The sequence below is a fragment of the Sciurus carolinensis genome, chromosome 2 (assembly GCF_902686445.1).
Source record: "Sciurus carolinensis chromosome 2, mSciCar1.2, whole genome shotgun sequence".
NCBI lineage: Eukaryota > Metazoa > Chordata > Mammalia > Rodentia > Sciuridae > Sciurus > Sciurus carolinensis.
In genome coordinates this window covers 88,319,663-88,449,737 of record NC_062214.1, presented here as the reverse complement: position 1 = coordinate 88,449,737, position 130,075 = coordinate 88,319,663, and the positions used below count along the sequence as shown (strand labels likewise).

General features: G+C 52.0%; 2 protein-coding genes and 1 non-coding gene across 7 annotated transcripts; 2 read left to right on the top strand and 1 right to left on the bottom strand.

Annotated features, from left to right (window-relative positions):
- The first annotated feature begins 8,517 nt into the window (after positions 1-8,517).
- On the top strand, positions 8,518-79,922 carry Smad6 (SMAD family member 6). 5 transcript variants are annotated; one of them, XM_047542035.1, is made up of 6 exons: positions 8,518-10,392; positions 11,383-11,481; positions 16,615-16,752; positions 18,351-18,407; positions 22,296-22,361; positions 78,941-79,922. In XM_047542035.1, the coding sequence occupies exons 1-6, from the start codon at positions 9,579-9,581 to the stop codon at positions 79,480-79,482; spliced, it is 1,716 nt and encodes a 571-aa protein (XP_047397991.1). In that variant the 5' UTR covers positions 8,518-9,578; the 3' UTR covers positions 79,483-79,922. The 5 variants fall into 5 exon arrangements, with proteins under 5 accessions (XP_047397991.1, XP_047397990.1, XP_047397993.1 ...); XM_047542034.1 differs by having other exon boundaries at positions 78,938-79,922; XM_047542037.1 differs by lacking the exon at positions 16,615-16,752 and having other exon boundaries at positions 8,521-10,392; positions 78,938-79,922.
- On the bottom strand, positions 45,808-45,882 carry Trnaa-ugc (transfer RNA alanine (anticodon UGC)). The gene has a single exon. It is a non-coding gene; the product is annotated as a tRNA-Ala (tRNA).
- A 20,595-nt stretch (positions 79,923-100,517) lies between the features above and the next one.
- Positions 100,518-102,644, top strand: LOC124978108 (mitochondrial proton/calcium exchanger protein-like). Its single transcript, XM_047542187.1, has one exon. It carries the CDS (start codon positions 100,518-100,520, stop codon positions 102,642-102,644), a length of 2,127 nt encoding a protein of 708 aa, XP_047398143.1.
- Positions 102,645-130,075: the final 27,431 nt, after the last annotated feature.

Sequence of the window (130,075 nt, the reverse complement as noted above, 5' to 3'; positions counted from 1 at the left end):
CCTCCCTCGGAAGGGGCCATGGCTCCTGGCTACGGTCAGTGTTATCAATGCCCACCATTTACCTGGCCCACCCGCGGCACCCCTTCCATCTTGAGTACAATCCAACCACTAATAGTATTTATTAGGCATCATGCAGTCCTTGTGAGCCTCAGGGTGTTATGACATTTTAGCAGAGAGAAATGGAACTCTGGAAGCCTTAGCGGTGGCCTTACAGTGGCCCAGTGGGTGAGCACTGAAGCTGGGATTAGATCCAGGTCTTCAGGGTTCCAAAGACAATGTGAACTTCCCTGAGCCCGGCTGCCCTACGAAGCAATGCCTGCGTAGTAACCACCAGCCGGGCCCAGGGCCCACTCGCCCCTCACTTTTAGGGGGTTATGAAATGTCTTAATTTTCTCTAAAATCAAAAGAAATGAAAAGAGTGATAAAAAATATGTAACAATAAATCCAGTCTGGTTGATATTTGTCTTTATACCCATACGCTTATAGAATACTAATTTTTTTTTTTCGTACCAGGGGTGCTTAGCCCCTGAGCCACATCCCCAGCCCTCTTTATATTTTATTTAGAGACAGGGTCTCATTAAGTTGCTAAGGGCCTCACTCAGTTGCTGAGGCTGGTTTTGACCTTGCGATCCTCCTGCCTCAGCCTCCTGACCTGCTGGAATTACAGGTGGGCACCACTGCACCTGCACACAGTGCTTGGCCCTGGAAGCACTGGTGACTGTCCCCAGCATGGCTTGTGTTTGTGGAATGAAGGTTAAAATAAAGTTTATGCCACTCCTTCTGCATGCCTGACTCTGGGAAGGAAACGGGAGCCCAAAGCCTGTCCTGGTCCAGCTCGGAAGGAAGATGTACACACAGCAACCGAGAGCAGGACGAGGCAGGAAGCAGCCCCCGTTGTTGTCAGCTGGCACTTCTCCCTTCTTGTTTTTGTCTTGTCATTTGTCACTTAGTCATGTCCTGCTTTGCAGGTAACTGTTTCATGTATTGACTTCTTCAATCAATCATTCTTTTGTTGATTTATTCTTCTCTTTAATGAATGTTTACTATTTTAGTAATGTATTTATTATTTTTAAATATTTGATTTGGTTTTGAAGAGGTAATTCAGTCCATGGTGCAAAAAAACTCAGAAGGTACTGTAGGATGAACACCTGAAGACTGGGGACAGAAGGAGGGGAGGGTGTCTTTGGTTCTGAACTTTTGAAACTGCTTAGATTTTGTACTAAGTGCAAGTATTACTGACTTAATAGAATAAACTAAAACAAGCAAGCAAGTGAACAAAAAACCAAATGACTGTGGATTGAAAAGTTAGTTTGCTGGGCTTCCAGCCCCTTTGTGTTCCACAAGGTTACTTTATAAAAAAAAAAATGAAAGACTGTCATCTTTAGCAGCTTATTGTATGTTTCCAAAGACATTTTGTACATCTACAAGCACGTACACTTTTTAAAAAATGTATGCAAATCGTTCCCATTGTTGTTAGTCACTTAATATCTTGAGCTACATCCCTCGTCCTTTTGTTTTATTTTGTGACAGGGTCTTGCTAAGCTGCCCAGCCTGATCCTCCTGCCTCAGCCTCAGAGCTGCTGGGTTACAGGTGTGTACCTCTGCTCCTGGTTAATATGTTGATCTTTGTATAGAGAGCTGCCTCTTCTTTTTCAACAGCTGCATGATATACCACAATTTATTTAGCTAGAACCTATGTTGATAAAGTTAAAGTTGCTTCCAATCTCTTTCTTTCTTTTTTTTTTTTTTTAATAAAGTAAACTTGTGGAACATAAACTCTACTCAGTTGTGACATATAAAACCATATGTATGTGCTGGGCGCAGTGGCACACACCTGTAATCCCAGTGACTCTGGAGGCTGAGGCAGGAGTATTGCAAGTGCAAAGCCAGCCTTGACAACTTAGCGAGGCCCTGTCTCTAAATAAAATATTAAAAAGTGCTGGGGATGTGGCTCAGTGGCTAAGTATCTCTGGGTTCAATCCCTGGTACCCTCCCCCAAAAATGTATGTTCTATTTCACTCATGTGCAAGTACATCTCTATGGTATTTGTATACCTGGAATTGCTGGGTCAACAACTGTGGGCACTGCTACAGAGGGGAAGTTGGTCCAGCTTCTATCGTGTGGCCAATTTGGCCATATCTGAAAAATTACAATCTGTCTCCACTTCCCCTAAATTTCTGGAGTACCTCCTGGGGGCTGGGCTAGGGGCACAGAGACAAGGAGGACTCAGAGTTTGCTCTTGAGGGTCTCTCTGATGTGGGCTAGTCATTTCTAGCCTTGGGAAGAATGAATATACAAATGCCATGGCAGTGTAAGGAAGGTAGCCTCAGTACAGTCACTGAGGCAGGGAGAGAGAAAAACGATTTGTTCAGAGGAAAAGGAGGAAAGACATTCCAGGCAGATGGACCAGCATGTGCAAAGTCTGGGGTGTCAGTGAACAGGATACAGGTGGGGAACTCTGGGGTGTTCTACAGAGTGGGCATTCTCTTATTCAGGATCCAGGGAGTGGGAAGGGGGAAATTGAAGGTGACAGGCACCTAATAGGGCTAGGAGGCCCCTCTTGAACCTGTTAGGGAGCCATTGATGGGGTCTCGGTCTGGCAACCTCGATGTCACATAGGAATGCTAGAAGGCTCTCTTCAGCCATGGTGTAGAAGATGAATACAGATGTTCTTCAAATGATTTCCAAGTTCCTGATGGCAGGGATCCCTACACTAGGGGTCTTTGGTCCACTGTAAGTGCCTAGTGGAAATGTTTTGTTGAATTATAGCCAGTACCTAAATCCAACTTATGCCTGGCCTTGTTTCTTAAATGAGGGTTCCTGCCTTTCCCTGAAGTTTGGGGGAGTGAGCCTCCAGGAGGACCTGGAGTCCAGTCTGAGGTCAGCCACAATAACATCCTGAGTAGTCTCCCATCTCTGTTCAAAAACTCCAGGGACTTTTGCATTCTCTTCCCTAATATATCTGCGTCAGCTTTAATATTAAAAATGGAACATATTCTTTACCCTTGCTGAGTTGCTGAGTCCTATGCATGTCAGAATTTGACTCATTCAACTCCCACCTTGGCCAAGTCAGCCCATTTTACAGATGAGGAAACGGAGTGTCCCAGAGGTTAAGTAGTTTGCAAGGTTGTCATTAGTTTAGTGGTTCAACTTGGAAATGGCTTGGTAATGACTGACTCCACACTCATTTCATTAATAACAGCTACCATTTATTGAACACTTATCAGGTGCCAGACACTCAGCATTTCAATCTTCAAAATAACCTTCTAAGATCCTGACCAGTTAAGACTCAGGCAGTCCATCTGCAGGCTATCACCTGGGACCAATACTAGTGCCCCTACTGTGGGATGTTGCAGGAGGTGAAGGAAGTCACACAAGGTCACACAGCCAAGAGTTAGTCAAACAGGATTCTAGCCCAGTTCTGCTGGATCCTGTGGCCTAAGTTCTCTACCATGACCCGGTACTGCCCATGACTGTACAGGTTGCCTTTGCAGTTAAAGCAACACCAGCAACCTGTTCAGAGGGCTATGATGAGGTGCCCCATAACTTAGAGACAGGATCAGGAAAAATCATTCTGCCTGAGAAAAAGTAGTAAAAAGTAAGTCAACAAGAAAACATAAAAGAGGATGAAGTTAGGAACTGGTTAGGCCAGTGTTCCCAACATCACGGGTCTACTGCTGATCCCCAGCATAATTTTAGGTGATGCACAGGTAAAGAGACTTATCTATTTAATACATAAACATATTTACATATTTATTTATTTATTTATCTTTTTTTTTCTTTTTTCTTTTTTTTGTCAGGGGAAAGCACAAATGCAGCCCACCCAATACCACAAATTAGGCAGTCAAGTTTCCTGACTGTGGATCAACTACAGAGGTCATTGCAGCCTAGAAGGGCAGTGGCAGGGTCTTGCCCCAAAGAGCCAGTTGCTACTGCTGCCTCCTCCCCTCCCCTCCCACTTCTTCTTTTTGGTACCAGGGATTGAATCTAGGGGCACTTAACCACTGAGCCACATTCCCAGCCCTTTTTTTTTTTTATATTTTATTTTGAGACAGGGTCTCACTGAGTTGCTTAATGCCTTGCTAAGTTGCTGAGGCTGGCTTGAACACATGATCCTCCTGTCTCAGTCTCCTGAGCTGCTGAGAGTATGAGAGCTAGCTTCTTGATCATGGTACCGCCCCTGCCAGGTAAGTATGACATTTATTTTAAAGTGATAAATGTAACTGGCACACTTGTGCCTTTGTGGATATTATAGCTTAGGATAAGGCTAAACGAAAGTTGTGAATTGATTTAAAAGATTAAATAAATGTCAATACATGGTTTATTTTTGACCTTGGTACTTTTATCTTCCACTCCACTGTCCACATTGACCATTTTGTTCTGGTCTGTCTCTCCTCCCATTAGACTTTTTGAGTTCAGGAATTGTGCTTTGCTTCCTGCAGGTTCCCTAGCACCTAGAAGAGGGCTGGGTACCCAGCGGAACTCAATAAGTGAAAGAACACAAATTTTCATTCATAGGCATGTGCATGTGCTTTTTTCAAAGGAGAAGGGGTCCAAAGCATTTATCAGAGCTTCAGAATCATTGTTGACCACTGCCAAAGGGTACCTCAATTCCCCCTTTTAGGGTCACATTGACCTATAGATTTGCCTTCCAAAGGGGTGAACAACACCACTTAGCCAGTTGGTCCTGTGGTTGTCTATAAAATTCAAGCCTACAGCTATTCTCCAGTGGGACCCTGGTTATCCATCAGTCTCCTGTGAAGTGGGTTATGATGAGTCAGTCTCCTTGTCAATTCATATGATCATGGCAAGAGGTGACTTCCTTTGTGATGTCTCTGTTTCTAAGTAGTGGCCCCTAGACCCTGCCCTCTTCCCACAACCCACAAGCAAGCTCTGCCTTGCACAATTTCTGTTCTTTCATGCCTTTCCAGCTAATGTGGAAATGTCCAGAGGGCAAAGAACCAGTTTTCTTCTCTAGGTCTCAGTGTTAAGATGCACACTTACCTCAAGAGTCCTGGGTTCAAGTCTCAACTCTGCTACCTACTGGCCATGTGATCAGAAAAAAAAAAAAAAAAAGAGTCCAGGAAGAACAGGACCTTCATTGTGTTGTTGGGAGGACTGTAGAATCAGTGCCTATAGGTGCTTGGCACAGTGATGAGCATGGAGCTTGGTGAAGTGAGGGAATTTAGATTGACCTCTCCACAGGTACTTACTGAGTGACCATTACATGACAGGTGTTGGGCTAGGGAGTTACCTTGTGTGTGTTAGCTTCTCCAGTGGCACAGCCAGAATGGCATCAAGTGATCTGCTTCTGACTCCCCACCCTACACACTGCTGTGGGTGAACTGTGCCTAGAGCTTCTCCATCTCTGCCCTAGTGGGAAGAACAGATAATGAAGTGTGTGGTTATGAACTGTGGGAAGTGCTTAAGGGTGCTTTGTGCACAGAGTACTTTGAGGACTGAGTGGGGAGGATTCAAATTAGAGGGGTCAGTTACCTCTTAGCGAGTGGCTTTGTGAGTAATTTGGCTGCAGAGCCCTGAGGATGCACAGCCGGCACCCTGCCTTGCTCCTACCTCTCCTTTCCCTATCTCCCCACAGAACTGAAGCTTTTTCGCTAGAGTGAGAGTCTAGGGTGGTGGGTGTGCTTAGGCTGTAGCCCTGTGGCCCTGCCCTGCTGGACCTGACCGCACACACCCTCTAGTGGCCATAACGTAAGCCAGGCACCAGGCTGCATGAAATCCAAGGACAGTGGGACTGTCATTGACCTTCCCTTCCTGATACTGTGTCCATTCATATGTAGTCCTCCTGTCATGAGGGCTGATTCTGGGCCCTCTCTCGTTTAATTCTGGCAGCCATCTCTAGCATAATTCCCAATCCCACTGTACAGAGCAGAACCCAAGGTTTATAAAGTTAAGGGAGGAAACTAGGGTGGGTACTGAACTCAGGCTGACCAGACTCTCTGTCAGTATGCTTCAAGTGGCATCTTTCCCCACCCCATCTGCAATGCCACATCTTCCAGTGGCCGAATTTTGCCAAGTTAGTGCCCAGGGTTGAAGTCGGTCCTCCCAGGCAGGTCACTGCTTCAGGGTCTCCAGGGGTTCTGCAGGAAGGGATGCCACTGTGCCTCAGGGAGGTACAGAGGGTGGAAGTGGGGAAAAGGAGCAACAGTTCACATATTTGCCCCAGGGGTATGAACTGAACATTTGTGGCAACAGATCTATCTGTGCCCTCAGAGGTGGCCCTGCAGCTAACCCTCCTCTTCCCATAGACCCAACTCCTTTGTTTCCTATCACAGCACACCTCTTCCCCAGTCAAACTGGATGGGTTCAAGTTCTGCCTCTGCCACTAATCAGAAGCTTGAGTGGTTATTCTGTGCAGGGCTTTGTGTATGAATGCCTTCTGTATAAACTGGTGGTTCCAACCATCCCCATTCCCTGTGTTGTAAAGGGAGCTGGGGTCTCTCCCTGTGACATGTTGATTCAGCAGGTCTAATATAGCTGAACTGTATTCTGAAAATTACTGCCCCAAAGGGTGTGCTCTGGCAATACACACACACGCACATCACTTCCATCTGCTGGGGTGAGTGCAAATGCTGGTGTATGCCCCTCTGGTTTGAGCAAACTAGTACGTTCACCACTATCTTTGTTTCAATGGCAAATGAAATGGTCAAACTCCTGTGACTCAGTTTCCTCGCCTGTACATAATATACTCGTTAGGATTGTGAGTTATGAGACTAAGTCCTGGTAATGCCTGGAAAAATGCCTTGCATAGTAAAGATCCAATAAGCATGTGCTATTATTGTAATCCACTGCCAAAGAAGCAAATACCTTCATAAAAGGAAATACTTTACATTTTGCCTCTCTTTGTATTTTAAGATGTATTAAATTTCCCGAGGGGGCGAGAAGCGATGAAAGGAGCCACTAGACAGTCTTCTGCGATGGGGGGGTCACATTGCATTTTGGGTGTTTGCTGTTCACTTGGGATTCGTGCACTTCGCACGCACAATTTCTTATGATCTCCATGGTTCTGTGAAGCACGCAGAGCAGACATCGTCACTCGCATTTTCGAACAAGAACTGAAGGCCAGGGCAGCTATATTCGATTTGATCAAAGTATTGGAGCATTTCTCAGTTCCAATTCTTCATTCGGGAGAGTAATAGCCCCTTCCAGAGAGAACCGTGCGAAGAGTACCTGGCTCCAGGTAAGGTTCAGCAATGGTTCTGAGAATCCTGCCCTCCCCCCAGCCCACATCGAGACCCGGGGATGAGACCGGGCTCATACAGCCGCGCACTCACTACGCCATCCCCCAGCGTGGCACCCGAGGGAGACCCGCGCGCCGGCGCCCCTGTGGCCCCGCAGGGGAATGGCGCCCAGCCCCGGGCCAATGAGAGTAGCGGAATTTCTTTCATTCAGCGCGGGGCCCCGGCTCCTGCCCGGAAAGGGGCGGGGCGCCGCGCCGGGGGTGGGGCCGTCGCGCGCCGGGGAGAGGGCGGTGCCGGTCCCGCGGTCGGGCCAATCGGCGCCACGCCCGGGAGGGGGAGGGGGGGACCAGGCCTTTTTTCCCCTCCGCGCGGGACCAATCCCGACTTTACAAGCTTGAACTTTTGCCACCCTCGGACGAGCGAGCGCGCCCGAGGAGGTACCCCGCCGCGCCGGCTCCAGGGCAGGAGCGGCCTTAACCCTTCCCGCGCCAGGCGTCCGCCTTCTGCCTCCGCGTCCCCAGTCCCAACCCTAACTTACCTGTATTCTCGTGGTGAAACATTGCTGGGCAAAGCACGACCCTCTATCCACGTCCCGTTGCAAGGAACAGAGAATAAATTGGCGAAAAGCGAGAAGGGAGCACCCAGTCTCGAGAGGGGCCGGGGCCGGTCGGGGCCCGCCTCTCTCGAAAGGAGGGCAGTGGCGACGGAGAGGAGCCATGGAGGAGACACTCGCCGCCTCTACCCCACCCTGTCCAAGTCCCTACCTCGGTCGTTCCTGCCGGGAGCCCCCTTGCGCTTAGCGTCCCACGCCCCAGGTTTGGCCCAGCAGAGCAACTCCCAATTCTGCGCCGGGGGTGTGGAACCTTGGCATCTTCACGGAAAATCTCGCTACTCCAACATAGCCGTCCCCTACCCTCCAGAGATGCAGGGCAGGAAAGCACACACGCACACCCATTTTTATTATCCTGCACTCGGATGGGGATTTGAACTGACTCTAAAGTGCAATGTGTGTTTGTAAGCTTGCGCATGAACCAGGGAGAGGCAAAGCGCCCCGTTTGCGCCGGAGTCTTGGTGGGTTCGCCAAGCCCTCGCGCACTCGCGGGTGGTTTGTGTAGCCCTCTGTGTTCGTGTGCTCGCCGGCATCCGTGCCCCGGGCGCACCTCGAGCTAGGGAGCGAGCCGCGGGCGCTGTCAGGCCATGGGCGGGGGTGCTGGGGCGGGCGTGGGGCGGGGGCCGGGACTCGGCCCGCCCCGGGAGCCAGCCCCTCGGAGCCTCGGGCCCTGCAATGGGACGTGTTCTCCTTTAAGAGTTAAGAAACTTGAAACCTTGTTTGCGCAACAATCAGCGCCGCGGAGCCGCCAAAGTGTCTAGACTGGCATATGATGGGAGGCAGCCAATGACTCCGCGGCGCTCCTCCGGGGGCCCTCAGTGTGCGTTTGAGGAGAACAAAAAAGAGAGAGAGAGCCGAGCTGGGGAGCGAGCGAGGGAGCCGAGTCGAGAGAAAGAGCTGCCGGGCGCTGCCTCGCCAAACCTCGCAGGGACCGCGGGGCCACCGGGAGGCACTTTTGTGGAGGGGGGAGGGCGGGCTACCTCGGCAGCCGCGGCGCCCCAAGCGTCCGAGCGCAGCGTGGGGCGGGCTGCGACCTCTGCCTCGGTGGATTGCGTTTTTAATTAAGGATTCCCAGCAGCTCTTTGGGATTTTTACAGCTTCCACTCATGTGTTGACACCCGCGTTCAGGAGAAACTCGCTCCAAGTGCATCTAGCGCCTGGGACCTGAGACGGAGTTGGCCTTTCATGCATGCAAATCCAGGGATTTGGATTTTGTTTGGGATTTTTCTTTCTTTCCCTTTCCCCCCCCTTTTTTCTTTTTTGCAGGGAGTTGAGGGTATCGACAAGCTTACCTTTCGGATCCTGCAGGAAAAGCCCATGTAGTTACGCGCTTGGGTTTTAAAGGCAGGGTTTTCCAGACACATTTGGGGGTTCGACGCTAGCGCTTTGTGCTCATGGACGAGCCGCGCAACTTTTGAAGGCTCGCCGGCCCATGCGGGGTCTTCCTAGCTGCGCGCTGCCTGCAGCCCCCCTAAAGCGAGGGGGCTGGAGTTAAGCCGCCCAGCCGCCGAGATCCATGTAGCCGCTGGCCAGGCGCGGACTGCGGCTCGGCGTGCGCTTGTTCCCGCTGTCCCGACCGGGCGAGCTCCCTCATGTTGCAGCCCTGCTGTGCCCCTTCGACGACAGGCTGTGCGCGGTCTGCACGGCGCTCCGCGGCGGAGCTTCATGTGGGGCTGCGGCCCGCGCAGCCGGCGCCTCGCTGAGGGAACGGACCCCTGGTAACCGGAGACCGCCTCCCTCCCACCCCCGGCGCCAAAGGATATCGTATGTTCAGGTCCAAACGCTCGGGGCTGGTGCGGCGACTTTGGCGAAGTCGTGTGGTCCCCGATCGGGAGGAAGGCGGCGGCAGCGGCGGCGGCGGTGACGAGGATGGGAGCTTGGGCAGCCAAGCTGAGCCGGCCCCGCGGGCACGAGAGGGCGGAGGCTGCGGCCGCTCCGAAGTCCGCCCGGTAGTCCCACGACGGCCCCGGGAAGCGGTGGGACAGCGAGGCGCCCAGAGTGCGGGGAGGCGCCGGCGCGCAGGGGGCCCCCCGAGACCCATGTCGGAGCCGGGGGCCGGCGCCGGGGACTCCTTGCTGGATGTGGCGGAACCGGGAGGCCCGGGCTGGCTGCCCGAGAGTGACTGCGAGACAGTGACCTGCTGTCTCTTCTCGGAGCGGGACGCCGCTGGCGCGCCCCGGGACGCCGGCGACCCCCTGGCCGGGGAGGCCTTGGAGCCGGCGGCCGGCGGGCGGAGTCGCGAAGCCCGCTCGCGCCTGCTGCTGCTCGAGCAGGAACTGAAGACAGTCACGTACTCGCTGCTGAAGCGGCTCAAGGAGCGCTCGCTGGACACGCTGCTGGAGGCTGTGGAGTCCCGCGGCGGCGTGCCGGGCGGCTGCGTGCTGGTGCCGCGCGCCGACCTCCGCCTGGGCGGTCAGCCCGCGCCGCCGCAGCTGCTGCTCGGCCGCCTCTTCCGCTGGCCCGACCTGCAGCACGCCGTGGAGCTGAAGCCCCTGTGTGGCTGCCATAGCTTCGCTGCCGCCGCCGACGGCCCCACCGTGTGTTGCAACCCCTACCACTTCAGCCGGCTCTGCGGACCAGGTGAGCGCACCTCGCGGGGGCCGAGTGGGGGCCTAGCCTTCCCCCTCCCTGCATCCTCCCCTGGCCTCCTCTCTGTGACACTGGGGCGGGCGGGCACAGGGGCCGGCGCTCCCAATGCCCCTGAGCATAGAAGCCTCCAGGAGAGGCGCTTACCCTGGCCAAGGGGAGTGAAAAGGAGAGCCGGCAAGTGAGTGAGCACACAGATCAAATGGCAACTTCATTCTAAGTCTCCAGCAATGGGTATCCATAAAGTGGGTACAAGTTGGAGTTTTCTCTGTGCAGCTTCAGCGTCATTGAGAGGGGAGGGCAGATCAGAAAAGCCAAAGAAATGGGTGCCATTGCCCCCACCACCCAATTTCAGAATTTACTTGCAGTGGGTACCCAGGTTTTTAGCATTTGTATGCACATGCCTATACCCAGGTTGCACTTTTCTGTGAAGGTACCCACAGTTGTGAAATTGGGTATATATAAATTGTGGCCAGAGTCAAAAAGTATTTGTAAAATGTCCCACTTGTTCTTTTATATATTTTGCAGCAATGCTTTTGTAGGTTATCCCCTCTCTCATTCCCAGCATCCCTTATCATATGTCAGGGTCCTCCATCATCACCATTCTCATTCTCTTGTGTTCCGCTTTCCTCTAGAGTTGAGGGTCCTGAAGGCATCTGAGACTAGGTGAGGAAGCCAGCTATTAAATTACCTCTGAGAACTGCACCACTTCTTTGTTCTGCTCTGGGGATTTCCCCAACACACAGCATCCCCAGCCTTACTTACCTGGGCAGCCCCTGGGTGCTGGAGCAGAAGTGAGGAGGCGGGGAGAGCTGGAAGGCAGGGATCTTGCAATCCCCTTGCTCTGACCTCTGCACCCTAACCTTCATTAGGGGGTTTGTGTGCATCCATTAGGTGGCATAGGGGGTTTTGCAAGAATGGGGCCTGCAGAATTACAGGCTGTTGGCCCTGGGAGGACTCAGTTCCTCCATTCTGACTTCCCAGGAGAGAGTCAGCACCCAGCCTGGAGGCACAGAGATGGTCAGATCACAGAACTCCTGACTCAGTGTGGAAGGGGAAGGTGGGAGCCTGGATTTGTCACAGGTGACTTGTGTGTGTGGTTTTGGGGGTTGAGTGGGGGTAGTTGCTTGAAGGGAAAGGAAGTTTTCCCTCAGTCGTGATTCCTGAATAGAGGGCATTGATGTGTGTTGGGGGGGTGGAGTGGGGAGAGAAAGAGAGAGAGACCTGCTCCCCACATGGTCACTCTATGTCGTGTTGGGCAGACCCTGACTTGGGGTCCATACTGAGCTTCCTGTGCCTGGCTGCTCTTTCGACAGTTTCCCCTGGAAGAGGCTTTCTCCCCTCTGTTATTCCTGTCTCCGTCCTGAAAAATGGGTCCCATTTATGATGGTCTTGTCCCTGGTTATTTTTCTAGTAGGAGATGAATGATGGGGTCCACTCCACTCTTGTAGCAGGCCTTTGTAGGTACTTTCTCTTTCACCATGTCAGTGACCAGCAAATGTTTGTTGAGCATTTACTCTGTGCTAGGCACTGGGTTGGGTGCTACAGCTGGCAGAGCAGAAATGTGAGTAGGATCTGTGCCTTCAAGAAATAATCCTGGGGAGGAGGGAGAGATGGGAAGAAGAGGAGGGAAGGGGGCAGGGCCAGGTCAGTGGTTGAACCACTAGCAGTGCTGAGGGTGTGTTTGTATCAGAATCGCCCCCCCCCCCCCCAACTCCACACCTCTAACCTGGAACAGCCTTGTAGGAAGGAAGGGTCAGAGGCAGAGAGGACCAGCCCAGCCAAAGGTTCAGCAAGCTCAGTTGGGTGGGCAGGAAGGGGAGGAGCAAAAACATTGATGGACACCAACAGGTCCCATTCCCACTCCTATTCCTTAAACTGGGAGTTCGCCTGGGTGGTGGTTTGAGTTTGGTAGACTTGGGAAGTTGTAAGGTTGGAGGAGAGTCTGGACACTGCAGTAGAACAGTTCTTCAACCTGGACCTCTGTCCCAGGCTTGCCCATCCAGTAACCTGCCACTTGACCTTGGATGAGTTACCTCCCCTCAGAATCTCCCTCTCTATGGGTAATTCTGGACTATGCACTGGGACTTGGCTTGCTTCTGCCCCCCAGAAGGAGGTGCTGTTGTAGGGACAGCTGTGTCCTGAGTCTATTTCTCTGCCTCTTTGCTAGTTGCTAGCCTACGAGGCCCGGACTTAGTCACACTGGGGGCAGCTGGAGAGACCAGCGGTCTGAGCAATCTTTAGTGTGGGCTGGGTTGACCCTTTTGCCTTTCCTGGGACTGAGAACTGGGGAAGCCCTCTGCTGCCCACCCCGCCCCCGCTGTCTGGCCGCCAGACTGGCTCCTGAAGCTGGGCGGGCGCATAGCTAGGGCTCAGCCTTGCGCGCCCTGATAAGGAGACTCTTCCCTCCAACTGCGGGGAGAACTGGGGCAGGGGACAGACAGACAGACTAGCACACAGAGCAGACACATGACTGGAGGAAAGTACACGGGAACACCCAGCATGGAAGGACTGAGGAACACCCACCTGGCACCAGTCACCAGTGTTCCTCCCTACCCCCAGCCAGCCCTACAAGGAGTCCCAGTGACAGGAGGCCCTTTCCTGGTCAGTGTGAACCCCTGCTGTTCAGTCAATCCTGCTTCATCCAGAAACTTGCTTTGGGGCAAGTTTCCCTCTCAAGGCCTCTTTTCCCATCTGTAATAGCTGGGGGCTTGGGGGCTGGGGATGTAGCTCAGTGGGTAGAGTGCTGGCCTCGCATGCACAAGGCCCTGGGTTGGATCCCCGGCACCGCAGAAAAAAAAAAAAAAAAAAAAAAAAAAAGGTTGGTTGAGGTCTGATGGGTGCACAGGCCTTCCTCCCCTCCGCTTGCCCTGTCCCCTGTGCTTTTCTCAGAAACGGGGCTCTTCAGCGGAGGGCCTGTGCCAGGCTCTGTCCTGGGCACTGTGTGGACCCCAGGGAGTCAGACTCCAGCTCAGCCTCCTTCCTGCCCGCCCCCTGCTCAGGGCTAAGGCAGCGCTGAGCCCGGTGGGTGCCTATGTGGACGGAAATGTGGAGAAATACTTTGATCGCAGCTCTGACCTGTGTTTATAGAGCTCCTTTCTCCTGAAAGTATCCATTAACTTTGGAGTAAATCTCCTGCTCTGTGCTTCACCACTTTTTTTTTTTCTGTAATTATATTCAGTAAATTACTATTATCCAAATTGTGCCCGGGAAAGAGACAGAGTGAGAGAGAACTTCTAAACGACTGGAGGAGGCCGCCTAGGAAAACACAGGGTTCCCAGGCCAGGACTGGAGGAATTAGAACGGGCCAGAAAGTCCTCCTTTTATTTGGCCTGGCATTATCCCTTTGAAATGAGATCAATTTCAAGTTGGGCTTCCAAGCCCCCGCCCCGCCCGGCCCAGCGGCCCCTAGGCCTGCCTGTCTGCTCCTCGCTCCTCCTGGAGGTGAGGAAGGGGTGATAATGTGCAGTTTGCCTCTTGCTGGCGCCAGCCGGCCGCGCTGTTTATCTGGCTGCGGGGGAATCTGGGCAATTAGGCTCAGCCGGCCTTAAAGTGCCAGGAGCTCCTTTTCTGTGTCTCCCATCCTGGGGCTTGGGGTTGAGCCTCTAGGTTCTGGGGGAGAAGGGGAAGGGCGCCTGGGAAGCCCCCTCCTAGTTCCAGTTACCCCTTGGAAGGGGGAAAAGTTCAAGGCCAAGGAGGTGTGTGAATCCTTTCCTAAGCAAGATGCTGAGCTGCAGAGGTGAAGGTTGGAAGGGAATGGCCCAAACTGCAACTTTGCCAGGCGCAGGGGAGGCTGTGAACTTTCCTCTGGCTTCTATGTTAGGTCTAGATCCCAGAAGGCTAAGTACCCCCTGGGGGCTTACCCGAGGCCTGCCTGGGCTGAGCTGGGCTGAGCACCAGCCTTCGGGTGCACCAGGCCCCTGGCTGACTGCTCTCACTTCTGAAGGAAGTTGGAGGAGATTCCTGAAGTTAATGCCTCAGGCCAGATATCTGAAGGGGCTGGAGTTTCTGAAGTCTTTCTCTTTTTCTGTTATGTCCATTTCTTTCAGAGGGGCCTGCAGGACACTAGAAGTTCTGTTCAGGGTTAGAGCATCTAAATTATTTTAAAATCACCACAACTTTTGCAAGTTCTAGGATATCTTTTTTTTTTTTTTTTTTTTTTGTGGTGCTGGGGTGCTGGGGATCGAACCCAGGGCCTTGTGCTTGCGAGGCGAGCACGCTACCAACTGAGCTATCTCCCCAGCCCTAGGATATCTTCTAAGAGGATGATAGAGGACCTGACTCTGACGCACAGGTTCTTTTCTGATCCTTTGTCTCACCCCTCACATGGTTCCACTAGAGGGTCACCTTACCTGCCTGAGATAGTGTCCTGGAGCCCCATTCTTACATATTTGGGGGGCAGGCCTGGCTCCGTGGAAATGGAGTAGGAGTGGCAGTTAAGAATTATCTAGAGTTGTTCATAGCACATTATTCTTACTGGCAAAATGGGGAAACAACCCAACTGTCCATTAGCTGAGGAATGGATAAATAAAATGTGATATATCCACACAATGGAATATTATTTAGCCATAAAAAAGAATGAAATACTAACACACGCTACAACATAGATGAACCTTGGAACATTATACTAACTGAAAGAAACCACACACTAAAGACTAGATGCTGTACAATTCCATTCATATGAAACTTCCAGAATAAGCATTCATAGAGACTAGTCAGTGGTTGCCTAAAGCTTGGGGGTAGGGTATAGGAAATTACTGGTAATGGGGACAGTTTCTATTTGCAGTGATAAAAATGTCCTGTAATTAGATTGTGGTGATGGTCACACAACTCTATACTAAAATAAAAATCACTAAATTGTATACTTTAAAAGGTTGAATCTCATGGTCTGTGAATTATATTTCAAACTTTTAAAAAACAATGATCTGGTATTGGTTTCCAACTGGCCTCCCCTTTGTTTAGTCAAAGTAGAATAGCATCTGCAGTTACTTTCATGCGTGGCCTTGGGTAGGTCCTTTTCCTGGCCGACACCAGGTGTCCTATCAGTTAAAAGGAGTTGCATAGATGGGCACGGTGGTGCACGCCTATAATCCCAGCTACTCTGGAGGCTGAGGCAGGAGGATCACAAGTTCAAGGTCATCCTGAGCAACTTACCAAGACCCTGTCTCCAAATGAAAAATAAGAAGGCCTGGGAATGTTTCTCAGTGCTAGAGCACTTGCCTAGCATGCTCAAGACTCTGGATTTAATACTCAATACTGCAAAAAAAAAAAAAGGAGTTGAGCGTGGTGAGCCCTAGTCCCTTTCATTTCTGAATCCTAGATCCCAGTCTCTGCTGGAGTTGGTAAACAGTTCTGAGCAAACAGTTTTGCTAGAGCCAAACAGGTCCTGGTGAAGTTCCTCCTGAAAGTTTTTCTATCCTTTGCTAGCTGGCATGTCTACATTTCAAGTTCATAGATTTTCCTTCTGTCTCATTGATGGTTTCAGAAACCCACAACTTCGGTGTTTCCCGGGATGATGTTAAAGCCCAAGGCCTGGGTGGCTTCTGCAGGGGGACTTTGCATGCCCGTCCTGCCTTCCACCTTTTGAGTCTCAGATAAACAGTTCCTGCAAGAGGTGCTAGGATCAGGAACCATGGCTTGACCATAGCAGTCACCTCCATTGCTTTGGGGACAGGGCAGGGTGAGGAGGTGAGGTGTGTGGGGCGGGGACAGATGCACAGAGCTCCATGCCATGTGTCACTGGGCCTCAGCCAACTGTATTTTTACCAAAGTAATCCTAATCTAGGAATTACAGGCTTTCTGAGACATTTGAGGGGTAGTGAAAAAGTACATTAGGCTGGAGGTCAGAGATCTGACTCTGGTTCTGGTTCCTGAGGGAGGCCCCTCCAGTGGCCAGGCCTCTCTCCTCCTCTGTTCAGTGGGAGCACTGGCCTCAGTTCCCTTTCCCTGCGGGGCTCCAGTCCTTCCTCTAACATACTCTTGTCCTGCGAGGCTGGTCCTCACTAGAAACAGGCCTGTAGACCTTCAGACCAATGCAGTAGGTGTCTCCTGTTGACCAGCCGGTAGCCCCTCTCTGTGAGTCTTGTTTGAGGTCTTCTCTGGCCTTACCCCAGCATTGGCCCTTAGTCCTCTCTCTCCATGCCTTTATCTACAGATGTGCCCAACTCACCATGTCCCTTTCACTGATGCTTTATTATGTGAGCACTTTCTGTGCAGGTGGTGTGCTGGCCCCAGCAGGGACCAGGGCTGTGAGACCCGGCGCCTCCTCATTCCCTGGCTCATGGAGCAGTGGAGCAGAGTCTGGCCTGGGCACAAATCCCACCTCCACCGTGATTGGCTGGGGGGCATGGGCAGGTCAGTTTCCTCATCTGTAAAACGGGGATAATAATGCCATCTTATTATTTATTTTATTATTGAGAAAGGATTAAATACAAATAGGTGCCTGGCAAGCAGGATTAACTGCTCTATGCAAACTGTTTTGCTGGAGCAAATGGGCTACTCCATGATTCACTCTTCCTTCTCCCTAACCCCCATCCACAGAGAGTCCCTGTGTCTAGGCCTCTGAGTCTCCACTGTGTTGAAGCAACTTCTGGCTGGGAAGACCAGGGTGGGGAAGAGGTGAAGCCTCATTGGGTGTATGGAGCCCAAGAAATGCTCCTCCAACTAATTGTGCCCTATTATCATTGCGAAAACACTTATTACCCCTGTGTCATTCCTGATGCCCGCCTAATAATAGTTATTACCACTTTATTACTGCGGAGTTTGCCTTCCTTTGCGATTTGATGGTGTTGAGTTTCATTTACGGAAAATGAAGGGTCATTTCATTCATGCAAATTGTTACTTAGTTTAGCAAATTGTTACTTCCCGTAAAGCAAGAGGCTAAGAAATTCTTCTGAAGGCAAAGTATATGTTTTTAAGGAGGAGTATTTTAGGCAAATGAAAGGAAACCCAAAGGAAAACACCAGAGACAATAAGGAATCAGAGGATCTGAGCAGAGAGGCTGAGTCCCATCCCTGCCCTTCCTTTCCAAAGGGGGACACTGAGGCTGAGAGCTGGAAGCAACTGTTTTAAGGCCTCCTGTGGAGCTGCCTGAGCTAGGTTTGGCTTCCTAGGCCACAGCCAGCCCTGGGGTCCTCTCCACACCCATGAATGTTAGTTCTTACGCAGCTCATTTGGAAGCAGATTTCATGTCTGGGCCTTGGGATTCACCCTCAGCTCTGACGAGGTATGCCAAATTTAGCCAGTAAAATGCAGGATGCCCAGTTAAATCTGAATTTCACATAGTCCACATTTTAGTGTAAGTATATCCCAAATACTGCAAGGTATATACTTACACTAAAATACTATGCTGGGACTGGGGTTGTGGCTCAGTGGTAGAGCACTTGCCTAGCATGTGTGAGGCACTGGGTTCAGTCCTCAGCACCACATATAAGTAAAGGTCCACTTACAACTAAATAATATTAAAAAAAAATACTATGCCATGTTTACCTCAAATTCAAATGTGTGAGCATCTAGTATTTGATCTGGCACCCCATCTCTGACTTCCCCTGCACCCATGTATAATAATAATAGGTACTATTTATGGAGGTGTTTTTCTACAGTGCCAAGAGCTTTGCTAAGCATTTTACATACATTATCTTCTTTTACCCTCCTGGCAAAACTGGGAAGTCTATATGATTATATCCCCATTTTATAGCTGAGGAAACAGTCTCAGGGAGGTGAGGTAACTTGCCTGAGTTCACACAGCCACAAATGTCAGAGTAGGGATGGTGCCCAGGTCTTTTTGCACCCCAGACCTGTGGCCTTAACTCTTGCAGTAGATTTGGGCAGCAGCGGTGGTGAGAGATATGAATGGCTTCCCGAGGGCTGAGGACACTCATAGTTAACCACATGTAGAGCTCCAGGTGTGACCCCCCAACCCCAGCAGTGACATGCTTTCTCCTGTCTTTCAGAATCACCGCCTCCCCCCTACTCACGGCTGTCTCCTCACGACGAGTACAAGCCACTGGGTAAGTGTGTCCTCCCTCAGCACTGGGGGCGGGCTGGAGGCTGGGCCGGGTCCTCTGAAATGGGGTGAAGTTTTGCGAGCATCCCCGCCATCGGGCCAAAGTGAACCCAGCTTCTGCAGCCGGCTATTTACGTCTTGAAATACTGCAGCTCATCCTTAGCCTTTCTGTGACCTTTAAACATGGGCCTGTCGGAAATGAATGAGTTCTGACTTAAGCATCTCATTGGAGGTGGATTGGAATTTCTGGGTTTCTCGTTCTCTCCTCCCTTCCCCCGACTGGGGCGGTTCTGCCTTAGGGTGTACTAATTAGGAGTGTGACAGGTAAGTTGGACATGAAGTCCTTCTTGAGAGAAGCTGTATGCCTCCTCCCCAGCCAAGATGTTCACTGGGACAGAAACGGCAGTGGAAAGGGGTAGAATGCATGTTTATTGGCACAAAAGGCCCTGACAGGGACTGTCCCCTTGGTGAGCTTAGTGGAGGTGGTAGTGTCATTGTAGAGAAGTCCCCTTTAGAGGCAGTACACGTTTTCTGTAAAACCTTGAGGCTAGATCATTAGCTTGTATTCTGGGGTAGATGCTTGTCATTTTAAAAGTAGATGTCCCGTGTTCGCTGGCCCTCCTGACTGTCTCTGCAGCGGGACTCAGAGCACAGGGTGGGAGCCAGGAAGCGCAGGAGCCCGTAGTCTCCTGGCGGGGTGCAGTGGCTTGGCCTTAGCTGTAGGGGAGAGCTCTTCTCTGACCCAGGCAGTTTCTGGAGGATGCAGGCGTTCAGAGTCAGATGGCGTGGCGTTGATGCTGAAGCATTCCCCGGTGACCGCAAAGAGTGGGTTTTGTTTTGCTTTTGGTAAAAGGCGTCTTCCCAGTGGTGTGTGTCACCACCATCTGGGAGGTCACTTCTGCATGTCATAGCCTCTCAGGGACTCACCTCAGTTTCCCCCTACCTCTCTCACCTCTGTGGGATTGGAAGTGCCCACCAGGTGCCCTCAGAAGTCTGACCTCCAGTAGGAAGGGCAGAGGCTGCCCTGGAGGGTGCGCAGATCCAGCTGTGCGGGGGGTGCTCCCCACTGTGTGTCTCGGTCCTCGTTCCATAAGCTGGATCATCCTGCGGATGGGGGACCTGGCACATTCACCTGGGGGATGATGAGGAAAGGAGTGAGTGGGGGGTCACCCCGCTGAGGGGCAGCAGGGCCGAGACCCAACCCCAGAGCAGTCCCCATTTAGGTCTGAGGTGCCTGTGCTTCACTCACAGGCTCGCCTCAACATCATCGTCAGTGTAGTTACACTGGTTGCTTAGAAAACCCCTGGTTCCATTAGAAGGAGAAAAAAAAAAAAAAAAAAAAAAAAATATATATATATATATATATATATAAAACAAAACAAAACCCAAACCTCAGAAGTTGGTAGTAAATGTGGCACCTCAGTCTGACCTTCCAGATCATTGCTCTGAGGGACTGTGGTCAGGCAGCCCATGATAAAACAGCAAAGCCAGAACACCACCCAGCCCTGTAGAGTGACCACTTAGAAGCCTACAGGTGTCCCCATTATTTTACAAATGGGACAACTGAGGCCCGGATAGAGGAAGTGACTTGCTGGTGGTCGTTGGAGCTTAGCTCTCCATCTGTTCTTATATGACTTGTGAGCTAAGACTGGTTTTTATTTTTTAAATGGTTAAAAATATATATATAAAAGGAGTAATATTTCCTGTCTCATGAAAATTATATGAAATGAAACTTCAGCGTCCAGAAGGAAAGTCACACAGGAACACAGCCACGCACCCTTTTCCTTTCTTCATGGCTTCTTCCTCTCCACTGTGGCAGTGAGTAGCTATAACAGGTTGTATGGCTTATAAAATTGAAGGGTTTTTTTTTTTTTTTTTTTTTTTTTTGGTACCAGGGATTAAAGATTGAACCCAGGGTGCTTAACCACTCAGTCATGTCCCCAGCACTTTTTAATTTTTACTTTTGAGGCAGGGTCTCACTAAGTTGCTGAGGCTGGATTTGAACTCCCTATCCTCCTGCCTCAGTTTCCTGAGCTGCTGGGATGATCGACGTGGGCCACCAACCCTGGCCAAGTTGAAGATATTTATTCTCTGGCCCTTAAAAGAAAAAAAGCGGTGACCCTGACGTTGCTGACTATGTGAGGAGGGGAGACTTGGAGCCTGGGCTCCAGGATCTGCCGGAGCCCCTCCCCGGACTTGGGCATTGGTGGAGTTCTGGAGTGTCCCTTACTTAACAGCCCCTGTGACATGGCTGCCCACCATTGAGGGCCTCATTGGAAACACTAGTTGTGAGGGTTTGGCAAGGGTGTGATGGGGACCTGGTAGCTGTGAGAGGTGGAAGCCACCTGCCTTTCCAACTCCTTCTGGAACCCTCTCCATGTTTGTGTCGGCCAGGACTCAGGCCACGAGGATGCTACTTCAGATGTGAAGTGGCAGCAAAGCTCCTGGTATTGAGCACTTGGGAATATCAGGTGCTAAAAGCAAAAGTCTTTTCAGAATTCCCACTTAGGCATTGAGGTTTGTTTTTGTTGTTGTTGTTTGTTTTTTAAGATTTTCCAAGGGCCTTTATTTTCCTCCTAATACTTCTCCTAGCAGATAACTTTTTTGTTCCCTGATAAATACTCCCAAGTTTTTTTTTTGTTTTGTTATTATTTTCTCTTCCTTGCATTGTTGCTTTTTCATAAACAAAAAGTCAGTTCACTTCTAAGCCTCTGTGATCACATGAAACCAAAAAACAAAATAAAACCCAGAGTACTCAGTCAGCATCTGGCAAGTGGGAAACAAAAAAAAGGCCAAATTGGTTAATGTTTCATCTTCCCGCTCCCCAAGCCATGTGGTAAAAGGGAAAAATTCCTGCAAGACCGAGTGGAATTCTAGCTAGCTCAGGCCTAGGCAATGGTTTTGTCCAATGAACCCCTGGCCCCGGAGTGGCTCTGCTGGGCCAGGTGGGGCCAGGTGGGGCCAGCAGAGCCAGATCCAGGTTGTGCTGGGTCAGCAGAAGATGAGAATTCTGCAGGTTCCGGGGACATGCCTCCCAACTCCTGGACAGGCTTGTCCCTTAACGGGGACAACACCCAGTTGCTGGTAGCAGAGGCCCAGGCCCAGGAAAAACTTCTCAAGTCTGTGTGTCCCAAAAGACCTCAGTTCGTCAAGAGAGCAGCTCAGTGTTCAAGAGAAAATGCACAAGAGAATTTCCCTTCCCATCTAACCATACTGCAAACAGGGGCAAACCAATAACGCATGCCATATGAAGTCCTTAAACCTACCACAAAGAAAAATAAAAAACAAGAATGCCTTTTAAAAAAAAATGCAGGCATTGAAAGTTAAATGGTGAGCATGCTAGGAAATAGGAGAGGGGGGAGAGAGAGAGAGAGAGAGAGAGAAGGAAAAGCTAATCTGGGAGCAAATGCTTGAGCCCTTAATTAGAGGGGTGTGAGTGAGACCGAGGGAAGATGGCTGCTGGCTTGTTAAAACAGTTTCCCCAGCTCGAGCAGGCGGGAGGGAGGAAGGAAGGAAGGAAGGAAGCAAGAAGGAACAACTTCAAGAATTTTAATGGTTGTAATTAAGTATAGCAACTATGAATTGTTTAGGGGCTTAATTTACCCTTACCCCAGAAGGTTCCAAGTTGCTACTTGCTGGGTCCCCAGAACTACCGCTTATTTCTGTGGTCGGAGCAATTGAAACTTTTTCAGGTGCTGGGGTCACAGCAGCCAGCAGTTTCCAGAAGACTTCCAAGGCTGGCCAGCCTGGGATGGGGTTTCGGAGTAGCCTGAGAAAGCTGTGGGGGACACTGCCCTGTGCGTGGATACATGTGCGCCATGCACGGCGGATGCCTGAGAAAGAGGAGCGCGGAGCCCCCGGCCAACTAAGTTCTCTTTCTCTTCCCCGACAGATCTGTCCGATTCCACATTGTCTTACACTGAAACGGAGGCCACCAACTCCCTCATCACTGCTCCGGGTGAGTTCTCAGGTTGGCATTTTCTCCTGGCGCGTCGTGGTCCTGTTGAGCCGTGTCGCGGGGATGGGTGTGGAAACCTGATGGAGGTCTTTTGGATTTCTCCTCCCCTTTTTGGTTCTCTTTTCCTCCCACCCCTTGATGGAAAACTGCCAGCGTTTTAATGGCTAGTGTTCTTGGGGTTGAGAGTAGTCTGCGTGAGTGAAACCTGAAGCTGGCAGCTTTTAAAGAGCCTGTCACCCACGTTCTAACCGGTTGCGTCCGCCTCGTCTCTCGTGGGCATGATAACACCCAGCAAAGCTCCGTCCCTCACTCCATCAAGGGAGGCTCTTCCTCTAGCTGTGGGAGGCAGCAAGGTAGATGTTATGCCTTTGTCTTCCTCCTGTCCCATTCCTAGGGAGGAACTCACGTGAAGGGTCAGGAGAGGGAGAAAGAGCCGGTGGGGTGAACTTGCAGGAGGGTCTGGCCAGTGAGGAGTTTGCCAAGAGCCCGTGGCTCTGAGTTCCGTCCTGAGTCAAAGATGCTAAGACAGGAAGTAGAGGGAACCGTGGTTTGGTGCTGTCCCCTGACTGTCTAAAGACCCCAACCTTTGTATTTAAAAGCCCTATGGAGACTCCCATTTGGAGGAATAAAGTTTCCCTGAGTCCTGAGAAACCGGTGGTGTACTGGGGGCATCAGAGCAAGAGGGGACTCAGGTGGCAAGGTCTGTGGGTCTTTTGCGAGCTTGGCAGGTAGGGTGTACCATGAGGACAGCTGGGCTTGGAGCCTGGCCCTCTGCTGGGTGGGGCTGATAGCCCCTGGGCTGGGTCTCTGTTTGTCTGCCTCTGAGCTGTCCTTCCCCCATCCCACACCTGTGTCATACAGCAGTGCAGTGGGAGTGACCGTAGCTATTCATGGAGTGTTTACTGTGGCGGCCCTACACTCAGCCACTTTACACGCGTTATCTTGGAACAGCACCAGACTCAAGGAACTGAGAGGTAGAGTGCTCACCCAGAGTCACTCCGTGGCACAGCCGTTTATGTCCGGGTCTGTTCGTCAGCACTGTGTGGTCCCTATTCTTCTGCAAGTGGGGACCAGTGTGTCTTCAATAAAAGCATTTCCCACAGGCTTCTGCCTGTGGTTCCCCCTGACTCTAAGGGTGACACATCGCCGGCTGCTTACACTTGGCTGTTTCCCCAGCCCAGAGCCCTTCCCCATCCATTCCTGGTTCTCACCAAGACCGTGGGAGACCACAGAGCATGGCTGTCTCAAAGATGGAGAGACTGCAGCCAAAGCAGGCATGTGACTTACCTGGGATCACCCAGTGGGCCCAGGGCTCAGCTGGTCTAGGAGTTCGGGTCTCCTGGGTCCTACACCCATCTACCCTCTGGTCTCTGGTGACCCTTCTATTTGGGTTACTTAATTCTCTTCTCTGCCTTTTAGCCCTATTTGGTTATAATCTCTTTCCCTCAAAGAGCAAATCAGATGAACACAAGGAGTTAACATAGCAATCCATTCCTTTTCCTCTGCACCTATGCAGGTGAAAACAAGCAAGGGGCTTAAAAGTATTTTTGAATTTGTGATTTTGTATCATTGCCAACCCTGAGGGCATATTCAATGTAGATGAATTGCATTGGCATCAGTGATCTGGACAGATGGGAACTTTCTTGTCCCTCTACCCTATTGTTACTAGGTGGAACTTCCATGTGCATTTCACAGTGTGTTTGCAGATAAAGTCTCACTTACTCCTAGTTGTCTCTGCTGGGGTCTGGTGTGCACCCTGGCTGGAAGGAGTGAACCCCAGAGGCTCCTCCCCTAGTCTGGTTCCTAGGAGAGAGCGCCCTCTGGAGATTGGGAGTCCTGCGGAGACTTCCACACCAGACCAGTATGTTTGTCTGCTTTGGAGGTCCAGTGGGATTTTTGGGGGGGATTTCTGCCCAGATATCTCAGAGAACAGTCTTCAGTGCTGGACAGTGAGAAGTCCAGTGATTGTATGGTTTTCATGCAAAAGAAATTGTGTCCCGTGGCTTAGAAGTCTAAGGGGTGAAAGATTTGGGGGAAAATCTGCGAATCCCTGCAGCAGGGGATGGAATGAGGCCTTGATGGGCTTTGGTGTGAGTTCCAGGTGACCTTGGGAGGTGGGCAGAGTGTTCCCCTTTGTGGTCATGCAGGCCCTTTCAGGTATGACATGCATCTTCTCCTGACTCCTGGCCCTGGGACTGTGTTGGCGGTCACACTGGAGAACGGGCTCAGGGAGGCAGGCAGGTCTTGGATAGTGAAGGCCCTGTGCAAGATGGAGGACGAGGAGGAGGTGAGGTTGGAAAGGGGAGGGCAGAGGGGAGCCCAGCGTTTTGGGTCAGGCCAGGAGACTTGATGTTCAGGACCAGGTAATAGTGCAGATGGTGCAGATGATGACGACAGTTGACACTTACTGGCACTCACTCTATGCCAGCACTTTTATAAGTGCCAGCCATCTCCATCTCATTGACTCCTTGCTCCAACCCAGCCAGACAGGCGTGCTTCTCCCATTGTACAGAGGAAGCGTCTGAGGCTCATTGCTGAGCCACTCAAATTCCCCTCTTGCAGGCCTCAGGCTCAGGAGGTGAGCCTAGGCAGTGTCCTTGCCCAGCCTTCCATAGCAGGGGTCCTGTCCCCTCCCTACATCAGACCCTGGTGGGGTTGTGGGCAGAGTGGAATGATCAAAAGGAGCCTGAGGACACCCTGTCCTGACTTAAGTACCAGGAATGGGGGTGAGGGACTGGCAAGAGGCACAGGGCTCCATGTTCATCCAGGAGTCTGCTGGGTCAGCCTTATGGACCACGTAGAGACCCAGGCCCACCAACCGGCTTCCCAGGCCGCTCTCTCTCCCCATGCCCTGAGGAGCTGGTCCTTCTCTTTGTCTTAGGGTGGGCATCTTGTTCCAGCAGATTTTCTGTGGCCCCAGGACAGAGACCTCCCTCGTCTGTCTTGCACAATGACAGTCCCAGTGCCTGGTCTGGAGTTGTCTGTTTTTACCCAGCTCCAAGGACTCTGCTTTACTTTCCAGTCCTGTTTTTGAGGCTCCTTGGGGGAATGATAGGGAATTTTTTTTTTTTTTTTTTGGCACTGGGACTTAACCTAGGGGTCCAGGCATGTTTAACCACTGAGCCACATCCCCAACTCTTTTTATTTTTTGTTTTGAGACAGGGTCTCTCTAAGTTGCTTAGGGTCTGGCTAAGTTGTGGAGGCTGGCCTTGAACTTGGAATCTTCCTGCCTCAGCCCCCCTGCATCATTAGGATTACAGGCATATACTCCTGCTCCCAGCCTTGACAGGGATTTTGAGGCTCAGTCACAGGCCCAGGTAGGCTGTGTTGGTGGGCATGGTGGGGGCATCAGGAAAGGAACCTGTCTTATGTCAGCTGTCCACTGAGAAGTTGACAGAAAACTCACTCCATATCTTCATCAGCTCCTAATCTGGGTTCATTATCTTCACTAAACAGACCAAAATTTAAAACACAGAGGAGGCAAGTGACTCCACCCACTCAGCATGTGGACACAGAGCTTTTACCAGATCTGAAGACCCTTATAACTGTAATCTTCAGTGGGATTTGAGTAAATTGAAAGCCTAGAGGTCTCTTTTGGGGTGCCTTGAACTCTGGTGCCTAACTCAGGATCTAGAGTGCTATCCTCTGTCTAAAGTCCCCTTAGGTCATCTTCACTGCAGCATTAATATTCTTCTCTCATTCCCTTGACTTTAGTTCAGTGTGGGGAGTTAAGCAAGGTGCACCCGTTAAAGAAATTCATACTAAGGTGTGAATGACTGGTAGGCAGATTTCCTTCCTTCCTTCCTTCCTTCCTTCCTTTCTTTCTTTCTTTCTTTCTTTCTTCTTTCTTTCTTCTTCTTTCTTTCTTTCTTCTTTCTTTCTTTCTTCTTTCTTCCTTCCTTCCTTCCTTCCTTCCTTCCTTCCTTCCTTCCTTCCTTCCTTCCTTCCTTCCTTTCTTTCTTTCTTTCTTTCTTTCTTTTTTTAATTCAAAGGCAGAATATGGTACGATTCAAAGAACTCCAGGTTGAGAGACCCTATGGGACAGAATGGGCCTGACACAGGAGCTTTATGTCCTGAGTGAGAGAAGAAATCTGGCCAGGCAGGGGGATCCTGGGTGAGCTCTGGCTTGTATGAGAGCCTGAGGTGGTGGGACTTCCTGAGGCCCAGGCCTGCCTGACTCCATGCGACAGGGCCAGGTGGGACAGGGCCAGGTGGGACACTGGGCAAGTTTTTTTTTTTTTTTTTTTCTTTCTGTAATTGGGGCTGAACTCAGGGTCTCTCTACCTCTGAGCTACACCCCCAGCTCTTTTATTTGTTTATTTTGAGACAGTGTCTTGCTAAGTTGCTGAGGCTGGCCTCAGACTGGCAGTCCTCCGGCCTCAGTCATTGGGTACAGGTGTGTGTCCCCATGCCCCGCTGGGCAGCCTTCCTTAGGACCGTGGTTCCTGTCTGGTATCTTAATCTCATGCCCATTGGACTACTGAGCAAATGCTTTGTTAAGCACCCACTGTATGCAAGGCATGGTGTAAGCTGCCTGTCTTGGAGACCAGGTGGGCCCCTCTGGTGACCTTGGCTCTGCGCGCTGGTTTCTCAGTCCTCACAGCATGCTGGTTTCTTCGGAGCTCCGTCAATGAGGCAAGTCCCTCATTGTGCCGAGAAGGCCCAGGGAAGGAAGGTAGCCGTGCAGGACCGCCCAGCTGGATGTGGTGTCTTTCCTCCACCAACCCAACTGCAATCTCCTTGAGGGCACAGGTCAGTCCATCCATCATTGCATTCTATAGGTTGACAGAGGCTCAGAGAGGTTAGGAGACCAGCTGAGGACCACACAGCAAGCATAAATAGGTGGAGCCAGGTCCCCACCTAGTTGGGTCCATGCTACTCTCCTACCTGCCACCAGGTAGGTGCGTGCGCAGCCTGCCCTCTCGCCTTTTGGAGCTCCATTCAGGTGCTCAGTTCAGCTCAGTTGGTGAGTGTTTAGCCCCCTCAGCAGTGGGGGGCTGATGACCCTGGGCTGTGCCCCAGTGGGCACTGAACTCATGCTCTGGCACTGCCGTGGATGAGTTGCGTGACAGCTACGTAACCACCGTACCTCAACTTTCTTACCTGTAAGATGCTGGGAGTGACAACATGTCACCTGTGATGAGTGTTAAAGGAGACGATGCTTGTGAATGAACCAGGGCCTGGGTGCTGCGTGGAGGTGTGACCATTACTGTTCCAGGCACTGTGCTGGGGCACAAGGTGGAACTAATGCCATGTCCACCCTCAAGGTGTCCTGAGACAGACAAGACACAGTCATGGGAGGCAGTCTGGAGGAAGAAGGGGTTAAGGACCTGCTCTTGACTTGGTGGGGAGACAGCCTGGAGGAGGTGGTGTCTGAGCTGGGGCTGGGGGGTAGCTCAGTGGTAGAGCTGCTCGCCTAGCATGCACAAGGCCCTGGCTGCCAAACCAGACAAGCTGGGTTTTGAAGAATAAATAGAAGTCTACTAAAAGACACAATTTGGAGTATTCCAGAAAGAATAGCAGGTGCAAAGATCTGGAGGCGTGAAAAACAGCTTGATTTTGAGAAAGCACAGAGTTTAGAGAGACTCGGAGGCCAGGGTGTGGGTGTTGGTGGGGATGAGGGAGGGAGAGAGGCCTGGGCAAGATTTGGAAGAACCTTTCTACTAAACACAGTGCACACGCAGGGTCCGGCTCAGGGAATCTGTACACATGGAGCACACCTGGTGACTGTCAGGGCCTGGATGTCATTACTGTCACGAGATGGTGCTCATGGCCAGTGGGTCTGAGGGTGCTTGGTTGAGGGGCTTGGAAGGGGAACTGGGAGAGCAAGGGATGAAGATTTGGCTAGAGAGGTTGGCTTTGGGGAGGGGAAGGTGTTCTACCTGGAGCTCAGGGTAGATGGTCCCCTGTCCAACACCATGGGACTCAACCCTACGTCGGCCCCCAGGGCTTAAGGGTGGGCCCCGTGGTGAGGGCAACACCACTCCACCTGTGCTCAGGCTCAGGCCTGTGGGTGGGGCAGGGTTGCCAGACTTGGACGGAGCTCAAGGGCCAGGTCCAACCTGCCACTTCCAATTCAGACATGACCTGGCTTCCAATTCTGAATGGGAGGGGAGTAGACGAAAGGGGGTGCTTAGCTTCTGTCCCCAAATCCACACATTAGCTACTCACCCCTGCCTTTTTTTAAAAGCTTCAACCAACCAAATGGACAACGCCCTTTCCCTCCATGAAACCTTCCCAAGGTCTTGCGAAGGGACCCATCTTCCTGGGCCGGCCAGTTGAGGGTGGGGTAGAGGAGGTGAGGAGGGTAGGTCAGGAGTGACATAGTCCTGGGAGAATTAGGGAGTTGAAGAATTAGGGAGTCCCACCTGGGTTTACCAAGGAGCAGTGTAGGGTGGTGGCAGCAGCCAAGCCAGGGGCTTCCGAGCTCAGCTTTGCTCTTTCCCTGCTCTGTGACCTCAGGCAAGATCCTCACCTCTCCAGTCTCAGTTTGCTCAGCTGTGCACTGGGCTGTTGGGTCACTGATCTCAGAGGTCCCTTGGATTCTGGGTATTCCCAGCTGTAGGTACCAACTCCCTGGCCTTAGGAGATGAACGGGCAGAGAACCAGGGTTTCTGGCCTGCAACATCTTAGCTTCTCATCTCGTTATTTTCCAAAAGCATAACTATGGCCTGGGACAAAGACATGCAGAGGGAGGGGACTGGTGTTCTGGATGACAGGACTCTATTCAAGTGGGAATGTGGGTGTTCACGGGTAGCTTTGTGGAGAAGGTGATTCTGAGTTGGGTTTTGTAGGATGCCCGAGAGCTCAGCAAGATGACAAATGTTCTCTCAGGTAGAAGGTACAGCAAAGCAGGGAGACATGCATGTGATCTGAGTTTGTTATGACTATGGTAAATTTGGGAGAGATGGGAGAATGGGGAAAGATGAATCCAGAGAGATTGTCCTGAATACTGGATAAATGGGCTGGGATAGAGAGAGGGATTATTGCTACTGGGGCCACAGAACCCTGGGATATACCTGGTCCTGAAGGACCTTATCTGGCACCCAGCCCTGGGCCTAGCCATAGCAGGGGATCATTGTGGAAGAAATGAATGAATTTTTGTCTGGGACAAAGAGATCAAGGGAAGGTGCATGCAGACAGAAGGATCATCATATGTGACATTTAATAATCACAGCTAACACAGAGCACTGTTCCAGACCTTTTTTCAGTGCCACACATTTTATGAATGACTATTTATAAAAACCTTCCCAACAACTCTCTGAGGTAGCCACTTTTATTAGGGAGATTCAAGGAAAAATAATAGAGGCTCAGAGAGGTTAAGTAACTTGTCCAAGGTCACCAACTAGAAAGCGGTAGAGCTGAGATTGGAATGCAGGTAGTCTGGCACGTGTTGGCACTCTTGGATTCCCCAGTGTCTGATGGGGTTCCCTGGAAGATGTAGGATTCAAACATGATTCTTAAACCTCAGAGACTTCTGTGTCCCGGGGAACCCAGGATTCAGCGTGTACAGATCCGATCATGCTCCAGAGCATCTCTGCCCGTCGGCTGAATGAATGAAGGACCTGTGAGAGAGGGTGGGTGAGCTGCTGGGCTTGGGTGTGGGTGCCTGTCCAGGGCTGTTTGAGTGGGAGGCAGACATCCCCTCAGCAGCCTGCACTGCTGGGGAACCAGCAGGTTTTCTGAGGAGACCTGAAATTCCAGAAAGTGCACTTGACTGATCCAGCCTAATGACAACCATCTGTCTATGGCCCCACAGCCCCTCCCCTGTCCCCTGGCATGCTCTCCCCCGGGCGCCCGTAACAATCGGGAGCCGCACTAGAAAGTTCCCTTGTCAGGGTACAGTGGCTGTTGCCAAGAGCTACTTCTTTGATGCAGAACATATATCCTGAAGGTACTTTGTCAGATGTTTTTATATTAAACATTTTCCCTCCGTGGCCCTGGACTGCCAAGGGAAGCAGAGACCGCATCGCTTTTCCAGTTGCCCTTTGTGGAAAGAATTCCTGACATTTCATGGGCCATTTCCCTATGCCCCCAGGCAGGGCTCAGCACCCCAGGGCCAGGAAGAGTAATACCCGGGGTCTATATTTCTGCAAAATGGTGGGGGGCAGTGGGGTGGACACTGGCCTGTGGGAAGGACGCTACCGTTTCCTTGTTGTAGAAGTTTCTGGGTTTGAAAAAAAAAAAAAAAACCCAGAGGTCTCATATCTGTAGCGGACATCAAAGCTGCTGGCCCAGACTGCAAGGTGAATCATTGCCAAGACTTTAATTGACCTTTCGAAGGGGAGGTGGGAGCTCATAGATAGGGGCCCGGGAGTGACTTGACTCTCTCTGAGTTGTCCAGGGCACTGCCAGTACTGGACAGAGAGGAGGAAGCAGGGCTTTCTGTGCCAGGATGGGGAAGGGTTTGGGAAGCTTTTGAAGGCCTTGGGCTCTCCCACAGCTGCCCCCAGGGTTGTGTTTCCAGAAGGCAGATGTTGGGGAGGCAGTGTGGGCTCTGGACTCGAGGGCAGGGCCTTGTCTTCTCACCACGCGCCCGGTTCAGGGCCTGGAGTGCAGTAGCTGGGGGGGTTATGTTTGTGATTCACACAGGAGTCCATCTTCTCCGCCCCTCTCCAAGGATTCAGAACGGCACAGCTGTCACCTCGAGGCTGTGACTTCTCCACACCCAGGGACTCTATCAACGCCCATGGTCTGTCTCCAGCCTGAGGGACTCTGACTTGGTTTCAGGGAGCTGGATGATGCACTCCCTGGGGACTTCACTGCTGTTTGACCTGAGGAGAGTAGAAGGGGCCCAGCCTCCTCAGGAGACAGACCCCATCTCCGTCTGCCTTCTCGGTCACAGGGCAAAGGCCAGAGAGTACCCCAGGGACTTCCCTGAGTCTAAAGGCAGCTTCACCCCTGGCCAGGGGGCTGGGAGACCCAGGTCCCAGTCCTAACCTGTCCCACATCTCTCCATCTCATCTCCAACTGCTTCTTCTCGGCTTCTCCATCTGTACAGTGGATCCACTTCCCTAGCTCATTGCTTCTCCGTCCTCTTGGCACAGTAGAGTACCTTGAAGACTTTTTGGAGAAGCTCAGACCCCATTCCAGAAATGGTTGGGGTGGGACTGGGCATTAGAATTTGTTGTGTTTTTAATTCCCCAGGTGACTTGGATGAATAGGCTGGGCTGAGCACCGAGATCTGGATGGACCTGCTCTCAGGCCACCTTCCCCTGGGGCCCCTGGGCCATGCTGGTGACTGCTGGACTTGGGCGAATGTGGCATCTTACAACACCCTGTTGTGTGTGTGACCTGCCCTGGTCTAGTCCCCTCCGCAGTGATCAGTGTCCTGGGGGTTAGCCACACCAGAACACCAATGAGATCACATCTAATAGTCCCTCTGGGGTCACATCTGACAGTCCCTGTGAGCATCACCAGGTGCTGACACACTTGATTCTCTCACATCCTTGATTTCGGCTCCCAGGTGAGAAACTGAGCCTGGGGGTTATGAGCACTTGCTCCAGACCCTCGGCCCAAAGCTGAGCGTCTGACAAGCTCCTCGGTAGGGGTGTGGTCATTTCTCTCTGCAGGAAGGTGGCTTTTCTGTTTGCTCAGGCAGGCCAGGGCAGCCCCATCTGAGCCCACTCCCTCCCTTGTTGCCCTCAAGCCTCCTTTGGTTCTGAACAGCTTTATTAAACATTGCAAAGAGCCTCACAGCTCTGCCAAGGGTTGCTTCTAGACCTTGAAGTGGATCATGAAGTGAGGGCTACAGATGACAGGGACACTTGGGGACCTGAGAAGGCAGGAGTCAAAAGCCCAGGCTTTGGGGCCATACACCCCTGCAACAACCTATGTCACTTAACTTCCCCTTTGTAACCTGCATCTCTTTTCTGCAAAGCAGGCTTGGGAACACCTCATAGAGATCACATATGCGTAGGACGTAGCCCTCAGGCCTGGTGCACATTTGCAGTGAATGCTAACTATGGCCATTGATGATCAGGCGCTAGCATGAAGGTTAGGATCGTATGAGGGAGAAGACACCCAGAAGGTCGGGTGTTCTCAGGAAACTTAGACTCTAAAAACACTTCCTTTCTGGAGAGCTGGGCACTTGCTGTTTTCTGAGTAGATGCTGTGGGCAGGAGGAGGCTGCTGCCCACAGAGGCTGTGGGGCTGCAGGGGTGGGAGCTGGCTTCAAGGATGCTGAGGGTTTCAGCAGCCTGAGGCGGGAAGACATCCCACACCTGTGTGACTGCTGGCCACGGGCCAGGGTCGGTGAAGGTGCTTATTCTGGGGATGGGGAGTGATCCTGGGAGGGCCACAAGAAGCAAGGCCGACAGGGTAGGCCTTGACTGCCGCTTCAGGGAGGGCTAGAGTTTTTTTTTTTTTTCCTCTGTGGTGGGTCAGGGATGTACATCCCAGAAATATTCTTGTTTGACAGATGGATTGTAGCCTTAGACGGCAGGTTTGTATGGCTCAAAGGTGTATTTTTTTTACACGGGTGTAATGGCACACACCTGTAATCCCAGTGCTCGGGAGGCTGAGGCAGGAGGATCTCGAGTTCAAAGGCAGCCTCGGCAATGGTGAGGCACTAAGCAATTCAGTGAGACTCTGTCTCTAAATAAAATACAAAATAGGGCTGGGGATGTGGCTCAGTGGTCGAATGTCCCTAAGTTCAATCCCTTGTACCCCTTCCCCCCCAAAAAAGAGTCTACAACTTTTTCTCTTAAGCTTTTTAGGATACATAATATGTCATAGATCGCGAATGAACACTTTTCACAAAGTGAACATTCTCGTGTAACTACAGCCCAGATGAAGAAGCAACATGATCTTCCAAAGCCTTTCTCACATCCTGCCAGCATTCCCCCAGGGTACCTGAGTTCTGTCTTGACTTCTCATACCGTAGACTTCCTGTTTCAGAACCGGATGCAAATGGAGGCATATACCATAGGCTCTTTGAACTTTAGCTTCTCTAACTCAGTAGAACATCTGTGAGATCCACCCCACTTCTGCCTAGTTGTTGGTCGCTGTTCTCGTGGCTGGGTCCTGTTCTGTGGGAACACGCCACAGCGGCACCAACCTGGCACGCCATTCTAGTACCCGTGGCCCCCTGTCATTGAGAGTTGCCAGGTTGGGGCTCCTACCTGTGATGTTACAATAAATATTCTGTGCTAGCCTTTTGATGGGCACAAGGACATCCTCCTCCTGGGCACATCCCCGGGGCAGAATTGCTTGGCTCTCCAGTGTATGCGTGGTCCCCTTTGTCAGACACTCTGCCAGATCGTTTTCAAGGCCATGGCATTTTGGTCAGGAGCCCTCAAAGGGGGATTTTGGTTCACTCCACCCTGGAAGGGACAGCACCTGTCCTTGGCCCCAGCTCCAAGTGGCAGAGCTCATCCTAGACCTGGGGTCTCCCCTCTGTCCAGATGGAGGTGGGACCCAGCCTGCTCCTCAGACGAAGTTGGGAGTCCGAGACTCCATCTCCCGCGTCACCCGAGGCGGGATCATGAGCTTCACATCCTCTCCTGAGGCCCTGGGCAGTGCACTCTGGGAAAAACAAAAAGGAGAAAAGAGTGAAAGGAAACTAAACATTGGAAAAGAAGTGTGTTTCCAATAAACTGGGCCTTTCACCGGTAGCCAAAACATTACATTCCTGGACCCCGGGAGCAGCCGGCCGGCTTTGCCTCTTTGGGCTGTAAATCTTGCTGGGAGTTGGGTCGGGACTGTCCCCAGGACACACAGAGGGGCAGTGTCCTTGGGGTGTTGGGTCCCTGGACTGGGGGTGACCTGGTGGTTTTGTCAGCGGGTTGGCTGAGACCCAGGTGCCGCACAGGGCTGGCATTGGGGTCTGGGCCCTCCCCAGGGAGCAGCGCCCCTTTCCCTGGGGCCTCTCTTCGCCTGCCACCCCCTCCCTCCTGGGGTGCTTTGATGGGCTTGAGGTGTTTACAGGCTTCATTCACGACCGAGTTACCAGGGTTTTCCACGGAAATAACTTATTAAAGGGGCCGTGCACACAGCGACATTGAAGTCTGCAGGGTGGTGCGCATCAAAGGCCACCGCGGGCTGGGTCCGCAGTTCCACTGGGCCCCTCATCCAGACGAGGCCAGGCTGGCGGGAGGGGACAGGTGGGAGGGGCGACCAGGGCAGCCTGGTCTGTAGGGGGGCAAACACTTGGGCTTAAGAAAACATTCCCTAGACAAACCGAAATTCAGGTTCATGGAAAAAAAGTTTGGGGTGGTTAAAACCCAAGACCCAGACCAAACCCACATTAGACCTCCTGCCCAGGTGTGGGGACACATGTGGGTGCCGGGCTCTCTGCTGTCACGCCCACACCTCCCCTTGGCGCAGGGCTCTTCCTTGGAAGGAAATGCCAAGGACGCAGCCTGTCCTCTGCCTTGTGCCAGGGTGGATGGAAGGATGGGCTGGGCCGCGGGGGAGAAGTCCGAGGTAGAGGGATTTTCTGGCTTCTTCTTCCAGAGAGCTCCTTTCTTTAATTCCATCCGATTTGTTTTTGAGGCTCACAAAGAGCCTTCCTTTTCCAGGAAGCCTTTGGGGATTGGGCAGGCCACAGTGGCCTCTCTCTTTCCTGAACTTGTGTGGCTTTCAACTGTTGCTTCCTTGCAGTGGGTTGACTTTGCATTCATTATCTGCTGTCCCCAGCCAGCCAGACAGGGAATGGGTTTTGGGCAGGACCTAGGTCTGCCTCTGCCCCTTGGGTTGTGACCAGGAACACCCCGCCCAGTACCTGGCACAACCCACCTTGTGCAGGAAGAGGGAGCTTAAAGTCACTCCCTGCAACTCAGTCCTGGCCCTTGCCTAGTAATAATGCCAATAGCAGCAGAGTTATGACAATAGTGGCTAAAATTCCAGTACAGAACACATGTACACATTGCTCTGTGTTTCTTACTTCTTAAGCTCATTGCAACCCAAGAAGGTAGAATCTCTTATTACTTATCTCCACTTTACAGATGAGAAAACTGAGGCTCAGAGGGGAGAAGCAGTTTGCCTAGGGCTAACAAGCTAATAAGTGGCAGAGCTGGGATTTGAACCCAGATCTGCCTCACTCCAGAGCTTGCGTCTTTGGAAAGTCGCTTTATCTCCCTGGGCTGGAATGGCCCCCATATTCTATCATTGAATTCCCAGGCTAGCTGAGAAACCAGATAAGCCCTCATGAGGGTTTGTTTGTTGTGTATTTTGATACAGCCTATATATTTTTTAAAAGGTTTTCAAAGTATACTGTTGTATTGGGTACAGCAACTCATGCCTGTAATCCCAGTTACTCGGGAGGCTGAGTCAGGAGAATCGCAATTTTAAGGTTAGCCCCAGGCAATTTAGGAAGACCCTGTCTCAAAATAATCTAAAAAGTGCAGGAATATAGCTCAGTGGTGGAGCACTTGCCTAGTATGTGTGAGGCCCTGGGTTTAATCCCTAGTACTGCCTCCCCACACCCTGAAAAAGGCAGGAAGCATAGAGTTGTATGACGTTTGACAGTTAAACAACTATAATGCCACCAAGATAGAGAACCAGACTGGAAGTGTGTGGAAGTGTAGCTCAGTGGTAGGGTGCTTGCATGCGTGAGACCCTGGGTTCAACCTTCAACCCTGCAAAATAAATGAATGAATGAATGAATTAATGAATAAAAGATAGAAAATATTTTCATCTTCATTGCTCCCAAAAGTTTTTTGGTGCATTTTGTAGTCAGCTCCTATCCCAATCTTCAAGCTGCAGGCAGTCACTGATGTGATCCTTATCTTATAATTTTGCCTTTTCCAGAATATCATATAAAAATAATTATATAGCAAGTAGCCCACCCACCCTTTCTTCTCTCTCTCTCTCTCTCTCTCTCTCTCTCTCTCTCTCTCAGTAGGTATTGAATCCAGACCTTTTGATTTTTAATTTTGAGACAGGGTCTTGCTAATGGCCTGGCCTGGCCTGGCCTTGAACTTGTGATTCTCTTGCCTTCGCCTCCTGAGTAGCTGGATTGCTGGTGTGTACCACTGCACCTGGCTCCATTTTTCTTGAACTCAGAATATGGCTTTGTGACTCATTCATGTTGTTGCATGGATATATAACTGGGCAGTGTCCAGTTTTGTTTTTTGTTTTTTTTTTTTTGCTATTAAAGTTTGTGTCTATGTTTTGTGTCTGTGTTTTTCACTTCACTGAAGTACATATGGGATTGCTGGGTATGTGGTGAAAGATACATTTGACTTTTTAAAAAATTGCCAAACTGTTTTTTGAGGTGGCTGTACCATTTGGTAATCCTAGCAGCAGTGTGCGAGACTTCTATTCCTCCACATCCTCACCAGCACTTGGTATGGTCAGTTTTTTAATTTGAATTATTCTAATAGATTGTAGTTTTCATTTGCTTTTTCCTAATGACTAATGATGGTGAACATGTCTCCATATAACTTATTTGCTATCAGTTTATCTTCTTTTTGGGAAATGTTTCTTCAAATCATTGCACAATTTTTTTTATATCAGGTTGCTTGTGTTCTTATTATTGAATTTTTAGAGTTTTTTATATATTCTAATTATCACTCATGTGAAAGATATGTGTTTTTGCAAATATTTTCTCCCAATCTGTGACTTGTCTTTGCATTTACTAAATGGAATCTTTTGAAGAACAGAAGGTTTTAATTTTGCTAAAGTTCAAGTTATTGGTTGTTTCTTTTTATGCTTTTCCTGTTATATGAAGAACACTGCCAAATCCAAGGTCACAAAGGTTTTCTTCTAGAAACTTTATGGTTTTGGGTTTTACCCTTAGGTTTATAATATGTCTTGGGTTAATTTTTGTATAAGTTTTGAATGTTAGTCTAGTTTTTTTTTTTTTTTTTTTTCTTTTTCAGTATATGGAGGTCAGTTTTTCTGGTACTATTGGTTGAAAAGACTACCCTTTCTGTTTGGAATTATATTGATTTCTTTGTCAAAAGTCAGTTGATAATGTACGTGTGGTTCTTGTTCTGGACTCTATTTGGTTTCATTTTCTATATGTGTGTCCTTTCACCAACATCATACAGTCTTGATTCTGTAGCTTTGAAGTCAGGTAGTATGAGTCTTCCAAATTTGTTCTTTTACAAAGTTGTTTTGGCTGTTCTAGGCATTTACAATTCCATGTATGTGTGTCTTTTTGCAGTGTTTGAGATTGAACCTAGGGCCTTGTCTGTACTAGGCACGCCTTCTACCACTGAGTCACACCCCCAGCACCATATTAAAAAAGTTCTCCTATTGACTTCTACAAATGGCCTGCTGTGATTTTAATTGGAATTGATTTGAATTGTTAGATCAATATGGGCAGAATTGTCTTTTGACAATATTGAATTTTCCAGTCAATGGACATGATATAGTTCTCCATATATTTAGACTGTTTTTATCTTTCATTAATGTTTATCATGTTCAGCATACAAATCTTGCACATTATTGTTAACTTTGTGCCTATGTAGTTCATATTTCTCAGTGCTTATTGTAAATGGTACTTTAAAAACATTTTCTGATTACTGATTGTTAGTATGTAGAGGTATATAGTTGGTTTTCGTATAGTTACCTGCTGTGCATAGTTTTTTTTAAGTTTTTTTTTTGTTCTTTTTAGATATACGTGACAATGTATTTTGACGTACCAGACACGTGGAGTTTAACTTCCCATCCTGTGGTTGTACATGATATGGAGTTACACTGGCCGTGTATTCATATATGAACATAGGAAAGTTACCTTCACGCATAGGGTTTTAATGGCTCAAATGTGTGGAGTTAGGTGCCATGGTTCAGAGGAAGAATTGTGAAGTGGAGAATTTATTTCCCCTGCACTCCCAGCAACATTGCCTCTGCCCTGTGACATTCCTAAGATAGTCAAGTGTGAATTTCTTTTACTGAGATGGATATGACATCCTGGGCAGTCGCCTCAGCCGCTGGGTGTTAGTTTCCTGTCTGTGCAGGGGAAGGCAATGGAGAGAGCTGGATTCGATGACCTGGTGAGGTCCTGTCCAACTGGAGCCTGACGTTCACATGAGCCACAGGTCGGGAGGCTGGGAGGAGAGAGGAGGCTAACACTGGGAGTCCTCTCTCTTTCCACAGGACTGAGAGGGCGGGCACTTGTCTGGGCCTGCCCCTGGGCCCTGCACCCCTGGTTTGGACTGGGAAGGATAGTCCAGCATAGTGACTGGGAGGTGACTCCAGAGTGGGAGGAGAGAGAAGCTGGAGAGGCGGCCATCAGTGCTGGCGGCCAGGAGGTCCAAGTCTCTTCTGGGAGCTCTGACCCTCAGAAGTGGCCAGTTCACATTGGGCTGTTTTCAAAATATAAAAGTGCCGTGCTTGGAATTGCGGGTTTTGGCTGACCTCACCCTGAGGTACTGAGTGTGGAGTTGAAAGCCCTTTGTAACTCTTTGGTTTGGAACAGGGTTCTGGGAATAGCTGGAGAAAACACTGGAACCCGCCAGAACTTGCTGCAGTCTCTTCCACACTGCAGGTGACCCAGGAACCCGTCAGGGTGCAAAGCAGGGAGCAGAGGACCAGGAAGGGCCCTGGCCTGGCCTTTATTGAATTAGTGCCAGGAACAACTCTAAGCTCTTAATGTCCCTTAGCTTTGATTTTCACTATACCTTTGTGAGTTATTATCCCATTTTTCAGGTGAAGAAACCAAGATTCAGAGAGTTGTTTCCTAACCAGAGTCACTCAGGGAACAAGTGAAGGAGTTGTGATTCAAACCCAGTTTTTGTCTGAACTCAGAGACTGGTGTGCACTTTATGTTATATGTCATTTACTATAACTTAAAAAGCTGCTGTTCTCTCTCCACCATCTATGCAGGCTCCACAGTGTGGAAGCAGGTGGACCTGGGTGGCAGTGTCCCCTGGTTGGCAGGACTGCCTGGGGGCCAGGTGGAAGAGCAGGCAGGGACTTTGACCAGCAGGGTAGCCATGACTGGCTTGGTCTCTCCAAGTCATCTCCCTCTTTCAGGATGGAGACTGTCCCTGGCAGCATCCCTACGAGGATGCCAGGACACTGTCCCTAAGCTGGCCACCCAAACCACACCATAGTCCAGGGCTGGGCTGGAGCCAGAGTGGATGGCCTGGGGCCCGCCTGGTTGGCCCCTGGTCTCTGTGCCTTGGGCACAGCTAGGAGTTGCGGCTCTTTCCCCCACCAGAGCCTTTTCTTTTGGGAGGGAGATCAGGGAAGGACGTCAAAACATAACCACCCATGTTTTTTAGAGATGCTAATGAAGGATGTGTAGGGGGAAATGATATGAGGTACTTCAGCCAACACAAACAAGCAAATAACTAAATAAAAGAGCTACATGAAGCGAATGTGGCAAAAATCTTGATAATTATTGTCTCTGGGTGAGAGTTAGCTCTGGGTGAGTTCTCAGGAACAGAGCCTGAACCCAGGTTGGGAGGCCCGTGGTTCCTGGGCGCGTGTTCTTGGGGAGGGGACTGGGGGGCACATTAAGGGCAAGGGTGCAACTGGAGCCCAGCTTTGGCCTGATCCCACCAAACTATGGGATGGGAACTGCTCCTCGGAGTGACCACACCTTGAGGCGAGGGGGCCAGTCTTTTGTTCCAGCTCAGTCATTGGCTACAGGTAGGAGCATGTGGGTACATGCATGTGCACCTCAACACACACACACACACACACACACACAGAGCATGGGAGTGCACAGTCGCCTGGCCCAGGATAGTTCTGATAAAGGGACATCTGGGAAGCATCAGCCCCAAACTCCCTGTGTCTGGGGATCACGAGAGGACTCCAACAGGGCGTGTAAGAGCACCTGTTATCTGGACAGATGGGCTTGGTTGCACTTTTCTATTTTTGGTGTATGCTGTACATTTTTCGTCACCATCACTATCATCATCATCAAAATCATCAAATCCCTGCTGGAACCAGGTTCTGGGAGGGAAGGAAGGAAAAGGGAGCTCCCCCGCCACCTGCCCATGGCTGGCTTTATGCCAAGCATCTCACGGCCTTCTCCTCTTGAAGGAGAAATCGAGACTCAGAGAAGCTACGTCACTCCTCCTCCATGCAGGACTGCCAGACTCAGCAAATAAAAAGACAGGAGGCCCACCTGTATTTAGATATTAGATAATTAGTGAAAGAAATTAGCAGAAGTACATCCCTGCAATGTCTGGGACAGGCTCATATGAAAAAGTTATGTGCTGTGTGTCACTCAGATTCTAACTGGGTGTCCTGTATTTCATCTGCAGCTCCCTACCTGGGTCCTCTGTCCTGTGAGTAGTGGGGCTCAGATTCAGAATCAAGTGGGCGACACTGAAGCTGAGACTTTTTCCACCCTGAGGGGTGGAGCACTACCAAGAGGGTTTTGGGGCATTCTTCCGCCAGCCTCACAAATGAGGATCATCCAGCAGCTTTGGGATGGGGCCCAGCCCACCCTGTATACCAGTTAAATCAGACCCTTAGTGGGACATGCGCCCCTCCCTCTCAGTCCATTTCAAAGCTCTGCAGGTGAATCTAAGATGCGGCCAGGACCCAGGCTCCGTGGCCTGGGTGCCCAGCTCTCGTTCATGCATGCGAGACGGAATAACCAGAAACCAAGAGGGATCCTCTGGGACCTAGAAAGTGCCTGAGGTCCCTGCCCTGCCTGGGGTCCAGGAGTGTGCTGGGAAGGGCCAGGAGGTGAGCCCTGGTGGGAGCTTGCATCAGCCTTCCCCTCTTAGCTTCCTCCCAGCATTCCTTGCAACTGGCAGGCGGAGAGTCAGCCCAGCACATAGGCCCTGCCCCTCACTGCCAGCATGACAGGCTCTTTCACAGCACCTCAGCCTTTGCTAGCCCCTCCGACCCCCTGGCCAGCCCCTCCTGTGCCTTCTGAAGGTGCAGTGCACATGTCACCTCTTTGGAGTCTGCCTGAATGTCCTCAGCAGAGCTGGCCACCCATCCTCCAATGACCTGCGGTGTAGACTTCAGTGATCGCTTCGCTCGACAGAAGTGAGCAGGGGGCCTGCCGACCCTTCCATGACCAGCTCAGGGCGTCTCCGCGGCTGGAGGCAGTGCCTAGCATGGCAGAGGCACTTGGCAACTGAATGCCCAAGTGGAGGAAGAAGGAAGGATTTTGTTGGGGGAGTGGGTTCCCATTTCCCCTCCTCACCACTGTCCTCAGGATGATCCCCCTTTCCTGCCACTTTCTTTCCTGGCTGGCACTTAAATTCTGTTTGCCTGGAACCCAGGCCCTTTGCAGCCCAAAGGTAAACAGGTTTATAAAAACTTCAGTGCCAAGGGGGGAAAAAAAGCAAGGGAGCCAGGAAATCTTACAATGCCAGCTCTGGGCCTGGGTAAGTGGAAAAAGGCCCCTGTGACAAACCAGAGCCTTGGAGCCAAGCCCCAGCCAGCCCAGCCTGAGCCTCCACTTCCCAGCCTCCCCAAGGATAAACATGGAAGTGAGGCCTACAGCCTCCCACCTCCGCAGTGGGACTGGAAGGAGGAAGGGAGACCAGGACCCCTGTTAGGAGAGGAAGCCCTGGGGCGCATGGTGTGTGGTTAGTAGCACAAAGGCTTTTTTAAAAATGATGATGCAATACCCTTTATTTTATTTATTTATTTTCATGTGGTGCTGAGGATCCAACCCAATGCCTCACATGTGCTAGGCAAGGGCTCCATCACTGAGCTACAGCCCCAACCCCTAAAAATTGATGATAAAATGTATCTTGGTTATTTCTAAGTTCACAGGCATCAAAGCATGCTCACAGTTTGCACCGTCACCACCAGCCACCATGGAACTCTGTTCTTCTTGGAAAAGGAGAAAACCTCATAGTGTCCTGTTGAAATTGTACCCTCATCCGGGCATTGTGGTTCACGACTGTAATCTCAGTGGCTCGGGAGGCTGAGGCAGGAAGATTGCAAATTCAAAGCCAGCCTCAGCAACTTAGGGAGGCCCAGTCTCTAAATAAAATATAAAAAGGGCTGGGGATGTGGCTCAGTAGTTAAGTGCCCCTGGGTTCAATCCCCAGTACCAAAAAAGAAAAAAAAAAAGTGCCCTCAGGCTATTTTTACATGGGAGACTGGGGACAGGGAAAGAAAACATTCCCTGCCCTGCCCTTGGGGAGCTCCCATTCTCTAGAGGCAGATAGTCCCAGGACAGAAAGGGCCGAGGAGCCCAGGGAGGCTGAGGGTGAGGCACACCCTCATGAGGGTAGGGCACACCTCATGTGTGCAGCTGGTGGACATTCCAGTTACAGGCCTGATAGGACACTAGGGGACTTTCCAATAGGCTGCTCTCCTAAATACGTCTCTTCGTATCACCATGAAAATTGGGGTGGGGGTGTGGAGCATGAAGGGAGGCCCAAGATGTGATAGTGCAGGAAGTTTGGAAAATAGAAAAATATTTCCCAGTGACCTTCGTGCCCTTCAGTCCGCACTGCGGTGATGCAGTAGCAGAGAAGGTGTAGCTTCCTTTCTTCCTCCTCACCTCACATCATCTTAGAAATGCTTTTCCTTGTTGGACCCCAGGCTTCCAAATGTCTGTGAAATCCCTTGCTCTGCCCAGGGATCGGGGCTGCCTCCAAGGGGTGGGGCAGCCTGAGAGTGGCTGCACCTGGCCAGAGAGCAGGTGGCAGTGGGGTGCTGACCTGTGGTCACAGTGAGGGGGATACTCTGGCAGCTTGTGGGGGACCTTCTGCTTGGAGCCAGGTCACGGATGGTAGAAGCCAAGGCTATTTATGTGGCCCCGCTGAGTCCACGCTGTGTGTTCACAGGCATCTTCTCTGCGTCCTGCATTATCCCAGAGTAGCTAGGCCCTCACCTGGCTGCTAAGGGAACCTAGGTGTGGCCTGTTCCACCCTGAAGCCTTCTCCACACGGAGTTGGTTGTGAGCATCTGGTATTAGTATCCATCTTCCTGGGGCTCTGGGAGCGGGAGTCTCACCCAAGCCTACCTGCCGGCACAGGCCCACCCTTCCTGTCCTACGTTCAGCAGTGTGCAGTGCTGGGACCCTTGATGAGGGGACACGGGGCTGGAGGGGCCCTGGCAGAGGCTACATTTGGGTTTGCTTTAAACACGCCTGTGTGCTTTTGTTTTTTAAAGAAGCGTGGCTCATTGTGGAAATTTTGGAAAGTATAGAAAAGTGCTATGAGCTATAAGGAAGGCATGCCCAGAATTCGACTCAGCAAAGACAGTTGATAGAACACTGTTTAAGGTTTTTTTCTGTTAAAAATGTCTGGTTTTAGGGTGGGGTTCAGTGGTAGTGCACTTTCCTAGCATGCATGAGGCTCTGGCTTTGTTTGTTTGTTTTGTACCAGGATTGAACCGGGTGCTTAACCACCGAGCCACACCCCCAGCCCTTTTTATTTTTTATTTTGAGACAGGGTCTCACTAAGTTGCTTAGGGCCTTGATAAGATGCTGACAGTGGCCTCGAACTCGGGATCCTCCTGCCTCAGCTTCCCAGGCGGCTGGGATTACAGGTGTGTGCCATGGCACCTGGCTTGAGGCTGTGGGTTGGATCCCCAGAAAAAAAAGGGGGGACATGTGCATATATATATATATATATTTTTTTTTTTTTCTTTTCTTTGAATGCTGCCTTCTCTCCTTAGTGCTTTTTCACATCATTAACATTCTTCTTATACCTTGGTTTTGGTTCTGGCCTATGGATCTACCAGGGCTGACTTCTTAGTGTGTAAGCTGGACACCTGGGTCCTAGGTGGGAAGAGGAGCCCTGGCTGGGTGGTGGTACATGACTCTTCCGGGACGCTCTCTCTGTCACCCCAGCTTGGTGTGGTTAGTGGGTGCTAACCCTCCTCTCCGAGGACCATTTTTGATTTTTAATGCATGCTGCCTAAATAGTGGGGTGGCATCTTTCCTGCCAGTGCTGGCCTCTCCCCCCACCTTTTTTTTTTTGGTGGTAGAATACTAGCTTTAGAGTTAAGGCCTTGCTATTCACTAGCTGTGTGACCTTGGGCAAATTCCTTCACCTCTCTGAGTCTCGGTTTCTCTTCTGTAAAATAAGGGTGATAAGAATGGTCTATCTGCTTGGTGGTTGTGACAAACCGAATTCTTGCCTGTGCCAAGCACTGTGCCGGGGCAGGGAGGGTGCGTGGTAGGTGTGGGAGTCTGAGTGTCACTGGGGGAGCTCTCCTGCCTGTTGTCTCCCCTTTCACCCACAGGAATGAGCACCCCGTGGCTGATGGCTGACCTGAACTGTAGTTGACTCATCTACATATGAATGAGCTATCTCTGCTCCCCTTTCTTCTGCCCACACTTCAGTGGGGGAAACTGAGGCCACCCTGAAGTTCCACCCACATCCCATGACCCTCCCAGATCCCTTGAGGGTGACTGAGGAAGCCTCTTTGGAGATTCAGGAACACACTGGATGCATCAGTTGGTGAGCCAGGGAAATTAGCAGTAACGAGCTCATTTCGATAGCAATGAGCTGAGTCTCCCTCCAGCTGCCAGACATTTACGAGGCTGGCTGGGTGCCGGCGGCCGGAGGCCTCCAATGGCCCTCATCCCTCTGCCTTCCGGCTGGAAATAATTCGTATTTGAAAAATAACAATAATAAAAAAAAAAAATCTCCATCTCCTCTGGCCTTCTGGTTCCTTCAGGGCCAGGTGGGGAGATGGTGGCTATCTCTGGGCTGTGAGCTTTGGCTTCTTCAGGGCAGGCAGTCAGGCTGAAGAGGTCCCCCCACCCCCGACACCCACCCACCACTACTGCCAGCCCTCCCTGGCTTGGGGCAGGTCAAGGTCAGACCCTGGACCCTGCTTGAACCGGACTGCCAAGGACTTGGCCTTGGGTCTGTGGCAGACGCCCCCGCTAGCACCCACCTCTGGTTAGGGAAGGATTGCGTCTTGTTGGGACCCTTCAAGGGCTTTTGCTCTGGGCCTCAGCACCCTGCAGAATGAGGAAGGAGGCTGACTGGGGTACCATCCAGACTTGAGAGAGTCGCAGCAGCCCCGTGTTACCTCCAGAGACACCCACCTCCCCTTTCTCAGCTCAGCCCTCTCCATGCCCTGACGCCTCGCTACCTTGAGCACCAGGCACTGCTGCCTGTAACTCCCCTCTACTTGCCAGATAGTCCCCTTGGAGTGCCTGGAAACCTTGACCCCTAACAGGCAGGACTGTGTAAGGATGGCAGAGCCTCGGGGTAGAGGGAGAAACCCCGCCTCGTCAGCGGCATGCATCTCGTGGTCTTGACCAGGACACTCCCCTTGGGTCTCCATGAGCAGTGAGACCCTTACACAAAGTTCTACACCCTAAGGTTTGTGGTCTTGAGGCCCCTGGGGTCCTGCAACCCCGCTGGATGACGCGCTTACTGGTTGACTCTCTTTCTAGGGGAGGGCTGTCCAATTGACTTGTGCCCCCTTATGGCAAAGCTCATGATTCTTAGGGTTACCAGTGGCTTCTGTGACAGGTTTGCAGTCAGTGCCCCTTCCTGAGCCCCAGGCCTTCCTTGAGAAAGCTGACGAATGCCACCGCCCACTGGGCTTCCCACCGTCAGTCAGTCTCTGTTCTCTGGTTTGGATACTTTTTTTTTGGTGGGGGGGTGCTGGGGATCGAACCCAGGGCCTTGTGCTTGCAAGGCAAGCACTCTACCAACTGAGCTATCTCCCCAGCCCCTGGATACTCTTGATTCTTGCCTGAATCCTCTTTTCTTCAGAGCGCCCCCACCTGCAACCTGGAATCGAGCATTCCAGAGTGGCTGCCCTCCTGTGGTCAGGCGTACTGGTGGCCCACACCCTAACTGTGTGACCTTCCCCTCTGTGGGCCTCAGTTTCCATGCCTGTGAAGTCACAAGTCCTTTCCGGCTGTGCCCTTCCAGGAGACACTGCTGCCCTGCTGTGGAAGGGGCCTAGGGAAGGTGGAGCAAATGGAGGGTTGCTCCCGCCCTGTCCCCAGCAAGCCTCCTGCGCTTGCAGTAAGAGAGTGGCAGCAGAGTCTGTTTCTGAGAAGGGTTGGTAGCTCTGTGGTGGGGTAGTTTTCTCCCAGGACCCCCACCAACCCATCCCACAAGCCTGACTTGTGCTGTGTTCTTCGGTGGGGCTTCTATGGTGAGCAGGTGGCCTCAGGGCAGGCATGGAGTCAGTTTCTGCATCTGTGAAATGGGTGTGTATGCAAAAGGGCTTTGGTGAGTGTGAAGCGAGGTGATGTGGGCCAAGCCAGTGAGGGTGCTGTCCACCTGTGGTCCTCACCCACGCCCTCAGTCACATCTGGGTGGAGGAGCCTGGCCCAAGGCACACTCCAGTAGCATTTCCTCTTTCTTTAAGAAACAAAACAAAACAAAACATGATTTAATGGAGAACATTCAGAAAACAAGAAGAGCTAAAGGAAAAACAAATTACCCTTAATTCTACCACCCTAAAAACAAATAATTTTATTGTTATTTTAATTATTTGTGTAATTATTTTTCTTGTCACCATGTTGCTTAGCAAAAAAAAAAAAGGGGGGGGGATTCAGTAAAAACATGAGCTAGATGAGACGCACCTATCTATATAAGTATGGCCATCGCTATCTGCCTCTGTATATGTACGATAAAGGAGTCAAGTGAGAAGACAGGGGCTAAAAGTACATGTGAAGACGTTTCCTCAATTCAACACATATTCTGGGTGATTTTTAATGGCATGCATCTCGTGGATGTGGCTTATTAACTTAAGCAGTCCCCTGGCGCTGGACCTTCAGGGGGTTGTAGTGATTTTTTAAAAGCGCTCATAAACACTGCCGGCTGGCCGGCGTCCCTGCACACATCCGTGGGCATCACCGGTTATTTCCTTAGGATGAATTCCTAGAAGTGGGATTGCTAGGTCAAAGGCCACGCACATTTAAGGTCAAAGTGCCCTCCGGAAAGGCTCTCTCTGTTTTTTTTTGTCCCAGCAGCCGTGGAGAAGGCCCAGATCCTGTAACTCACAACCCTTTGCTATTTCCAAACCACGAGCCCAAAAAGTTGGAAAAAAATAAAAAATAAAAATAAAAACCACTGCTCTGGGAGCGACTTCCTGCCAGAGGAAGGGAGGCATTTGGTAAATAGTCCACTCCCAGGTTTTGAGGGAAGGCGCTGCAGCCTGCCTGGGCCTGGCCCTTGGGGAGCAGATCGAGGAGCCCTGACCAGGCCTCCGGCCTCAGGTGGCGTCCACCTGCCTGCAGGGGAAGATGGGAGAGTCAGGTCTGTTGGCACCCACTTGGTCCACTTCCATCCCTGGCATCTGGTGGGCACCATGTGGACCTGACATGCTGGGAATGTTTGTTAGTACCCACAGGAGCTGGTGGCAAGCTCCTGGGAGTGGCAGTTGAGTCTTGTTCATGGTGTGCTGTACCTCCAGACCTAGAACCCAGTCATTGTCCACAAATTTTGGCCAAGTGAGTGAAGGCAGCATGGGACACATGAATCCAAGAACAGGTGTGTGTGGGGGGCTGCATCTCAGTTGGAATGGGAGGTGCCATCCTGTTCTTGCCCCGCACCTGTCCCCCGCCCCTCTGGCCAACCCCTCTGGCCTGAGGCACTAGGAGGTGCTAGCCGACTCCTTTGAATCCCACCCTGTTCTGCAGGGCCTGCCTGTTGCCTTGCCAGCCTCAACTTTCTTAAGGGACTAGGCTTTATTCTTGGGGGCCCCCTTTTGGTTCTTGGGCGAAGAATCTGGGTGCCTGTGCTCAGGATGAGGGTGGGGAGGAGTCATGTGGCAAGATTGCAGCCACCCCCAGGGGCAAGGGTTGCTGCTCCCCGGCCCTGGTCCCTGCCACTGCCCCTCCGCCCACTCCAGCAGCCTCCAAGGTGGCTGCCCCCCTCCCAGGGAGTATGAAAATCAGGTGATCCAGCTTCTCTGTTTTGAATAAGGTTGTGGGCTGTTTATTCCAGAGAAGAGAGGCCCCAGCCAAACATCCTGCTTTTAAAATCTGGAGCCCTGGCCCTGCAGCCCTGCACCCTGCCCCCCACCCCAGGCCCTCTCGCAGCCCCCGGGCTGGCATGCCTTCTCTCCTCGGTTCCAGATGCCCCCAGTGGAGGATTCTCTACTCGCCCTCCTCCCTTCCTGGGCCCTCAGGGGAAGGGCTCTCAGTGACTCCCTCCCCTGCTGCCCCCCACCCCCCTCTTTAAGCCCAGAGGAGAAGGGCTGCCCATCAAGGAGGGTATTTGACTTCAGCCACTTTCCCCACGTAGGCTTTACTTGTATCTGTGAGACCTGAGTGCTGAATCCAGGTCACTGGTGAGGACGCTGAGCATAAGAAGCATGCTCACGAGTGCCACAGGCTCAGGGCCCACCACACAGCAGCAGCCCAGCCTAGAACCACCAGGAAAGCTGGTTCCTGCCCAGCTTCTGCCTCCAGCTTGCTGTGTGACCTTGGACAAGTCCCATTCCCTCTCTGGACCTCCCCTTGCTCACCCACAGAGCGAGTGGGTGAGTGGCAGATGCTCTCTGAGCTGTTTCCCTCTCTTTTTCTCAAATTGAAGTCCCTCTACAGCCCCGTGGCACCCCCACCCTTTCCTTGCGCCTCACTTCCTGCATCCAGTTTGAAGCCAGAGACAAAGGCCTGCTCTGGGAAGAAGGTGCAGCCTGCCCAGCGGGATGTGTGCTGGATCCTGCCTGGCGGGCCCTGATAGGAGGCCATGCTCCCCATGAATCTGCTAGAGTTGGGGGGGCGGGGTGGAGCAGGCTGGTGCTTGTCTTGCCAGCCTCTGCCTGCTCCTCCTGGGGCCTCCCCAGGCCCTCTTGTTCAGGTGAGAGAGGGCTTCGTGACAAATGCTACGCCTGCCAGGAGGAAGGGACACTGCAGCTGTGCAACTGGCGACTGCTGTCCTATGCTGTGTTTGCAAGCCCCAGCAAAACTGAGACTCGAAAAGTGTGTGGGACTACGTGTGGGATGGGACGTGAGTGGTTTCTGGAAGCTAAAGGTCTCCCTCCCTGGCGAGCCAGCTCTTTGTTCCACATCCTCAAGGACCCTGACTTCAGCCTATTGTTCCTCATGCTGACACAGAGGCTCAAGTTCCTCTCTGGATTTGCACTGGGGTGGGGGGTTCCTGGTGTTGACAGTGGGGTAGGGCTCTGTGCATACCTGCTTATTCAAAGTCATTTGCTCACTCAGGGGAAGATGCCATTTCAGGACACCCCTTGCATGTGGGAGGCTGGTACAGGGAATTGAACCCAAGATGCTTAACCACTGAGCCACATTCCCAACCACTGAGCCACATCTGTAGCCCTTTTTTATATTTTATTTAGAGACAGGGTCTCGCTGAGTTGCTTAGGGCCTTGCTGAGTTGCTGAGACTGGCTTTGAATTCATGATCCTCCTGCCTCAGCCTCCCTAGCCATTGGGATTACAGGCGTGCACCACAAAGCCCGGCTGGCTATGGCTCTCATTCATTGTGATAATTAAATTGCTCAGCAACCAACGAGGAGTGAGGTTCAATTTGACGGGAGCTGATGGAACTGTGCTGAGAGAACTCGAGGGTTGATGGGAGCAATTAGAGGGACCCACTGGCAAGTCCAGTGGATTTGTGGGATGTTCAACTCAGAGTGTGAAGAACTGAATCCCCCAAGGTTGGAGGGTATGATACAGGGTTGCAGAGACACTGGCTCCAAAGGGTTAATGTTATTTTGAAGTCTAAATAAGGGAAGGGAATGTTTAAGCTATTTTCCGGGACATCGTGCTTTGGGACATTTAGCATGTCAATTATTGGTATAACAATACTAATACACAAAATTCCTTCTGGCCTGATTTTCATTTTACAAAGAATAATCCAATTAATCTAACTGATCCAATTGATCTTCCTTGAGAGGATCCAATCAAAAGGACAGAAATTTTTTTAAAAATATTTTTTTGGTTGTTGATGGACTTTTATTTTATTTATTTATATGTGGTGCCGAGAATCAAACCCAGTGCCTCACACACGCTAACCAAGTGCTCTGCTACTGAGCTACAGCCCCAGACCAGGACAGAAGTTCTTATCTTCACTTGGCCAGAGGTTGAGTTTGCCAGGGTCATGGGGCCAGGCCGGTGAGGCGGGGATGGCCATGACCTCTGGCTGCCTAAGGCTGGCCTTCCCACCACACCTGCTCTTCACGGGTCTCGGGCCTCTTCTCTTCTGAGTACTGCATGGGGCTGGGGGGCACCTCTCCATCTATCTACTGGCATTGCTGTGTCTCACCTGAAGATTCTTCCCAGGTAGTTTTAATTCAAGGTTAGTTTTCCTGGCACTGACTCTGTGGTTTCCTCTTTGGTCATATCTACCTATTACATGTTGAAAAAGTGAGAAGTATAAATCTCATTGAAGTTAAGCAGAATGTCCCAACTTAGAATGCCCAAGTGCAGGTGGCTTTGCATCTTCGGACATTGGGAGCTGCCCTGATGTGTCACTTAGGTTCTGGCCACCATTTCCTTGGGGCCTGGTTGCGGCCTGTGTCCTGCATGGGTGCCAGCAACCCTCACCTTCCTCACCCAGCAGAGATGGCCTCAGTCTTTCCTGAGAGCCCTTGAGTGCCCCTCCTCCTTGCCCTGGCGCAAAGCACGGGCCACCCCCACATCCTGACCTGCCCCATCGCAGCCAGACCCTTCCCCCTAATCATGAACCTCCCTGGGCTCCATAAATCACCCTAAGAGCACATTCCTTGGGGGATTTGTAAAATAATCAAAATATTTGGGGAAAAGACCTTAAGATTACTTATGGCTATTAGTGGGATCCATATATTTTGGCACCAAGCGTGGCTTAATTGAAAAAATATGTGTGCTTAGTGATTTCTTTCTTTCCCTTTTTTTTCTTTCTTTTATTAGGAGTAGGCCCAGAGAGAAGAGTGGTTAGGGAAAAAACCAGGGAGGAATTGAATATCAAAAGAGTTTGTGTGGAGGAGCTGTTTACAGAATGGTGGAAAATATAATGCTAAATGGAAAGTAAGGCCTGCCTCTATGGTCCGGGATTATTAACAGAGCCGAGTTACCACGCACATCATGAACCTTTTAAGAGACCTGGGACAACTTTCCCCTTTGCAAAACAAGTTTCCCTCGAATAGCACCATTCACGCTGCTCAGGGCATTGGGTTACAACAATAAATCAAAATGAACAGTGCCCTGAGAAATTCAAGGAATGCACAAACGTTTCAGTGATTTAGTATGAGAAAACACTATTTCAACATTTAATTGAATTGCAGACTTTCATCTTTTCAAACGTTAGCATTTGAAGGGCCACCTGACTCTCCCTCTCCCCCTTCATTAGATGGCAGGGTGCTCTCTGGAGGAGGGGGTCCCTCTCCTGCTCTCTGGGTTCTTCCCCTTCCCTGCTGCTCTACTCCTTAACTTGCTTTTGCCCGGGATTATCAGGAAAAGGAGACTCCACGGGAGTTTCCTTGTAAAGCTACAGAGGAAGGCTTGGGCAACGTGCGCTTTGCAAATGGCTTTCTTTGCCAGGACTTGGCATGAGCTGTGGCATCTTGGCTCAGTTACTGGCCCTTTCTGAGACTCAGTTTCTTTTTTTCTTTTTGGTACCAGGGATTGAACCTAGAGGTGCTTAACCACTGAACCACATCCCTATCCCTTTTTGTGCGCGTGCGTGTGTGTGTGTGTGTGTGTGTGTGTGTGTGTGTGTGTGTGTTTGTACTGGGGATTGAACTCAGGGGCACTTGGCCACTGAGTTGCTTAGCACCTCTCTTTTGTTGAGGTTGGCTTCGAACTTGAAATCCTCCTGCCTCAAGCTCCCAAGCTGCTGGGATTATAGGTGGGCACCACCGTGCCTGGTGAGACTGTTTCCAACTCTGCCACCTTACCCGTTTGGTGCCCAGGCTGATTCTCTGGGCTCCCCAGCTGCTTCCCTTGTGCCTTCCTGGTTAAAAATGCCTGGAGAAGAAATTCTGAAAGGCCCTTGCAGGTCTAGGAAATGAGGAGGCAGGTACCCAGTGATCCCTGGGCACCTGTGGGGGCCATCAGGTGCTCAGTGCTTGGTAGGAGATGCCTGGTTGAGTCCTCTTGGGTCCAGGGACCTTAGGAGTTGCCTAAGGAGGCCGGCCCCATGTGCTACCCTTTGCTTGAGCTGAAATGTAGTCTCCGGGGTAGACAGTTGTCTGAAGTTGCTGTGACAGTGGCTCTGGTAAGGGCCTGCTGACAGATCAGGTTTGGCTCGAAGAGAGAAAGGGGAGGTGTGTGCCTGTGGCACGGTGTCCAGCCTTGGCCAGCTTCTGTCCTTCGAGGTTAATGTACACTGGGGAGCATATACAGCCCCATACACGTGTTCTTTCCTCAGAGGTTAGCCAGTGGCCCTTTATTGATTACCTTTCCAGTCCAGGGCACCCTGTGAGCTGCCATGGGGAACACAGAAGAGCCACATGTGACCCAAACCAGGAGTGGCTAGAGTCTATTTTCATTGACAGTAAAACCGTGTGACCTTGGACCAGTCACCTCTCAGCAAAACAAAGATGTTATACCTAGAAGTCTAGGGAAAAAACGTTGGTACCAGATACGTTTTCTTTGTGGGTATCTTCACAAGACCTTTTTTTTTTTTTTTTAACATCAGGGATTGAACCCAGGAGTGCTTAACCACTGAGCCACATCCCCAGCCCTTTTTCATATTTTATTTAGAGACAGGGCCTCGATAAGTTGCTGAGGCTGGCTTTGAACTTGCAATCTTCCTGCCTCAGCCTTCTGAACCATTGGAGGTGTGCCACCAAATCCGGCTTCATGAAATCCTGCATGTCTTATCTCCAACTAGACCAGGGGTACCTTGAGGTACTAACTAACTAACTCGTCCTAACTAATTTCGCTCTGTTTATGGGCAGCCCCTCCGAGCCTGGCCTGTGCCTCCTGCAGGGGCGCAAAGCAGAGGAGTCAAAATCCTCTTCCTTTCGCACTCCCCATCTCTCCAGGAAGCCTTGGCTTTGGCTATGACATGATTTGTTCGGTGCCAAGGGAGATTTTCTTAACTTGGGTGTTCCCAGGAGCAGATCCCAAGACCAAAAGGGAAATGGCAGGGGGGAGAATGGGGAAGGGACGAGAAGGAGGCACATCTTGAGGCCTGTGGCAACCCAGCCCTGCAGGACTCCCTTGTTACCCTACCCGAGGGGCAAGGCAGCTGGGGGCTTCTTAGTCCACTGCTCCTGGGTACCCATTCTTGACACTGTCCAGTACTCTGGCAGAGCCAGCCCCCAGGGGCCAGGACAAGGCCTCGGACAGAAACAGGCGTCAGCCTCTGCACTGAGTGGCAAGGGCAGCTGCGCAGACGCTGACAGGGTCTTGGTCAGTCCATCCACCCAGTGCTGACTGAGTCTCCACGTGCTGGGGGCCAGGCGGCTCGGAGCGCACGCTCTCCTGGGGCAGCAGCGTATTCTAAGCCGACGAGAGCCTGGCAAGCCCATGCCCTTGGGAGAGCCAGTGTGGAGCCAGGTCCGTATGGGAGGTGCTCTGGGTAAGAGCACTTGATAAAATGTGCCGTCCAGTGAGCAGTCGAGGGCAGTGCTGGTGATGAGCTTAGAGGGTGAGATCTTGTTTACTTTTCTTCTTACTCCAGAATCAGAAAATGAGAGCTAGTCCAGCTCAACCTGTGGGTGGCCTTGACCCTGGGGAAGTTGCTCAGCCTACTCACCAGCTAATTGTGAGCCTTGAATGGCAGCCCAAGTACCACGTCTGGTGCCTGGTTTCCAGTACAGAGTAACGCTCATGAAACGTGTTCCCTCTCCTTGCCCTCCAAGCTGGTGGTACATACCCTCCGAGGACTCTCCCAACAGGAGCCATGGTGGCAGAAGAGAGTGGCGGTGTGTGTAGCTGCCCCTTCCACCACAGGACACCAAGGCCCATAGGTCTCCTGAGCTGCTGTTCACACCGCTTTCTTGGTGGGACAGGCTTGCGTCAAGGTCCTGCTTGGCAGGGAGGAGGCCCTTTGGGAGGAGGTCACCTGGCTACTCTGGCCATGGCCTTGACCCCTCTCTAGGAGGTCACTGCAGCAGGTGCTCAGACTCTCTGAAACTTGGCTCCTACTCATGGTCTGCATCCCCAGCACCTGCTCAGAGCTGGGCATTAAGCAGCATGGAGGAGCCAGAAAGGGTTTGGCAATTAGCCAGTCTAGACCTTTGTTTTGCTGAGAAGAGGAAATGGCCCCAGAAACACTAGTGACTTCCCAGGTTGCACAGTGACTTCGTGACACCCGGAGTAGGGGTAGACCCTGGATGGTGAGCGTGCCTCTCCTCCCACTACTTCCGTACAAATCTGCAGTGTCAAATGCATTTTGTGAACATACTTATAGAGCCAGGACTGGCCCTGGCTCACAGTGTGACATGTTGAGGGCTTGGAGTTCTGCTGGGATAGATGGCCTCACATACCACACCAGTTCCAGCCTCTTCTCAATACGCTCAGAGGGTCATGGAAGCAGATCCCTAATCTGCTTCCATGAAACACATACAGACATCCGTCAACAGGGTCTGGGCAGATTGCTGTGGCATCTGGCGGGAGTCGGCCAGGTGGGTATAGAAAGCCTTCACGGGGGGGAAAGGACACTTAGCCTAGCCAGAGGACAGCGAGGGCCATCCAGGGAGCACGTAGAGGGGACAGAGCAGCATTTGGCAAAGCTGTACCGTGTGCCGCGTGCTTAAGCGTGTTGTCTCACTGCGTTCTCACACAGCTCGGAAAGGTCGACTCATCATTGCCCTGGTGCAGGTGAGCTCCGAGGGCCCCACAGAGGGGAGATGGCTTCTTTGGGGCCTTGGGTCAGGCACTGAAGCCCCATCTTCCTTTCCCTTTTCCACGGCCTCCTGTGCATCTCCCACAATGGCCCCTGATACCTGATGAGGCTGAGGGTGTGCCCAGGGAAGGGGGTGGTGGTCCCTAGCCTGCCCCATGTCACCCAGCAGCTAGGAGCTTCTGGGGGCCTCTGAGTCAGGCCATCTTCCCACTCCCTCCTCCTCCTGCCTAGCTCTCAGCACTGCTGCTCTGGGCTCATCTCTCTTCTACCTCCTCCTGCCCAGCTCTCTTAGGCAGCCTTGAACAGGAGGGCCACGCAGGGTCCCATGACATGGACCTCAAGAGGCCATTCCAGACTGGGGGTGGCTCAGTGGTAGAGCACTTGCCTGGCCTGCGTGAGGCCCTGGGTTCCATCTGCAGCACCACAAACGAGAAGCCACGGCTCTGAGAAGAGGAGTGACTTGACCAAAGTAAGACCATATTAGGGATGGGGCCAGGACTCCTGGTGACGCTGACTTGGAGGGGCCATTGGGGCTCCTCTCTAGCCCTTCACCATGGAAGGATGCTTAGTGGGATCTGCCTTGAATGACTCAGACCTCCCCACCCTGCAGACCCTCATTGAATTGAGGAAAAAACCTTAAAAAAAATTTTTTTTTATCCACTTCCTACAGCTCTTCATTAATCTTTGGAGATCCATGGGAACAGGGTCTTGCTGAGGGAAGGGCTCAGGATACCTCTCTTCTGGGACCCAGTTGGGCCACTCAGGCACGTGTCCTCACCCAGCTTCCTGTGCTGCCTGCCCTCAGTGACAGAGGCCCCCGGGGGCAGTGTGCAGGGAGCTTGGAGCTCCAGAAGCCCTGGGCTCAGATGTCATGAGTGACACGTAGGTGGTGGTCATCCTCCTCGGTAGAGGCTCTGTCCAGGGGGAGGAGTTAATAACACACATGCTCAGTGCTCCGCGAATAGGCTCCGTCATCACCTCCCAGACACAGGAGGCGTCTCTCCCCCTCCTCTCTCCATCTGCCTGACTCTGGCATTTCCTAGACTCCCTCAGCCTCTGCGGCTTTAACTAGTGGGGTGACCTCTGACTCTTGCTCTCCTTAAATCAAAGGCAGGGGTCAAGCTCAAACTCACACTTGCAAAAAGATCAGAGGTTTGCTAGGCTCCAGGTGACACCACCTGGGGACCAGGTAGGCTCAAGCCAGGCTGGGCTGCAGGTGGCCATCTCCAGGCCCCTCGCTGGCTTTTTCTGGGCAGCCTTACTGACCACCGCCCACCTGCACGTGGACACAGTTTACACACCCGTGGCAGGAAGGAACACAGTGGTCCTTGGCAGGAGCTTGATAAATGCACATGCTCATTTTATTACCTACTCCTCAGTGTTAATGCTACCAGGTGTCTGGGGGTTGTTGGACTTATTTTCTTTCTCTTCCTTTCTTCTTTCCTTCCTCATTTCTTTCATACTGGAGATTGAACCCAGGGGCACTTGACCACTGAGCTGCATCCCCAGTCCTTTTTGTATTTTATTTAGAGACGGTCTCACTGAGTTGCTTAGCGCCTCACTAAGTTCCCGAGGCTGGCTTTGAACTCGCAATCCTCCTGCCTCAGCCTCCTGAGCTGCTGGGATTGCAGGCATGCGCCGCACTGCCCAACTGGCTCGTTTTCATACCATGCTGTGATTTCCCTTGGCACCTCTGCAGCTTGTCATAGGATTGTGCAGAGTGAGTGCTCACTAGCTCTTCATCACAGTCAGGCATTTTTTGTAGAGTGACTCCCACAATACTTTTAATCATCTGAGCGTGAGGTTTGATTAATAATAATTCCCATTTTATGGGTGGGTTTCCTGAGGCTCAGAGAAAAGGCACATGTAACTCCAGGTAACATTTAAGATAACCATGTGACGGACAGGATGAGGCTTTGGCTCCTGGCAGAAGAAGCAAAGGAGCTGGAGCGAGGGGAGGCTCTGTGGGTTGAGGCTGCAGTGTGTTTCTCCTCACTAAGGAGATAAAAGGCTCTAGTTGGGACTGGGATAGGCTACTTGGTTCTGATCTGCAGTCCTCTGCTCTTACTTGCTGTGTGGCCATGGGCAAGTGTGTTTGCCTCGCTGGTTCTGCAAATTATTGCTCACTCATCGTCGTGTTCATTTCTTTTCTCCTCCTTCTGCAAGCAGATCCGTCATATGCAGAAAGGAGCTGTATTTTGATTCCAATGCTGTCCCTACCCTGCAAAGCCTTTGTATGTGTGTCAGGGGTGGATCATGGCCCAGCTCACAGGGTCACTGCCATGTTGACGAGTCACTGAATGACTCTGATCCAGCAGAAAGCCTGCTTGCTCACAGGAGGTTGCCAGACAGGCCCTCAAGGACCCACAGACCCCAGCAGCGTGAACACAGGACCACATTCCCACTCCAGGACAAGGACTAGGTCACTCCCCAGGGCTGGGCCTCTTTCAAGCACTGCTACATACCGTGAAGGATGGTTAACTTTGCTTTTATCTATTTTATTTGGACATGGATCCCAGGAATGCTCTACCACTGAGCCGCATCCCCAGCCCTTTTTATTTTTTATTTTGAGACAGGGTCTCACTAAGTTGCCTGGACTGACCTCAAACTTGCAATCCTCCTGCCCCAACCTCCTGAATCTCTGGGATACAGGCGTGCACCTCACACCTGTCTACTTTTGTCCATTTTAGATGCTGAGGTTTTATAGTACGAGTCTTTTGCGGATGACTGGGAGAGGGATGTGTTTTTCATTGCTACATATGAGAACAAACTTTAAGAACCAACCAGGACTGAGGGCGTGGCTCAGGGCTAGAGCACTTGCTTAGCATGTGCAAGGCCCTGGGGTCCATCCCGGGCACTGCAAAACCAAGGACCAAGTGGATGATCCCTTCTGCTCACGATGCTCTCCTGGTAGAGACACACCGAGCGTGGACTGGCCTCTCGGGCTATGCCAGGGACTGCTGTGGGCCCCGGGGTTTCTGCTCTCAGTGGGAGGACTGGATGCTGAGTAGAGGACCCAGGGCAGGGTTGACACAGGCCCGTGCCACCCTTGTGCAGACACCCCAGGGTACTTCCCTGCAGGAGTGGCCCTGCCTGGCAACTGTTATCAGCCCACTGTAGAGATGAAGAGCGGGAGCGTCCCAGGAACCAGGGTGTGCTCTCCCTCCTCTGCAGGTGGGGCACCAGGGATACCCACAGTGGGTTGAACAGAAAGGCCTCCTGCAGGAAGGAAAAGCTTCCCAGGGTTCTGCGCTTCAAGCCATTTAGGTGTGGGGGGAACCTAATTAGAGGTGACAATGGTGACTTTGTGTGTGTGTTCACTTTTTCCTCTCTCTTCCCCACACCTCCCCCTTCTCCCTGTCCCTCATTTGTTGTATCCATGGGAAAACTAGGTAACACTATAATTACTGAAAATACCGTGGGTCCATGGGAGCCAGGGAGGGAGTGTCCGGGAGTGCAGGAGGCCCTTTTAAAAAAAAAAAAAAAAATTTTTTTTTAGGTTTTATTTTATTTTTTTCCTTTCGTTTGGAAAAGGAGCCCTTTGCAGTCATGCTGTCACAGTTAAAATAAGGTTTAAATTACAGGCCAGCCCGTGGCTTTTCCCCTTTCTTTCAGAATTTTTGCCAACTTGCAATTTACTTAATGAAATCCTGCTATTCCGTTTAACAGGGATATTTTTTGCAGATGTTGGTTTAACTTAGCTTTGCAAAATATGTGAACTGTACCGTTTCTTTTCCTATTTTTAACGGTTTCAGGACTCTAGTTCAGCAGCTCCGCCGGCCCTGCCGTGCCAACAGGGCTGCTTTCTCCCATGCCTTGAAAATATTTGTTTTCCATTGCTCTGTCTGCCCTCCCCTCCCACGTACCCAGCGGGGAGTGTCCTTCACACACGGCAGAACCTTCCACCGGAGGCACCGCACCGTGGGGCTTGGTGACTGGTGGGATTGACTGATGGGGCTGGAAGGGACGTCAGAGCTTCTTATAGTTCAGCCCCGTTGGTTTGAGGAAATCCAGGCCAGAGCAGGGAAGTACCTCGCCCACAGTCATAGAGTGCTGAGAGGCAGAAGCTGTGTCCCTGGATGAGGTGAAGGTGGGGCTAGGGGACATTTGCCTGGGACAATTTGGGTCATTTCTTTTCCCCTGCAGGGAGCTTTGGGCTTGAGAGGGAAGTTCTGCCTCTGATCTACCCGAGGCAGTTGTGTCCTGGAGACACCTTTGGGGCTGGGGCTGGGGCTTCCGCTGCTGACTAGCCTCTCTGTCCTGGGTACAGGGGCCCCTGAGCCTGGGCTTCCCCTCTACACAGTGCGGGTGATGCCCTGTGTCCCCGTACTGGAGGGGGCTTCTGTGAGGTGCCGAGGCGCGGCTCAGTCCGGGGAATGCTTTTCTAAAATCCCCAGGAACCACCAGCTCTGCTGTCTGAATAGGACAGGGCCTGGGAGGAGGCGTGGTGTGCATCCCACAGGAGTGAAGCCAGGGTTTCGGGGTGCCTGAGGTCTGTGTCACACACAGCAGAAGTCCCTTCCCTTTGGGTTTGGGGACCTCCTCTGGCCACCCTTTTCCTTAACAAGGAGCCTCCAGAATGACAGGTTCACACGGGCTCAGGAGAGAGTGTGATACATTATTTGGCTTAGGGGAGCCGGCAGTGGCCCAGAGATGGCGTGGGATCTGCCCAAGGCAGAGCTGACCTAGAGCCCTTCGTGCCCATACCACGGCCTCCCTCCTGGTGGCTCCCGAGGGGTTCATCAGGAATCCCCCCAGGCTGGCTCCTTCCGTGGCTCCCCGGGCTGGAGCCTGATCTGCCCTGATTCTGGCCCCTTCTAGGCCTTGTCCCTGTCTTTTGGGGTCCTGCCTGCTCTGACATTCTGGAGAGGGCTAAAGGAAACTCTGGGGGCGGGGCCCACGGGAGCGCACAGAGGGCCAGCGGCTAGGGTGAGCTGAGCTGGTGGCTGGGCCCGCCTGAGCACCGCCTTCCGCACACACGCCCTGGATGCCAGGACGTCCCCGTAGAGCTTCGGAGGAAGTGCTGGCTGGACAACACAGAGCAGCGGGCAGACCAGGGACACTGGGGATTAGGCTCTCTGTAAACGTGGTGGTCTGACTGGGTCAGGAAGGGATGGCCACTTCAGGCTCACTTGGAGCTCCACAGGGCTGGCTTCTCCTCAGTCTGACTGAGAGGGGCATGGGACCCTTCTGGAGGCAGAGTCCACATGTAGCACACTAAGGTGCCTTGCACACTTGGGCAGGGGTGCAGTAGGAGGGGAGTGTGGACAGAACTTGGGTTAACTGGGGGATTCTTCACAGGGATCCTTGTATATTCTCAACTCTTGGTTCTTTAAAACCTCTCTTTTTTTGTCATTAATTATGAAGTAATATGCAATTACACACATAATATAGTACATCCTCTTTATAGAAAGTTCAAATCCAAGAGAAGTGTCTCTATCTCCCCTCACCCCACATTTCCTCTGAGAGTTCCTCTAAAACTTGATGGAAATAACAGCAAAGCATGCAGCAGAGTGGCAGGCCAGACACTAGCACCAGTAAATATGAATGCATCAGATAGTTGAGTAAAAGACACAGGCTCATGGGTCGTTTTATGAATCCAGCTGCATGCTAACCCAGGAGAGACTCACCTAAACCAGAGCACACAGGAAGATGGAAATGAAAGGGCTAGGAAGAAGGAGCTATAGGCTGAGCCTCCCTAACCCCAAAATGCTCTGAGTTCAAAAACTTTTTGAGCACTGACATGATGTCACAAGTGAAAAATTTCACCCCTGATCTCCTGTGAATGGGTCACAGTCAAAACATAGCACTCTAAATACATTGTATAAAATTGCCTCAGGCTAGATATAACACACAAGTGAATTCTGTGTTAGACTGGAGTTCCATCCCTAAGATCTCTCATGATATATATGCAGACATTCCAAAATCCAAAACACTCCAGGTGTGGGGCTGCATTCCCATAATCTCAGCAGCTCAGGAGGTTGAGGCAGGAGGATTGCAAATTCAAGGGCAGTCTGGGTAACTTAGCAAGTCCCTGTTTCAAAATAAAAAGACCTGGGTGTGGAGTTCAGATCTGGGTGTTCAGCGCAGTAAATGCTGGCCTACGTGTGTAGAGCTCGAGAGGCCTGCCTAGGCCTCTGTCCTCCTGAGCTATCCTGGATCTTCGTTCACTCTTAGGGTTTTTAAAACTAGAGTAGGGTATCCTACTTGTAAAAGGGCCTCATGAAGAGCAGGAAGAGAAAGAAGTTCTGTCTTCGTGTTGAGTGCCGTGAACACTCCTGGGGTCTGCACCTACAGAATCCCTGGTTTCTGGCACTAATCACACACAGTCGTCGGCACCAGGTGGGATCCAGAGGAGGCGGAGGCAGGGGCCTCACCCTTGGTGAACTGATTGTTGGGTGTGTACACATGAAACCGGGAACTGGTCTGGTCCCGACCTCCTTGTTCAGCAGCTGCGGTGGCTGTGAGACTCACTCCTAGAGGGGTGTTGGAGGTCTTGCGAGATCGGCCCCAGCAGCCTTGCAGACTCTCCTTCACTAGCCCTTCTGCAGTTCTGGGAACAAGCAGAGGAGACTCTTTGGACCTCCTCTCCTGCCTGTGTGCTTGGCCCAGGCCACTCCCGACACCTGGAAACCCTAATTGCTTCCCGCTCCCCATTGCACTCTGCCTTCAAGTCCCAGATAAGGAGGCCATCCTCTCTCCCTAGCGGGATTTGGTGTCTTTGTTTTGTCCTGCTACCCTCATTTATAATGTTCTTTTGTGGTCAGGTCCTTGCAGCAGCAATGTGAGCAGCTGGTAGTACTTTAATTCTTTTCCAACACTTCATTGTCATGGGTACTCTCAACCCCATTTCACAGATGGAGAACCTGAGGCCCAGAGAGGCACAGACCTTTCATCTCAGACACACAGCTAGAAAGTGGCAGAGCTAGGATTTGAACTGAGGTCCTTAATTCCAAATCCCACAGGGAGGTGGATATACTGTCATAAGCGCCTGTCCTCAAACACACCCAGACGCACTGAGTCAGGGCCGTCCACGGTGGCTCCAGAGTGTCGCCTTCCCAGCTTGTCTCCCAGGCCTGGCGCTGAGACGACCACGGCTGTCTGATGCAAGGAAGTCAACTTGGTTTGGTCTCCTTCCTGTCCCTGTCATTCCTCTGTCAAGGAAACCAGGCCTCCCACCCGTGTGCCAGGCTGCCGAACACTGCACTTGTGTGATCGTGACCTATCAGAGCCAGAAAAGGGGCCTCCTAAATCTTGTTAAAAACATAGATTCTCGGACTCCACCCAGGACCCATGAATCAGAATCTCCAGGGGTGGGGCCGGGGAATCTGGACACAAGGACCCAAAGTAGGAGAATCATGGCTATATTAACCCTTTTATTTTGGGGTCAGGGAAGCCAGGACTCAGAGAGGCGTCCTCCGCCCTGCTGCTGGAGGCCCGTGAGCCTGGGGCCCTGGAAAGCCCCTCTCTGGACGTCACCTGGGTTGTGGCTGCTGCTTTTCCCAGCACTGTCCCCATGCCACCTTTCCCCCACCCCCCGCCCTTGCCTCAGCCTTAGAATCTCTAGAAACTCTGTACAATGGAAGTGGCTGTGAACGGGTGTGCAGAGGCCTTCTGGAAACGCAGGCTCTGCTCTCAGACTTCCTGTGTCTTACAATGTTATCTTCAGAATAGGAAACTTTGCCCCATTTTTGCAACGCACATCCTTCGCCTGAGAGTCGGTGGTGGTGCCGGCCAGCCAGGGCGGGTCACTTCTCAGGCCCAGGCGGGGAGTTGTTCCGAGAGCGATGCAAGGAAGGCCGTGCTCCCTGCTACCCACAAGAACAAACAAACAGACGGTTTAGCAAAAATAATTCATGTTGACTGGACTCGTCAGGAGTATTTGTCTCAGTTCCTCTGGCCTGGTGGTACCAGAGACAGGGGTCCCTCCTTAGGGACAGCTACTGGTGAGGCCCCACCCTGCTGGGTGACCTCAGGTGGTTTCTGCTCTCCAAACTCAGGTTCCTGTTTTGTGAAGGGAAGAGGTTGGGCTAAATGACCTCCGGCCTTGACACTTGGCGGTTCCCCCAAATCCTTTAGGTTTCCCAGGTTTCTCTTAGGGATAAGCATGCTGTTGCTATTCCACAGCACCCTGTACTTTTCAGAGTCTTTCCCTGAGACATTCTTGCATGACCCACTGGGGTGGTGGGCAGCTTCCCCAGGCCACAGAGCCCATTCTGAGCCAGGAGCAGGGAGGCGACTCAGAATGGACAGGAGCAGGGCTTTCTGCAGGCTTGCAGTTAGTTCAGGCCCGGCTAGCACTTGTTGCTATGGGCCAGTGGCAAGGAATGTTGATGGTGCTCTTCCAGGCTGAGGAGGGTTATTTTGGTTTGAGGGAAACAATAATGTGTGTAGAGCCCACTAAATAACTTGATACTGACCAGGAGGAATGGTGTTTGCAGAAACAAGAGTCTCCCTGGTTCCCTTAGACATGCTGGTTATCTTCTGCTCACTTTGACCTCCAGCACTTCCCACACAGTGATTGATTCCTCCTGCGAGCTTGCATTGGTGTGTCTCTGCACACAGTAGGCCTTCACCAAGCGAGAGCAGAGCCCAGTCTCCTGAGCAAAGCTCTTCTCACATCCAGCAGCACTTCTGTTGGCTGGAAACCAAACCCACAATGAGTGGTTCTTGAAAACATCCTACCCACTCTTTCCCTTCAGGGAATTTTCTTGCAGGGTTTCCGGGTGGAGCTCCCCATGTTCGAGACCTGGGCAGAGTGGCTCTTGTGGCTGCCCGTGCAGGAGGGGCTCTTGGGAAGGTTGAGATGGCCAGACTCCAGAAAGAATGACCTGTGCGGAAGTGACTCTTGGTGGGTCTTGATGAAGAAGTGCGTCGGTTTGCCTGTGTTAGTGTGCGTGCTGCAGGAAGGGGACAGATGGACCGAACCCATGCTCAGATTCCACACGATGGGCGAGGAAGCCTTCCCATCAAACTGCGTGACCCATGAAGGCGTCCGCGCCAGGAAGTCCATGTGGTGGCCTGCGTTGTGGCCAGGCTCAACCTCAGCGTTTCTGTTGATAAGCATTTTGGAAGCCCATGGGGGCGTGCAGAGGAGTTGGTAGCGGGAGGGAGAGAGAGGTGTCCGCCAGCATGCTGGGCTTCCCTGCCGTGAAGGGTGCTCTACCCCAGGGACACAGCAGGTTGGCCCTGCCAGCCTTGGGATCCCCTTCTGAGGCTGGCTCCTTCGCCCAGCGGTGCACCAGGGTTTTGGTGAGCTAGATGTCTGAAATGCCCACGAGGGAGGCAGCCGCAGGGGCCACCGTGGGCAGCAGTCTCGGGGCTCAGCCGAGCACTCCTGGGCCTAGGCGACAGAGAGTGGTGGAGAAGAGCAACTTCCTGGCCTGGAGGCTGGGCCCAGCTCCCCACCCCACGTCAGCACCCCACTCGGAGGGGCTCCACTTCCTCAGGGGTCCATAGATTGGAGGACTGTGGGGTAGCGCCAGGACAGGGACACCCTGGGGAGACTGGCGGCTCTGGGTCTCCCTGGCTGGGCGCCAGCCCCCACGTGCCCAGAGACTCAGGCAGTTGCTCCTGACTCGGTGCCCTTAGGGACCCGCCCAGCCGGAACCTGCCAGTTCCCCGTCAGTGCCGCCTCCCCAACTTGGCAGGGCTGTCTCCTCGGCTGGAGCAGCCCTCGGTATTTCCAGCTTGGCCACCTGCCCGCCTCTCTGGGGCCTTGCAGTCTGTCCCTCTTGGGCCGGGACCAGGGCACCCTCTCAGCTGATGGCTTCACGAGCAGGCCCTCTGCGCCCTGCGCTTCTCTGTGGGTCCTTCTCCTTGCTGCGTTATCCCCGAGTGGAGCTTGTGGCCACCTCCAGGAGAAAACCTGGGGCCAGGCTAACTTGTAAATCACCAAGGAGGCCACAAGCAGGTGACCTTGGTTGCCCACTGCAGTGACGCCTGAAGGATTCCACAGGGGTGGCCCCTCCCAGCCTGCTGTCACTGGGAAATGCCTGAGCTGGCAGGGTCCCCTGGACAAATGCCTTAGGAACGCTGCTTCTTTAAGACACACAGATAGCTGGGTGGCACGCTGGCTTGCAGAGGCACAGGCCACCGCGCCTTCCCGAGTAGCCTCTGCTTGCCAGAGGAGCGCCGAAGAGGCTCAGCCGTCCCAGGAACTTTTTTTTTCCAGACACACAGAGAATATGGATGTCTGAGGACTCCTTACCAGCTCAGGCCTTCAGGGGGGTGGACACTACCTAAACCAGGTTTTGTGATTTTCTTTTCAAACGCCATAGGCTGGGATGCTAGCCGGTGGTGTTTCCTGTTAGAGGTCACTCAGAGATCTGCTTTAGTGAACAGATAAGAGCGATTTGTAATTGGTATGCCAGTTGTTTATACAGTGCTAGTCGGATAAACAGTTCTCCTGAGCCTTATTTATATTTTGCATTTGTTTATCTGAACTTTTTTTTTTTTTTTAACTCCAACCCAGCTGCTTTCGGAATTATTATAAACTCTAGATTTATGAGTCCTAATTATTGGTACTTATTGCATATGCACAATAATTCATCTTGGCAGTATGCGTGCTTTATCCAGAAGCCTCAGTGTTTGGGGGAAGGGAAGCAAAGATGAAAGTGTTCCTTTTTCCCCAGAGTATCAATGTCATAGAAAGATTGGGGTTAAATCATTTGTCTTATCAGGTCAAAAGCGAACATAAGATATGGAGTAGACAAAGCCTGAGGTTGCAGGCCTGTGTGAGGCCCTGGATTTATCCCCAGCACCCCTCCCTCACACACACACTCACACACAGAGACCTTCCCTAGGTACTCAAGGGAGCTGAGTCCCTGGAGCCCGCAGATTGACTGGCTCAGTGTACACTCAAGGGGAGACTGTGTTACTGTGGGGTGTGTATGGGACCAGTGGAGAAAGATGACCAATAGGATACTTGATGACAGTTACCAGCAGCAATCAATGTTCATCCTTGCTTATGATGTCATAAGTTACTTCTGTTATTTTTGTCCTTCTCTGATATCATGGCTTAATTATTTTTATTTATTTATTTTACCTGAGACAGGATCTTGCTAAGTTGTTGAGGCTGGCCTCAAACTTGAGATCCTCATGCCTCAGCCTCCTGGGTTGCTGGCATTACAGGCATGCGTCACTATGCCTGGCTCCTGGCTTGGATTCTGACATTCATCCAGCTAGCCTCAACCATTCAGCACTACTGCTGACATTAGGTACCCATTCTAACTTATATCTTAAAGGAGGAAAAGACCTCTGTTACCTTTAGGAATTCAAGATACTGACTTGCAGGATGTGTGTGTGTGGAGGGGTAGGGCTGGAGAGCTGTGCTCTGTTCTCCCAGTTGGTTATCATCTGGGTACATTCCACATCAAGCTGGTCACCTTGTTTCTTGGGGGTTTTGCCCATGCAAAGGCCTCCCAAAGTCTTGACCCAAAGAGGTGGCATGCTTCCATCTCAGCCCGAAGACACTGGGATGACATCAACAAGCCCAAGCTTCAGCTGTCCCCTCAGCTTTGTGTGGCAGAGGGCCTTATCCCCATTTCACAGACCAGGAAACTGAAGCATATTGTGACTTCATGCAGATGGTGGTGACCAGGTCGGGTTGGTGCTGTGGAATGACTTGGGAAAGGAGACTTGGAGTGTTTGGGTTTTCTGCTGTTATTTTTAACTCTGGTTTTAAACGTCCTTTCTTGCAGCAGTGGCCACAAGACAGGGCTGGGATGTTGTAAGACGCTTGATGTAACTAAAAGCGTCTGGCCTGCGAGTTCCCGAGTTCCCACCCGCCCGAGGAGGAAGTGGTCAGGTGGCCAGGAATGCAACCTGCGCCTCCCAGATTAATTAATGATTGAGAGCTGGCCCCTGGCCAGGCGGAGCCAGAGAGGGACACCGAACAAAGAGTGGTGGTGAACTGCAGTGCGGGAAGCACAAGTTTGACTTTGCCTGTGGCTAAAAGGGAAATTCACAATGGCCATGATTTATGCTGAATTACTCAGGATCCTCCTTCGTGGGCCCTCTTGGGCCTGTGCTCTAGGAATGCAGATGCTGACCTCGGAGGGCCGCTGGTGCCCATGGGGAAGGGAGGGGGAGGGATGGGGAGGTGGAGGAGGTGCCAGTCACGCCCTGGGACCTCAGGGAGAGGGACTGTGCTGGCTTCCTGTTGGAACTCCATTTAGGCGAGAAGTAACTAGCTTTGGAGTCCACGACCCTGAGTTTGAATTCTGGATTACTGGATGTGTGACTTTGGTCCATTTCCTCTATAAATTTTTACCTGCCTCCTAGGATTGTTCTTGGTGTAAATGAGATGGGATAGGGTGACAGTAGGTGCCTCGTAGGGACTGGATTCCCATAGGATGACTGGAGATGAGGTCAGAGGAATGACTCCGCCATGGCAAAGGGGGGCACCTGCCATCGATCTCGGCTAACTCCTGCTGCGCCAGACCTGCCAGCTGCCTGCTACTTGCCAGGGTCGAGCCCCAAGAGCCCTGTAAGGCTTCCCTGTGATTCAGGAAAGGTACTCCTTCCTCCCAACTGTCACACAGGCCCCTGGGCTGCACATAACCCTGCAGAGGGGAAGAGAGTCCCAGAGGGCACTTGGCCATGGCTATCATTTGGGTTCAGCCCAGGTGTCTCCTTGGGCTTTTTATCTTTTCAAGAAGAAATCAAGGATCATGAACTGGATCATGGAAAATGAGGCAGATGCCTCTCTTTGCTGAAAAATTAGCCTCGGGGGTAGACCCGAGAGAAGCACAGCTGACCGATGAGACCATTGCTGTCACACTACTGCCACTTTGGCTTGAGTCACTCAGTGTGCCCCTGTGTATCCAGACACAGAGTGAAGAATTACTCTGACAAATATGAAGCTGGCTCCCAGGCGATGGCTGCCCTTCTTCCGATGCCTGGTGGAAGGCGTTGGCAGTGGAAGGAGATCGGATCCACCTCCTCATTAGTCTGGGGCAGTCCCCCAACCTATCAGAGCTGATATTCCATAACCCAAAATGGGGCCATTTCTGAGTGAACTTGGAGGGTGGGGAGACCCTCCAGTCAGAAAGAGCATCCTTCCCTTACCATCTGTCAGCAGGACAGAACCGACCTCTGGCCTGGGCTACCCAGGGCTACAGGGACCATGCTTGTCCTCTTGCCTTGGAAACCAGGCTTGGACTTGGGTTTGAGGCATGGCGCAGGGGCTCCGTGGGGTTGGCCCAGCAGGATGGATGAACTGCTGGGCTGCCTCCTTCCCCTGCACCAGCCGCCCATCGAACAGACCAGTTCTTTCCAGGCAGCCTGGGAGCCAGGGCATGGGCATGGCTGGTGCCAGACAGCTTCCACTCACCTGCACAGTAGCACAGCCCCGAGCTGTAGACAGGTCACCGTGGCAGAGCCAGGAGCTGCCAAGCTCGTAGTCATTTTGCAACATTTTTGTAGAGAACATTTAAATCTCATGTTACTGCATTCTGTCCAGCAAATACTAGTATTTAATTGTGGATTAATGATCTCTCTAGTCAATATTAGCTTTTGGCTTATTATAAAGCACTCCTGTTTGTTCCAGAAATATGTAAGAACAATTCAAGCAACCCTCGCTTTACGAAAATCCCCCCTGTAGGAGTCGGCGTTCACTGTAGAGGCATGGATTGTGTATCTTTGTGCTAAAAAGGGATATTTTAAAGAAAAGAATTTAATGCAAGAATTATTTTACAATTGAATGCCCCACCTCTGCTACTTTAATTTTGAGGTATTTATTCCAAACTGCATCTTAAGTGTAAATTAAGGCAGGTGCCTTTGACTTGTAAAGGTCACACCTAATGTCTGGTTGGTAAAAAGCAGCAGGCTGGGGTTAGATGAGACTTAGGTTTTTAGAGCTTTGCAAATAAGAAAACCAGCTCTGCCCCCTCGTTCTTTGGCTCTTCCGTTCAAAGCTGTACTTTCTCTTCCTTCACCCTCACAGACATGCAAGCCAGAGAAATGAAGTCCATCTTCACCGACAGACAAGATGACAGGCGTGGCTAGGCTTTAGGCAATTTTTTTTTTTTTTTGCCACTGAAACAAGACTTGTGTCTGTATAGTGAGCTGGTGTGACATTCCACTAGCAAGGTCACCTCATGGAAGTTAGCAATAGGGACAGTGCTTCTCCCCGCTGCCTTACTGTTCCAGTCTCTGAGCATCGGTGGTGTCATCTGTGGCTGGGCCTTTTCAAGTGTGTGGGTGGGGAGGGGGACCAGATGATTTCCCCGTGGTTCTTTTCCAGTCCTTGGATCTCAGATGCTCTCCACTCCACTGCTCAGAGCACCTTTGTTAGGTACTGGTCCCCGGTCCCCCGAGGAAAGGAAAAGATGGGGCTGGCTCTGGTCACTTTCCACCATGCTCCTAGATGCTGTGACCCCTGAGAACTAAGACAGACTGAATGAGGGCAAATATCAGGTACTTTGCTTCTGTGGCTCTATATTGGGTCTAAATAGAAGTCTGAGGCAGGAGGTTTGCCAATAAAACTCAAATTGCCTTTGAGAAATAAAAGAAAAATGGAGGTCTTGTCTTTGTTTTATCACAAAACAAAGCCGGCCCTGAATCTTCCAACTCTGGGAACCTGCAGGATGGGGACTTGAAGCCTACTGCCACCTGCCACACACCAGCAAGCCCTAAACCCCTTCCATACCCAGGCTATCCCTTTCTGAACCCCCAAAGGGCCGTTTTTGTTCTCTGTGGCCTTGATTCACCAGGAAGCCTGGGTTGGGTCCAGTTGGTCAAGTTTGGCACTGAGAGCCTGAGATGAGGACCCAGGCTCAGCCTGACCCCAGAGCGGCCCTAATGACCAGCATGCTCGCTCGTGAGAATCCAGCCATTCAGCCAGGAGCAGTGCAGGCCCACAGGCCAGGAGGATTTGGGGGCCCTTCCCTCTCATAAATGCCACCTCTTCTTGGGGATTGAGGGTCCAGGCTTCATTTTCTCACACAAATATCGTGTTATTTCAGAATCTTTCCAGGGGTAGCAATAAAAGCCAGGCTTTCCCACCCCAGGTGGTCTCTGAGTAAGAAAACAAACAAACATGGCCAGCATCTGACTCCAGGAGACAAAGGAGGCCTTGGAATGGGAGCAAAGTTCAGAGGCTTTTGTTGCAGACACTGGTTCCCTTTCAGAACCTGGGCTGGCTTCCTAAACCGTTTACCTCCTCTGTCTCCTTTGCAGGCATTTCTCACCTCTTCACTCCGCTTCCCTCCCTGCTTCCTTCACCTGGGGGCCTTCCTCCCGGAGGCTGAGGGGCTTCCCTGCCCTGTGTCCTAGGTCCTCTTTTTCTTAAGCTTTCTTAAGCTGCTGGGGCTTCCTTTGGAGCTTCTAGAGTAGTTTAATCTATCAGCTCTTGGGCGGAGGTGACTCTAATACCAGCCTTGGTCACCAGCCTCTGTGTGGCTCTTTGGATCTCAGCAGCCTGCAGAGCCTGGTCAAAAAAGCCACACTGCCTGGGCCTGAGGAAGCTGGAGCAGTCCTGCTGGGAGGGGACCATCTCTGGGAGGGCAGGTCGAGATGCCACAGATGGAAGGCAGGCCCCAGATGTCCTCTGGCTGGAGTGGCAGGGCTGGTGGGCTCCTGGGGCGACTGCCCATGGAAGAGACGTCGAACAGGACTGTGCCCTCGGGCCTGGGCAGAGCTTGCTTTGTGTCAGGGCTGCCGTACAAGTTCATCTTTTCAGGATTTGTGTGAATACTGCACAAGATAAAAGAATGGAAACCTTACCCACGGCAGCCCAGGCTGACACTTTGTTCAACAGAGAGGTGGGCCGAGCCAGCCAGGGTCAGGGCGCCAAGGCTGAAAGGAAGGCCTTTCTGCAGGGCCTCTCACGTCCGTCCCTCTGGAGGAGGCCGCTTACCGCCTGGCCAGGCAGCTGCCGACGGTCATGATACCCTGATGTCTCCTGGACCCCTCTGGGCGGCACCTCTGAGGGACACAGAAGAGCAGAGGGAGGGATGAAGCAGGATGAAGGGCCCTGGAGAAAGGGCAGGTGTGAGGGTGGCTGGGGTCCCCGCTGCACTGCTGTGTGGCCTCTCGTGCTGGGGTCTGCCCTGAGAATGGGGTGACTCCATCTTCTGGGGGCTCGTGAGGTTCTGAAGGGAGAGTGAACAGACAGCACCCAGCCACAGGCACCTCCTGCCCTCTAGGGACACAACCAGGGCCCGTGGCCTTTCCCTAGACCAGTGGTCCTTACTGCCACACGTCTAGAAAATGCTCCTTTTTGTATTTTGAAGGGGTGGAATATTTGAGTGTGAGGGAGAAACTAAACTCGAGAGCCCCAAAATGTATATGTTCACAGGGCTGCACGAGGGGCCCCACAGAGGGCGGATTGGGGACTGGGGGTATTTGAAAAGCCCCAGGATCCTCCAAGAAGGTGGGAGGGGGCTAAGATGGCCACGTCTGAGGGTCCCCCATTTTGGAGGTGCTGGGGATCAAACCCAGAGCCTAGAGCCTGCCAGGCAAGTGCTGTCCCACTGCTACACCCGCAGCCAAGAGACTACCCCCGTAGCCACTGACTACACTCTTAGCATCCCATCTCTGTGTGGCCCCCACATGACCGTCTGGAGTTGGACATGGCTGGATGATTATAGCATTGTTATTGTGACATTACCCTGATGTCCTCTGGAGTTTTGCAGCCAGAGGAGTAATGCAAAAAGTCCCCTGTCTCTAAGCATACATAGACAGGAACTCATCCCAGTTGTGCAACTTCCTAGCCAATGACTCTGGGCACATTACTTGACCTTCAGGCTTCAGTTCCCTTATCTTAAAATGGGATTGACAAGAGGATGAGCAGCATGTTGACAAAGTGCATTTAAAGTACTCAGTGCTGGGCAAGGTGGTGCACACCACCTGTAATCCCAGCGGCTCAGGAGGCTGAGGCAGGAGGATCGTGAGTTCAAAGCCAGCCTCAGCAACTTAGCGAGGCCCTAAGCAACTTAGTGAGACCCTGTTGCTAAATAAAATATATATTTATAAACAGGGGCTGGGAATGTGGCTCAGTGGTTAAGTGCCCCTAGGTTCAATCCCTGGTACCAATAAATAAATAAATAAAGTGCTTCGTGCTCAGCCTGGCCTTTGGTAAAGGTTTGTAACTGTTGACTGGATTATGACATTATTAATATTTCCATTGTTATTTCTCCCTGATATTCAACTCCATTGGCACACCTTATCTTTGCTGGTGTTATTACCTAATGGGAATCCCGTTCTGAACTGTGCAGGCTGAGCCAATCTATTAAAATTTGTGTAAATAATACAGAGAGATAAACCTGCATGGTGGTAAGAACACAAGTGATAAAAATAGCTATTAACTTATGGCGTGCTTATTTGAAATCAGGCATTATTTGATGCACTTGAAATTAATCCCAGGGCCCCAGTGAAGGAGCCAACGATTGCAGCCTCGGTTTAGGAAACTGAGGCCCAGAGTGGTGCAGTCCCCTGCCCAAGGCTTCAGAGCCGAGACTCACAGGCAGGCAGAACCTGTGCTCCTGATCCGCCCTGTGCGGGAGGCACCGCTGGCCCCAGCTGGACTGCTCATTTCCACCGTGACCTTGGCCAGCCGCACTACCTCTTGGGGCTTCAGCTTTTGCACCTCAGCCTGAGGACTGCCTCACACTCCTTGTCTTGGGAGTAACATCCCCCAGCAATCCAGCTGAGGTCCGTCTGGATTGTGCCAACCAGCCATGGCCCCCTAAGCCCGGTGTGGTGGTGCACGCCTCTAATCCCAGCAGCTAGAGAGGCCGAGTCAGGAGGATTGCAAGTTCAGGGCCAGCCCTGGCAATTTAGTGAGAACCTGTGTCAAAATAAAAAGGGCGAGGGATGGAGGTCACGGGCAGAGCTCCCCTGGGCTCCGTACCCAGTACTGGGGGGAAGAAAAGCCCCTGAGGTGGACCCTGTGCAGGCAGCAGCAGTGGTGGCCAGACCGCCCGTGATGTAATGACCGATTAGGAACTTCCTCTTGGAAGCCCAGCTTCCTCTAGGAGCCAGAGGTGCTGGAGCTCAGTGGGGGCGGGGAGGGTGGGTGGGAGCAACCGAGAGGAAACTCCTGTCAGCTGGGCCGGCGTTTGGCCCGGGTTCAGCAGAGAAGCTCACTTTAAGCTGCTGACCATTAACATGGCCCTGTGCACATTCCTCTGCTCTACTGCCACAGCCCGGTGGGTAAAGCACTGGCGTCCCCTCCCTCCACCAGGAAAGAAAGCTTCTTCTAGTTAATGCTGTGTCTCTCAACTTGCTGCAAAACCTGAAGCCATTTCTGCAACTCAAAACGACAAAGGAGGGTTCAGTGGAAACTCCTTTTTTCCTCTAGGTTTGATAACAAAAACTACTTATCTAATGGGCAAACAAGGCTTTAAAAGGGGTGTTAGGTTAACCAGATGCAGGGCCACGTAATTATTCCCAGGCCTGGGAGCCCCAGATGAAAAGCTGCCGGTTGGGCAGGAACTTGAAGCCACAGGCATGACATGGGACAGAAAAAAAGAGTTTTCCAGGAGGGCAGGAGGCCCCTTGGTTCAGCCCTGTGAAAGGGGAAGGGCAAGACCTGAATTCCTAATCTGGCTCAGCCACCAACTTGCTGGTTGACCCTGGGTAAGTTGCTTAACGTCTCTGGTCATCTGAGAGCCCACGTCTGTCTTCACAGCTCTCTCTGGGGGATCTGTTCACCCGCCTTTGTATCAGGCTCATTCATTTGTGGCTGACCAGGCCTGTTCATCCAGCCCCAGGAGAGGGAGGGAGGTTGTGGAGGCCTGGATGGGTATGGAGCAGCAGCAAAGACTTGGAGCGTGGTGGGCACAGGCCAGCCAGCCAGACCCCTGGAGACCAAGAGGACACAACCTGGCCTCCTGCAAGTGCTCTATGCCTTCGCATCTAGGGCTTTTCAACACTGACCTGAGCACATTTCTGGTTTATTCAGAGGATGGCCAAGTCCAGGGTCATTGGCCAAGTACAGGAAAATTCAAGGCAGCGCCCTGCGCCCTCTGGAGCACGCGGCCCGCGGGGAGCGCTCAGGAACTCCTGCCCTTTGTTTTGACAGAAAACTGCTGATTCAAAGAAGCTGAAGGCTTTTCTTGGGATTTCAGCTCTCCTGCCTCCCCCAGACTGCAGCCGACCCCCTCGGCGCCCCAGCACCCGCACACAATTACACGTCGGGCTCTGGGCACCCTTGCTGGGCAGAGAGGCCAAGGGGAAGGTGTGCCAGCCGTTGGAGGGGCTGGATTCTGTGCTGGGGACAAGGCCTATTGTTGGGGACAGGGCCTCCTGCCCTGCACAGGCATCCACCACCCTCTGGTGGCAGGAATGTGGGCGCCACTGGGAGGGAACTGGCGGTCCCTTGGCTGCTGGGAGGCCTGCTGAGGCCACTCTAGGACAGACCCAGGGACAATGAAATTCACAGCTGAGTGTTGAGGTCCTGACTTTGTGTGTAGCGAGTTCCCACTGTTGCAGTCAAGACAGCGAACACCGCCATCGCTCAGAAGCGTCCCTCATGCCCCTTCCAGGTCTTCCTGCTCCTCGGGGGCTCACTGTTCTGATTTCTTTTCTTCTTCTTTTCTTTCTTTCTTTTATGTATTCATTTTTCTTTTCCCAGTGCTGGGATGGAACCTGGGACCTTGCACATGCTAGGCAAGGCTCTGCCCCGGGGCCGCACTGTCCGTGCTCTACTGCCAGAGCTGCTTCGCCCACCCAAGAGCAGATGCGAGCGCTCCTCTCACTCGCGGGATGCTCTGGGGGCCATCCTCCATGTGGCGTGTTCCACTCGTTCGTTCCCTCTCCATTGCTCAGTAGTGTCCCGGGAGAAGGAGGTGCCTCCTTGCTTATCCATCCCCCTTTTGATGGACATCTGGGTTGGCTCCTGGTTGGGGGTTATGACTGGAGCTGCTTGAACATTCACTAAATCCCAGGCATTTAGGGCTGCGAATTCAAGTAACGACCTCATTGCTCAGATGGGAAGACTGAGGCCAGAGAAGGGAGGTGACCTGCTGGATCAGGGCCAGGAGCCAGGACTTCTACTCCCTAGACCCAGTGCCTGTCCTCCTCCCCATCAAACTCTCCCAGCGGGACCCGGTGTCTGGCTGGGAACTAGGCCAGGCCTTGAGCAGGGGGTAGTGAGCGGGAGTTTCGGTCAGACCTCGGTCATCTTTGATGTTGTTCACTCGGGTCTGACTCCCTGGTATTTATTTGCAATTAGAGAGCTGGTTCCTAATTAGGCTGGTGGCTGTGGGAGATGGCGGGACCATCGCCTTAGAGCCACAAGGAGAAAAGGATCCTTCTGCAGGAGGCTGTCCCCTTGTGTCCTGAGCAGCAGCCCAGACTGTGGGTGAAAGACATGGTGGGTCTGCCGGGGGAGGTGCTGGGGACAAGGGCACCGGAGTCCCTGCCTCTCACGTGCAGCACTGCAGGGGCTTGTCAGCTTGCTTGTCCAGGGCTGCGCATCTGGTTGGTGGTTACAGCCTCGGGTCTGTCTCTGAAATCTTTTGGCTCATGTGAGAAGGGTTAGAGTAGAATTTTAGGGTCTCAAGTTCTGGTCCCTGCTCTGCCACCCCTGCCATGTGTCATCAGACAAGTCACTCTATACCCTCCGGGGCACAAGGTCATTAGACTCCATTAGTGTTTCCCACAGGCCAGTCTCAGAATTCAGTTTTCCTTGGTTCATGACAAAGAAAATTAAAGTGAGGTAGAAAATAAGTCCACACAGGACGAAATGAAGCAGCGATAACCCTCTGTCATTTCCACCACCCCCTATTTAAATAAGGATTGCTTTGTGGGGGCCCCACGTGTTGGATCCCACTAGATGAGATGATATCAGCGACCCTCAAGCTCTGCAGCCAAGAGACCAGTCAGAGACCCAAGTCCTTGCCCACCACCTTGCACTGCCCCAGGCTTGCTGTGGGGTGGGGACAGTGTGCAGACTGTACTTTATGTCACCCCTCCTTCCCTTTTAGGATGTTCCCAGAGCATCTATCCTTTGGGATAGATGCAACCTCAGGGCAGACAGAGAGGATGGAGACCCAACCCTTCCTACCTGGAGAGTGTGGGGGTCACTGACCAGCAGCACAGTCACCTGTTCAGGTCTGGGGAGGGGCTGACATTTAGATGCCCCAGGAGGGAGGTCAGAGCAGTCTTCCCAGAGGTGACGGTCTGCCTCCCAGAATTTGGGAGACTTGGCCGGGAGCCCAGGCCTGAAGAGGTGCCACCAGTCTGCTCAAACATAAGGGCTAGGGGGATGGGGCCCGGGCCCTCAGGTGGCCCAGTCACTCCTGTCGGGGGTGCTGGGGTCTTGTTGAGGTGGGGGACCCAGAGGAGTGTTTGGCCTGACTGGGATGAAGGGAATGAGAGGAGGGGATAGAAGTGTCACCTGGCCTCGAATTAGAAAGCTTCCTGGAAACTGAGAAGACAAAGTACCCACCCTCCCAGGCCACTCTCTGACTCTGAACTGCTTATTTGCCTGGGTGGAGCTGCTGCTTTAAGGCCAGTGGCCCTCACAGAGCCTCACCTGAGAAGGGATGGTGGAAGGAAGTGGTAAGGCCTCACTCCATGAGCCAATGGGGCGGTCCTGTGGGGGGAGGGGGTGTGTACTCCGCCAGGATGGGTCCTGATGGGACCATGAGAGCACTTGTTGGTCACAGGTGAGGAAACTGAGGCTTAGAAAAGAGGAGGGATTGCTTAGTGCACAGGCTTCAGGGTGGAGTCGCCCTGAAAGCCACCTGGCGTGTGGAGAAGGGCTCCCCACCTCTCTTAGATCGTGGCCTGTTGCCTAGCTGGCTCCAGCATTTTCTTCTGGGCCCATTCCCTCCCCTGCAAGTGGAGCGGCCGTGAAGAAGGCCCCAGCTCACCGAAGGCGCTCAGCCATGCCAGTGGCCTGTCCTGCCTCCCAGCATGCTCCAGGCACCTCTGCTTTGCTATCCCACCTTGCCGAGTCTGGCACATGAACAGAACTCTTGTTGGTTGTTGAGCAGCCTCAGTTTCGTGGCCAGGCTGCCCCGCTACTGCTTTCCTGGCCTTCGTGCCAGAAAGGGGCAATGGCTTGGACATTGGAGTTCAGGATCTGGCTGTTCCCAGCTGCTCACCTGCTGAAACTGGCCTTGTGCCCACTAGCTAAGGGGTGGGTCAGTCGAGGGCATGGAGAGGGACTCTTTCTTTCCCTTCCTCACCATCAGCTGAAACCATGAGGGGCCTAGATGGAGACTCTGAGGCAAAATGATACAGGTTTGGGGCCAGCATGAGGACTTGAATTCCCCATCACACCTGGGGACCTGTGGCTGGCACCTCAGTGCCAAGCAGAGGGCAGCAGGGTGTATGTGTGGGGGAACATTCAGAGGGTCTGCACCAAGCCCAAGGCCCCAGCACAGCAGGTAGCCTACAGGAAGCCCCTGAGGCAGACAGTTTTCTGCTAGGTGGCCAGGTGTGCCTCCTGGTATGTGAGGGTATCAGGGGGCCCTGTCACCCTGCTCCTCTGGGGATTTGAGGCAGTGAAGGGATGAAGGCAACAGAGCTGGCCTCATCCAGGCTCCCAAGTAAAGTTATCAGAAGTATTGTCTTACCTGTTATCTCAGCTATCCTGGAGGCTGAGGCAGGAGGATCACAAGTTTAAGGCCAGCCTCTGCAATTTAGCAAGACCCTGTCTCAATGAAATAAAAAGAGAAGGGGATATGGCTCAGTGACAGATTGCTTGCCTAGCATGCACGAGGCCCTGAGTTCACTCCCTAGCACTACAAAAACAAAAACACAAGTGTCATCTCCCTTGGGTTTGGCTGAACTTTGATCAGTTTCCCTTGGAGAAGCTGAACCATAAAGTGCCCTGCTTTGTTCTCACCAGGCCTCCAGCCAGGAAGCAGGCGTGGCAGGTCACGTCACCTAGCTGGGCAGTCATGGGCGCCTGCCTGCCTGCCTCTCAGAACCGTAAGCTCAAAAGAAAGACCAGATGTCAGAAGGTTTCAGAGTCTGAGGGGCTGGCCACACGTGACGGCAGTGGGCCTGGACTTCTCTGCAGGCCAGGCCAGGCCTGTGTCTGGTTTGCACACCCACAGAGCTGCCCTGAATTGGAGTTTCAGGAGCATCCAGGCCACCCCTTTGCCATCCAGTTGGGAAACTGAGGCCCAGAGAGAAGCAGCACACACCTCAGAGCGGAGAAGCTCCTGAGCCCGCGAGGAGCAGTTTTCTTTAGCACTTAAGGACCCTCAGCTTCTGCTGTAGTTCGGGTGAAAACCTGCATCTCTTGCCAAAATCAACTCAGGTGGAGGTAGACAGTGGGGGAACTGGGAGGCTGAGATGGAGGCTGGGAATGTCATGCAGCCTTGGCACTTTGGAAATGGGGTCTCACTGTGTTGCCCAGGCTGCTCTGGAACTCCTGGGTTCAGGTGATCCTCCTGCCTCCCACATGCTAGGATTACACCCAGCCAGACACCCTTATTTATAACGAGGCCCGCACGGCATCCCACAGCTGCAGGCTGGAAAGGATCTCTGCCTTGCTACCTGGAGTTCCTTCAGGTGATCTCTCCCTAATACTTTACCCTCCCCCTGTTCCCTTGGAGGCTTGGATTAAGGGCTTTGAATCCCAGCCAGGCCTCATTAGTTGTGAGACCCTTGGACAGGCTGTGGGTGTCGTTTTCTGTAGGCCAGAAGGTGTCCTCACAGAGGGAGGACTGGAGTGAGAAGCCTGGTGCTCACACCTGGCAGGTGGAGGGTGCTGCTTTGGGTGTGTGCAGATGTTTGTCTGTCTGGTGGTGTCAGATGCTTGAGGGCAGGAAGGGGATGTGATTGGCGTTGAGCTAGCGCACAGCCGGTGCCCTGGCTTGCACCCTGTACATTCACAGCCTGTTCTCTCCTTTGCCTGGGGGTATACATGTGTGACAGAGGGTCGGGGAGAAGGGAGATGTCCCCTCATCGTATGCTAAATGTCCTGAGCCCTGGCACACAGTAGGCGCTCACACGCCCGCTGAACGTCAGAAACCTTGCCCAGCGCCCCCAGTCCAGACAGCAGAGCCCACTCCACACCCCCAGTAACCCTGCCATGTACCCTATGCTTGTCCAGCAGACGCCAGCATGTCTCCGGACGCCACCAAGCCGAGCCACTGGTGCAGCGTGGCGTACTGGGAGCACCGGACGCGGGTGGGCCGCCTCTACGCGGTGTACGACCAGGCCGTCAGCATCTTCTACGACCTACCTCAGGGCAGCGGCTTCTGCCTGGGCCAGCTCAACCTGGAGCAGCGCAGCGAGTCGGTGCGGCGCACGCGCAGCAAGATCGGCTTCGGCATCCTGCTCAGCAAGGAGCCCGACGGCGTGTGGGCCTACAACCGCGGCGAGCACCCCATCTTCGTCAACTCCCCCACGCTGGACGCGCCCGGCGGACGCGCCCTGGTGGTGCGCAAGGTGCCGCCCGGCTACTCCATCAAGGTGTTCGACTTCGAGCGCTCGGGGCTGCTGCAGCACGCGGCCGAGCCCGACGCCGCCGACGGCCCCTACGACCCCAACAGCGTGCGCATCAGCTTCGCCAAGGGCTGGGGGCCCTGCTACTCGCGGCAGTTCATCACCTCCTGTCCCTGCTGGCTGGAGATCCTGCTCAACAACCACAGATAGCGGCGGCCCAGGGGCGCGCAGGAGGCCGGGCCGCCGCCGTCCGCTCACCTCGAGAGGGGCCGGTGCTCAGAGACGCGGCCCCCACGGACGAAACCCCCCAAATATCATCTACCTAGATTTAATATAAAATTTTATATATTATATGGAAATATATATTATACTTGTAATTATGGAGTCATTTTTACAATGTAATTATTTATGTATGGTGCAATGTGTGTATATGGACAAAACAAGAAAGACGCACTTTGGCTTATAATTCTTTCAATACAGATATATTTTCTTTCTTTTCCTCCTTCCTCTTCTTTATTTTGTTTTTGTTTTGTTTAAGAAAAATGATACAACAGAACTAGGTGGAAAAGCCTGGGTTTGGTGTATGGCTTTTGAAATATTAATGCCCAGACAAAAAGCTACTACCAGTCACTCCATGATAATAAAGTATTCACACCGTAGTTAGTTTTTTTTTTTTTTTTTTTTTTTAAATTTTAAACTGTCTTGTTTTTACGAAGAGGGACACTCAGGGGTTCTGAGTGGGCTTCTGACCCATCAGGGACTTTGAAACTTGACTTCAGAATTTACTGAATTAAAAAGTAGAGGGAATAAATTGAAAAGGGAAGAAGGATACGTTTAGTCTTAGGAGAACCAGAGAAGGGTCTGTTCCTTCCTGCCCTCAGGTTGTGGTAGGGACACAGGATAGGGACCCAGTCAGGGAAAGACAGTATGGCACGGTGCTGCCTAGCCTAGACAGGCTCTCCCAGTGTGATGGAGGAGGCTTCTGCCTTGCCCTGGAGGAACTGAGTCACATGGGGGAAGCTCAGGTCCATGCCTCCCATCTCAGAGCTGGGCAGGAACTAGAAGACAGTATTTTCACCACTCTGGGGAAACAGCCTCAGGAAGTAAGACTGAGACACATTTACCACCTTGTATAACCGCCTGGAGCCCCAGGGCAATGCTCCTCTTGGGGGTCTCGACAGGCTACACCACCACCACCACCACCAGCAGTGAGAAGCTCAGAATCTGTCCCACCGCAGCTCAGCTGTGTTAATGATATATGTAGCAGATGGTGTATTTCATTCAACTTCATAAAAGGGGAATATTGGGGTTCTGGTAGGATGAGTGACTAGCTTATGAAACAAATGAAGGCTGAAATTTCTGTCTGATTGTAGGACCAGAGCCATATCATTAGATCAGTGTTTTCTCCAGATTATTATTATTATTATTAGTGCCAGGGATTGAACCCCGACGGGGGGAGGTGCTTAACCACTGAGCAACATCCCCAACCCATTTTTATTTTTCACTTTGAGACAGAGTCTCATTGAGCTGTTTAGGGCCTCACTAAATTGCTGAGGCTGACTTTGAACTTGCCATCCTCCTGCCTCAGTTTCCTGAACCCCTGGGGTTACAGGCGTAAGCCACCAGGCCCGGCTCCAGAATACCCTTAAAAGATGACCTTGCTAGCCAAAAAGTTAAGGAGAGCATTCCATTGTCTGCCATCTTGAAGATTTGCATTAACAGGAAGTGCTCTGAGAACTCTTTGTATTATCTCTTCACTGCATAATAAACCATCCCCGAATTCAGCAGGTTAACATGGCTAACATTTATTAACTCCCACAGTTCCTGCAGGTTAGGAGTCAGGAGCAGCTTAGCCAAGTGGTCCTGGTTCAGTAAGCTTTGGGTCCTGCCAGGGCTGCAGCCATCTAAGACTTGACAGAACCTGGGGGACCTGCTCCAAGCCCATTCACTTGGCAGTTGGCAAGAGGCCTCAGTTCCTCTCCACACAGGCCTCTCTGTCAAACCTCCCAGGACAAAGCTTCCCCAGGGCAAGTGATCCAAAGGAGAGACCAAGAGTGAAGCCTCTGTCTTCCATAACGACATCCCAGAGACGCACACCATGGCTTCTGCCATAGTGGCGATCACACAAACCATCCCGTTACATACAACATGGGGGAGGCTACACGGGGTGTGAGTGGCATGAGGCAGGATCGTGGCCACCACATCCTCCCATAAAGACATCCTTTAACTTTGCTTCCCAAAGTTATTTGCCAAGAGGCTGTCCCTGCCCCTGCTAATCCTGTCCCCGTACCAAGCACAGCTGGTGCTCTGGGCTGAACACAGCGCGCTCCCTACCAAGACCTGTCCTCGAGATGCCCGATTCCCTGGCATCTTCAGAGGCTCTGTCTTGGTGTGGGGTCAAGGTGGGAGGCTCCTCAGCTCACAGTCAGGGGGACCAGAGACCAGGAAGCAGGAGAGTTGTCAGACCCTCTGGAGTCAGGCCACCTGCGTTCAGATCCTACCCCCACCACTTAGAGGCAGTGACTTCTGAACTTCTCAATGTGCTTCAGTGCCATCATCTGTCAGATGGGGGGAAAAAAAAGTTCCCACCTTGGAAGTAGGTATAGACTGGGAGAATTAGAGACTGTTCATCAGCTGTCACACGGCCAGGGCTGGGGAGGGAGGCTAGGAACCCTTAAACACCACCATGAGGAACGGGGCTGATATTTAGGAGGCTGTGGGGAAAGTGGACTGGTTTCTAAATGGACAAGAGAGGTGATCAAAGCTGGACTTTCTTCTTAAAGTTCCAGGCAGCCATGGTTGCGCATGCCTGGATCCCAGCAGCTTGGGAGGCTGAGGCAGGAGGATCATGAGTTCAAAGCCAGCCTCAGCCACTTAGTGAGGCCCTAAGCAACTTAGTGAGACCCTGTCTCAAAATAAAATATACAAAGGACTGGGAATGTGGTTCAGTGGTTAAGCACCCCTGGGTTCAATCCCCAGTACCAAAAAAAAAAGTCAATTTCAAGGCACTTAACATGGAGGGGCGTCCCAGAAGGAGGGCTGCAGGCAGGAACAGGCTGTAGCCCTGACCCCATCCTGGCTCCCAGAGCATGTCACCCACCAATGGCAGGCTTAGAGGCTGCACCAGTCACCCCAGGATGCTGAGAATGGGAGTGATGCTCACAGTCCTCCATCATGAGGGAGCAAGAGGCACAGGGCGTGACGTCCCCAGTGGGTAAACAGGGAAACTGAAGCCCAGGGCAGCGCTCCTGTCCTGAGCCAGAGGACTTCCCTGAGATCCCTGACTGGCCTCCAGTGTCAGGGACAGGCCTGGAGCCTGCCTTTCTTCCTGGGGGTCTGAGAGTTCAGTTCCAGTCCCTCAGTTTACAGTTGGGGACGCTGAGTCCCAGGAGCTGGCTGTTGCTGAGTTCATTGGCAGCGGCAGAAGCGGCTGTCCCCTTCCCCCACCGGGGTGCTGGGCAGTAACTCTGTGGTTTCCCCAGACCACCCAGGGATCTGGTGACTCAGGCTCCAACAGAGACACTTTCTAAATAAGGCCCCAGGTCCCTGGAGAGTGTGGCAGGAGCAGGGCTCCTGCAGGCCCTGGGAAGCAAAGTAGGTGGGACTTGCGGTCCCCAAATCCAAGCTCAGGCTGGGTGGTACCCCAGGGGGATTCCTGCAATTGACTAGGTTAGTGGAGAAGATTTAGTCTCTCCTTTGTCCTCCTGTCACCAATCCATGCCCCACCCCCATCTCCAGCTCCTCCCTGCCTTAGTCTCTGGGTGTATCTGTGCAGGGAGCGGGTGGGTCAGTTGATCTAGAAATGAGAGAGGCAGACTGGGAAAGAGAGGGACGCCTGGAGATTTTATGTTCATGGCTCAGGTGAAATAATCCCAGGCCCAGAGAGGGAATAGGAGTGGCTGGAGGTCACACAGCATGTACACACTTTATTCTGGGGATTTCTTGGCACATTTCACACACCATCTCCCTCTCTGCTGCAACCCCACACCTGGCAGGGGACTTGCAGCTGTCCCTGGCTTCTGTTGCCTAGTTCTAATCCTCCCTGCCACTTACCAGCTGTGTGGCTTGGGCGAGTTACTTAAGGGTACTCAGTCTCCTTACCTGTCAAAGTGAATACTGGCAAGATCATCTGCAGGCTAGCGTGGTTGGGAGGGTTCTGGGAATTCATGCCCCTAGCTGCTCAGAACTGGCTGGCACTGAGCACTAAGCAAGTGTCGACTACTATTATTTGGGGGCCTGAAGCAGGTGAGAAAAGCTTTGCTTTGGGAACCTAGCAAGTGTGGGGACTCAGATCCAGATCCCTTACCTTGCTGATGACTCGGGCTATACCCTGGCCTGTGTGAACCCATTTCCTCAGCAGGAAAGTAGACTCAGTGACCCCTGTGATATTGCTAGGCTGGGGCACCAGGGCCCCTCCCTGGCAGCTCCTGCCCCCTGGGGTCCATTCTCCACCCAGCGTGACAGACTCACCTGAAGCTGGCGGTGTCCCTCCCCACCCAGCTGGGGTCACTTCCTGTTCTATAAGATGTAGCCCTAGTCCTCAGGTGGTCCACAAGGCCCAGAGGGAGTCTGGCACTGCCCCGTCTCTACCTGGGCCCCTTCAGACTGCATGCTGCAGCTCCCTCTCTCCTCCAGGCCTCTGCCCCAGCTGTCCTCTCCTCTCAGCCACCCTCAGCCTGCTCCATCCAAGCTCATCCAGTGACCCCTCCCGTCCCAGTGCCGGGCACAGAGGATGGGCTGACTCTCTGGATGTTTGTGGAACGAAAGGGTCACAGAGGTAATGTAAGTGGGAGTGTTTTATAAACTCTAAGGACCAAGCAGGCATTCAGAGGGGGTGTGTTTATTAGTATCATGTGTCTCCATGACAACCTCCAGCTGTGTCTCCCTGCAGGCCCCTAAGAATGCTCACCCCTACACCAGCTTCTGGGGGCTCCAGATCTGCAGCCTTATTCAGAATTCCTGGGGTGTGGGGAGGCCCACTGAATGACTTAGAACACAGACTCTGGAACATCAGGGCTGGGAAAACCCTCAAAGTTTTCAAAGTTAGTTGTTTCCAAAGAACATCTAGTTCTACCAGGTATCACAGAATCGAGACCCAGAGAGGGCAGGACACTCACCAGGGTCACACAGCAGGTAGTAAGGCAGCGGCAGATAGAAACCAAATCTTCCAGGGTCAGTCTGTCAGTGCTGTGGCAAAGGCTCCAGTGAAGACAACAACAGTCTGAGTAGAGAGGATGAAAGGTAAGAAAGGTGGGAGGGCAGATTAGGAATTTTGATTTAATTGTGGTAAAATATATGTAATATAAAACTTGCCATCTTAACCATTTTGAAGGGAAGAATCCAGTGGCATTGTGTACATTTGCATCATTGTGCAAACGCCACACCACCCATCTCCAGAACGTTTTCATCTTCCCTCCACTTTTTAAATAGTATTGTAAAAATGTCTAACATGAAAGTTGCCATGTTAGCCGTGTTGTGTGCACACTTCTGGAGCTTTAAGCGCATGCTCATTTGGGGTTCCAATGCTTTTAAATGAAAGGCAAACGAAGACAAAATGAATTCTTCATCCCAGGATTTTGTGCCTTTGTGGTCTCCTGCAGCCCTGAGAACCCTGAAGAGGCTGTGAGCCAGTGTGACCCTGCTGGAGGTAGGGGAGGCTGTAGGGGAGGCTGGGAGGATATTGCAGAAGAGGTGTCCAGTCTAGATTGACTGGCACTAGGGACATAGTTGGAAACAACCTGGTAGCCTCTCACTGTTGTTGTTGTTGTTGTTGTTAGTACTGGGAACTGAACACAGGGGCACTCAACCACTGAGCCACATCTCCAGTCCTTTTTATTTTTATTTGGAGACAGGGTCTTGCTAAGTTGTTGAGGCTGGCCTCAAACTTGTGATCCTCCTGCCTCGGCCTCCCAAGCTGCAGGGATCACGGGCGTGTGCCACCACACCTGGCTAACTGTTTTCAAAAGCAGGTACCAGTGAGGCTGGTGGAGTGCAGATAGGGTTTTCAGAATTTCTGAGCCTGAAACCAGGGGCCCATGAGCTGAGCTGAGGCGAGCATTGGTTTCAATTTGACCTCCTCAGACTCCACTGGAAGCATCACTGGAGACGTGACTGAGGGAGGTTGGGAGAGACCTCTCCCTCTCTGCACCACAGTTTCCCCTTAAAAGGAAATATCTAAGCCACATGGTTTGATGGTGCTCTCTGGGGGAACCCAGGCAGGGACTCTAGAAAACCCCAAGATCCTGGGCTCCAAGAGAGGCAGGGAGAGTGGACTCTCTAAACCTGCCGAGAGGAGCTGGGACATTTCCAGAACGGAATTCTGACTTTAGTTATGCAGGCAGCAGTTACTTACTAAGGGACTTGTTATGTACTTGGCACATCTTATTATCTCATTTAATCCTTATCTGTCTCAGAGAAGTTCAGCAAGTTGCCCAAGGGCTCACAGCTAGTATCAGAGCTAGGATTCCCAGTCAGGTCTCTCTGGTTCCAGAGCTGCCGAAGGTTCATGGTTGTGGAACACACAGGCCTGGAAGCCAACGATGCCCTGCTGTGCCTCTAGCCAAGTGACTTGAGGTCTCTGAGCCTTAGTTTCCTCATCTGTTAAAATGGGCATGAGAATAGTGCCTAGCTCATAGGGTGGTTGGGAAGGTTCCATTAAAGGAGCTAATATCTGTGCAGCCGTTGGTGGAGGGCCTGACCCACGGAGAACGACAGTACACTGACTTTTTAAAACCTGTCTGTTGTCAGTTTGTTTTGCTGTGTCGTTGTCAGTTGTGTTTGAAATAGCAAATTTATTGTAAATGCTTATTTTTAATAGTTTTGCTTTCTGTTTCTCATCACTGAGCAACGAACAAAATGGAGCTTTTGGAACGCCTCGGAAACACACGTGAACGTGGCCGGGCACACGCGCACAGCCCAAGATGCACTTTCATTAACATCTTAACAGAAACACATTTATTTGTGAGGTTTTGTAGAGGAGAGGGAAAAAAAGTGTCTTCCAAAATAGGGCATTCAGTGTTGGCCAGATGCCTTAAGTTGCCTAAAATGAGCCGCAACGTGATGTTTCCAGGTGTTAGGAGTGGATCCCTAACCGTGTCCCCGCCGCCGCCCCAGCGCCTCTCCTTTCCACTCCTCCCTCAAGGAGAGAGCAAGGAAGTCTGCCATTCCTGGCCACGAGGACAATGTTCCTATGAATCCTCTGCTTTGTGTTGCTCAAAATATAATGCCGACGAGTGTCAAAAACCACATCGGATCCCCAGAAAGCTGGAGCCACTGGGTCTGCGGTGGTGACTCCTGGGCTCTCTTTATTCTGGGCTCGGGGGTCTGAAGTCTGACCTTTGGGGCTGTTTGGCCCCATCCGGGCCCACAGCCAGGATCCCGGCCACATCCACGACGAGGGTGCCCCTGCTGCGGCCTGCAGGGAGGGAGGAGCGTTGGGCCACACAGGGTTTAAAACTGAGGAGCGCTCCGTCCTGTGTTTGGTGCGTCTCATTCTGAGTCTGAGACTGTGTGTTCCCCTAGAGGGAGGGCTCTGGCTGGCCTGGCCCTGGCCCCAGAAAGAGATGTCATTAGAAGTCTTTGGTGACAGTTTCTAGGCCTTGGGCATGGGACCAAGGGACTGAGAGAAACCAACAGCCTTTGAGGTGAGTTTGTTCTTAAATTTTCTGTGACTGGGGAGAAAGGAGACGACGAGGAACTGAAGTCCACAGAGGCAACGGCGCCATCCTTCAGCAGAGAGATTTCCCTCCCTTCTCCATCAGACCTTGTGCTTGAGATGCTGCCGCCGCCCATGGAGGGGCCAGCTTTGGGGGGAAGCGAAAGTCTGTGCACAAAGGTTTGAATCCTGGCTCCACCATTTTCCAGCCTGTGTGAATGTGGGCATTTCGTGTTTCCTCTGGGCCTTGGTCTTCGCATATGTAAAATGGGAATGTACTCTCTATGAGGAATCCAGTGTTGGGAGACAGTTCTCTGTGGGTCTCTGTAAATGTTGCAAGCAGAGGCATGGCTGCCTTTCTTTTCTAGAAGATATAATGATAGTCAACAGCCTCAGAAGACAAAGATATAACATCTCCCTCTGGGGAAAAAGGCAGGCATGTTTATTGCCTGTTCTAAAAGATTTGGATTCCCTAAGCCCAGGGTTCCTCACTTGTAAATCACTCCCCTGAGTGTGCAGGTATTTCCTTCTCTCTTTGTACCACAAAGAAACCAATGCAAACATTGCTTCTGCCATGAGTAATTGAAGTCCTTTGTCTCTGACCCAGGAATCTTGTGTCCTCTTATGTCTTTTACACCAACATCCATGAATCAGTGACAAGCAAACCTCTGATTTTGTAAATAAGGTAAAATCCCAGATTCTTCATAGATCTTGTCAGTTTTGGTGATAAGGATGGGAAGATAGCAGAGATATGACTTTCTGGATGAGGACAAATGAGGGGCTCCCGAGCCAATTAATGCAAATTGAGGAAAGGTCATGGAAATCAGTAGCAAACATGTTCCCCAATTGTAGGAGAAGTGGACAAGAGAGGGTCCTTTACGTCTCTGTCTGTTGAGAAGGAATCGAATAGGGGTGGTTGCAGGCTGAGGATTGGGAAGTAAGTGCAGAGCCAGTTGCCAACACGGTGCCCTGATTGTTGTTAGACGCCCTGGTCAGCACAATCCCTCCCCGCTGGAACGCAGTAGCTTGAAGATTTGCCGTGGATGGGCAGAAGGAGCGCCTGCCTTTCAGATAGATAGCAGTTGCAGAGATGGCCACTTGCCAGAGTGATGCTGTGGCCAGAAGCCAGTATGGTGCCAGCATTCCGACAAGCTCATTCAGCAGGGAGGGAGGGTGCATGAGGCTTGGGAGGAAGCATAACAACGCTCAGCCTTCCTGCAGTCTCCCGTGCCACCTTCAGACCCATTTGGGGGTGACAGTAAAAGGTCTCAGAGCTTTAGGGCATGTTTGCTTGTTTTGTTTTTGTTTTTGTTTTTAAAATTTTTTAGTTATAGATGGATTCTATACCTTTATTTTATTTATTTATTTTTATGTGGTGCTGAGAATTGAACCCAGTGCCTCACACATGCTAGGTAAGTGCTCTCCCACTGAGCCACAACCCAGCCCATGCATGTTTGTTTTTGACTATATAGGAAATGTATTTCCTACTATATTTATATTCCTACTATAAGGAAGTATAAAGGAATTTTGGTCTGCTTAGAGAAGTTTTCCTAAGATGGACAGCTTTCCAGAGGAAACCAGAGATGAAGCATTGGCTCATATCAGGGCTCTTACTGCTTCTGGTTGAGTTTAGCACCCAGTGGTGACCCTTTGAAGGACAAGAAATGAAGCCAGGAAATCTAGATAAAGTCTTGCCATGGACCCTACCACCCTGGAAACTCCTCTAGTCCTTGTGTTACAAGATCTGACATTGGTAGTGGGGCAACACTGAATTAAGGTGACCTCTTTAGATTGTTCCGCTCTGTCCATGAGTCAGGCTTAGCTTACCCTATGGGTGTCAATTCTGTGGCCTCAGACAGAAAGCCATATGGTTTTGGCCAAAGAACTAGTGTCATCAGTGAAGACCTTGCAGCCCAGAATAGGGCTTCAGGTGGAACACTTGGTGGAGCAGCCACCATTGTGGTGGTTTAATGGCAGAGTAGCAGTCTCCAGCCACACCCCCATCCCTTCCTCCCCTGTTTCCCCAGCCTCAACTGCTTTAAGGAGAAAGATGAGTAGGATGAGGCTGAAGTCTCCCTGACTCCGAAAGGCTGAAGTCCATTTGCTCTCATCCAAGTACACTAAGGAACTTTGGGAGGGGGGGATTCTAACTTTTCTTAGTCCGCTGGAGCCAGGCAGCCAAATCCCCACCCTCCCGTGGTAGTGGGGGAGCCTGGATTCAGCCGTGGGGTCTGAGGATGGTTCAAAGTGGAGAAGAGAAACGAGCGTGAGCCCCTGGGCCACGCCAAGGCATTGCTGCTGTGGCTTCTGCATCAAAAGGACTGTGGCAATCCGAGATCACATATAACCTGCACGGCCCTGTCCCCTGAGAGACTCTGGATGGGGAAAGTCACACAGAGACAAGTGCTGGTACTTTTGGGACCCCACAGCCTTAAGGACCTTTGAGCTATGATAGCTACAAACAAGTTGCTTTGGGTGTGACTTGGTGGTATAGCACGTGCCAAACATGCCTGAGATCCTGGGCTCCTTCCCTAGTGCTGAAAAATAGAAATAAAAAAATAATAAGCTTAGAATGACAGATGCTCTTACTGCAGTCTCTGGCAAAAGGAGGCAGCCTTTACCCAGAGATGCTCCTGGGGTTTTGGACTCAGACCCTGCAGACATAGCCACCAAGCACACCCTTCTTTAAAGCTTGCTACTGGGCGGCTGCTGAAATTGAATGCCTGACCCACGGAGGCCTTGTGAGTGGCCTGATGTTTCCACCTGGGGTGGATTGGCTCAGAACCAAGTGCCCATCCAGCGGAAGGGTACACCGGAACACAGCTGCCTGCAGCGCTCAGCTCACCCCTTGGAGGGAAACCTCCCACGCGCCACTCCCTGAAGCAAAGCTGCTGACTTAGCGGGGACTTTGATCCCCAGTTTCCCCTGACTGCCTCGAACTGCTGTTCACAGATGGTTCCACTGAGCATCCACTGCTGCTACAGCCATTCAGCCTGGTGCCCCCTCTGTGGAACCCAAAGTAGGCACAGTCCCTCCGCCAATGGACAGAACCCCACACTGTTCTCCCCGGGCTGGCCAACGCCATGAGTCTTGATAGACTTTTACTGACTCTTGGGTGTAGCCAACGGCTCTGCTCCTTTATCTAACTACAGACTGGCAGGTTATGACTGCCCTCTTTGGGGTCACAGAGTGGAAACCAGTTGAAGCTGCTGACTGAACTGCCTGGGTGGCTTCTGCGGATGCCCATAGTAAGAGTCTGTTCTCTGATGAGACCTCCTGCCCAGCCTGCCCCACTGCCCCCTGGGCCTGTCACCCTCCCAACCATATGACACCCCTACCCACACAGATGCACAAAGTAAAGGACTCTATGCTTCCACCATTGCATGTCAGACGTGGGACTCCTGCTGAAAGCTGCCCTGGATGTCTCAGAGCGGCCATGGCCCCTGCCTGCTTCTGACAGATTGACTGTCTCTCAGCATTGGTGGGGACTCCTTTTCAGGTTATGGTGCTGCAGCTTCACGGGGATCAGCCAATTCCAGCCACATGCTATGGCCCTTGAAACTAATTTGTGTCCTGGTTTGAACTTTCAGGACCCAGTCAGTGTGACAACGCGGGGTCTTCAGTTGCAGAAGGCACTTGACAGTGGGCTGACCATTGGGGTATTCCATGGCCTTCCACGCGCCCCGCCACCCACAGCCGCGTGGCCAGCTCCTCAGACACAGCTCTACATCTCCGACTCCATCTCCCTCTCCTTCTCCTAGTGCACATGGCTGGGGAAAGTAGTTTGGTCTTGGATTGTGGCTGCCCCAGATAGGGGTCTTCTACTCTCAGCCACTTCAGGGTACTGACCAAGATGCAAAGGGTTGAGGACTATGTAGACCTGATTTGAAAACTGGAGATTCTGCCCCAACACTTCCTGGGCATGAAAACTTCTTACTTTCCCAGCCTATTGATTCAACCTAGGTTGCAGTCTGAAGTGAATTCTAGTTAAATTTTATAGCAATATCCTGTTGCTCTTGTATTGACCATTCTAGGAGAAAGGTCTGGGTACGAAGGAGGCAGGATGGAAAAAAAGGTGAAGTTGTATCTACTAAAATGGAACCCATGGCAGTTGTGTCCACAGAGGAAAAGCAGTGCCCAACCCTGAGAGGAACATCTGTGATCTCAGCAGCTTTCCTCGCTACAGTAATGGCCCCAGGGCAGCCCAAGACTGTTGCAAGTGCCTCATACTTTGCCGCCCCCACTGGACAGCTCTGACAGTCATTTATTTATTTATTTATTGGTACCAAGGATTGAATCCAGGGACACTTTTCCACTGAGCTATACACCCCATTCTTTTTATTTTTTAGTACCTGGGATTGAACCCAGGGGCTCTTTACCAGTGAGCCACATCCCCAGCCCGTTTTATATTTTATTTTGAGACAGGGTCTTACTAAATTGCTTAGGGCCTCCCTAAGTTGCTAAGGCTGACTTTGAACTTACAATCCTCCTGCTTCAACCTCCCAAGTTGCTGGGGTATAGGTATGTACCTCTGCACCTGGATTATTCTTTATTTTTGAGATGCCTGGTTCTGGCCATGATTTGATGACCATTCCCTTAACTTTACAGAAAAACAGAGAAGTTACAGGAAATTGTGTGAGATAGCCCCAGATCTCATACCTCCCATGCGAAACACCTCCTGAGCACCTCTGGATGTCCACCCACCCACCTCCCTCCACTGTTCATTGTCCCTGGCTGGTGAAAGCTGCCTGCCTGGTGATGTAGATACACAGGGAGGTTGGACTGACTGTCCTAGGTAACTTCTCCAAAGGCATGTAATTTGTTACACAGAGGTGATCGGTACACCATCCGTTCTCTCATGCTCACAGAAGTGCTTTTGTTTCTGTGGGCTGATGTCTACTGCACAGAGGGGAGACGAATCTCAGAGAAGCTGAGAAATGGCCAAAGGTCACACTGCCAAGTGGCGGCTCTGGGGTGTGAGCTGGTCTACCTGACTTATTGCAGAGCTAAGTTCTGCCTCACTATTCCTCCTCCAAGGGGCTGGACTCTTTCATGAGCTACAGACTCTGGCCTGTAGCATTTCGGGTCCCTCCACCTGTGCCTCGGGTCTGACAACATGCTTTGGAAGCTTGGAAGGTTGGGGGAGCACAGAGCAGCTAGTGGGTTCCCCACTACCCTCTCCCCAGATTCTCAGTTACCTCATCTGGCAAATGGGTCCAGGGCCTGCTTCACAGAGTGAGTGTGAGGAGCAAATGAGCTCAGGAGCAGGAAAGTCCTCTGGAAAGCTGCGGGACCCTGTGAGAACGTTGGTGTGGTCTCAGCCATGGCCCAAGAGGCCTGGGACAGAGAGAACAGCATGGAAACGGCCGACGAAACCCAGGGCCTGGCCGGTTCCCTTAGGAGCTGCTTTCCTGTGCCCAAAGTCCCAGACATTGCTCGGGTTAAGCAGCCCCTTGTAAAGCACATCATCCTCCGCTGGGCAGGGTGGCGCACACCTGCCATCCCAGATGCTCTGGAGTCCAAGGCGGGAGGATTGCAAGTTCAAGGTCAACCTCAGCAACTTAGCAAACTTAGCTAGACCCTGTGTCAAAATAAAAAATAAAAAAGGAGGGTCGGGGATGTAGCTCAGGGGTAAAGTACCCCTGGGTTCGATCCCCAGTGCCACAAAAATAAATAAATAAATAAAAATAAACAAACGCCCATCCTCCTTGGAGCAGCGGCACTGTGCTTTGAAGGTCATGAGCTGTGGTACTGCGCTTCCCACACGATGTAATGGAGCCACGAGCCAGGCTCACGGCGTGATCCTCTGATGGAGGGCTTGCACCGGACCCTCACGCTAACCCTTGCCTAAGGTCTCACTAGAGGAAAGGGACGGAGAGAGCATTTGGGCTGAGAGGTCTCTTCCTGCAGAGATGGGTCACTTTTAGGCCTTTCATTTCTCTAGATGTTTGGCTCTCGCCCCCAGAGAGCCAAGCACACTGAGGCGGGGCCTGGGCAGAAGGGACCCAGGACCTGTCCCTGGGGTGGGATCCCACAGTGACTGAAGACCAGGTGCCTACCGGCTGACCTCCTTCCAGGAGTGGCTTCCAGGTTGGCAGGGGCAGCCCAGACCTCCACTGGATACGCTGCCATCTCTGGGACCTCACCAAGCTCTCTCGCACGGGTGGCTCCACCTGGCTGCGGCAGCTGCTTTTGCTCTCCTCTCTTCTTGCAGCCAGGTGGACCTTCCTGAAGGGCAGCCCGGGCCCAGACTTTCCCCTGCGCAAAGCCATCCATCAAGTCCAAGTTGTTGTTGGGACGTACAAGGCTCTTGGTGGTCTGCAGCCCTCATGCTGGGCTGCCCGTCATGCTCCTAGACAGGCTGGCTGGTTTGTGTTCCAAGCCTTTGCCTATGTTGTCCCTCTTCCTAGAATGTCCTCCACCCACCCCATCGGTTAATTGCCAAACTCCTTCCTATTCATTTAAAATAACAATTTGATGAATATTTAATGTTTTGGGAGGAGATACACGCATATGGGTGAAATTCATAAAGTGAAAAAAAGAAAACTTCCATTAAGTGAGAACTGCCTCCTCTCACCCAGGCAGCCTCCCTGGTCCCCTCTGCAGTACCTCTTGGTCGTGTGCCTTTGTTTTCTCCATGTGTTGGTGTCCCATTGCTCCTGTTCATCTGTCCCTTCCTCTGAGACCTGTGCCCTGTGCTCTCCCCTCCCCAGGCGCAGGCAAGCCCTTCCCCATGGGCCCTCCCACACACCCTCCCGGCTCCAGCCCTCAGCGCGGCGGTGTGGTTATTCGCGCCCCGGTTTCTCCCTGGCCTGGGGCTGCCTGAGGTTGCTAACTGCTGTGTGAGTTGCTGTGTCCCCGTCAGCGGCTCAGGGCTCTGGCGTACGGCGAGTGTCCAGTAAATACAGGTTAAAAGGATTGCTGGAGGGTGGCAGTGTCCACAGAGGGTGGCAGCACCGTGCCTGAGGCTGCTGCACTTCAGGAAAATCCCCTGGAAAGGGAGATTTGCTTAATAAATGGTGCTGGGGAAACCTAGGAGGTGGGGTGAGGGAGAACAGCCACATCTTCACCTCACTCTGTACAGCAGAATAAATTCCAGATGGATGAGGCTGTAGAACGTGAAAACAATGAGAGCGTAAAATAACTTGCATAAAATGCGCCTGATTTCCATCTCTGAATGGGAAGGGCCTCTCTAAGCACAGCAGCAATGGAAGAAAGTATAAAGGCAGGGATGTGTGTGATTTGTACACTGAAAATTGGAAATGTCTGTACATCAAAACACACCATAAATAGACTTATAGTAAAAACAAATATGTAAAGAGCACCTGCAAATCAAAAAGAAAAAATCCTGTAAACTTCAATAGGACATGGATGGTGGATATAAAAAGAAATCAACAAAAGGGGAAATTCAAGGGACTAAACATATGGGGAAATGTTTATTCTTGTTAGAAAACAAAAGATTCAATGAAAGTAGGGAGATGTTATTTTTTACTTATGAGTTTGGCCAAACTACTAAAAAAGTAAAACAGTTGTCTCCAGAGAACTGAGCTAAAGTGGCGTGAGCATGGTGCATGTTTTCCGTATATGTTGATGGGTCTCCCAAGGGGGGTGGCTTTCAGGAAATCAGTTTCTTGGCATGGTTAAAAAGTCTTCAAAATATTTTTGCCTGTAGGAGGACCCCCTGACCCTAGGAGTTTGGGTTCCACCTAGGCAACATAGTGAGACCTCATCTTTAAAAAAAAAAAAAAAAATGTGTATATGTCCTTTGTTCCAGTAATTTGGCCTCTGGTGGCCAAAAAGATATTCCTGAGAAACATTCTTTGTTGTGGTACTGGGGATTAAAGCCAGGGGTGCTCTCCCACTGAGCTATACTCCCAGCCCTTTTTATTTTTTTCTTCTGAGTTCAGGGTCTTCATAAATTGCTGAGGCTGGCCTTGAACTTGCCATCCTCCTGCCTCAGCCTCCCAAGTAGCTGGGATTACAGGTATGTATCAACACACCTGACTATGTGACAAAATATTATGTAGACATTAAAAATCTTATTATCAGCAAGAATTTTGCCTGGTGGTGGTGGGGGGGGGTTGAGGCGAAACTGTTTTCTCCCCCTTTCCACTTTCTATTTTCCTGGACTATTTACCTTACAATAAACTTCTGCTATTTTCATCATAAAGAAAAATATCACATTTTAGAGTGTTTTAAACTATTATGGAAAAAAATCATCATTTTATAATGGTAGGTGGCAAAAAAAAAGTAGATGATGAGCCTGCAATATGTCCTGTGCTGCTTCATTTGTACATATGAACATAGATGATGCAGTAAGCACTGCTCAGTCCCTGGCACGTGTTAAGTGCTGAACACTGAACACACACGTGTTGATATGACATTAATGCATGCATCTACTAGTGTAAAATATGACCAGTGACTTTATCTAGGTATTGGAGTTAGGGACAATTTCTGTGACATTTTCTTTTGTACTTTTTCACATTTTTCAGATTTTCTACATAAATCATACTAGATTACATTAAACTTCATTATAAATCATAATTGTCAAAACAGATTCTTGGATAAAGAAAATGTGGTATACATACACAATGGAATATTACTCAGCCATGAAGAAGAATGGAATTATGATTTTTGCCAGTAAATGGATGGAACTGAAGACTGTCATTCTAAGTGAAATAAGTCAGTCCCCAAAAGCCAAAGGTCAAATGTTCTCTCTGATACGCGGTTGCTGACTCATAACAAGGGGCAGGGGAGAGAAGAATAGAAGTTCACTGGATTAGACAAAGGGGAATGAAGGGAAGGGAGGGAGGATGGGAATAGGAACGGCAGTAGCATGAATCAGACATGACTTTCCTATGTTCATACATGACCAGTGAAACTCCACATCATGTACGACCACAAGAATGGGAAGTTATACTCCATGTATGTATAATATGTCAAAAATACACTCTACTGTCATATAAAACTAAAAAGAACAAATTAATTTAAAAACCCAAATTCTTCACAATAAATGCTGAACAAAAAAGCTGTAGTATTAAAACCCAATTAAACATTTCTTTCTTTCTTTCCTTTTTTCTAGGGATTGAACCTGGGGCACTTTACCACCAAGCAACGTCTCAACCCTTGTTATTCATTTACCTTCTTTATTTAGAGACAGGGCCTTGCTAAGTCGTGTAGGAGCTTACTAAGTTGCTGAGGCTGGCTTTGAACTCATGATCCTTCTGTCTCAGTCTCCTGAGCCACTGGGATCACAGGCCTGAGCCCCTGCAGCCAGTATGGCATGGCTTTCTAACAGGGCTTCCTGGCCACCCCACAGTCCAGCAGGCACAGAGAGGTTTAGGAGGGTTGGGGAGAAGAAGGGCAACCCATAGACTTTGCAAGGTGAGGGGGTGCAGGACCCCTCCTGACGAGCAGGGCTCCGCAAACCCGCCCTTCTCAGCCCAACAGTGGGTTTGGCACTGAGATGGCATTTCCTTGGGAGAACAAACGAGAAGACCGTGTACTGAGAACACTGCTGGGGTGACTGCTTTCTGCTCTCTGTTCTTTCAGGATTGGACTCATCTGTGGTTTGTTTCTGAGGCAGTCAGGGTACACAAGGTTTTCTGAGTCTCAGTGTTGAAACCCCAGCACACAAATAAAGAACTCCCTGGCAGGGAGGGGACAGCACAAGCAAGGGTCTGAGCCTCACACTGGGCAGACTGGCATACCGAGTGAATCCTAGGCCATGGGGGAGAGCTTAGAGGGTGAAGATGATAATAGTAATGAAATTACAGCTACTGTTTATTGAGCACCTGCTATGTTCCTTCTAGTGTCTCATGGAATCTTCCCATGCCCGTGATGGGTAGCAGGACGCCAGTTTTACAGATGACAAAACTGAGACTCAGAAAGATAAGACAAGTACCTATCCAGACACTTGGTGGGTAAGTGGCAGAGCTGAAATTCAAATCCAGGTTGTTCTGCCTCCCAAAGTTATGTCCAGAACTTACCTGCCTTATGGTGTTCTCAATGAGGGTTGTTTGGAATAGGTGAATTTAATGAGTACTTACTGAATTCTAAGCCCTGGTTGATGGTTTTTAGTTTTTTAGTGGTGCTGGGGATTGAACCCAGGGGCACTCTACTCATAGAACTACATCCTCAATCCTTTATGTTTTAATTTTGAGACAAGGTCTGACCAACTTGCCCAGACTTGAACTTGCCATCCTCCTGCCTCAGCTTCCTGAGTTGCTGGGATTACAGGTGGGCACCACAGTGCCCAGTTGGTTTATATGCTTTTCCCATAGTATCTCATTTAATCTGCAGAGTAGCCTTTGTGGGGTATGTGAAGTCATCACCTTTTCACAAATGAGAAAACACGCTCAGAGGCCTGTCCACGACCACACCAGGCTAACGAGAGACCTTTTAAAGAAAAGCACCTCATGGGAGAAATAAACCAGGGGCGATCCAGGTCCAGGGATCAGAGCCCCAGATCCAGAGAGGACTGGGGAAGTAGGGTGGGGCTGCTGGGCGGATTCTGTCCCCACTCACACAGGCAGCAGAGGTCAATGGGTGACTGGGATTTTGGACAAGCCATCACCCCAACCTCCACTTCCTGCTCAGCAAATGGGCTCACTGGTCACTGTAGGGGCTGTGAGGAGAATCAAGGGAACGCACGGCGGCACTTAGAGCTCTACTGGCTTGCTTTCCCTACGGTCCGCCAGGGGTCAGCACTCCCGAGGGGGCCTGTGAATGCAGCCTGGACCCCCCCCCCCCCCCCCCCCCCGGCAGCACCAGTGTGTGGTCACAGTCTATGGGCTGGGAACCAGCTGAGCTGCTCCTGCCTATATGAACTTGAGCAGTGCCCTTCTCCTCTAGGGGCCTTTGTCCAGATGACCAGGCCAGCCTAGGGCAGGGGGATGCTTGACTGGACCGTCTCTGGGTCTCAGCAAATCCCAGTGAGGCCCGCCGCCCTCCTCCCTGGCCTTCACTCTGAGCTGGGCACACACTCCACGTGTGCCAAGGCAGCGCCTGATGCTCCAGGGTCTGTCCCAGAGGCCCTCCACAGGGACCCCCTCGGCACACTCTGGGGGACAGACCCAGGCTTCTTTCTCCCACAGCTCCTGGCAAAGGCCCTCCCACCCCAGCAGCAGACAGGAAAGTGACTCAGCCTCCGCAGCCCCTCCTCAGGCTCACACACCGCAGTCTTGCTTTGGAAAAAGGGTGGTTTTCATCTTTCCTCTCTTTTTTTCCTTCAAGAACTCTTGCTTGTTCTGTCCCTGGGCTGTCTCTCCCACAAGCCTCCGTGGTCTGGACCAGAGGTCTTTAGCCAGCTCTTCTCCATCCTGTCCTGGTGGAGGGTCCAACCATGAGGGTGGGCTGTGTGGCCCTACTGTGTGTGGGGAAAGAATCGGGCGCCCTGAGGCCCCTGCTGGCCCCCTATTATATTGGCTTCTATTAAATCGAAACACATAGCACATCTATTACACAATAAACCACAGCTATTTCATGGATCAAATTAAGTTTTATTTGGGCAAATTACAACCTTTCCTACAGCCGAGCCTTTGTGAAACCATTCCTTTTTAATAAAAGCAAGCGTTTCTGGGGCCGGCTCTCCTGCACCAAAGCTCCACGGAGGGTTGGGGGCTCAGGCCAGGACTGGCAGGAGGTTGGGACCGTGTGCGTCTGTGCGTGTGATGGGAATCCTGGTGGCCCCTCGGGGGAGTGGATTTGGCCTCCTCCTCCCCGTGTCCCTGGCCTGCGGTTGCCATGGCAGTCTGCAGAGGACTTCTTATTAAGCAAGAAGAAAGCAGCAGCAGCAGCAGCGGGAAAGCATTTCCCGGAATCTGGGAGGAAGCATGAGTCACGGGCCTGCTAAGTGAGCCCTGCGTGGCCACCTTGGCCCAGTCCAGGAGGCCTGCAGCACAGGGCCAGCCCGCGGAGACACGCCTGCTGTCCAAGCTGACGCAGGCTCCAGGAATGCAAACAAAGCTGGGTGGAGGGGCCTTCCGAGGGCGCCAGGCCAGCCAGGAGGCAGCAGTCCTGCAGGAGAGGCCTGCAGAAGGGTCCTGGGCCTGCGACAGGCTCCTCTGGTGTCCCTGGAGCCCAGGCTGCTGCTAAGCCTCCTAACTCCTGGCATGACCTGGCCAGCACTGCTGGAAGTATATGATCAGAGCTTCTCAAAGTTGGTCCCTGAACCACCACCAGAGCAGCACCTGGGAACTTATCAGAAGTGCACATTCTATTCCCACTCCAGATCCACTAAATGGGCAACCCATGGTGGGGTGCAACAGTTTATGTTTTAACAAACCCTCTGGGCAATTCATCAACACTCAAGTTTAAGGACCACTGCATTTAATGATATCTAAGTCAACTTCAAACCCACATCTGCTAGTAATGAATTCAACAAAGTAAGATGGAACCTTTACTCGTGTTTATATTGTGCCAGGTACTCAGCTGCCTGCTTCACATGCATGAACTCGGTCCCCAATCAGTCCTGCTAGGTCAGGTTGTGTGGTCATTTCTCCTTTTCACAGGTGACACAAGTGCTACTCACAGTTCTGGGACCTCAGAGGGGATGGGAGTGCTGGGCCCAACTGGCAGAGTTAGGCTTGTTGGCTAGCAAGCTTGTTGTGGCTGGCTGACTTTTCCCTGGGAAGCTTTTCTTAAAATGTCCTTCAGAGGCTGTCCTCCCACCTCCAGAGGTGGCTAGGTAGACAGAGTGCCCATTCATAACTGGGGGATAAGAGGATGTCAGGCAGGTGGGGTGACAAAAGAAGTAAGAGATGAGAAATGTGCCAGGCCTAAGGGAGACGCAGGGCCTGGCAGAGCCTGGTTTCTCCAAATGTAGTTCCTGGGTCAGCGCACCATTCATAGCTGGGAGGCTGTTAGAAGTGCAGAATCTTGGGCCCCCTCCAGACTCAGTCTGAATCTGCATATTAATAAGATCCCTGGGGATTCAGTGTGCAGGTTCAAGTTCAAGAAATATAAGGTGGGACACAATGAAGATCCCAGTCACAAGACTGCAGGATGCAGGATCTGTACGGGAGCTCCATCTTGCTCCTTGCTTTCAACACGGGCGTGCCCTTGGTAACCCTGAAACTTGAGGGCACTGGAGACCCCACAGCAAAACTAACCTAGTGAGTGCCTTGCTCTCAGCCAGCCACATGTCCTCTTCCCAGGTTTGAGGACCTTCACTTCCTGTAAGTGCGTTTCCGGCAATGTAGACGCTGGGTTCTAACCAGGGCTCTGCCACTGAACCGCCTGTGATCCTTGTTTCAGAAAAGAAAGGAGGAAGGAAATGAGGTAGGGAGCCATGTGAGGAGGGTACCGAGGAGCTACCCACCTGGACAGGCGCGGGCCCAGGACGGGAGCGGGCAGCTGGGGAACGGCCTCTCCCGGCCTCCCCACCCTCCACCCCTCCCCTCTCCTTTCCCCTCCCCCTCCCCCTCCCCTCCCCTCCCCGCCGCCGGAAGTCCCTGCCCCGACGCCGCTGCCACTTGCGCCCGAGCCTCCAGTGGAGCGCTCGCCCCTGGGAGCCAACTGCCGCGGTCAACGGTCGCGTCCCGAGCCAGGCGGAGGCGCCGAGGGCCGCGGAGGCCGCAGCAGGAGGGTCATGGCGTCCATCCTTCCGAGGAGCCCTGGCGGCTGGGCGCCCGCCCGCTTTCCGCTGCCCCGCGCCGCAGCCGCCAAGGGTAGCCCGGGGGCCTGTGCTGGAGCCAGTCGTCCCGACACCGCGGGGCCGAGCAGCCGCAGGGATGCTCCGTTGGGCCGCCGCGCCGGCCTCCACGCGGCGTGCCTGTCCTTCACAGGCCGTGGCTTCCGCAGCTGGCCTCCGGGGCCCGAGCGCTTGCGCACCGTGGCGCCGGCCCCGAGTTTGGTTGTCCTGGGGCCTGGGGACCTTCCTGTGCGCTGCTGGCACTCGTCGTACCCCCTCGAGGACAAGAACAAGACGCTGGAGGAAGGTGGCCCTGTGTCCCTCGTCACCGCGGAGCGGGCGGTGAAGCCCCTGAGGCAGAGGGTCCTGGACGGACTGAAGCACTTATACCACGGCTGCCGCCTGCTCTGGACCGACACCAAGATCGCTGTGCGCACGCTCTGGAAGATTCTCAAGGGCCAAACCCTGAGCCGCCGGGAGCATCGGCAGCTGGTTCGGGTCTGCGCTGACCTCTTCCGCCTGGTACCGCTCCTTGTCTTTGTGGTGGTGCCATTCATGGAATTCCTCCTGCCCGTTGCCCTCAAGCTCTTCCCCAACATGTTGCCATCCACGTTCGAGACGCAGTCTATCAAGGAAGAGAAGCTGAAGAAGAAGTTGCGGGTCAAGCTGGAGCTGGCCAAGTTCCTGCAGGACACTGCTGAGGAGATGGCCTCTAGGAACAAGGCAGCCAACGGGAGCACTGCCAAAGACTTCTCCCAGTTTTTCCAGAAGATCAGAGAAACTAGGGAAAGACCCAGCAATGAGGAAATCATGCGTTTTTCCAGGTTGTTTGAGGATGAGCTGACCCTGGATAACCTGCCCCGGCAGCAGCTGATGGCCCTCTGTAAGCTGCTGGGACTCCAGGCCATTGGCACCAACAACTTCCTGCGCTTCCAGCTCACCATGAAGCTTCGGTCCATAAAGGCTGATGACAAGCTGATCCTTGAAGAAGGGATAGACAGTCTGAATGTCGCAGAGTTGCAGTCAGCTTGTCGGGCGAGAGGCATGCCTGTCCTGGGTGTCACAGAAGAACGGCTGAGAGGCCAGCTGAAGCAGTGGCTGGACCTGCACCTGCACCAAGAGATCCCCACGTCACTGCTTATATTGTCCCAAGCTATGTACTTCCCAACCACTCTCTCTGCCACTGACCAACTCACATCCACATTGCAGAAGCTTCCAGAGATCGTGGTGAAGGGAGCCCAGGTGAAAGTGGCCAAGGTTGGGGGCAATCATGTGGACAACAAGGCGAAGCTAGAGGCCACGCTGCAGGAGGAGGAAGCCATCCAGCAGGAGCACCGGGAGAAGGAACTACAGATGCTGTCCCAAGCAGTGGTAGAAGCCACTCCTGGGAGGCCCGTGGCTGACCAGCAATCAGAAGTGCCCGAGAGGAGCCTGCCGTCAGAGTCCCTAAAAAGCATTGCCCCTGTGCTCGTGGACTCGAAGGAAGAGGCAATAACTAAGGAAGACATTGACATTCTCAGCAGTGCCTGTTTTCAACTGAAGAAGCAGAAGAAGTCCCTATTCAAGGAGAAGGAGGAGCTGGAGCTGCTGAAGGAGGATATCCAGGACTACAGTGAGGATTTGCAAGAGATCAAGGAGCTTTCAAAGACTGGTGGGAAAAAATATGTGGAAGTGCCTAAAATCAGCAGGAGGCTAACAAAGAGAGTTCAGCAGCTGATTGGGCAGATAGGCAGCTTGATCTTGCAGCTGGAGATGGACCAGAAGGCTGGCAAGCTAGGGCTAGTGGAGGGCTCACCGACAGGAGAGAACGTCATCAGTATCACCGAGCTCATCAATGCCCTGAAGCAAGTCAGGCACATCCCAGAAAATAAGCTGATCTACTTGGCCTCAACACTGGATAAGAATAAGGATGGCAAGATCAATGTGGAAAAATTCATGAAGATGATTGAGCTGATAGACAAAGAAGACATTGACATCCCCACCAGCCAGTTGGCCACAGTCATGGCAGTGCTGGAGAAGGAGGAAAAGGTGATACAGAAGGCCAAAGAAAGGACTGAGAAGGGGGCTGCAGAAGAGAAGAATTAGGGTTGTCCCCAGCTCCCTGACATGTTGGTGGTCCTGCTCATGTCTGCTTCCATTGCTGTACCAGCTGCTGCGGTAATGACCCTGATGGTGATTGCTTTGAGGTGATCCATAGTGGCATATCTAATATTTCGTCTGAATGAATCAGAAACTTCAATTAAAACACAAAGAAATTGAGAGCTATTCCTTATTCACAGTAGGAGAGAATATTCAGCCTTGTGAAGATGTCATTTCTTCCCAGCTTGTTCTACAGTTTCAACATAACCCCAATGAAAACTCAGCGAGTTTCATTGTGGATATCGACAGAATAGCCAGTAAAATTACAAAAAGAACAAAGTCAGAGGACTTATGCTCCCCAACTTCAACACCCATTGTAATGCAACAGTAATCAGCATAGTGAAAGAAAAGACAAGTAGATCAATGAACACAAAAGGGGGCCTCGAAATAGGCCTGTATAGACATCTTTGACAATTGTCTTAGTGGAGAAAAGATAGTTTTTCAACAGTGATCCTGGAACCACTGGACATCTATGTGCAACAACAAAAAAACTAGACAAAGACTTTTACACCTTTCATAAAAAATAGTTAAAAATAGATTACAGCTGAATGTAAAACAAAAAAAGTATTAACATTCCACAAGATAACTTAGAAGAAAATCTATGTAACTCTGGGTTAGGCAGTGAGTTTTTAGGTGCTACATAAGTGTGATCCATAAAGGAGAGAGTGGATAAATTGAAAACCTGCTCCACAGAAGACACTGTTAAGAAAATGAAAAGACAAGCCACAGACTGGCAGGAAATATTTGCTAAAACACATCTGTTAAAGGACTTGTATTCAAGTCTTCTTAAAACTCAACAATAAGCAAACAACCCAGTTTTTAAAATGGGCACTGCTGGGGGTGTAGCCCAGTGGTAGAGCACTTGCCTAGCATGCAGAAGGCCCTGAGTTTTATCCTGCACATAAACACACACACACAGGCAAAAGATCTGAATAGGCACCTGTGAGGATGTGCAGATGGCAGTGTGTATATGAGAATATGCTAGACATAATTTGCCACTAAGAAGCTGCTAATTAAAGCAACGAGATACCCAACAAAGAATCCCAAATGCTATCAAGGATGCAAGAGCAACAGGAACTCTCTTTGTTGCTTATGGTAATGCAAAATGGTCCAGCCACTGGAGAAGACAGTTTGGCAGTTTGTTACAAAGCCAAACATACTCTTACCCTGCAATCCAGCAATCACACTCCTAGGTATTTACCCAGTTGAGTTGAACACTGCTGTCCATACAAAAACTGACTCATGAAGTTTATTGAATACCTTTTGTCTATGATCACCAAAAAGCGGAAGTATCAAGATGTCCTTCAGTAGGTGCATGAATGAACTGTGCTACTTCCTTACAGTGGAATATTATTCAGCAATAAAAAATGAACTTTGAGACCACAAGCAGACATGGAGAAAGCTCAAATGCACGTTACTATGTGAAAGAAGTTAACTGGAAAGACTATACACTGTATGATTCCTACTATATATTCTAAAAAAGGCAAAACCATAGAGACAAAGTTTCCAGAAGCTTTGGGGTAGGGTGTGGGGAGGTGTGAGGGGGAAGCATAGGTGTAGCACAGGGGATCTTTAGGCCATTGAGACTGTTTTGTATGATACTGTAATATTGGATACATGGCATACAGTTGTCAAAACCTGTAGAACTGAGCCATAGAGAATCCTAATGTAAACTATGGACTTTGATTAGTAATATGTAACAATACATATTATGTCAGTGTTGGTTCATTAATTGTAACAGCTGTCAAACTAATGCAAGATATTAATTAGTACAGGGAGAATGGCGGGGTGGAGGGGGCATGTTGGAATTCAATTTACCTCTAAATCTAGAACTATTTTTTAAAGAGTAAGTCAATTAAAAATAACAGCCTGGCTGCTTTTCAGAGCTGCAGCCTTAGTGCCTGCAGGCCACACTTGGTTCCTGGCATCATATAATGATAGGCATTTGGTGTCTGTGTAGGGCACAGTTTCTCTGGAGCCCGACAGACAGGGATACAATCCCATCACTCATCTCTTGGGTCAGTCACTCAGCTTTTCTGAGCCTCAGGTCCCTCGTCTGCAGGGTGTAGACAATGATAGTAACTCCCTTATGGGTGGCGCATTGACAAGGCTGAAACGAGATACTTCATGGAAAGTGTCACCGATACCCGTACTTGAGAGGTAAGCACCATGTGAGCACCTGCTGTGTGCTGGCCCTGCTCAGACACTCTGGGGCTCACAGTCAGAGATTCCCAAGCTCAGCTCTTACCGGTTAGCAACCCGGCAGGCCAGAGAGGGGGCTCCCTGCGGGCGGAAGTGCCACGTGAGGGAGACCCCAAGAGATGGGCTTCATTCCAAGTTGAGGACACGGCCTTGCAGAACGAGAGCTTAGGTGGGGGCAGGGTGGCTTGCCGATGGGGACATGACTGGTGCTGACTGATGAGTATGTCCTAGTTGATAGACGACTTGTTTCCAGAAGGGCCACGTTCTCTGGGGCCTTGGGCGTCTGCACCTGCTCTTTCCTCTCAAGTGTCCTCCCGTGTCTTTTACACACCTCCCTGTCTTCCCCTGACTCAAGGCCCCTGCCCCTAACCCGGTACCAGGGATTGAACCTAGATGCTGACCTGACCTACATCCCCAATCTTTTATTTTTCATTTTGGGACAGGGTCTCACTAAGTTGCACAGGCTGACCTTGAACTTGAGATCCTCCTGCTGCAGCCTCCAGAGCAGCTGGGATTACAGGCATGTACCACTCGCCTTAGGAGTGTTATAAGGGCTATTTTATCCACAAAGTAACCCTATGAGGTAGGTGCTATGAAGTTAGTCCCACTTTATAGTCGAGCAAACCGAGGGGCACATGGGTTAAACAATACCCCCCCACCCCCCACCCATGACCTTCAGGATTTCAGCAGGCCCTGCTCACTGCCTCCTCATCTACCCCTGCCTCTCCCTCGCTGGTGCAGCAGCGACATTGTCCTTTATCTCGTCTCACAGCTAGCACTGCATGGGGGGCCAGCCTCAGGGGAGAGTCTTTATTTTATTTGACTTTATTTTTAGAGACATGCATCTTTATTGACCAGGAGACTGCTGGAGGGAGGTGAAGTAGGAGCAGGAGTCCTGACACTGGGTCAGCCATGCTTCAGGGACTTCGTCAGGGGCTTAGGGTAATGACCTTTCCCCTCAGGCTTGATCTCCTCTGGGTTGAAGGTCTTGCCATGGCAGACTGTGACCATGCCTGGGTCCTTGAAGATGTGTGTGGTCAAGTTGCTGAATTAACCAACCCGGATGCCCCTTCCTGTTACCTCCTCTTACATGAGACCTTGCATGGTGTATTTGCTAAGCCAGTGGCACCAGAGTTTTCTGTTCCTTGCAGCGGGAAGCATTCCTGCTGGTGTGGGGACGCACCCTAAACCTCCCCTCATGTCTTTCAGGGCTGAAGCCCTACAGACTCACTTCCTGCCAACATCTTTCTGTTTTTTCTTTTTTTTTTTTTTTTTGCGGTGCTGGAGATTGAACCCAGGGCCTTGTGTTTGCGAGGCAAGCACTCTACCAACTGAGCTACATCCCCAGCCCTCCTGCCAACATCTGCTGAAGCCACAGTTGAAGGATGATTTATTTCCAGAAGGGCCACGTTCTCTGGGGCCTCTGGGTGTTTGCACTTGCTCTTTCCTCTCAAGTGTCCTCCCATGTCTTTTACACACCTCCCCGTCTTGTCCTGACCCAGTTGCTCCATCCTCTTCTCTGTGGAGTCGGAGATACCCAGCACCTACCCGAGTGGTCAGCAATACCCTCGCCACTGAAGGTTGTCACTCGCTGGCTATGTACCTGTCTTATATCCTGAGGGTTCTGAGTTGAGGGCAAGACCTGGTCAAATTCATTTCTGGGTCCCTAACAGGCCCACACAGGGCCGGCCCAGAGTATATACCCTCTAAGTGACTGTGGAATAGACAGGAGTGGGAGATCCATCCGAGTGCCCTGGGCCCACTAGGTGACTTGGGAGGCAGTGTCCAGGGCAACAGCATTAATGAGAGCCATCATTAATAACCGCTCACTGCACTAGGCACTTCTGCACATCACACGTTCTTCATGGTGTGTCTCTTATCCTCATTTAATCTATGATGGATGAGGAAACCACGGCAGAGGCAGGAAGTAACTTATCCAGAGCTGGGATTGAAACAGGGTCCTATTGGTCTGTTAAGTGGGAAAAGAAAAAAAACAAAAGAACTGAACTCTCTGCGTATGTGTCCGATATACTATTGTAGGAATGCTGGCAATTTACTTTTAGAGTTTTTAGTATTTCTAATTTTTTTTCAGAAACATTGAGAGGAGAATTTAAACATATATAGACAGAGGTTTAGAGAATTGTTAGTAGGCTGTGCCCTGTATCCTGAGGACTTCTCTTTCTTAAAGGGTCTTGCAGTAGGACAGGGAGCCCAAGTAATTCCGTACTCCCAAGTTACAGTCTGGACAGGGCAATGTCAACATGTCCTTGTCCCCCTCTGTGCTCTGTGCGCTCATGAGTTTTGGGAAGTTTTCATTTGGTTTTGTTTCCTTCTTCTTTCTCCTTCCTGTTTTTTTCCTCACATTGCTTCAAAATTTCCAGTACTGCTTAATTTTTTTTTTTAATACTTCAAACAATTAAATGATTAGGTTGTTGGGGTGGGGATGGAGAGGTAGAAGAAAACTCATCTCCAAAATACACTCCCTTTCTTATTTATTTTAAACTCTGTCCTGAGGCATCTTGGAGGCTAAAGAACAAGCACACACACAAGATCAAGTTGTAACTCTTCTGCTGTGTGTGCCCCTCCCTGCTACATTGTGGGTGGACCCCAGGACAAAATTCTGGGGGCACCAGGCAGTAAGGTCAGCAAACCCCAGGAGGGGAGTTTTCATCTGTGACTCAGGCCCAGCATTGTAATTGAGGCACAGCCAGCCCCCCTCGACAGGGCCTATGGTGCTGGCCCCCAAGCCCACTGCAGTGTTTTGCTCCGAGAGGGGTGACCTCAGTTCCCTCATCTGTAAAATGAGGCTACTATAAAACCCCCTTGGGTGACACGCAGGACCAGTGTGGTCAGAACTGAGCTCCAGCAGCTCAGGGAGTGTGGGCGGAACCCGGTCTGTGAAGACAGGCCTGGGGCAGGGGGGTTTCTGTGGGTCACAGAATATGTTTTAGGAAACTGGTTTTGTTCTTGGCTTGGGAAGCTCAGGCCTCTGTGAAACACCTTTTACGACATTGGTGTGTTTTCTCCCTGCCTCATCTCGCAGTCCTGTGAACCCCCAGTGCCAGTTTCTGCCTCTGCAGCTGGCCTCCGGCCACTGCCTGCCTGTGCCATCTGGAGACAGCATGACTGGAGGAGGCTGCAGGGCCGTGTCCCCTTCTGGAGCGAAGGCCCTTCCCTGGGCTTGCCAGGCCTCAAACCTCTGGCAAGGGGCCGTGGAAGGAGCTCTTAATTGGCATCTGAAGCCCTGAGTGTCTCATGGTCCTGCCACAAGACTGCCTGTGCCACCTCAGACTTCAGCTTCCACCTGAGAAATGGGGCTCTGGCCTAAATGTCCACAAAGGACTCCTCACCCTGTAGTCCTAAGGGAAGGAAGGACTGGGACGGCTGGAGCCAGGCGTGCAGGGAGCTGAGACCTCTCCCTCAAGGCCCCCTTCAGGTCCCCCTAGGTCCGGGCCCCTCCCCGACAGGGTCCAAGGCAGCACAGCTACAGGGTTAATGTAGGTGAGTTGCAGCCCTTGCTGGGACAGGCTCAGCGCCTTCCTCCTCAGAGGCCTCAGGGATATCTGAAACTCCGCGGAGTTTGGCTTCGGAGGCTGGAATGGAAACCACAGCTCTATCACATCTCCCTGGGAGGAGAGGAGTGACTGACTTCAGAAAATGAGAGACAAGTTCGAGGTCACTGGCTCTGTGGCGAATACATTTACTTCCCCACATAGGACAGTGTCTGGGAGCCTCAGGGAGGGCAAGTCCCTATACTCAGCCAGAATAGAAGGAGCGACCTCCAGGGTGGTGGGCTCCCTATTACCAGAGGAACGGAGCAAAGGCCAGGAGCCTTTACAGAGGGGATTTGGGCCTGAACATCCACTGAGGACCATTTACCTTGACTCGAGGGGATCTCATTCTGAAAGATTTACACCTGCCAGACAAATTTTTTTTTTCTTTTTGTATTAGGGATTGAATCCAGGTGTGCTTAACCACTGAGCCACATCCCCAGCCCTTTTCATATTTTATTTAGAGACAGGGTCTCACTGAGTTGCTTAGAGCCTTGCTAAATTGCTGAGGCTGGCTTTGAACTTGTGTTCCTCCTGCCTCAGCCTCCTGAGCCACTGGGATTACAGGAGTGTGCCACTGTGCCTGGCTTGCCACACAAATCTTGAAGAAGAAATGCCATTGAAAGAGGGTGACACTCTCCCCCTCTAGGGCAACCCAAGCAACTACCTTTGCACAGACAAATAAATTATTCCAAAGTTACTGACAGTTAAGGCACCCCAAATTCTGTCACCACCTTGTTGGGTAACTTTGGACCAAACTTTAATATCCCCAGCCTCAGATCTCCCATTTACCAAGTGGAATTAAAGAGGCCAGCCTCATGGGCAGAAAGATGGGCAGAAAGAGGCCTAGCAGAGGTTCAGGACAGGCCAGTCAGCGTTTCTCCCAAATGACATCAAACCCTCATTTCCCACTTTGAAATAATCCAAGGCTGTCAGTACTGCCATCGGCACTTGCGGTTGGCAAGAATAACCGAGCTGTTCCTCGAGGTGGCTACTATGTGGGCAGAGGCCGTCAGTCAGACCTTCTTTGTGAAGACAGACACCCAGGGCTTGAGCATGGTTGAAGTGGGGACTTTGAATGTTGCAAACCTCAGGGCCCCATTGTGACTCTTTTTTGTTTGTTTTTGTGGCATGAGGATTAAACCTGGTACACTGGAATGAGCTACTTTCCAGACCTTTTTATTTCTTATCTTGAGAAGGGGGCTTACTAAGTTGCCCAGGCTGGTCTTGAACTTGCCTAAGGCTCCTGAGTTGCTGGGAATACAGGTATGCACCACCATGCCCAGCCCTATGGTGACTCTTCTCGAGGGCAGGAATTGGGGCTGAGCCATCTCTGCAGGTCCTTACAGCCTGAGAGTCCTCTCCTTAAGATTCTCGGGCCTTCCAGGGATAGAGGCTCAGGCTTGGTGCTGCTCAGCCTCCATTCACCTGGGTGCTTTGGGTTGGCTCTTGGCTATTTTTTGGGGGTGCAGGACTGACTGGCCCAGTCACCTAGCAATCTTAGTTTCCTCCTCTGTAAATTGGGAATAGTAACCATGTGTGCTCTGTCAGGTTGTTGTGAGTGGTAGGGAGACAGTCAGCAGGTTTGGTTGTGTGATCCTTCCCACTATGACCAGGAGAGACCCCAGGCTTCAGGGCACCAAGGCCTGGGGTGCAGAGTGAGTGCCATGCTTGGCGATCGACTCCAAGGAGAGGGTACTTCCCCAGGCACAGGGTCTGTGTGGGTGGAGCAGGTTTTCAGTACCTTTAAGATTTGTGGATGAAAAGAGATTAGAGTTGGTAATGGACCTTGTAAGAGTCAGGTCACCCTGACCAAAGATAATGAAGCTTTTCCTGCCCCTGCTGAGTGCCCTGCTGGGTCTCCATCAGGCTCTAGTCAAACTCCATTCCTCCTCTCATCTGCTGGGTCATTCATGCAGTCACTTGTGCCATAAGACTTCACGAGCACCTTTTTGTTGCCTGGTGCTGGGGACACAATGCTGATCATGGTTTCTGCCCTCCTGGAGCTTCTACTCCACATGAGGGAGAAAGGCCTTCAACAAATAGTCACACACACCAATGCAGACTTATAAAACTCAGTAAGTGTTGGTAAGCAAAGGGCAGGGGTGTTAAGAGAGTGGATTGCAAGGGCAGATGCTTCCTGAAGCCCAGTACTTCCCAGGTGTATGGCAGTATCCTAAGCCCTTGATGTGAACTTCCCCGTGGATCCATGGAGTGGGTACTGTTGCTCTTTCCATTTTACAGATGAGGAAACCAGGCCTCAAGAAGCGGAAGAACTTGCTCAATATCCACAGTCAGAAGAGTGGCGCCCAGGCCAGTTCTGCAACCCTCTGCAACCCTCAGGGAATGGAAGATCAAGGGCAACTCTGCTGAACCCTGATAAATGAGGGGAGCTGGCCAGAGGAGGAAGAGGAGGAAGGACCTGAAGGAGTCACTCAGGCCTGGGTCCTGTGAGCAGGAAAGACAAAGTGTGAGAGGGAATGAATGCAGAGAGGGCAGAACGGAGCAGTGGGTGTCCAGAGGTATGTGCACGTGCCAGAAGAAGTTTCTATGTAGAGGACAGTCTAGGGCCCCACACAGGCCCACGAGTCAGGCCCCATGGACATTCCAGCCCCCACTGAGCTCCAGTTGACACAGCTACACAGATTCCATGTGGATCAGAAGATGCGCCCAGCCAGACCCTAGAACTGAGGAGTAGAAATCACTGTTATTTCCAGTCACTGGGTTGTGGGGTGGTCTGAGACCCAAAGAGGTCAAGCAGCTTGAGAAGCGTTGCACAACTGACAAGGCATTTGAGTCCAAGATGATTGATTCTAGAGACTACGTGGGGCACTCCTGTGCATGTATCCACCCTGCTATAGAGTTGGTGTTGGAAAGGCACCGGCTTGCAGGGATCTGTTGGGGCTTCTGTAGAGATGGTGGTTCTCCAGGTTTATTTGACTCTGTTCTACCAAATAAGTGTGTCCATTTTGAGAAGGAGTCAAGCTTGCTTGGCTTTAATTTTTCAGTAGTGGACTGGAGGGGGCCTCTCCAGGGAGCCCAGCCAAGGCCTGATCAAGCCCCCAAGACTTAGAGGCGGTTAATGTTATAGCTAAAGAAGGGCTGAAGAAAACAGAAACAAAAGAACAAAAAGCAGGTTGGTCATTTCTAAGTTACTTTCCCTGTAAGGCGGGAAAGTGGAGAGAGAGAGCAATTTAAAAAAATGTTTAAAACCTGGTTAACATTAAGTTACTTTAGGTTACCTATTTTTGTGTAAAGACTAAAGCAGAGGGAACTTCGTTTCATGTCAATTGAAACTGGCTTGTTTGGTCATTTGGCTGTGGTATAGCTTGTTTCACTTTGACAATGTGGAACTTTAACACGAGTAACTCCATTTTGATTTTTGGCCTGGTCTGTTGGGGTCTAGTGTAGGGCTTGGTCTAAAACAATGACCTCCTGTCATTTTATTTAACAATATTATATGACTTACACATTATACTATATAAATTATACATGTAATGCACACACACATTTGTTTTCTCTATGAAATTGATTATGGGAAACCTTCCAGATAAACACAGAGATCTATGTCATTTCGTTAATGGTTGCTTCACAGCCTATAGATGAAACAGTCCAAAGGAAACTCAGGACAGGTTTTGTTTCACATGTAAATGCAAGATTCAAAGTAAAATCTAGCAAAAGAAATCTAGCACTACACCCACTTAAAAGACCTATACCTCATGACCCATTAAGAGATTTTCCCAGGAACATGAGGGGGATGCTGGGGGATCCCCACCAACAGTGCTCATTAAATTGACAGTGAAAGGGCAGTGATGTCATTCTTTCAATATAGTGAAAAAGATCTGCAGGCTGACTGGCAGCTCTTCCTTGTAAAACACCAAGAAGGAACCCCAAGCACAGCCGGGGTGTTGAGCAGCTTCTGCTGGCACAGAGGGGGAGGTAAAGGGAAGATATCCTTATGGAAAGTCTGAAGGTGGAAAGGCTCCAGGGTCCAGCATGGTTATTATTCCATGTTGTCCTGCCCAGGGCCCCCCTTGCATGAGGGTGAGTGGAGTCCTGAGCTCAGTGGGGTGGTGGCAGGAGCTGGCATTCAGTGGCCTCTGAGGAAGAGCTCTCTTCTCTGTGGAGCAACTCCTGCTACAGAATTTATCCTGAAACATTTCTACTATCCTTTCCAGGACACAGAAAACATTTTCTGGAAAGAGCTAGATATTTTCAGCTTTTCAAGTCACATTGTCTCAATGGCAACTACTCAACTTTGATACCTTAGCACAAAAGCAGCCCTAGATAAGGTAAAACTGGTTGGGCATTGATGTGTTCCATTAAAACTTTATTAACAAAAACAGACTGCGGGCCAGATTTGTTTGAGGATCATACTTTGCCAACTCGTGGCTGGTTATGTTCACCTTTGAGCAATCGTCCCAATTATATCCTTTTATAGTAATATTTTTTCCTAATCTATGCTTGCTTGGACAAATTAATGCTCTTAATCTTCCAAAATAGAATGGAAAATAACTGCCATTCACAAGTTCACCACAGGGTTTGTAAAAGTGTCAGTTCACACCATGGCCCCACAGATAGTGTGCTTCTATGATGGCTATGGGTTTTATCTCATGTCTTCTCCTTTGTCCATCTGAAATACAGCCCTTTGAGATTCTGAATAACTTAATTTGAGGTTACCACAAAAGTCTCAATTGAAGGTCCTTTGTGAAGGTGACCCCAAATGACTGCTGGCCTCCCTGCAACTTTTGACCCCTTCTCAAGGACAGGCGTCAGATCCCATTCCTCACAGAGCCTGGTCCTGGGGCTTAGCCCAGTGGGACAGACAGACTTGGGTCTGTCTTGATGTGTGGCCTGGGGCGAATCATCTCTCCCCTGGGAGCTCCCATCCTTGTGGCTGTGAGGCCAGGCTGGGTGACTCCTACCTCAGCTCTGGGGCACAGCAGCAGAAGTTTCAGGAAATGCCTCTGAAGAATCAGTCCAGCAGAATCAAAGGCCATGGGGGTTTTGCCACACAGGCCACAGAGGTGGAGTGGACCCAACCAAGAAAGTAAAGAGGAAGGGAAGGGTATCTGGAGAATTCTGGCCCCCTGGGCTCTCTCAGGCCCAGGGCAGCCCTATTGCCCAAGTCCTGTGCCTTTTCCTAGTGCTCGGGGCGGAAGCCTGCACTCCCCTATCACCACCTCTGAGAGCTCCCCTCCCAGGAAACAGAGGGAGCATTGTACTTTCAGGCCCCCTTGCTGAGGGCAGAGGCTGGAATACATGTATGCACGAAATAAAATAGTAAGGAGGGCTTCATTCAGGTCTGCTGTGACAGGTGTCAAGACCCTCACAATGGGGCAAAGCTGGCGCAACTCTGAATACAGCACAGACAAGCTAGGGCTTTGTAGCCAAAGAGCAGAACGAGGGCATCAGTGGATGGAAAATCACTGAGATGATAGCAAGGGTAGAACCATCCTTGCTAAAGCTGTGTACCTAGCCTGAAGACAAGGCCTAGTCAAAAAGAAGTCTTGGCTCCTGAGACTGAGGCAGGAGGATTGTGAGTTCAAAGCCAGTCTCAGCAACTTAGCAAGACCCTAAGTAACTCAGCGAGACCCTGTTTCAACATAAAATATAAAAAAAGGACTGAGGATGTGATTCAGTGGTTAAGTCCCCTGGGTTCAATCCCTAGAACCAAAAAAAAAAAAAAAAGAGGGCTCAGAGGAGCCTACCAAAAGTTTGGTCAGGAAGAGTCTTTGTCTCAGGCTCTGTGATCATTGAAAAATTCCCATTTTGCATTCAGGTGAAGAGGTAGAGGTTCACAGGAATAGTCATCTGCCTAAGGTCTTCCTTAGTCTATACCCAGAGGCCCAGCCCTGGAGTTCTGGCCACATCTCTGTTTGCCCACAGGCAAAGGGACCTGGGCTCCAGAGCCTTGACTTTGTACCAAGTCATTACTGTGTGAGCCTGGTTAAGTAAGTCCAGCCCATCTGTGGGCCTCTCAATGTGGCCTGAAGCCATGAGGGAGTCCCCTGGCCAAGCTTGGGAACTCAGGGGAGAGCGGGGTGGTCCAGGCCTGGGACAGGAAAGGCATTAATTAGCTGAGCGCTCCTCTGGAATGTTAAGTACCCAGCCCTGGAATGCAGTTCCTGCTGGCTGTAAATCCCCTGGCCACCAAATAGGCAGGCAGCGGAGATAAAGATCAGGTGGGAGGACTGAGGGCCTCATCTTAGGAAGTAGGGCGGTAGGCAACAGTCTCTCTCTTCTGTCCCCATGGGCTCTCTCCATTTAGAACTCCCTCCAGCTTAGAGCTTCCTCAGAGCAAGGTCTGACAGGTACAGGAGGGGGCTTCCAAGATGGCCCCCACGACCCCCTCCTGGTCTTAACACCTTGGTATAATCCCCTCTCCCTTGAAGTGAGCTGGACCTAATGACTGGCATCTAACAAAATACAGAGGTGTGGGATGTCACTCTGATATTAGGTCACAAGAGCACCATGGCTTCCGTGTTGGCCACACTCTTGCTCTCTCTGAGGGAAGCCAGCTGCCATGTTGTGAGTTGCCCAGTGGAGAAGCCCGTTTATGGGTCTCTGGTCACCAGCCAGAGAGACCAGCAAAACCAGAGATGGACTGAGGCTCACAGTCCAGCACCCCACGTGAGGGAGCCCGGGCGAGGACCCAGCCCCTGTGGAGCTGTTGCCAATGACAGACCTGGCAAAGGTTGGCTGCAGCCTGAGAGAGACCATGAGGAGCGGACAGGCGGGGTTCTGCCTGGATTCCTGACCCACAAAGAAGGACGTGATAAACAGTCACTGTGTCGTAGGTTGGCAGCCTCTGGGGCGATCTGTTACTAGCGGTAGTTAACTAACACAGCGCATGTCCATCGAGCGCCTCCAGGTGCCTCGCCCTTAGCATTATCTTCCACCGCCACCCTTGGGAGGTGGGTCCATTTCACAGACGTGGAACATGAGGCTGGAATGGAAGCCCAAGGCCAGGCTCCTGCTGTTTCCTATGGTCCGCCCCAGACCCCTTATCTTAGAGACTGTTCTCAGACACCCCACGTGGAGGGGCCGTGGACTGCTAGAGCAAGTGGGGCACAGGATTCCCCGCGATGGGCCAGGACAGATTGGCACCACATGGTGTCTACCTGTAGGCTGAGTCCAAGGACTGTCAGATTTGGGGGACTTGGACCCGGGCAGAAAGATGAACAGCACAAAGAATTCCACAGAGTGCTCACCAGACACAAATCCTAACAGATCCAGATGTGCGACAGCTCAGATGCACACTGAAGCGTCCCCATCCTTCTCAAACCTCAGAGAGCTTGTGTAGAGGCAGGACTGCATGCTTCCTGCTGGGGCCGCAGCCCAGGCCAGGACACTCGCGGGCGTCTGATAAGACGCTACTTCTACAGTCCTGTCATCAGAATGCTTAGGAGAGGTAGCATCTCCCTTCAGAAGGGCACTGTCCCTTGCTTCAAGGCCAAGGCCCCACTCCCAGCAGGCAGGTTGGGAGATGATGGGCTGTCTGAGCCTGGTGGGATGTTAAGGACTATCTGTCCCACTCTCAAACTCCCAGGATCAACCCCAGCACTTTACACCTAAAGACTCAGCAGGGAATGGGACTGCCCCAAAGTCACAAAGTCTAGGAGTGCCAGGTCCCAAACTCAGACAAAGATTTTCTGACTCTTGGTTCAGTGGCCAAGGTCCTAGGCCAGTGCTTCCCAAACTTTAGCTAGCGTCGGAGTCATTTAGAGGACATTACAATCCAGACAGCTAGGCCCTACCCCAGGAGTTTCTGCTTCTGTGGGTCAGTGAGGGGCTTGAGAATTTGGATTTCTGACAAATACCAGGTGGAAATGATGCTGCCAGTCAAGAACACACTCTGAGCAATCTGTCTCTCAAATCGCTCCCCGATGGTTCCCCACAGCATGGACCAAGGGCAATTCCCGGAGTCCCGTAGCCCTGCCAAGGCGCCATCTCGTTGGAGGGAATGGGATGGAGGTCAGCATCCTGCCCTGTCTACCTCTGCAGCTGTTTGCCAAGTGGCTCCTGCCTCTGCTGCCCCATAAAACCCATGGGTGTAGGTGACACACCTCAAGTTTACAAGGAAATGTTCTTGAAAAAAGTAATTTATTTTTATCATAATCACACTGAAAATATTTTTATTTTATTCAGGTAAACTGAGTATTAGATGTAAGAATATCTTTGTTAAGAAAACTACTGCCAGATGTGGTGCCACATGCTGGTAATCTCAGCTACTCTGGAGGCCAAAGTAGGAGGATTGCAAGTTCAAGGGTTAGAGATGTAGCTCACTGGTAGAGCACTTACCTAGCATGCAGGATGCTCTGGGTTCAATCACTAGTACGGGGGGATTTAATGTTCCCCATTGTCCCTAAGGTTTCTGTGTCCATGCTTTGCCATTAGGGGCTGGTTTTATCCATCACTATATTTTATCATTTTGGCACTTAAATCTCTTTCTTTTTGCAGAAAGTGGGAGACCAGGAATTGAACTAAGGGGTGCTTAACCACTGAGTCATATCTCTAGCCCTTTTTATATTTTATTTAGAGACAGGGTCTCCCTGAGTTGCGTAGGGCCTTGCTAAGTTGCTGAGGCTGGCTTAGAACTTGCAATCCCCCTGCCTCAGCCTCCTGAGTCACTGGGATTACAAGTCTATGCCATTGCACCCAGCTTAAATCTTCTATCCTTAATATAGTGTTTTGGATGCTGGATAATTGGTGGATCTATCAAAGTAGATATAGATTCACATATGGGTGTCGATTTTGATATAGATACAGCTGCAGATACAGATAAGGATATAGATATAGATATAAATATAGATCTAGAAATAAGCATGTATGTTTGGGGGCATGCGACATGTCTCACATGTAAGACTGTATGATACCTCCTCCCCTAGGGCTTCATGTTGTTCAGAGTGAGGGATGGAGCCCAGGCCCCCTTCCCACCAAGAATTTGTGGTCTTCTAGGTAAAAGGTAAGGAGAGGCTGTTTGCTTAGGGGTTATGAAGATCTTCCACTGGATAGTGCAGGGTAGGAAGAGATGGTTTTAGGAGTCAGAGCCAACTTCTTGGAGAGTGCAGCCCTATAGAAAGCTTCAAAATTAGGTTCATGGAACACAGCTTTGTCCACTCATTCCCACCTCTCCACTGGAAGCTGGCCACTCAGAGGAGGCCCACCACCATCAGCCCTGCCTCTCTCCACCTCTCAACTGGAGGATGGCCCAGCCATTGCTCTTCACCAGGCCCTCAGCCCAGGATGCCCTCCGCACCTTCTCTGCAGGCTGAACCCTACTTATCTTCCAGGGAGCCTCGGTCTTTCTCCAAGCTCTCAGGGTCCAGGACACTTACTTCTGGAGCACTGAGACCCTGTGTGGCTTTGTTTTATGCCTAATTCCTAGGATAGAAACTGCTGGTTGCCTTGCAGTCTCCATTCTCCCTTTCTTCTACGGCAGGGGTCAGCCAGCATGGCCCATAGGACAGATCTGGCCTGCTGCCTGCTTTGTGCTGCCTGCAAGTACAAAGGTATTTTTAAATTTTTATTTATTTAGTAGTTCTAAAGAAACTCAAACCCAAATCCAGGGCCTTGCACATGCTAGGCAAGTGCTCTACCACCTAGATTTATTTTGAGACAGGATCTTGCTAAGTTGCTGAGGCTGGACGTGAACTTGTAACCCACCACCTTGGTCTCCTGAGAAGCTGGGATTTCAGGCATGTACTACCACTCCCAAACCCAGATATTTTTCAATTACACTTTTAAATGGTTGAAAAAAGGCAAAAGTATATAATATTTGGGGAATCATGGAAATTAGATCAGATACAAATTTTAGAGTCCATAAATAAAATTTTATTGAAAATGCAGATATGCTCATTCATTTATGTATCCTCTATGACTGCCTTCATGCTTTGGGGGCAGAGTAGCCAATGCTACGGGGAAGGTATTTTTTTTTTTTTGGTACCAGGGATTGAACCCAGGGTTGCTTAACCACTGGGCCACACCCCCAGCCCTTTTTATTTAGAGACAGGGCCTCACTAAGTTACTGAGGCTGGCTTTGAACTCACGATCCTTGTGCCTCAGCCTCTCGAGTCACCAGGATTAACAGGTGTACACCACTGTGCCCAGCTTCATAGCCTGAAATATTTACTGTCTGGCTCTTTACTGAAAAAGCTTGCCAACCCTTGTTCTATAGTGTGAAAGTTTTGTTTGTTTTGCTTTGTTTCTTCAGTGCTGAGATTGAAGCAAGGCCTCAAGCATATAGGAAAATGCTCTACCGCCGAGCTACATCCCCAGCCCGTTTTTTTCTGTTGGTCACACGGACTGCCTAGTTAAAACGACATGGTCTGACTGCTCTTGCACCTAAGTGTGACCATGTGACTAAGTTGTGCCAGTAGCTTTTGAGCAGAAGTGATGTTCCCTAAGAGAGGACGTGTGCCCTCCATCCCTTTTCCTCTACCCAGCATGTAGATGTGGAGGGGAGCCAACCAGACATCCCAAGATGGCAAACAAAGCAAGAGGAGCCTGGGTGCAGGGATGACCTCACGGAGTAGGTGCACCATCCCAACTGTGGACAGCCTACCCCTGAAAGCCCCTTAAGAGAGAAGCAAACTGCGGTCTGATGTGGCTGGACAGAGACACCTCACACATCTTCCCCAGCAGATAAGAAGCTCATCAGAGCCCGCAGAGCAGCCTGGCACATTGGAGATCTGGTTCTGTCCCTTATTAGCAGTTGACCTGGGGCAAATGACCTCCCTGGCCCATTTCCTCTTTATAAAATGAGACTTGGCAACACTCTCAAAGGATTGTTATCATGTTTCCTAAAATGCTGTGTGTTAAACAGCGAGGCCCGTGCCAGCACCTAACAGGAGCTAACCGGGGCTGTTATCAGCTATGAATTTTTCAGAAATCTGATCCTGTTCCCCCACCCTGCTTTAAACTACGGCTCCCCGCTTCCCTTCAGATAAAGCCTACACTCCCTGCCTTGACCTCTAAGACCCTTCATGCCCTGGCCTGTCTGCCTCCCAGTCTCATGGGTCAGCCTCTCATCAAGGCAGCCAGATGGCCTTCCACCTTAGGGGGTTGTCCTGGGGTCAGTGCAAAAGCTGGGAACTGTGCTAAGTCCAAATGACTCCTTGGACATTTCTTAAATCCCTCCTCGGTGTAGTACCCAGACCTAGGAGCTCTTCTAGTGTGGGAACATGAGGCTGCATCTTCAGTTGAGCCCCAGGTGAAGTAGCTGGCTTGTGTTTAGGGATCTCACGGGACCAAACATGTAAGTGAGATCAGTGGAGCCACACTCAAGATGCAGCCTTGTGAGATGCAACTCCATTGCGCTTTCAGTCCCCACAACACACTTGTCTGCTTAACTCCAAGCCTTGAGCGTGCGGTTCCTTCTTCCGGACTACCCCACCTGCTTTCACCCCAACTTGAGGCCTTGTGCGGGTGCACTTCCTCCAGGAGGCCTTCCCTGGCTACCTCCCTGCACCACTGTCCGGGGTCCCCTGAAACCCCTCGGCCTGTGCAGCGTCTTCAGCTGGAGGATCACGGCCACTCCTTCCGTCTGTCTAGCTTTCTTTTGTTTTTAATCAGGGCGCTCCTTCTCTGGTTCACTGCTGAGTCCCCCGTGCCTGGAGGGAGCGCCGGTGGAATGAATGGACACAGCACACAGAGCGACGGGAGGAGCCGGTCGGACTGCCTGGCTCCCCAGCGCGGGCACCCTGGGGAGGGCGGGCGGCAGCGGCAGCGCTGCGGGCCCTCCCAGACCCTTTCCCTGCCCAACAGGGCGCCACTGGCCTGTCCCACACCCTCTCTGCCGCCTGCCCAGTGACCTAATTATTGTTTTTTCTTCCAGCCCCGCGGAGGGGAAAACAGAAATTCCTGGTGCATGACACAGGCCCGGCGGCCGCCTGAGAGCGAGCACGGGACCGGCTGGGCCGGCTTCGCCCGCCCGGCCATTAGGGCCGCGGGAACCCGTCATCAGGCTAAGTACAGAGCGGGCGCGGGCCGGCGGGCGGGCCGGGAAATTGCCGGTTCCCCTGCCCGCGGGGCCTGCGGGCGCCCCGAGTCTGGGGGCCCCGGGCGGGCGGGCCGGGGTCTGGGGAGCCGGGGGTCACGGGCCGGCCCGGGCCGCCTGTCATTAGCGCCGCGACGGCCCCTGCTGGGGAGCGAGGCGCTGGCAGCCTGGGCCGCCGGGGGCGTCGGGGGCGGCGGCGGCGCCAGGCGCGGGCGGGGAGGCCGGGCGGGCTCCGAGGCCCTGCCCGCGCCTAGGAAGCGCGCTGGGCTGCGAGCCAGAGCCCGGGCGAGCGCGCGACCCTGCGCGGGCTGCCCCAGCTGCCACTCACCCGCCCGGGGCCCTTGACGCTGGAGGCAGCCTGGGCCCTGCATCCCCGCAACGGGCCCATCCGCCCCTCCCCCTCCCCCTCCCCCAGGCCTAGCAGAGGCAGGTGCTCGGGCTCCTTAAATGCATTAAGGAAACACCCTTATCCATGACTTCTGCCCACAAATGCAGACTGAGCACCGACTGGGGCCGGGCACTGTAGGACTTGAGGTGAGACTGGTGAATAAGACATAAAAATTAAACAATAAAGACACATCACAACCCAGGAGATAGAGCTTCAGATCGTGATAGGTGCTGTGGAGACCAACGGAGGCGCAGGGGAAAGGCGTCGTGGGAGTCGGAGCTCTATTTTGGACTCTGGTCCTCGAAGGAAGGCCTTCTGGGAGTGCCCCCTTTGAGCTGAGATCTGAGCAAAGAACGGCAGACTACAAAGCGATATCGGAGGGAAGGTTTTTTTGCACAAAGTAAATAGCAGTTGGAACCTGGCTACCCCTTCTCACTCCTTGCTGGGCTCTAGGCTCCCAAAGAGCAAGATGGTTCTCTTTTCTCTAGCAACTGGGGAGGAAGTATGCCAAGTAGATTTAGACCTAGGGTTAAATTCTGCTCTGCTACTCACTTGCTGGGTGACCTTGCACAAATCACTTCACCTCTCTGTGTGATAGGTTCTGCATCTGTCAAATGGGAATAGAACATTGGTATATTCCTTAAGGTTTGTGTAAGGATTCAATGAGGTAATGCTGAAATGTTGCAAGTCTAGACCCAGGCATCTCTTTGTGCTCAAATAATTGATCTGTGAGATACTCTAGAAAGACCTCAGTTTCTCCATCTGAAGATGGGGTATCTCTTTAACTTGGAGTAATACATGGACTTGCTGATCCCCCATCATTGTGGTGATGAGGATATCATTGCTGGAACTATGAACACCTTGGACAAACCCTGGGGACAGGTCCCAGCTGGGACCAGCTGTTGGTCACTGTCTGGAACTCAGAGCCCTGTTTGTAGGAGGAGAGAAGCAGCTGAGCATCGGGCCTCCCCACCTTGGCTCCCATCCCTTTGTCTCTTGAAAACTTGCTCTTCACCTTACATCTCAGGGAGGATTTCAGTCCTTCGAAATATTCCTCATTTGACACATGGGGAATCTGAAGCCCAGAGAGGGCAGGATTCTACTGGAGGCCACACAGCAGTCCTGGTATGAGAGCATGTCAGCAGACCCTTGCTCTAGGGCTGCTTCTCCATTGTACTTCATGGCCTAATTCTGTCCATTTTATGGATGGAAGAAACTGAGGCCCAGAACATTATCATGAATCAGCAGAGACTTCCTAGGCCCATAAACAGCTGTGGGGAATGAGGACTACGTTCTAGCAGGGGTGGGAAAACAGGAACCCTTAAGGATACCTCAAATCGTTTGTCCTACCGTATTGGAGACGAGCTCCCACAGGGAAAGGCATTTGGCCATCAGCTTCCCCTCCTCACCTAGGAGACCTAAGTCCCCCTCCCCATCCTGGAGGGCCTGCTCAGGTGGGGCCAGGTGCCCATTGGTGCCCTTGCCTCTCTGGGCATTGTGAGAGTTGGCTCTTGTGGCTGAGCTGTGGTGGCACTTGGTGGCCACCGAGGTCAGGCTGGGTGCTGCCCTCCCCCACCCCAGGGCTCTTGACCAGTGCCACTGCAGGGGACTTGTCTCGGGATTTGGATGTCAGCAGCCCCGTCTGGCCCAAACCTTTCCCGACTTCCCCCCAGGCCTGAGCGCTCACTTTTCATTTGCCGCTTGTTCACTCACTGGCTCTTGCCATGGGGGACTCTCTGGAAAGCCCCGAGGTGCCGAGGTGCCGATGGTGCACACACACAGCCCAGCCCTACCCTTCTGAGCTGCTGCTCTGGGGCGAGGAACAGGCCGCAGACAAACCATTCAGGACAGAAGAGCGAGGGGACAGCACAGGACAGGGCCGCCTTTCAGACTGGGTGATGGAGAGGAGGCCTCTACCAAGCAGGGGATGTGTCCTGCGGGTACCTGGGGCAGACAGAGGACCTGCAGGGTCGAGGCCGTGAGGCGCCCTCGCTTGGCATCGTTGGGGGCTGACAGGGAAGGCGGTGGCTGACCTGAGTGGGACAGTGAGCGAGGGGGACGGGAGACAGCTGGATCTGGGCCAGACGAGCTACCCCTCATTCCCCTTATCAGTCTCTGCGCAGCCCTCCCGGGGGGGGGGGCAGACCTCCCCCAGGAGCCCATTACAGAGCAGAGTGGCCGTCAGAGTGGCCCCGTGCATCCCCTCAATTCCGGCTCCCTCCACCCTTACGCTCCTGGCTCTTCTACCAAGCAGGATTTAAAAGATGGGCAAGGAAACTGGACTCCCTGAGAAGACTTTGGAGTCCGAAAGCCCTGTGTTCCAGCCCAGGCTCCCTGCTGACTCCCTGCCAGAGCTCCGAGGAGCTGCTTCCGCTCTCTGAGTCTCCATTTATGTATCTGTAAAGTGGGTCTAAATCGACCTAGTGCCTAAATAGCTGTGGAAGCTAAAGGTTCGCCAGCCCTAACCTGGCCTGGAGGCTCCTGGATACCAACCAGAGGGTCAAGAGCACACATGTGCAAGAGGCACCAGCAAGGTGCTTGTGGGGTCATTCACCACCGCCCAGACGGAATCACCCCTGAGGCCCAGAGCAGGAGGAAAGCCGAAATCAAGTATGCCCCAGAGCATTGGACCGAGCATCGGGCAGCAACAGCATCTGCAACAGGAAGAAGCCACCGGCAGATGCAGCTGCCTGGGCGAATCTGAGACCTCGTCCAGAGGAAGGAGCCAGGTGCTGCCGAATAGGTGCTGTGAGGTCCCAGGAATACCACACTCAGGCACGGGTCAGGCTGGGTCTGTGGTGAGGGGTCGGGAGGGGTAGGCCTGGGGTGCCGAACTGGAGGTCTGAGGGAAGCCCTGGCAAGTAGGCAGTGTTGCGCACCTTGAGTGTGGGCTCATGCGTGTGGATCCACCGTCCTGATTCCACAAAGCGCTCAGCAAGGAAGTGGGCGGGGAACCTGGCGACTTCCCGTTCTCGCCTCCCTGAAGCACCTCTGAGGTGCCCTGTGCATCCTGCCATGGTCACCACTGACCGCCATGACCACCCCCAGCTGAGTGGCTGCTGGGGTCAGAGGACGCTGTGCTCTCAGGTCTATTTTTTTTTTCCTTCTTTTTCTCCTTCATTTTTTCTTCCTTCTTCTGGTTTATTTTTTCTATTGCTTTGCTCCATGGTGAAAACATTCTAGTGCTTATCATCACTTAATGTGGTCACTTGTAGGCATTTGGGTTCCTGGCCTGGTTCGCTGTGGAGATCTTGGAGCGGAGTGCTCAGCTCTCTTGGCCTTGGGGACAACCCCCTCCCTTTGCAGATGGACAGGGATCCTCAGAGAGGAGCCAGGGCCTTGGGTGCACTTCCTGACAGAGTGGCAGAGCCCCCACCTCCTTTGGACCACATCAAAAGTGTCCACAGAAACATTTGTTGGGGACAGCACTACCACTTGTACCCTTCCGCCCTGCCTCAGTTGTTGTCCCAAGCTCAGAGAGGGGAGTGACTTTCCCAAGGTCACACAGGAATCTACAGCAGAGCTGGGCCAGGCCGTGGGCCTTACTGGGGTGAGAGCTGAAGCCCTGGGCTGCCGGGGCACCGACCAACCTTCTCACAACCTCGGGTCAAGGTCCTTCTGGGATCTGGGTCCCACTGCTCTGAAGAGGACACCTACAGGATTAACCTGGGGAGAAGGTTCACTATCAACTCTGCTCCAGTAGCTTCTCTGCCAGGTCTGTACAGGGTGAACCCATGGCCTTAACTCCTCCTATCTCAGGGTCACAACTTAGAGTCCACCTCCTCTTTTGGACATGGTCACTGGGCCACAGGCTGTGCCTGATTTCCACCTGCAGGATCTGGGTTTGGATGGTCTGGTGCTGTGCTGGGTATGAGGCAGTAGCCTGAGGAAGATTCCAGAGGTGACAGCAGCCTAGTCCTGGAACAGTTGTTCTCTCCGATCTCACCTGCCCTCAAGGTCAGCTTCAATGTCATCTCCTCAGGGAGACCTGGACTGGCCGAGCTCTCCACCAGGTGGATCTTCGCAACCTACTGCCGGCACTGGCCAGTGCTCACCTGAGTCGCTGCTCCCTGCTGTGCATCGGTGTCCACAGGATCCAAAGCACCTGGAGAGCAGTGCTGTGTCGGTGACAATTGCTGCTGGGCCTGGACCCTGGTCTCCAGCAGATGTTCGAGGTGAACATGTGAAGGAATGAGCCCCGCTCCGGCAGGGCGCTGGGTAGGGCGAGGCAGGAGTGGCTGGGGCTTGGCCATCCTGGGGTTCGCGGTGTGCATATGCATGGGAGGGCCCCTGGGCCGGACAGTGAGCTGTGGAGGCCTCAGGGAGCTGGCTGGGTGAGGTCTGCAGAGGAGGACAGGTGGCTCCCCTGGTGGCTCAGGATGCCTAGGAACTCCAGGCCTTTCCTTCTTCCCGGTCTGAGAAAGGCCCAGCTATGAGACTCTTCAGGGTTCCCACAGAGGAGGACAATGCCTGACTACAGGTGAGAACACCGGGTGCCAACTCTTTGCTCAGCCTTGGACTCCCTGCTGAGCCAGGAGAACTGCTCTTCTGGGGTGGGGGAGGCAACCAGAAGGAGAGTGTCCAGGCCACTGGGCTGTGGCTCTCAGGGAGCTTCAGTTCCTAGGAGGTCTCTAAGAACCTCCAGCGCTGCCTCAGAGAGGCTGCACGGCAAGGGAGGGCAGAGCCTCCAGCTTCTGCCACGTGCCCTATTCGAAGGCCTTATTCAGCTGGCCACCAGGACCCCACACTCTGTTCCACTAGGAGCTCAGCATCCCTGTGCAGATCCAGGGAGCAGGACGCTGCGGTTCCCGTGAGCAGGGGCATCGTCCCTGGCCGTGCCTGCAGGGCTCCTGCTCCTGCTGAATGCGTCAGGGTCCTAAGAGGCCTGATTTCAGAAACGCCTGTTATTTGGGTCTTTGCAGAGGTGCGCCTTGACTCTCCTGTGAGATCGGATCTTCCTCAGGGCAGGGCTTGGGCCCCCTGCATCATGGGTGTCTCAGGCCTCAGTGCCCCAGTCCTTTGGCATTGTGCCCCAGGACACCCCCACACCCCCAAGGCTGGCTAGATACCCCCTCTTACCCCAGGCAGACCCTGCTGTAGGCATGGGGACCAAGCCAGGCCTGGGTCAGGTTGGGGTGTGGGGATAGATCTCCTGGCCCCTCTTCCTGGAACCCCGTTGTGACTCTGGACCATGTTCTTAGTTCCCATGTCCCCTGTGACTGTCATAGAGACTGGCGTAGAGGGGGCTCTTGTGACGTGAAGGAAGAAGTGCGTACAAGGTGACGCTGGTGTCGTTTATGGGGATCTGGGGAGACTGAGCCCGCCTCCCCATTCCAGGCGCTGCAGTCTGGAATCCTCTCGGGAGGCCTGCTCTGTGACAGTCTTTCCCCAGGAATAACTGAGAAGGCCAGTTGATGGGCTCTGGGGCCTGGAGGGCCTGTAGAGCCGCCAGTTGAGGCTAGGCCTGGGCAGGGGTCTGCCGGCTGGCTCCTCGCCTCGCACAAGGAGGGCTGAGACCCCACGTGGGCTGAGCTCTGGAGACAGGCTTGGGCCACGGGGCCCCTGGGGCCTGTGGGAACAGCAGGGCCTGTCTGGGAGGGAGCCTCCGACAGAGGCGTTATCAGGCCCTGTCGCCGCGTTATCTGTGGCTTCTCAGCAGAGAGGGAGCCATCATCGCTCAGGCCACTCCAGGCCTGGAACAAAGCAGCAGAGTCAGCTGGCGTCCCCGTGGCTCCACGTCAGACCCGTGGGCCCTGCAGCCCGTGGCCCACATTGGGTGACCAGGGGGGCGGCTGCCCAGCTGGCGACGGCCTGTCTGCCCGGACTCCCCACGTGAAAAGCCTGCTGCCGCCGGGACCACCTCCCCCGGGCCTGTCTTCATCAGGGGCATGGGGTCACCCCAGTCCTGCCAGAGCCCTGCTGAAATGTCAGCCACAAAGGACGGGACACAGAGGGGCCTGTGCAGGAACAAGGACCAAGTGTTGGCATGGGATGAGGGCTGGGGCCGGGCTGGTCAAATGTTTACTTGGAATGATTGGGGGGGGGGCGCCCTCAGATCACGGGGGCAGCTGGCGCCTGGTGTGGGTGCCACCATGGGGCACATCCTAGATGGGGCCCAAATCCAGAAGCACCCAGAAGGGGCTGCCAGCTGAGACCTTGACATGGTCACTCCCTGCCATCCCTGCCCATTGCTGGGGAGAAATTGGAGCTGGAAGGACTGGCTCCTCTCATTCAGAAAGCCCCTGTTCCTCTGACACCCTGCAGGACTGCCATGAATGGTTGTGCAGGTTATGCACTAGAAAAGGACACCTCTCTGTTGAAGCAAGTGGGCCTGAAATCCTTGCACCTGGGCAAGGGATTGATTCAGTCCAAAGGTTGCTTTTCTGAGAGTTGTCTGAGAGGAGGGGATGCCTTTGTGTACTAAGATGACAACATGATTCTTCTGGTAGGAAGCAGGCAGTTAGAGATGGGCTTGCCAGATATAATACAGGATACCAATAATACAGGATACCAGTGGATTTGTTTCAGATAAACAATGAAAAAATGTATGTATATATGTATGTGTGCGGGTCTGTACATACACCCCTATATAAACACATGCATATACAGTGTATCCATGGTGCAGGCAATATTGCAATGTCTAAAACATCCTGAGGTACAGAGGAGGCTTGGGGCACTTGGAGTCGTGGAGAAGGCGGGGGAAGGCTGAGCTGGCGGGCCACCGTGGCTGCAGAGGTAACAGGGCTGGGGGTGTGATCCTGCAGACTCAGGTCGTCCCAGTGAGCTGGGGCTGGGCAGGGTTGGAGGGGCTGCCACGGTAGCCGGCGCCCTCTGGCGGCCGTGTTGAGAGCAGGCTGGAGGGACCGGGAGAGAGGGGCGACTCCGTGGAGCCCAGGGCAGCCCCTGACCTGAGACAATGCGGCTAGGACCAGGCAGTGAGCGAGTCGCTGGAGAGAAGTGGCTGGACATCAGAACTTTCCATTATGGAAACCGGAAAACCTATATCAACGTAGTGAGACCAGTGCAAGGGACTCGCACGTCCCTGTTACCCGCTGGAACCATCGTCAGCTCATGGCCAGTTTTATTTCATATAAACCTTTCACTCCTCCTGGCAATTGGGTTATTTTGAAGCAAATCCCAGACAGCACTTTATTTCATCCATAAAAAGGTCAGTATCTATCACTAAAAGATAAGGCCGGGAGATATTTTGAAGCTGGAGCCACCGGGAATTTACCCCAAGACCTCGAGTGACTCTGAAGTGGAGGGCCGACCCCACCAAGCCTGGCTGTGAAGTTAGTTCCTGGTCTTCTCTGATCTCTCCTAAAGCTTTCTAGTTTTCTCCTGCCCTGGGAAGAGTCATCTGAGGCCTGGGTCTCTTCTCTCCCGCTTCCTGCCTGGGCCCGCTCAGGAGGCTGTTCAGGATCTCCTGAGGAGTCCCAAGCACCCTCTCTTCCCTCTGGTCCCTTGGTAAGGAGATTGAATGGCCACCCCAGAACTCAGGATGTGTAGGTCCCCCAGGGAATGTGAGGAAAGTAGGCAGAAGTCACCCAACCAGGGATAGGAAGCCCAGATTCACACACTACTAGGCTCACTCTTTCCAGAGGGCCACTTTCTCCAGGAAGCAGCCTGACTCTGCCACACTGGGAGACCCTGGGTAAGTGGCTGCCCCTTGGGCCTGAGCGGCAGCTCATGCACAACTTTCCCTCTCCTCGGACCTGCGTCCCCTGAGGTCCCTGGGGTGGGGAAACTGATGGGCAAAGCTAGGTGGGGGCAAGGGAGGACCGACTTCTAACCTGGCCTCATGCATACCCGGAGCCTCACCTCAAGGAGAGAAAAGCCAGGTACAGATATGTAAAGAAATTTGACGACAGGGTTCCCCAGTTTGTAGGCGTCTAGGGCCAAACCTCAGCCTTGGTGTCCAGGAGCCTCCCAGAGTTTTGAGACAGGTTTCACAGGTGAAGGGCAGCATGTATCCCCTGGGGCAGAGGCGACATGAGCCAATATTTCCTCAACTTCCCCAGGCTGTACAGCTGCCCAGTGGTCACTGTCACAGGCTCTTCTAGCACCCCTGGGGCTTTCAGGTGAGATTAAGTCGCCCTCCTGGGTCACTTAGAGTATTGCTGGAAATATTTGCATTCTCTCTTTAACCCAAAGTTTGGACCCCCCCATCCCTCCTTGCTCAGCTTATTTAGCAATAGTTCAAGCAACTAGGATCCACCCAAGGCTCCGCCACCTGGGAGGCGGTCAAGTTCAAGAATCCTGAGAAAGAGCCTGGATCCCAGTCTGGGAGCTCCCTACCACCTTAGATGGAAGAGGGAGGACTAGGTCTCTCCAGCCCTCCATCTCCCACCCAGGACAAGGCCTTTCAGAGCAAAGACAGGGCCATGAGTGGGACAGAGGCGGCCTCTGGTTTGTGCCTACCACCACACCACGGGTGGCCCTCTGAGGTCTCCCCACAGAGCACGAGCATCGCATGTTTCCTAAGGCAAGGGCAGGGCGTAGAAGAGCAGTGGAGGACGAGTGGGGTGCCAGCCCGGGGCTGTGTCCATGCAGAGGACAGCCTGAGACTGAGCTTGAACTTGGACCACAGTGTGATTGAGTCCTTCGGAGGGTGGGCATATTTGAGTTGAAGACTGCCGTTCCAGGAGGCAGGAGCCAGGACTGGGTATTCACTGGGGGTGGAGGAAGGGTTTGGAGAGTGGAGAAGGCCAGACTAGCTGATGTCAAAGACCCTGTGGTCCCTGGGTCTCCAACTCGAAACTCCTACTGCCCGCTACCCACTGGTCTCCCCCACCCCAAGGTCCTGTAGGTCCCCAGATCCCCTATGTCAAATATTGCTGCCGCCACCTATTCCTTCTTCTCAGCTGCTACTCTTGGTTCATTCATTTGTTAGGAATTTAATCTTTTTTTTTTTTGAGCGCTGGGGCCTCACACCTGCTAGGTCAGTGCTCTACCACAGAGCTACACCCCCAGCCCTACCCAATTAACATTTAGTTGATCATTTGTGAAGTGCCAGGTCGAGGTAGAATTTCCATATTGTAAAATTCACCCCTTTTAATGTACAGTTATATGAGATTTGACAAATGTATAACAGATGTGTAAACAGCATCACCATCAAGATATAGAATATTTCCATCAAGCCAGAAATTTTCTTCCTGCCCCTTTATAGTTAACTCCGCCTCCCTCCTCCAGCCTCTGGCAACCACTGATCTGCTTTTGTCCCTATGATTTGCCT

What these genes read in the sequence shown, in the direction of transcription:
- LOC124978108 (XM_047542187.1), top strand. Translation starts at nt 100,518, where the DNA reads ATGGCGTCCATCCTTCCGAGGAGCCCTGGCGGCTGGGCGCCCGCCCGC.
- Smad6 (XM_047542034.1), top strand. Translation starts at nt 9,579, where the DNA reads ATGTTCAGGTCCAAACGCTCGGGGCTGGTGCGGCGACTTTGGCGAAGT. An exon ending in CAGCCGGCTCTGCGGACCAG is followed by an intron (nt 10,393 to 11,382) that starts GTGAGCGCACCT and finishes CTGACTTCCCAG; the next exon opens with GAGAGAGTCAGCACCCAGCC. An exon ending in CGACGAGTACAAGCCACTGG is followed by an intron (nt 18,408 to 22,295) that starts GTAAGTGTGTCC and finishes CTTCCCCGACAG; the next exon opens with ATCTGTCCGATTCCACATTG.